The sequence below is a fragment of the Mesoplodon bidens genome (genome assembly GCF_964165515.1).
Source record: "Mesoplodon bidens genome assembly, chromosome: 5".
Lineage (NCBI taxonomy): Eukaryota > Metazoa > Chordata > Mammalia > Artiodactyla > Ziphiidae > Mesoplodon > Mesoplodon bidens.
Window position 1 is genome coordinate 12,963,663 of NC_138161.1, and position 144,179 is coordinate 13,107,841.

At 42.5% G+C, this 144,179-nt stretch overlaps 2 protein-coding genes across 7 annotated transcripts; both read left to right on the forward strand.

Annotated features, from left to right (window-relative positions):
• The first annotated feature begins 3,085 nt into the window (after window positions 1–3,085).
• On the forward strand, window positions 3,086–92,831 carry SYNJ1 (synaptojanin 1). Of its 5 annotated transcripts, none has more exons than XM_081235706.1 (29): window positions 3,086–3,202; window positions 4,112–4,257; window positions 25,838–25,924; window positions 28,023–28,290; window positions 31,329–31,554; window positions 32,317–32,400; window positions 37,614–37,675; window positions 38,829–38,925; window positions 40,302–40,471; window positions 42,630–42,711; window positions 45,154–45,306; window positions 48,120–48,285; window positions 53,065–53,256; window positions 55,109–55,193; window positions 61,212–61,352; window positions 62,831–63,023; window positions 63,272–63,430; window positions 64,345–64,501; window positions 65,115–65,232; window positions 65,332–65,547; window positions 68,374–68,452; window positions 72,285–72,447; window positions 76,004–76,213; window positions 77,525–77,632; window positions 81,287–81,325; window positions 81,457–81,527; window positions 83,408–83,516; window positions 83,782–83,969; window positions 89,835–92,831. In XM_081235706.1, the coding sequence occupies exons 2-29, from the start codon at window positions 4,134–4,136 to the stop codon at window positions 90,630–90,632; spliced, it is 4,545 nt and encodes a 1,514-aa protein (XP_081091832.1). In that variant the 5' UTR covers window positions 3,086–3,202; window positions 4,112–4,133; the 3' UTR covers window positions 90,633–92,831. The 5 variants fall into 5 exon arrangements, with proteins under 5 accessions (XP_081091832.1, XP_081091833.1, XP_081091834.1 ...); XM_081235709.1 differs by lacking the exon at window positions 3,086–3,202 and adding an exon at window positions 79,955–80,002 and having other exon boundaries at window positions 4,115–4,257; window positions 83,776–83,969; XM_081235707.1 differs by lacking the exon at window positions 81,287–81,325 and having other exon boundaries at window positions 83,776–83,969.
• Window positions 92,832–97,795: 4,964 nt separating this feature from the next.
• LOC308618194 (cilia- and flagella-associated protein 298) lies at window positions 97,796–111,368 on the forward strand. Of its 2 annotated transcripts, XM_081235711.1 has the most exons (7): window positions 97,796–98,086; window positions 100,551–100,718; window positions 102,530–102,597; window positions 108,014–108,172; window positions 109,935–110,066; window positions 110,792–110,887; window positions 111,190–111,368. In XM_081235711.1, the coding sequence occupies exons 1-7, from the start codon at window positions 97,948–97,950 to the stop codon at window positions 111,298–111,300; spliced, it is 873 nt and encodes a 290-aa protein (XP_081091837.1). In that variant the 5' UTR covers window positions 97,796–97,947; the 3' UTR covers window positions 111,301–111,368. The 2 variants fall into 2 exon arrangements, with proteins under 2 accessions (XP_081091837.1, XP_081091838.1); XM_081235712.1 differs by lacking the exons at window positions 110,792–110,887; window positions 111,190–111,368 and adding an exon at window positions 110,516–110,779.
• The last annotated feature ends 32,811 nt before the right edge of the window (window positions 111,369–144,179 follow it).

Sequence of the window (144,179 nt, forward strand, 5' to 3'; positions counted from 1 at the left end):
TGCAGCACTATTTACAATAGCCAGGTCATGGAAGCAGCCTAAGTATCCACTGACAGATGACTGGATAAAGAAGATGTATATATATACAATGGAATATTACTCAGCCATAAAAAGGAATGAAATTGGGTCATTTGCAGAAATGTGGATGGACCCAGAGACCGTCATACAGAGTGAAGTAAGTCAGAAAGAGAAAAACAAATATCGTATATTAACGCATATATGTGTAATCTAGAAAAATGGTACAGATGAACCGGTCTGCAAGGCAGAAATAGAGACACAGATGTAGAGAACAAATGTATGGACACCAAGGGGGGAAAGCGGGGGTGGGTGATGGTGGTGGTATGAATTGGGAGATTGGGATTGATACATATACACTAATATGTATAAAATAGATAACCAATAAGAACCTGCTGTATAAAAAAAATAAAATAAAATCCAACCATTACCAAAAAGAAAGAAAGGGTATGGTAAAGCTGTGGCCTTCTACTGACAGCTCTACTAATAAGAGTCCAGTTTAACTTGAAGAAAAGCAGCAATTCAGACCAAGAACCAAGAAACGTTGACCTAAATTGCCTTAGTTCGAAATCCAAAGAAACCAGGAATAGGGAGAACATCTACTTCTAAAAGGGCCTAGCACAGATATTTCCCACTCTGAGAAAGGAGAGGTTCCTAGAGCAGCCACATGCAGACACAGTTGCACTGGAAGTTTTGCTGTGGGCAAGTTTGGTTTGTGGTCCCAACTTCACTTCAAACGGAATAATTTTTAACAAGTTAACTTTTCTGTGTCTCAGTTGTCATAAAAAGCAACTTCCAAGCAACATACTGAATAACATCAACACATCTTCTGGAGCCATAACCTTACATGTGTTTTTCTGGTGCATATCTGTCTGGTATTCCTTCGGGGCTATACAAGTATTATACCTGAAAAGGCAAATAAGAAAAAAATCCATTCTCACCCACTCCCATTTCATTTTTCTCTGTCCAGTGCAACCACCAATTGAAATGGGTTCTTCTGGAGCGGGTGGGGGGGGGGAAGCAAGCAAGGACCAGTAGAGTATCTTAATGAGTTTAATTCTGAGGCTGCTGTTAGTAACCACTACGAAGAGCAAAACAGTTTTTCTAAGGAGATAATAAGGAGAAATCCCCTCCAGTTCTCAGAACTAAACCTGTGTTTCTGCATATCTCCTTCTATAAAAGAAGTGGTTTCTTTTCTAATGAACTATAGCTACTTTAGTATCCTGAAACCAGGGTGGGTCCAGCTTCTCTAAAATAGATGAAGAAATGTTAAGTCAAGCCACATGACAGGGCCTGGAGGGGGAAATGATCTTGTGCAATATGCTAAATTTAAATTCTGCTTTTGCTGTTAATAAAAGCAAAAAGGGGAAGGGGCAAAGAAAGAGCAAAGGCAAGAGGAAACAGTTTCCCGGGGTACTGAGTTCTTCAGGTTTTCAATTCCTTTTGACCCTCTGGGTTTTGACTTCATTCCCACATTTAGGTCTATTAAGTGGAAACGGAATGAGAAGTCCGTGGGACACACTGATATTAACCAGGAAGCATGGTTTGTTGAAAAATGAGGATAGGATGAAAGGATAAGATGTCTTTAGTTATGAGATAACACGGATGGCAGGAGCTACTCGCCATTCAGTGCCGACCATAGCTGCCTCGGCCTCAGTACAGCCGTGTTGGAGTCTGGAGATCCTGACTTGGGACTTTCCACTCCGCTGTACATACAGCCGAGCACTCTTTTTTTTTTTTCTTCACACACACACACACACACACTGTATTTTATTTTGACAAGAGATAAATAAACTGACACCGAGCATTGTAAATGGATGACCACAACAAAAGCAACAATGATTGCAATTACCAAACATGAAACACACTCATACTATGTCATAATATTGACATTCAGTCCAGTAATCCTCCACTGTAACAGCTCCTTTACTTTGCAGTGAAAATTGATTTGTGTATTTTTTGCCTCTTGAGTCCTTGTGGGATTTTTTTTTTAAATTCAAACAGAAAGTCACAAGAATTATAATCATCCTCATCAGTTCACTCAGTCCCATGTAATTAATTTTTTTTCATCTTGATCTTTCGTTAAAACTTATGAATTCATCAGTTTTCCATTAGAGTTCTGAAAATGCTTATTCATTCAGTTCAGCAGTATAGTCAGTTGCCAGAAACCTGTACTTGTCAGAGTCTTTTCCATGAATTCCTTGAAGATGAAACCCTTTTATAGGAACATATTTGCAAAAGCATCAGAGTACACCCAGAACTGTCTGTAAATGACAAAAGACTTAAAAATGACCACGGTTAAAGATTTGATGAAAGTTCATAATAATGCAATTGACAAGGAAATTTAGTTATTTCTGAGATATACATTTTACGAGCACTCATTTTAATAGTGCTCCTGAGGGCTCCAGAGCACAACAGAAGAAAAGGCAGCGAACAGAGTTGTTCCAAAGCAGACATTCGTTTTTCTTCCTGCTACCTACCCAGACGCTCAGAATAAGAACTCTGCGCTGTTCGCTGTGAGACACCATGGACAGCTCTTCAGGCGCTGCCCTGTTGCCCAGCGTGCTGACTGTCCCGAAGCCTCCCCCCAGCCAGTTAGGCGGGGGAGGCAGGGGGTGGTCCTGACACCCTTCTTGGGTACCTATCAATACCCAGCCCCCTAAGCTTTTCCCCTGAGTCCCCCCCCGTGGTTGGTAAGCTCTGAAAAGCCCACGCGAGGGGCCCGGGGAGGCGGCATCCTCCCACTCCCGGCATCCTCAGCGGTGGGACCTGCAGCTGCAGCTTTGGGAACACGCCGCCCGAGGAGAAGGTCGCTGCGCGTGGAGGCGGCGGGCAGCTCACGGCTACCGGGCCAGCAGGGAAGCCCAGAGGCGGCGAGACCTCCCCCCGACGCCCCGCCCTTCCCCGCGAGGGGCGGGCCTTCCGCCCCCGGCCGCGGCGCCATGCGGAAGAGATGGGCCTGCTGGAGCGGAAGTGACGCTTCGTGCGGCTGTGGCGGCGGCGGAGGCTGCGGAAGAAGGAGGAGGAGGAGCCGCAGGAAGAGGTGAGCCGGCCGGCTGGTGGGGGGGGCGGGGAGCGGCAGCGGCCAGACGCACCGGCTGTGGGGCGCGCGGGCCGGCGCTTCCTGAAGCAGTCTCCACCTTCGCAGCCTGGGCGGGAGCGGTGAGGGGCGACCGCGGGCAGCCAGGTACTGGAGGGCAGGCGGGGTGGTTGGGAGACCACCGGTTGTGCGGGGCGCCGCGTCGGGCGGGGAGCAGAGGTGACAGCGGCTGTCACCCTGCCCGCGGGAAAGGCACCGAGTCAGTTTGGGCGCCTGGTCATCTCTTCTGGCGTATAATGGAGGGATCGGGCTGCTCCGCACTTCTGTCCCCCTGGGAAGGAGCCGCTTTCCGGGCGGTTGACTGCCGGGAAACCCCGAGGAGCCTTGGTCCGGTCCATGTCCCGACTCGTGACTCTTCCCGGGTGGCCATTCATATCTACTGGCTACTGGCTGCTGCCTGCGTACCCCTCAGCCGGCGGTGCCCTGGCGCTGGGCTGGAGGCGGCGGTAACCTGTACCGCTGCTCTTGCCCTTCACCGCCACCCCCGGGAGAGCCCGTTGTGTCGGATAATCCTTTCCCTTCTCTCGCCCCCTAAGGCGCTTTGAATCAGCCTTGTTAACCTTCCTTCGCACCTACCTCTTCTTGCCCCGCAGAGCATCGGCTTGAAGTTTCCGAATCGTTTCCCTTTCAACGTAGTTGACAAATTCTGAAGCAGGAAGCTGATAAACAACTCCGAGCGAAACACGCTCAAAATGTTTCCTTTTGGTAAACATTAAGTAAAGGGGAAACTCATCTTCACCAAACCGTTCATGGACTTGGAGTGATAAAACCCTGTCTTGCCTTGCTGTGAGAATTGGTGGCTTTTTCCTCTTGCTTTTCAGTAAAATTAAGTGACGACTTATCTTTTGGAATCAACCATTCTCTCCCCAAGCTCCCCCCTCCTTTTTTTTTTACCACCCCACCCCCCATCAAAACCTGGCAGGGAGGGACTTCTGGATGCCTTGCTGCAGAAGGAAACATTAGCTTCGTTTGCTTTGCTTTGCTTGGTTTTCACAGGGCTGCCTCGGAAGAAAGGAGAATGGCGTTCAGCAAAGGATTTCGGATCTATCACAAATTGGATCCTCCACCTTTCAGCCTCATAGTGGAAACTAGACATAAGGAAGAATGTCTCATGTTCGAGTCCGGGGCTGTAGCTGTGCTCTGTAAGTCACCTCTCACAGCCCAGCTGATCAGGGTCTGTTTTGCTTGAAGTACTTCAGATTCAACCATTTTTTAAAGAAGACTCTGATATGCTTTTATTTCCTTTTAACCAGACCTTATTTTCTTTCGAACTTTTCTTTTCTTTTCTTCCCCCACTGCAGGTTTTTGTTGGGGCTGGGGAAGATGCAGGTTTTGGTACAGATTTTTGCTTTCTTGGGTTCTTCTGCTGCTTCTCAAAGTAAATCTTTCTTTCCAAAAAATTAAGGTTGCAATGTATAGCCTATCACATAAACCTGTAAAATGGCTTGCTTGACATTTTTGCTGTAATGAACAGCATTTCTTATAGGTCAGTTGTAGCCATGGACTATAAGAGTATTTATTTAATATTGTTGGAGGATTTTATGGTGAGGCGCTTACATTTTCATTAAGAGGATTGTAAACAACCTTCAAAATTTCATGTAAGGTAGGTGATTGATTTCATATTGTTTCAGAAACTACTCTGATACTTTATTTTAAAGAAAAGGACTGCTGCAGCACAAGAAAAATAGTAGATTAGTAAGGCTTGGGTTATTTTGTGGGCAGATGGATGAAATTAAAACGAAAAAGATTAATTTGAACATTACACTTGGTAATATAAGATTTCGTCTGGTAACCTCAATTTGGGATTATTTCAAATGTGACTGTGTTGTCAGAGGCTCTCTCGTGGTAACGACTGGTTCTATATTATGCTTTTGTTATGTAGGATCAGTTTAGTTATTGGTCATATTTTTTAAAATGAAAAATACCATTTGAAAGGCCTACTTAACAACTGTAAGCCCCTAAATATCTTGAACTGTTAAACTTTCTCCGTATTCAGTAGTGAAGGACAGAAGACCCTAATCTCTGCATACAGAAGACTAACGTACAGAATATTAATATCAGTTCAACCCGATTGAGCTTAATACTCTGAAATAGCAAAATTTTATCCTGATTGGGGAAAAGGATAGTGACATAATGAAAAGCCTTAAGCAGAGGACAATGTATAAGAAATATGTATTTTTTGGTACATATGGTAACATGGTTTGAGTGAACAGGAAGAGGCTATCTGTGTTCTAAGAAACGAGTGTTAGTGATATGGGTTATATTCAGTCAGACTTAATTCGTTTACTGATCCATTGTTATTTATGCTTAAATCAACTAAAATATCACTTGCTACAATGTTAATGTTGCAAAGCATGTTTCTTCATGCTACAAATATTATTCTTATACTGATGAATTCTATCTAGATGAAACTATCTGTGGGGGGAAAAGGTTTGTTTTAGCATGTGAAACCCTTTTCAGCTGCTTGCTTTTTTTGGTGATTTCCTGATTTGTCTAAATTCTAAATGTTTCTCTAATTGTGATTACTGGTAATAATGGGAAGTCAAATTTTCAGCTACAAAGTTTGTATTACCTCTAGTTATTAGGGTTATTGCTATACTTTACTCCAAGGTCAGGAAGCCTAAGGATAATCCTACTTCCAAACCTCCAGCAGTCCTCTCTTTTATGCCAAATAATGGCTTAAAAAAACAAAACAACACAACTCTCCAAACCATCCATTTTGGCATTAACATTTATTTTAAGAAAAATAATCTTAAAAACATTGTCTTAACTATTTACTAACTCTTTTTATTTTCATTAGATTTAGACTATATAAGTAATTCTTTTCAGGAGAAAAAAACTGTGAATGTTGCCTCTCTCTCTCTCATAAATGGATATATATCTCTTGGGTATGTCATTAGCTTTTCTACTAATTAGCTTTTCTATGTCAGTAGCTTTTCTACTGTAAACTTTAATATTTAAGAGCTAACAGAGCTTTTTATAAATTATTTGACTTGTAAAATTAATTTGACATTCAGGTCAGAATGATACCAAGGTGTGTATTGTGCTGTAGAATGTTCATTTTTAAAACCTTCACATTTTTTCAGTGCCTGTTGTATTCAGGGAGCTGTGCTTGGAAAATACTGACGTGTTCTGTTTATCTTCACCGATCTCAGCCCTTTGAATTTCAATGCATCTTGCATCTTAATCTACCAGAAGAATCTCCTAAAATCATTTTTGATATTACAACCAAATGTAACCCTATTTTTCAGTAAGATTAAGTTCAGACTCCTCAGCCTGTCAATCAAGGCCTGCCATCATTTGGTGCCACGCTGTTGGTTCAGTGTTGATCTCCTTTAAGGGAGACTGGTGTTTCCTCAGTGCTCTCCCAAAGTAGCGTGCTTTTTCCAACCGTCATCATGCTGTCCCTCTTCCTCCAAGACTGCTAGAATGCTTTTTTCTGCCTTTCCAGTCGAAGCCTGTCAGTTCCAGCTTGAGTCTTCTTCCTTCATGAGAATCTGCCCCTCCAGCTCACTCTTGTCTCTTCCTTCCCTTCATTTAGTGGAACTTAGTCTGTATTACAAGATGAATGCTTTTTATATGCTGTGTTTGTTGTTCCCTACATGCTTGTATGCAGGTGTTTTTCTTGAACATACATGGTGAGAGTGACCCTAGCAGGACTCAGTTTCATGTACCCAAAGTTTGTGACTTCTACAGGCTTCAGTTGCCTGGATTTAAAGTTTAAACAATTAGACATCTTAGGCAATATATATCGTTAAGGATTGACAATCACTTAATTTTCTTGGCTTAGGCCAGAAGTGCCATGAGATAACCAATATGAAATGTCATTTTTCCTATTATTAGCACATATTAAAAAATAGGGTGCAAGTGAAAATAAACTCAGCTCATGGATCCTCTTAGGACCCAAGTATCCACTAATCAATCAAGCCTTAGAATTCTGTCTTAATGTTGATAAAGATGTTAAATAAGTCATGATGCTATGACTTAATCAATCAATGAATCAGTGATTTTTCAGCCCTGTGTGCACATTATAGTTATCTGGGAAGGTTTTTACAAATACTGATGCCTGGGCTCCAGCCCCCCAGAGGTCCTGATATAATTAGATTGGGATGACCATTTCTGAGCATGGTTTATCTAGGCCTTTCTATGATAGATTATGGCATAACTTTTTTGGCTTGCAGACGCTATCCAAAATAACCATGTTTCCAGAATTTCAGTGCTGTTACTGTCTACTGTGGGGTCCGTAATGAGTTTCCTTGAAACCCTCAGCCTGAACCAAGTGCTGATGTTCCCGTAGCACGTTTAGTCTAGTGCTTTTCACAGAACGGGGAACTGTGTTCAGGTTTCTGCGTCTGGATGCTTCACTCCTTGAGGAAAAGGCCCAGGTCTCAGTAATCTTTATATCCCTAGTGCTTAGTTCAATGTCTTACTCATATTGCAGAATAAATGATTATTAAATAAGTGGCATGGGGGGAAGACTAACCTAATGTAGATTATAGTATTCTATGTTTGTAGTGCAGTATTCTGTGTTTGAAAGTGTGGTACCTTTTCATATAAAATATATTTTCTATCTTTTAAAGAATTGCTATTTGACCGAACTGCTGATATGAAACACATATGTTACACATTGTTTGGATTTGTTACTGAAAAATTCTCTTGGAAATAACTATTAACCACATCATTAAGGTTTTTCTGAAATGCCAATTAAAATGTGTGTGATGAATGTTCTTCATAACTGCCATAAGTACTGTTAACAATTTGTTTTAAAATTACTTTTCTTTAGATGGAAAATAATTTTATCGATTTCTTTCATTGCATTTATTTATTAAAAAAAACCTTTGGACTTCCCTGGCAGTCCAGTGGTTAAGACTCCACATTTCCACTGCATGGGGCACGGGTTTGATCCCTGGTTGGGGAACTAAGATCCCACATGCCTCGAGGCACGGCCAAAAATGAAAAATAAAATTAAATTAAATTAAAAAACCTTCTGAAACGTTCTTAGATAATAGTTAATATGTTTTTTAGTCACATGCCCATTTTTAGTGTTACTCATTTTTGAAAATTACTAGTCCAGAGAAATGTTCAGTTGAACCAAAAATTTGATGTCTGTGGAGCAGTGACTCAGTGGAGCAAGTGGACTCTCTGTGACCGGTATACTGCGTCTGAACCAGCATAAGCACAAGAGCGATGGTCAGCAAGTTGTAACACTGCACCCTTCTTCTTGGAAAGTAATTTTTTAAGAGATAAAGGAAGACGTCTATCAGTTTTGTGTTGAGTTCAGTTTTCCTCCACTTTGTACAGTTAGACACATGAAAAGACCATCACAAGGGACGGACAAGTAGCCAGTCGGACATGCTTTAAATTCACAGGCTATCTCATTATTTTACAACCCATCTCATGCTTTAGTAAAGGTAAATAATTTGCTTTATAATTGTATGCTAAATAGAAGATGGAGTAAAGGGAAGGTCAGCACATCGGAAATGGAGGATGATGTGCGGGTCACATAGATAGTGAGCGTAACTTCTGTATTAAACGTAAGAGAGAAGTTTATAAAGGTCATTGGCAATGAACTCTTTGTTGCAGCTGTTTTCCAAGTAATGTAAATTCTTTTTCCTGTGATTATGTATAGCCTTGGAATGGCGCCTTTTAACTAACCCATATGTGTTTGATTTTCAATGGTTTTTTATATTCAGATGTATATATGGTGCTCACTTTTAGGATCAGCAGTGTTGCCCATTCATGCTGCGTAGCTGTATCATAGCCTTACTAGTTGTGTGTGGTTGGTTGACCCTCTAGGTATACAAGTGTTAGTCTGAGTGGCGTCTTACTCATTGTTCATAAGTGAATGCTTGTGCATGTGTTGTATGTCATAGTATGTCGTCACATAAAAGGGAGGGAGCAAATAACCATTACATTAAGATAATATTGGACCAAATGACTTACTTGCTCTAAACAGTTTCTTGGACCCCTTAACCTGTCTTCAGAAGTTGCATAGAGTTACAGTAGTGTGTAAATTAAGTATTGTGAAGTTATGGATCACCTGTTTAAAAGATGGGGATGTACGGTGTTCGTGTAAATTCCTAACTCTTAAAATGAGAGCTTTTGTTCTTTTGGGTGTCACATGCTGGTATGGTAGGAAGGATTAATTGCTTTTATCTGTCTAGTGGTAAGATTATCTTCAGGCTTTAACTCTGGACCTGGTTTTACCCCAAGTTGTCCGTCTAAGTGTCTTTGTCTACCTAATTTGTTTTCTTTTATCATGGAAACCTGAGCTGTAAAACAGAGGGATAAAATTCTGGAGCTCTTTGTCACACAGTGTGAAGTGTCTTGCCTTGTCTATGAAACTGCACACGGTAAAGGAGTCATACGTGCCATTTACTGGAAGTTACTCTGCTAGTCACAACATTAGGCCAGAGGGGCCTAAGCTTTCTCATTTCATGGCACCCTTGGGGGCTTCTTAGGTTTTTAACAGCACCCCTAAGCCACCGTTCTGTTCATTAAATAGTTAGGTCCAAACAATAAATATTTATGTCCTAACAACCTTTAGTAGCTGTTTGGAAAAACTATTGCAAAGAAATTGAAAATAATTTATTTTCTTCGTAAATAGCCACAGTTAGCCACTTACGGTATGGGATTGCCTGTTGAGCACTGAACAGCTTTTCAGACCTTTGCACCAGATTGAAAAGCACCGCCCTCATTGCCTGTTCCACGTTGATTTTGGAGCAGTACTTGTTTTTTTTTAATCGCAGCAACCACTGAAAACCCAGCTTCACTAAGATCTGATGTCTGATGTCATAAAGGAAAGTACTGCAATCAAATGTTAAAACTCTGGACTACCCCAAGCTAATAGTTTGGGCAGTGTCCAGCATGTGTTGAATATCTCTGTGTTTCTTTCCATTTAAAATATCCCTTGTCTCTCCTGAGAGTTTGCTGAAGTGTCCCAGAGCATCTCAGCATACAGTTTAGACTGGCATTAGACATGCTTTATTTCATTTAATTCTGTGGGTTGTACTTTTATCCGCATTTCGCAGATGTGGAAACTGAGGCTTGGAGAGATTAAATAACTTCTCCAATGACATAGTCTTACCATTTGCTTTTTCGCTGTAATTATTATTTACACTTTTGTTAGGGTGGTGGTTATTATTTGGGTGGGGGGTTGAGGAATGAAGAGCAAAAAGAAAGGAATGCCAGTAGACTTTAAAGTTGAGTGAAATGGTAAGCATTTTCTAATGAGGGAAGTATTAAACTTGCTGTGTTTTTACCTACAAACTGTTAATATCTAAGAGGGAAACATGGTTTGATTTAGCATTAGGTAATTAGAAACTTTATGTTTTAACTTTGCCAGGCCAAGTTAAACGTCAGGTTTTAGAATTTTAGGTGAGGAGTGTAGTAGGTGGTGATGACAAGCAGTGTGCCTAGTTTTTTGTTTGTTCTTTTTAATTGCCAAGTGCTACTAGTCAGCACGATTGCCCTTTAGATAAGCTGCAGTATCTTATCTCTTTTTAAGAAAAAATTTCAAGTTGAGGAAGGAAGTGCCTTTTTTATAGTTGACTTTTTCTGTGCAGAAAAATGAAATTTAGACTTGTTATATATCACTTTATGTTAGGGTTGCAAAAATTCATTTTCTTTTTGTAAGTTTTGGAATGTTCATATTCAATAGAAAAGAAAATAAATAGCAACTTAAATATCCACACTTAAACAAAAAAATCAACCGTACTCCTCTATCCTGGGCAGCAGGATGAGCCTGATAACGTAGGGCCAGTGGGAGTGCCTAAGTGCTTTCATTTCTTTACCACTTAAGTGTGAAAGGTGAAGGCAAAAAATTTCTCTCTCACTGAACAGTAAAGCCTTGTTATCTGACTTCTTATTATATGATTTCAGGTCTCTCAGATGTTCTACAATGTCCTTAAAATATAACTAGGCCAGGAATGTAACAGGATACTTGCTTCTGAGCATGATGGTGTAACAGGATCTGTATTTGCCCTCCCACCTTAAATAACAACGACAAAAAAACAAACAAAAATATGTGAAACAATTTTCAGCCCTTGAACAATAGGCAGCACAAGACACTGATCCCTGAGAGAAAGGAAACAAATGAGGGGAGCCTTGCAGTTGCTGCCTTGAGAGCTTCCAGGCTACAGCAGCAGCAGGATGAACCTAGACAAAGCCTGGCAGTCTCCCTGAGTTGAGGAGATAGAGTAGGGGCTTCGGTGAAATGCGATTATCTAGAATTGTCAGGACTAAATACCAGAAAAATACTAAATACTAAATACCAAATACCATAAATACTAAATACCATCTAGAATTCTTAGGACTAAACACCAGAAAAGGTATAACTGCACAGAGCTCCTGAGATGTGTAGTGGATTCCACTTGAGACATCACCTGAGTTCTGATTGGTGCCAGTGTATGAGGAAGCTATCAAGGCAGGAAAGAACCACCAAAGAGGAGCAGGCGGAAAAATTCCTGGAGCTCAGGACTGGGAATAGTTCATGCTCCAAACAGCCAGAATGGAGAAAACTGGTAATACTCGGGGGATTGGGTTGAACACTCAGAGAAGGGTGTATTACTTCAGTAGTGGAGCCAAGTAGCTCTAGACCACATGCTGCTCTGGTCCTGCCTGACAGAGCTTCAAAGCAAGACCCAAAGGGGTCAAACTGTTTCCAAATAATTTCCAAATAACTCAACTGTATCTCAGAATAAAGATTAAGACTGTTTATAGGAATACAAAATGTATATACATATATCCAGCGTTCAACCCTGTCAATTTCACAATGTCTGACATTCAGTTAAAAATTACCATGCATGAAAAGAAGCAGGAAATATATACCCTATAATGAGGAGAAAAGTCAATCTGTAGAAAAAGATGCTCAAATTAATAAAAACATTAAAACAGCTATTATAAATATAGTCCATATGTTCAGGAACACAGGAAAGAATGAGCATCTTAAGGAGAGACATGAAAAATGTAAAGGCCCAAATCAAACTTCCAGAATTGAAAAAAACAATGTCTGAAATGAAAAAAATACACTGATGGGGATTAATAGATTAGACTCTGCAGGATAAATGAGTGGCGAATTTGAAGACAGAATAATAGAAACAACCCCAAATGAAGCACAGAAAAGCAGACTAAAATAGATAAAGAGAGCATCAGAGGGCTGTGGGACAACTTCAAGTGGCCCCATATGTATGTGCAGTTGGAATCCTAGAAGGAAGGGGGTGGAGCAGGAAAATATTTGAAGAAATAATGGCTGACAAGTTTCCAAAATTGATGAAAACTATAAATCCACGGATCCAAGAAGCTAAATGAACCCCAAGCAGAAGAACCACGAAGAGAAAGAACTACACCCAAATATGTGATCAAATTGCTTAAAACCGGTGACGCAGAGAAAAATGCTAAAAACAGCTCAGGAAAGAAAGAAAAAAAGATATACATGTAGAAGAAGGAAGATCCAAATCATGATAGACTTCTTCAGAAACAGTCCAAGCCAGATGAGAAAGAGCTAGATCTTTAATGTACTGAAATGGAAAAAAAAAAAACAAAACAACCCTGAAACTGCCCACCTAGAATTCTGTACCCAGTCACAAACAAAGATGATGTAAAGACTTTCAGATGTTCCGAAGCTTAAAAAAAAATGAGCCAGTTATATGAGTAGCAATTTAAATAGTATTGCTTTTCTTTGCATCTAGCGCCAATACATTCAGAAAATTTGAGGTTGTAAAGTCTGAATCAGTGACATTTTGTTACTTAGTTATGTTTTAACTCTAAGCTTGAAAGAGGTAGAAAGAGTGGAATGGATTAGTGCAATTGGGGTTAGTCTTGTAAGCAGAGTGCCAAAAGGAGGTATATATTTAAAAATTGCGTATCATGTTTTTACTGGTGACAGTTTAAATTTGCTTGAGTTTTTTAACCGTTGTTAATAAGAATTTGTGTTTATCTTTTTCCACTAAAATAGATTTTGCAAGTGAAAGCCATTGTTATTCCTCTGTAATGTTACACAGTATAAGCAATGCATTCACATTGGAGTGCATTTCATAGCTAATGAACTAATCAAATTACTGTGAGTACATTTGGCATTTGGAGAGATGCATTAACTCTTCGTGGTCAACTGGACACCTGTTTAATTACTCCCTCAGTTCAGGCTGAAAGAATTTATGAGCTCTTTATACTCCTGGATGATTTTAAGATAACTTAGTCAGTTAAAAGAAAAAATAAAAAACAAAATACTTCTTATTAAATTATTGACTAAAACATATTGAATGTTATTAAAATACTCTCTTCTTCCCTTTTATTATAGTCTTCTTACATAACTTTATAAAGTTTGTTTGCTTATATAAACTAGGTCTTCGCAATAAATATTTATTATGGGTTATGTTTCATTTTGTTCACTAGTCGACCATAGGATTGCTGTTGTCTGTTGAATACCTTACTGAAAGGTAGATAAACAGCCTCTTAATATCCTGTGGACCCCGTTCGAAGTATAGGCAGGATGAATCTTATTATTTATTTATTATTTTATTTTTTTAATTAAAAAATATATATTTTATTCATTTATTTGGCTGTGCCGGGTCTTAGTTGCGGCACACGGGCTCTTCGTTGCGGCACGTGGATCTTTCAGTTGCGGCATGCATGTGGGATCTAGTTCCCTGACGAGGGATTGAACCCAGGACCCCTGCATTGGGAGCACGGAGTCTTAGCCACTGGACCATCAGGGAAGTCCTGAATCTTATTTTTAAGTAAATTCCTAGCTGGCTGTACATTAGTGCTCGTTAGTGGTCTGTCTTCGTCAACGTTGGGGATATGACTTTGGCCTATCTTGTTTCACAATTTGATTATTTTCTTGGAGAATGGGGTAGCAAGGTTGTTATCAGATTTGTAGACGTTGCAAAGCTGTGTGGGACTGATACAGAGCTGGGTAGAATAATTATTTATTTTGGATGGCACTGTTGAGATCCAATTTTTTTTTTCAAACTGAGAAAATGGGTTAGAACCTACAAAATGAAAATGCCCTCCCCCTTGTTTGAGTTTTGTGTCCATTCCTGAACCAACTACTGTGACTACAGGGATATCAGGTGCTACTTGGGTTGGGCAGATGATTGGCAAAAGAAGGTAGAAATTTCTATGATTGTTTGAGTTCCCATAAAACCCCACCTGTACCATGGCTACATAGTAAGGGAGGGTGGGCACAGGTACTGGGTCGATGGTCACCTTGACCACTGCATTCCTTCAGATCTGCTCTCCTTCAGTCTTCCTTATCTCAGGATTGCTCTCCATCCACCTAGCTGCTTAAACCAGAACTTAAGAATCACCTTCTACAGCTCCTTCTCTCTCATTTCACACATTCACTCCATTACCAAGTACAGTCAACTCAACCTCCTAATTTCATTGAGAATCCGTGCAGTTCACCATTTCAGCTGGTTCTACACCAGTCAAGCCACTGCAGTCTCTTTCATGGACCATTATAATAGCCTCATTAAATGGTCTTCCTGCTTCCACTCCCCCTACCCACTCTCCAGTGTTCTTAAATACACAGTTTAGATCTTATTATTCCCCTGCTTAATACCCTTCAGTGGTTGGTCACTGAACTTAAAATCCAAACTCTTTAAAATGACCTGCAATAAAATCGAGTCCGTCTCCCTCTTCAGTCTTACACTGTACTACTATCTGTTGGTTTCTGTGTTCCAGCCACATTGGCCCTTTTTTTTTTTTAGTTCTGAATGTATCAAATTCTTTCTGGTCTCAGGGTCTTCACAAAAGCTGTTCCTTCTGCTCAGGATTTTCTTTTTAAAGATAAACTTGTTCGCACACGTGGAAAAGTACATAAACGATAAATGTTTGACTTGATGACTTATTACAGAGTGAACATATTCATGTTACCACTACCAGGTCGAGAATAGAACATTATTGCTGGCTCTCCAGAAGATTCTCTCATGTTCCTTTCCAATTATTATCTCCATCATGATCTGCAAAGATAATCACTGTCCTGACTTCTTACCTCATAGATTAGTTTTATCTGGTTTTCAACTTAACATAAATGGAATCATTCAGTATGTATTCGGTTGTGCCCAGCTTCTTTCATTCAGTGTTAAATATGGGAGATCATGCATGTTGTAGTGTATAGCAGTAGTTTATTCATTTTCATTGCTATGTAGTATTCCATTGTATGAATATTCCACTATTCTGTTGACATTTGCTTTATTTCCAATTTTTCCTATTATAAATGACACTAGTATGAATATCCTTTTACATGTCTTTTGGTGCACATACATACATATTTCTGTTGGATATTTTCTTAGGAATGGAATTTCTGGTCGTAGGGTATGTGGATGTTGTCTGGAACACTTTCACTTGCACTCTTAATTTGGCTAACTTCCTGTTTATTCTTCAGGTTTCAACTTAAAGGTCACTTCTGCCGGCAGGCAGGCCTATTCTAACCACCGCCTTCCCCCACAAACGATTTTAGATTAGGTCTTCCTGTTGCAGTCTGTTGGAACTCCATCACTGTACTTAGTATAATTTATAATTTTGCAGGGGTATGATTATATAATGCCTGTCTTCCCAGTGGAAGGTATTGGGGCACTGACTTTTTTTTATTCCTAGAACTTTGCCAGGATCCTGGTATATGGTAGGCATTCAGTAAATCCACAAATGAGTGAAAGGTTATTTTTATTTTGAAATGTTGCCAAGATTGGGATGTGCAGTTTATATAGAACACTAATTTGGATAGCTGAGTATCTTTCCGCTGGAATTTTAGTTATTTACTAATACAAAGAAAACCTTTTTCCTTTAAAATAATTTTCTCTTTATGTGTGATGAAATGGAAAGCGTCTTTACCACCAGCTGGTTATATGATCTTGGACGAATCACCTAACCTCTAGTCTTTTTCTTCTGAAAATGAGTAACTTGGACTGCACGATCTCAAGGATCCTCTGGCTAGAGGCTCTCTGCTTCTACACCAGAGTGGTACCTGCATGCAAATAAGCTGGCCACAAACTGCGGTGCATGCAACCACAGGCAAATTGTGTTTCTAGGAAGGTCGTGCTAATTTGTAATCCTGTTTTCATATTCTTACTGGCTTTCTTCAGCTTGGTCTTCTGTATCATCAGCTAAGGAAAGACAGTCTGTTCCCACCTGGAAGGTTTGAGCCACCTCAGAATGTTGACCTTGGATGGCAGGACCTTCAGTGGGTAGCGTAATTATTTAGTTTGAAATATTGTTAATTCATCAAAAGTTAGAGAAATCTGCGTTTAAATTTAATCCTCAAAATACCATTTAAGTTTTTAGAGAAATGACTTTTTATTTATCTGAATGTCTTAGATAATAAGTTAATTTTATTTCTTTCCATTCAGATGGTAGAGTTAGCAAGGCACGTGTGACCATCGTGTTGCAGTTATCCTATGTTTAATAAGCCTGTATTTTAGAGACACAACTCATGAAAATCAAGAAATAGGTATATGATTATGTTTTCATCTGAATTTCTGTAGCCTAATCTTATGTTTCTTATCTTAGTTGCCTTAGCTTCTCATTTGAGAAGGGCGGGTGTAACACCAACAGTGCTGAGTAATGCCAGCTGTGTCATATGACAGAGTGCTAGAAAATAAGCCAATCCAGCAAAAAAAGGTGTTGAGTAATGTGATAGAGAACAATAGGTGTGTTAAATTTTGATAGAGAACAATTGATATATTTATACTCTGTTTTCTGTAGTCTATAAATAGATCGTCTCTATACCTTCTATTTTCATTACTTTCCTGTAGTTTAAATAGGAGACGTAGATTAGGCCTGCCTTCAGTCATGAATTTGTTCAGTTAAAAAACTCTGAAACAGGCACAGAGCTAAAATAATGAGTAAGTTATCTGTATTAAGTTGTGGGATATCACTAGCTTGTGGCTTTATGTAGTTTTAAAGACTTCTTAACTACTTCTGTGATGACAGGTAAAGGTAAGCTTATGATTTTCTAGCTACAAGTTTGACAGAGGAGGATATGAAAGCTAATTTATTTAGGATGAATGTAAGGAAAACATTTGTGACAGAGTATTAGCAATATTTACCCTTCCTGGGCTCTCCATTCTATAATTGCCGAGTCTGCTTCTTTCCCAATTTGTTATATATCTATTATTTGATGAATATATGATAGCCTTGGGAAGAGCAGGCCGTGGGGCCATTCTCAAGGCTGTGGAACTTATTGCTACCTTTCAAGTTTGTAAAAGTCCTAGTGCCCATTGAACTTTTGCCTACTTGGAGGAAAATACCTCTCGGATCACTTAGAATCCCAGTAGCCTGTCCTCTCCCACTGACTGGCCAGGTTATCTTGTCTTCTCTCCTCTCTGAATTTATCCAGGATACCAAAGAATGTTGTCAGAATAAATTTTATCTGGGGAAGTATCAAACAGACATCAAAGAAGAGAGAATAATGTCATTGATTCCCATGTATCTGCCAGCCAACCTCAGCGATTATCGCAGACACTTTTTAAAATATATATTTATTTAGTTATTTATTTATGGCTGTGTTGGGTCTTCCTTGCTGCGCGCGGGCTTTCTCTAGTTGCGGTGAGCAGGGGCTACCCTTCGTTGCGGTGCGCGGGCTTCTCATTGCAGTGGCTTCTCTTGCTGAAGAGCATGGGCTCTATGTGCGCAGGCTTCAGTAGTTGTGGCGTGCGGGCTCAGTAATTGTGGCTCGCGGGCTCTAGAGCTCAGGCTCAGTAGTTGTGGCACACGGGCTTAGTTGCTCCTCGGCATGTGGTATCTTCCCGGACCAGGGCTCGAACCCGTGTCCCCTGCATTGGCAGGCGGATTCTTAACCACTGAGCCACCGGGGAAGTCCAATCACAGACGCTTGTGTTTATCTATATCCCTTATCTGCTATCTCCCCCCTCTGCCACCACTGTTTATTTTGAAGTAAACCCTGGACATCATTTAATTTCATCCATAAATATTTTTTGAGAATAAATGTTTATGGCACATATTTTATTTTGCTTTAAATTCTTTTCTATGACCTGATTCATATTCATATATTCACTAGGAGTAGATTCAGAGGGCCTTCAGGTGATCAGTTCTAATGACGTGAGGATATGTTAAAAATATAGCTACAATTATAAATTTATGCTTAAGATAGCTCTGTGTTCTCAGGAAATGCACATTTGCACTAGATTGATGACTAAGATTTAAAGCACGAATGAAAGATAGTGTTGAATGTGACATGAGAAGAAAAGTTTTTCCAGTTAAAATAAGGAAAATGAGGGGGTTAGTTAACTGTTGATGCCTGAGGTGTCATAGCCGTAACTTCAGAAGCCAGGCTCTGTCTTACCTTCCGGGCTTAACAAATGAGCTGGAGACATGTGGCCCTCCTTACCTCAGCTGAACTGCTCGAGATCTTGATCGGCTCAGAATGACTCCTAAAACAATGGGCTTTTTGGCTATTCCTACCTACCCGTGGTTAGAAATCAGTCACTTGTAAAAAGATAGGTTTGTTTTTCCTAGCGTTTTGTTTGTTTAATAACAACATGAAAAGGAGGGAAAAAAACCCACTTCTCTTTCAAAAAGCAGTCTGTTGCCCTCATGGAAAGCGCAGTAGATAACCTTGAAAGACAGCAGTAACAAGAGAGTGAGTAGCCTGAACTTCCGTATCACCACGTTTCCTGAACTTTCATTTCTGTTCATTGTTTCCTCTGAGCTCTCCACAACCCCTGCCATTTTATACACTCCACAGCCTACACCCTGGTTAGCAGTCATTTAACAGTGCCCATTTTCCCATCCTCACCTTCACACCCCACCGCAGACATGACGTCACTGTGAGGAGCTGTTAAACTTCAGTAATGAAGGCATTCAAATGCTGTCAATGGTAAGATAAAATGTTTATCTTTTTATGTATTATTTATTTATTTATTTATTTATTTTAAAGGTTTTTTTTTTTTATTTAAAAAAATTATTATTACTACTATTTTTGGCTGTGCTGCACGGCTTGTGGGATCTTAGTTCCTGAACCAGAGATTGAACCCAGGCCCCCTGCAGTGAAAGCACAGAGTCCTAACCACTGGATTGCCAGGGAATTCCCCTTATGTATTATTTTAAAACTTACAAAACATTCCCTTTTGTGCCAGAACCTCTCAATTTATTTTTGTCTATCAGATGAATACTTAATCAATAGCTGCAGTGTTTAGAGTCTCTGTGTTAGGTGGGCATCGTGTTGAGATATAAAGAAATAAGACTTCGTTTCTATTGCTACTAGTAGACAAGTGTCTGTGGTATAAAGTAAAGAGAAGAAAGAGATTTCCTTCCAGCCAGAGTAATCAGAGGAGACTTCAGGAAGAAAGCGGCATTTTTTGTTAGGTGTTGAAAGGTGGGTAATATTTGTAAATACAAAGATGGCTAACAGGTATTTGGGATGGAAAGAACGTGGTGAACAACGAAAGAGGGGAGGGAGGGGAAAGAACATGGAGCCTGTAGGAGGGGAACATGTTACTCATTTTGGCTAAGGCCTGGGATGCAAGGGGAAAGTATTAAGGGAAAAAGAAAGATGGGGATGGATTGAGTAAAGTCGTTACAAATGCTGTGTTTTATCTAAAGGTTATGCATGTTATTTTAAAGTGTTATGGCTTTCTTTTTTTAAATTAATTTATTTTTGGCTGTGTTGGGTCTTGGTTGCTGCGCGCAGGCTTTCTCTAGTTGTGTTGAGCGGGGGGGCTACTCTTCATTGTGGTGCCTTGGCTTCTCATTGCGGTGGCTTGACTTTGTTGTGGAGCACAGGCTCTAGGCACGTGGGCTTCAGTAGTTGTGGCTCGCGGGCTCTAGAGCTCAGGCTCAGTGGTTGTGGCGCATGGGCTTAGTTGCTCCACAGAATGTGGGATCATCCCAGACCAGGGCTCGAACCTGTGTCCCTGCATTGGCAGGCGGATTCTTTTTTTTTTTTTTTTTTTGTGATACACGGGCCTCTCACTGTTGTGGCCTCTCCCATTGCGGAGCACATGCTCCGGACGCACAGGCTCAGCGGCCATGGCTCACGGGCCCAGCCGCTCCGCGGCATGTGGGATCTTCCCGGGCCAGGGCACGAACCCGTGTCCCCTGCATCGGCAGGCAGACTCTCAACCACTGCGCCACCAGGGAAGCCCTGCAGGCGGATTCTTAACCACTGTGCCACCAGGGAAATCCCATGGCTTTCTTATTTTAAGTAATCTTTTTATAGTGGAGGAATCTCAAATTATTTTCTAGAACTAAATTACCAGAGAAATGGGACAGTAATTTAATTAGATCCCTCCTAATCATATATTTCTCTGTATTTCATGGAGTTTCATAAAAGAAGGGGATCTTTTTCCCCCAATTAAAAAAATATATATGGGGAGGGAATAAAATGGTATTATAAGAGTTTATCTTCATGCCATTTAGAGAAAAAAAGCTTCATAATTTAGGCATATGCACATGTATTTTCAAAGTTATTTTTGCTGGCTACATTAAGAAATTTTTTTTTAATTTTTAAATAATTTCAAATATATGGAAAAGTTGAAGTTCAGTACAAAAGAACTTCTTTTTTCTGAACTATTTAAGACTCCTAAGTTGCCAACAAGTTACCCTGTCACCCCCAAGTACTTTATTACATATTTCCTAGAAAGGTATTCACCTACGTAACTACAGTATAACCATCAGACAATTAACATTGGTACCCTCTGCTGTCTAATCCTCAGACTCCATTTAAGTTCGTCAATTGTCCCAACAATGTATTTCGTAGCAAAAAAAGATCCAGTTGAATTCCGTACATTTTATTTAGTTACCATGTCTCTTTAGTCTCCTTAAATGCGGAAAAGTTTCTCAGTCTTGTGACGTTTATGACCATAAAACTTTTGAAGATGAAGGCCAGTTGTTTTGTAGAATGTCCCTCACTCTGGGTTTGCCTTATGGTTCCTCATGCTCAGATTGAGGTTATCTTGGCAGGAATATTACAGAAGTGCTGCTGCGTTCTTTTCATTGTATCCTGTCAGTTGACACAATTTTTTTTTTTTTTTTTTTTTTTTTTTTTGCGGTACGCGGGCCTCTCACTGTTGTGGCCTCTCCCGTTGCGGAGCACAGGCTCCGGACGCACAGGCTCAGTGGCATGGCTCACGGGCCCAGCTGCTCCGCAGCATGTGGGATCTTCCCGGACCGGGGCACGAACCCGTGTCCCCTGCATCGGCAGGCGGACTCTCAACCACTGCACCACCAGGGAAGCCCCTTGACACAATCTTGACTTGTCCCATTACTGTTGGTGTTCACTTGGATTACTTGGGTTAAGGTGGTGTCTGCCAGGTGTCTCTGGCTGGCTCTTCTTTCCTTTATAATGAATAAGTGTTTGGAGGTGAGGTACTTTGAGACTAGGTATGGTCCCATTGCTCTTCAAACTTTCAGTTTATGGGTTTATTCAGTGGGTTGTAATCTGTTACTCTTATAATTTATTTTGATGCTCAAATGGTCCCAGATTTCACCAGTAAAAGAAGCCCCTTTAAGCCGGCTTCCGCATTTTTGTAACATGCCACCATCATTCTTTGAACACTCCCTTACTTTCTGGTGCAAAAACGTGTTATGGGCTCATCTTGTCCCTGCCCTTCCCCTGGAATTAGCTGTTTCTCCAAGGGGTCCTAGTTCCTTTTAGTGGAGAATGGAATTAGAAGGCAAGATCTGGCTGCTAGGTGTGCTGTTTGTTATGGGAGTATTGCTGGTCATACTCCTGTCAATGACTAGAGCTAAGGAGAGCATATAAGTGTATAAGTATATGCATACATAGTTATACCCACCCATTTATATCTCTGTCAGTCTGTGTCTCTAGAAAACCGTGAGTTCATACTGGTAACTCCAATTCTGATCAGCACTGCAGTGTCCTTTCTAGTTTTCTCTCTTTCCATGTTTGCAGTTCCCTTCTCTGACAGTGAGAAACCTACTCCTGTAATCTTTGATCATTCCCCTGTGCATAACCACTCTCCTGTGGCCCCTGCAGTCTCCTCCACTGCGTGGCTGCCTTCTTCACCCCAGTGGGGCTCCAGCACCCTGCCTGGGGCTCCCTCCAGTGCACCCTGCCTTCTCCACCCCTCTCAAGCTCCAACATCCCGTGCCAGGTCACTCCTACTGTCTCTGGATGGACACCACCCTCCTCACTCAGACTTCAGCATCTCCTGCCTGGCTGTTCCTCCCCACAAGTGGATGCTTTCTTTCCCCACCTCTGGCTTCAATTCCATGAGCAGGGCCACCCTTCTTACTCTACCTAGACTCTCACAGCCTGCAAAGGACCTCCTTCCATCCACCCCAAACCTTTGAAGCGTAAATGGAAAAATAGGTAATCATCTGCAGTCCTTTAGATTAAAAATATTTAAGAAGAAAACACTTGGTTTTCTTTTATGAAATTGGAAGTGTCTAGAGTTAAACGTTCATATGGCTCTGAAATTGCATTCACCAGTTCACTGAACATAAATTACTGAACCTCTCCTGGGTGCCAGGCACTGAGCTAGGTCACCGGGGATAGGACGGTGAGCTAGACAAAGCCCCTTCCCTCATGAAGCTGCATTCTCTGACTCCGTTTAAGCTTAAACAGGTTAGTAGCAAATTAGTAATCTCTCTAAGCCTGTTTCCTCATGTCAAGTGGAAATAGTCGCAATTCTGCTCGTGGGGTGCTTGTGAAAATTGAATAACACATGAAAAATACCTAGCCCAGTAACTAGTTAGCTACTGTCTTGATCATCACAGAAACAATATACAAGTACCTCAGCTAAAGCAATATTCGTCACTCTAAAAAATCATTTAATATTTTGAGGGGAAACCAAAAAAATTCCTGGCAGGGAAAATGAAATCTCATCTATTCTTTGAATCTTTTTTTCTTTCTTTTAGCATACTTTTATCTAAGAATATGCACTTTAGTTTAAATTGTGTGTGTGTGTCCTGTTTCTTGAGTCTCAGAATATAATACAAAAGCACAAATAACTAAGCAACATGACATTTGTCTGCATGTTTATATCAGGTGACAGTCTAATAGATGGGTCTTCTTTGGGCCTGAAAGACATGGTAGATTCATATGTTTGGAGCACAGTTAGTGAAAAGTTAATTATTATGCATTATTAGAGAGAGAACATTTTGTTGCAGGGTAATTTGTTATAAACTGACATTCTCTTTTCTAAGGGAAGGTGATGACTTAATATTAAAAATATATTTTCTTTTTAACCCTTACTAGATGCTGGTATTGGAACCCAACTGGTTGCTGCTAAAACTGATAGATACATCTAGTAACGTCTATATTACTCTACTAGTGATAGTATTTGAAATGCATATAACATGTAACCTGTAAAACTCTGGAATAGTATTTGCCCTGGAAGCCACGCCTTCTATCATCAGAGATAGCAAGCCTCTCTAAGGTTTGCTTTTGTACATGTGGTACTCTTAACAAGGCAGTATTTAGGGGAAGGAGTTCCTGTTTTACTTTATAAAATATTAAAATTTATGTTGTGATGTTTTCTAGCTGTGTTTCTTGTCCCTGAATGTTAGGAGTAACTGTTCTCTAAATACATAGTGCAGTAATAATAATAGGAACTCTAGGAATGCAGAATGAAATTCAAATCCCCATAACTTTAGTGCCTTGGTGAAATCTTCTTCCTCAGATAAAGACCTACCTCTAATAATGAACATAGTAGAAAATTGTGACGGTATCAGCTGATTGAGTGACTGAGTCCTTCAGTCTTAGCCTCTGCTGCCAACTAGCGGAACACAGCTCATTCGAAGGCAGAAGTGGGATAACTAGGAAGAAGCATAAGAGTAGATGGTCTGAAAAGAGGTGAGGCAGGCGGGGAAAGTGAGCTGCTCTGTAGAACCCTGGAGAAGAGCTTCAAAACAAAGGAAAAGAGCTCTGATGCAGAGTACTATGGGATATTAGGAAAGCAGTAGCCTGAGAAGATAGCCATTTTGTTGGCAATAAAGATCGACAGAGAGGGACTTCCCTGGTGGCGCAGTAGTTAAGAATCTGCCTGCCAATGCAGGGGACACGGGTTCGAGTCCTGGTCTGGGAAGATTCCCCCATGCCGCAGAGCAACTAAGCCCGTGCGCCACAACTACTGAGCCTGTGCTCTAGAGCCCGCGAGCCACAACTGCTGAGCCTGCAGACCACAACTACTGAAGCCCGTGTGCCTAGAGCCCGTGCTTCGCAACAAGAGAAGCCACCGCAATGAGAAGCCCATGCACTGCAATGAAGAGTAGACCCTGCTTGCCTCAACTAGAGGAAAGCCTGCACGCAGCAATGAAGACCCAACGCAGCCAAAAATAAATAAATAAATAAATAAAAATTTAAAATGTACTATAATTCTGAATCAGAATGTAATTAGAATTTATAACATACTATCGTTCATGTACAGATCATAGAGGAATGAGGAAAGGGAAATGGGGTAAGTGCAAGCGATAAGAGGTAAATAAGAAGTGAACCAGTCAGCTAAGAGGTGAGTTGGTGGGGTGTGGGTAGGGAGTGGATAAGGGAAGGCAGTAAAGAAGAAAAGAACTGGAAGGGAAAGGATAGAATGAGAAAGAGGCTCATAGCTTTCCAGATTTGTAGACCTTAGAATGTAGTATTTGTACTCGTCCACTGAGTTACTAGCTGTGGTTTATGCTTCTTTGGTTCTGTGTTCAATTTTTAATAAGTGTATTTGCTAAGAACTGGGCATTTTCCTTTAAAGCTTCAGGATTTGTTTTTTTGTTTGTTTTGTTTTGTTTTTTTCTGAATAGAATAACCACAACAGCCTGTCCTAGGGAAATTATTCTGTGGGTTATATTCATTAGCAGATAACATTAACTTCATAGCAGAAGAATTAAATCCAGACAAAGCCCAGACTGACGATTTCCCCCCTGCTAGACTCTGTGGTCAAGTATTGCCATTAGCTTTCATTATTTAAACGTTAGTAGCCTTCTGTGAGTCAAGCACTGTTCTAAGTGTCAGGGATGAAGGGAGGAATAGGACAGAGTTCCTGCCTTCAAGGAGCAGGCTGGCTAATGAGAAGGACAAGCGATGAGTGTATTTTAAATGTTTGGGCACCGTGAAGAGGGAGCTCTGTGAAAGACCTGTGCCTGGAGGAGTAAAGAAAGGTTTCCAGAAAGTGACTTTGTGCCTGTGTTTTTATAGGGTGAATAGAATTTTGCCAAGAGGCAAAGGTTGGGTATAGAGTCTTTCAGGCAGAAAGCCAGATCGTTGTGCAAAGGTACAGAAATGTAAAAGACCATGCTTGGGCCATAGTGATAGTTTAATACGATTGGAGCCTAAGATGCAGGGGGTGGGAAGGAGAGGAGAGTTATGAAAAATGAAGCAGAAAGGGTATGTTGAGGCCAGATTCTGGAAGGTTCTTTGTTAAGGAGTTGGGTGTTGTCCTATAGGGGATATCATAACAGAGAGTTTTCCTGGTATTAGACTAGGTGAACAGATAAGTGGGACAGAGAAGAAAATTCAAAAGCAACCTCCAAAACATATGAATATTGTTAAAGGTAGTACTTCAGATCTTTAGGAGAGTATGGATTAGTGAATAGATGGGGCTGGAGTAACTTGTTAATTCTTTGGGAAAACTGTTAATTTACTGGTTTGAAAAAATATTTTATGCGATGCATTTGTATTAAGAATATCAGATTTAGATTTGGACATTTTTGCTTGAAACTCTGGCTTTATAGCTAAATAGAATCTGATGTTTCAGGTCCTTTTTGTTACCCTAAAACTCTTATTTATTTATTTATTTATTTTTATAGCATCAGCAGAAAAAGAAGCAATCAAGGGTACATACTCCAAAGTTCTAGATGCCTATGGACTTTTAGGTGTTTTACGATTAAATCTTGGTAAGTAGTCAATATAATTGATCTATTTTTTTCATTTCTGTTTTTGTAATTCTAAGGATTTGAGACTATCTATTTCAGACTCTATATCTGAGCTATAAGTGTGGTAACAGCTTTTAAACCTTAATTAAGCTAATCTTGAGATAATGCTTGTTGCCCGAAAAGGCATGCTACATGCTCATGCTCTTGTGATTTTAAGTTCCAGAGACAGCGTCCTATTTGAACACTTGAAGAGACTGGTATCAGTTGTCAAAAGAGAAAATCAGGGCATTGCCCTTTTTCTTTGTTTCAGTGCATTTAGGAAAAGATGTCTTAGTGGGAACCACACACTGATTTCCCTGGTTTATAGTGGGAAAGACATCTGCTTTGTATTCAAAAGGTCTCAGTCGAGCCTGTGTCTGCTACTTAGTGTCACATGGGCTGCAAAGTAACCTTTATGATTCTATAACGGTGTGACTCGGAGCGTGGCCCAAGGACTGGTTACGTTCCATAAACTGTTTTGTTATTGGTCTGGATGAGAAAAGAAGCCAGCACCATCGTGCAAATCAACACATGGCTTCCTTCATTGATAAAGTCTTACTATGGAGAAAAAAAGAAGTCAGTGAAACCAAATGGTGAACTTAGTGATGTCGTTTTCTGTTCTGGGAGAAGCACCTTTTCTCACCATGAACTGGTAACTGAACTGGTTCATGGGGCATACTTTGAGGAGCTCTGGTCTACCAAATGGAGATTTGCCATATGTTATGAATCTATCACATGTAAAGTACTGTGCCTAGCGCTTAACTAATACTGTCTTGGGTCATCCTCGCAGTCCAGTGAGATTTGTTTTAATCTTATTTTCTAAGGGTGGATATCTCAGGTTCGTTATGTTAACACAGTGAAGTTGGTCTGGATAATAAGTAGTGGAGGAGCCAAGGCGCAGGGTGCTTCTGCCTACGTTAAAGCCCACGTTCAAAGTACACCACTGCTGGTGGTTAAGAATCCGCCTGCCAATGCAGGGGACACAGGTTCGAGCCCTGGTCCGGGAAGATCCCACATGCCGCGGAGCAACTCAGCCCGTGTGCCACAACTACTGAGCCTGCGCTCTGGAGCCTGCAAGCCGCAACTACTGAAGCCCATGTGCCTAGAGCCCATGCTCCGCAACAAGAGAAGCCACCACAATGAGAAGCCCGCGCACCGCAACTAAGAGTAGCCCCCGCTTACCGCAATTAGAGAAAGCCCGTGCGGAGAAACAAAGACCCAACGCAGCCAAAAATAAGATTAATTAATGAGTTAAAACAAACAAACAACAAAAACAAAGTACACCACTGCTGAATTCTACCTTCATACCCATTGCACAGAATTTTTATCAAAGCTAGATGAAAAAATCCCTGAGTTTTTTTTTTTTTTTTTTTTTTTTTTTTTTTTTTTTTTGCGGTACGCGGGCCTCTCACTGCTGTGGCCTCTCCCGTTGCGGAGCACAGGCTCCGGACGTGCAGGCTCAGCAGCCATGGCTCACGGGCCCAGCCGCTCCGCGGCATGTGGGGTCTTCCCGGACCGGGGCACGAACCCGCGTCCCCTGCATCGGCAGGCGGACTCTCAACCACTGCGCCACCAAGGGAAGCCCCCCTGAGTTTTTTATAAGCCAAATTGCTTTATAAGTTGTTTCCAAGAACTTTTTTGTCCACATAGCAGCAGCAGCAGCTCACATTTATGTGTCATTTTTTCAACCTTACTATTTACACAGAACTCTCACATTCATTATCTTGTCTGAACTTCCTAACAGTCTTAAAGGAAAGGTAGGGAAGATAACGCATATATATTTTTAAATTTGATAAATCTTGCATACCCTTCAATTAAGTAGAGAAACAGTTTCATAAATGTGAAATTATTCTGTTAGTGTTTAAATGCTTCATTATACTGAATGTATTTAAACAAGGATATTTTCCCCTAACTTTTGCCAAAATCTAGTTGTGAACTTAAACATGTCTCTGATAAACTTAAAATAACCACAAGGCCAGATTTTCAAACATGGAGACACGAGAAGGAAGGTGGAAGAAACTTTGAATAGCTTGAAAAACATTGGGACTTTTCACCCAATTAAAGTCTTTGGTTTTTGCAGGTGATATTATGTTACATTATCTGGTCCTCGTCACTGGATGTATGTCTGTTGGAAAAATTCAAGAATCTGAAGTTTTCCGAGTTACTTCCACTGAATTTATATCACTACGAATCGATTCTTCAGATGAGGATCGCGTTTCAGAAGTGCGAAAAGTGTTGAACTCAGGAAACTTCTATTTCGCATGGTCCGCATCTGGAGTCAGTTTGGATCTGAGTCTTAATGCCCATCGTAGCATGCAAGAACATACAACCGATAATAGATTTTTCTGGTGAGTTCATATTACATTCTTCCCTTTGTAATCACGTGCTGTGCAGCGTAGAAGGTTGAACGGTTATTTCCCGAGATAGCAGCAGTGGGCGTTGCCCATTGAGCACACCGCTCTTTCCTGCTGCAGGATCCTCAGCAGAGCATAGCAGGCATCCACCGTCATTTTTTTAAAGTCGTCACGTGATGTGAAACCCATTTACTCTCCCTGATCTAGACTGACCTTCCATTTCAGACATATATTTAAAAGATTTATTTTAAAATTAGGAACGAATTAATTGTAATACAGTTGTGTTACTCACATCCACTGTTCTTAGTTTTGAGGTCTTGTCTTAGAAAGGCAGCATTGCCTTTCTAAGCCCACATTCCCTTATTATTTTTAATTTTAAGGCTGTAAGTAGATGATCTTGATTCAAGAGCAACCGACTACGCGGAAGTAGTACACTGGGATAAAGTTTAGTACTGTGATAAAATAAGACTTAATAAAGCTTACCGTAATAAAATATGTAACTGTGCCATATTTCACGATTATGCGTAAGTGTGCTGTATTGTAAGTAAGCACGAATGGGGCAGGGCCCACATGACTGTAGTGAGTATCACTTTTCTGGAGCGGACCAGATTTCTAGTATAGCTGTTCTCTTGTCCACAGTCAGCATGGATGTTGACTTTTTTCCTTAACACAACGGACAAGTTTTATTCCATTTGTTTACTTAGGTTATAAGGCCAAAGTCCGGGACTCTCTGCTCTCGGTCTCCCTCAGTAGTTCAGATTCAAGATGTTTCCTCCTGTATACTTTCCCTCCCACTTTAACTGTCTGCCTTTATGGTTCTGGAGAAGGCCCTGGGTGTCAGAGGGCTTAAAGTCAACAACGTTAGGACAGGAAGCTAACTTCAGAGTAATAGCTTGGTCACCTTGTAGCTCACATGGAAGTGTCTTGGCCCAGAGGAGTGGCATGGGGGAGCAGAGAGGGCAGGGTAAAAAAGGGCTTTGGAGCACTGTAGTCAGGGGCTGGGGTGCGGTGGGGAGGTCAGTGGGATGGATGAGTGGACGGAGTCCTGTCTGCTTGTGTCAGCCCTACACTTTTCTGACGGAAGAGACATTGAAGATTCTGCAAAAGGTAACGGTGTTGCAGCCGGACTTAGGCCAGCTATCCTTACCTTTTTCCCCACTGCTCATCCTTACCCCAAATTTCTTTGATCGAGAGAGAAAAGTTTTCCTGCCATAATTAGAAGTCCAGGCAGGTGCAGATGCATCGGCTAAATGGTTAGCAGTCCAGAATATCACTACGTTTAATCAGTGGGAATAATTCATGTGTCCTTGCATTCAATTATGGCTAGAGTTGGGGCAAATTTAGATAACAGATTGAAGGGTTTATCCAGCAGGAGACAGGCTGAGCGCAGAGGACGCTGAAATGCCAAAGGTGAGTCTTGCTCATTTTACAGTTTCTCCAGTTTTGCTAAGGATTGGATTCTGGAGCTTCACTTTGCACAGAAAAACGAAAGCTCTCAGAACTCATTGTGCTACCCTTGCAGCTTATTAGTAGGAGTATTTTCCAGGATACAGCCAAGTAACTTTTGTAGCCAGAGAGTAGCAACTTCCCACCACAAAAACCCAGGCAGCTTTACTCCATAGGAGATTTGAGGCTGCTGCCAGTCGATAGTTAGGTGTAAATTTAAACAGAATGAAAACAGCAAGGCATTGACTGCAAAGAAAAAGGAAAACTGACAGCAGAGGGAGAAACTCTACCTGAACAAATGTACGGATCCCGCTTCTGTTTAAATGGGGGGCCTCTGCTAGGACAGGGGCCTCAGCTGTGGTGTCTGGACAGACTGGGTCACAGTTTGAGCTTTGCCTCAGATCAATGTAGATAATAGTAAAGCGTGGAAGCTTAAGTCCTATTTTGAAATTAAAGATGGTCATCGGATTTAATGTTATCGCAGGAGTAATCCTGCTACTCGTCGCCATTCCAGTATGCTTTCCTGAGTGGATGAGAAGGGCTGGGGTTGTAGCTGGTTTTCCAGGACTGCACGTGGCCACCACCTGTTTTCTCTCTCCTACAGCTGTCGCCTGAGGAGGCGGGGGTTGGGGACAACTGCTCCAGCCGCGTTGCCGTGTGTTCTTGGTATTTAATGGCCCTAAGGCGTCAAGAAAATGCTGTGACATTGTTTTTATACCTCTTAAGACAACAAGATAGTGCAAAACACTTAAGAAAGATTTCCGCTTAGATTGGTAGTTTTAAAACTCAGAGAACCAAGCTTCAGTATTCTAGAAACTTCACTTTTGTAAGGCACCTTTTGATCTGAAAGTAGCAGATGGAAAGTTTTTCTTCCCGACAGTATGTTCGCTTTGGTGGTAGGTTGGTGAGGAGCTTCACATGTTTGCTGTTGGAGGAATAAGGTTTGGACAGGGCCCCTGAGGCGGTCAGCAGGATGAGAAGATGGCCGGCGAGGCAGGACCCCAGCCCCTCATCCCTGCTTTAGCCATAGCAACTCTGCTTTTATGTTTCCTGATCACCAGGCTTCTGCGTGTTCGTTTGAACAAAACTCTTTGCCCGCAGAAAGTTTGGCAACCAGGCCCCATCCGTTATCTAGAATGTAAAAGTATTCGGAGCAGTGGAAAACTCTAGACATGCATTAACATGGTAACCAGTAGCCCATCCGGCTATTTAAACTTAAATTAATTAAAATGGAGCCTTACAAAAGTCAAGCCTTAAGTAGAGCCTTCTAAAGTAGGGTGGGGATGTGTGTATGAAACCCTTTTTTGGAACAAGTCATAAATACATTATGAATAAAGTCGTAACAGAAGTGGGGACCAGATTCTAAAAACATAGAACGTACGCTTCTTTTCTGTGGACCATAGATCACATGTCCAAGGATCTCATTTTATAGCCCTATCTTCCAATCCCTGCCATAGTAAATGTAAAGGAATTGATTTCTTTTTGGTGCCTTTTAATGTGCACGTTCCAGGAGCAACGTTTTGAAACGTACGCTGTGTGTTGTCCAGTGCTCATTACGCTAATACAGTCACTTCTTTTTTTGTTAGGAATCAGTCTTTGCACTTGCATCTCAAGCACTATGGTGTGAATTGCGATGACTGGTTGTTACGCCTCATGTGTGGGGGAGTAGAAGTCAGAACAATTTATGCTGCTCATAAACAGGCAAAGGCTTGCCTCGTTTCCAGGCTAAGCTGTGAACGAGCTGGGACCAGGTTCAATGTCCGGGGAACAAATGATGACGGTCACGTTGCCAATTTTGTAGAAACAGAGCAGGTATATGTTTATATTGCTTAATTCATGTATTAGGGGAGGGGCACAGAGAATAATAGAATAACAGATTTTTATTGATTCAGAACTCATTTCGACATCTGTAATGTCGTTTTATGGTTGTTCTTGGCTACTTATTAGCCTTAAGAGAGGATTCCCCAAAACAAACTTATTTAGCCATGGCTCTTCAAGTAAGTAACAAAACTTTTTGCTAATCAGCATGGCATTGCCAGTGTCATACGTTTTAGTATTGAATTTAAAATCCTCAATTATAGAGCTAGACAGCTTAAGACAAGTGTGTTTTGATGAAATTAAGTCAAACCCAACTCTTAAAGCTAGGTATATAGTACCATTAAAATGAAAAGTTATAATATTTTTTACTGTGAAACTATGTAATTGTAAATTCAGGCCATGCCCCTGGTCCATTTCAGATCTTCAGATTAGTTTTTGAAAAATAGAAAAAACTAAAGAAAAAAAAATGAACTCTGAAGATATATGTATAAAATATTGAAATTCAAAAGGAATTCCTTTTTAAAAGTTGTAATTCTTATGCTTCTGTAGTCCCTGTTTTCTTGGTTAATGTATATAGAAGAATTATCACTAGTTGAAAAAAGAATCCAACTTATTTAGTGGCCTAGAATCATTTGTATATGAGAGATTGGTCATAAGGTATAACTAGCGTGCACTAGAAGTTAGGAAATTTGTCTTTTGATGTAGAGGTAACAACTCCATCTGTGGAAATATTTTACCCATTATTTTTCTCTGTAGGTTGTGTACTTAGACGACTGTGTTTCTTCCTTCATACAAATCCGGGGGTCTGTCCCATTGTTCTGGGAGCAACCGGGGTTGCAGGTATGTATTTTGACATTTCGTTTTTTTTCTCTTGAGAACTTTCCATATTTTCTCAAGTTTCAGGATAGTTTATCAGTTCATTGGATAGTTCTACTACTCAGTCTAATAATATTAGCTAGATCCATAAATGAGGATCCAAGTACAGAGGTCCTGGAATTGTTCTAGTTATTTTTTCCTTTAATGTTCTTTTAAATATCCATAGAAATTCAGCTCCCATATTTAATATTAAAATTTTGATGTTTTCATGGCACATTGATTTTCAGAGTGTTTCTCTGCTTTACTATCTCAGTATCTTAGTGTATAACAATTTAGTCTCTGTAGGTAGAAAAATGTAGTAGTTAAAACAAAGCTTCTGAAACCAGACTTCTCAATTTGAACCCTTACTCACCGCTACTAGTTTTGTGATCTTGGGCAAGTGATTTAACCCCTTTGTGTCTCAGGCTTCTTATCTGTAACATGGGAATAATATTAGTAGTTCCTACTTCTTAGGTCTTAGGGTTCTTATGAGGATGAAATGGAAAGTGCTTGGAATAGTAACTGGCACACACAGTCAGCACTAGGTAAGGGTTAGCTATTGTTGTTAATAAGAATATATCTGCTACTGAAATTTTACTTTGTAATTTGTAGTGACTTGTCATCTTGAATATGTTCTCTGTTTTGCTTTCTGATCTTTTTTTCCGAAACTTTCCTTTGTTGATTAAATGTAAGATTTTTTTTTCACCTAAGATCATAATACTGGATTGCCCATAGTAGTGTGATTTTGCATTTTATTTTTATTCAAACATGTTTAGTTCTGAAAGTGTTAAATTATATTCATTTTAGGCTTCTGATATATAATGTGTAGTAAATTTTGTGCCTCAGTCTACAGTATTGAGAAAACAGACAGAAAAAAAAAAATCTTGCCTCCATTTAGTTCACAGTTGGATCTCTCTCATTCTAGGATGGTTATTGTGGAGAAAAATTGCAGACCACTTGAACCTTTTCAATAAGGCAGTTTATTCAAGACAGGCTAAGAATTAGCAAGGATTAATACTTGTACTGCTTTGCCAAAATTCCTGAGTTCTCGTTAAGACCAGTTTAACTCATGTGGGTTTTATCTTTGGCATATAAGCGTAACTTAAATAGATACATTCCTCCCCACGTCTCTCTTGGGAAAGAATACCCACCCTACCCCACTTCTCCTAACTTTTTGTGACCAGAGGAGGGTGTTTGGAATATTTGCTTTAAGAAATTTCTAAAACTCTGCTTTGATGCAAGGTAAATGCTTTTGCTTTAGAGACAGGCTAGTATAAGAGATTGTAATAGCCTATTTATAAGCCCTCTGTTTTACTGCTTTCTGTGTTATTAAAAAGTTCAGAATTACGGTGTTTAGTTATTCAGTAAGGTTGGATCCTGAGTAGTTACATTGAGGGGTCCTCCTTGGGTGGGACTTCCTTCCGACTTCCTTCTGTGTTCTGTGGCCTGTCCACACAAGTAGTCTGGCTGGATAATGTCATTTGATTATGGGCTGAAAACTACAGATTTTTAAATCGTGCCTTTCTTGATAGAGATAGTAATTTTTTTTTTTTTTTTTGCGGTACGCGGGCCTCTCGCTGTTGTGGCCTCTCCCGTTGCGGAGCACAGGCTCTGGACGCGCAGGCTCAGCAGCCATGGCTCACGGGCCCAGCCGCTCCACGGCATGTGGGATCTTCCCGGACCGGGGCACGAACCCGTGTCCCCTGCATCGGCAGGCGGACTCTCAACCACTGCGCCACCAGGGAAGCCCGAGATAGTAATTTTTGAGACATCAAGGCAGTCCAGCAATTCTGCCAAATCATCACTGAGCTGGCCTGTTGTCTCAGGTTGGGTTGAGGATTGGGTCAGTAGTTCCCAGTTATTTAGCTTAGTAGTTTTTAAAGCCAGCCTTTCTTTGAACAGGGATGGATTCGTTTCATGAGTATCTTTTATCATTTCCCCACCATTCTAAACGAGTAGGTAATAGAGGAATGAAAATAATAGATATTGATTTAAAAAAAATAAAAATATCAAGACCCCAAGTTCATTTTCTCATAGAAGACAAATAAGGACTTTTGACTTAGGATGGCTGTAAATGGTCGTTAGGTGTCCTGTGTGTTCTCGGGACTGGAATTTATTATCGGGGATCCTTGAAGTCAGTGTTGCCTAGAGAGATGTCGCACTTCACAGGTCACGGACAGAGAATCCTCAGGCAGTTGTCCCTTGTTCTGCCTCTTTTCCTCCATGAATAATTCCTCTCAGGTTCTTAAAATATTTTAAAGGAATCTTTGGAAGTGATTTTAAAATGCAGATTCATGGCCTCAACTTCACTTGAATCTTTTTGAAAGATTCAACTTGAATCAACTTGAATCTTTTTGAAAAGATTCAAAAATAGAATCTTTTGGAATGGGGCCAGGAATCTGCATTTTAATGTGAGTGGTTCATTTAACCACTCAAATTAGAGAACGTGCTGTACTGGATCCTTTCCTGCTGCTCTTGTGGCGTATCCAGCCCTGCCTGCTCCAGCGGCCAGTCCTGAGCCAGCAAGGCAGCCCTGTGACGCTTAGCCCCAGCTTTCTCCTAGGTCTTGGGACTTTCTCTTTCTTTTCATTCCCACTCCTGTCATCTCAGTTAAGGTCTTCATAATTCCTTCTTGCCTGGAAGATCCTCATAGTTTTCTCACTGATCTCCTCCCTGCTTTCTGGCTATTCTTACTTTTGATCTATTACACTCATCAGATCTATGCACCCGTTTCTTCGTGTTCTGGCTTCCTCTACTTATCTGGCTTCATGCCTGGCTATTTCCAGCAAGAATCCCCTGCTCCGCAAACGAAGGTTTGTTGTCCTTCAGTAGCTGACTCAGATCTCATGGAATGGGTTCCAGTCACTCCTCCACACTGATCTCTTCATGAAATCCTTGAGTTCTTCTAAGCATGTATTATTCTGTATACATTAGGTGTATATAGTCTTGTATCCCATGAGAAATTCAAAGACTGTAGTGATGCTTCAGAGAGAGCTTGCAATCTGTTTGGGGAGACAGGCCTTTTATGGAAAAGATAAATATCAGTATCAATTAGTTCGAGGCATCATAAGAGTTGTCATAAGGTGCTGCCCAGGTAAGAAGTGATATTTCAAGTGCTGGCAACGCACTCATTTTACCTATGATTTCCTTGTTTTGAAGGTATTCAGCATTTATAATTTGTAGTGTTCCTATGATACTATATCATTACATTATATTATAGCCTATATTAGTCTTAAAAGATGGTAAGCATCATGAGATTTATGCCTGGCGTGGTGTGGCACATTGAATTTTTGGTTGAATTGAAGTTTCAGAAATATGTGAACACGAAGCCATGCTATTGTCAGAAGATGACGTTCCATACCACCCAATGAAATGGTTTTCTAAAAATATCTTTGATGTAACTTTTTTTTTAATTGGGTAAATTTATGGTTATTTAAAGCCTTAAAACTTTTATCACCATTGACATAACTTTTTTATTCTAGATTTTTTTTAACATTGAGTAATAAAACCTAGTCTAGTCTAACCAACAGATTGCTGTAAGAGTTATGATGTGTAGCTAATTGTGTATATGCGTTGGGGAGCAGACAGTAGGGAACCACCACAGCCTTTACCTAAAAAACATGAGAAAACTTGTATTTTTTTCACCTTCTTAACAGTTGAGAGTACTGTGCAAGATAAGTGTTGATGAATAAACAAAATGCTAAGTCTTGAACTTTTATAGAGTTATAGGCAATTACCTGAGAGGACTCCAAAGAGAAAGTTTTCTGCCCCCTAAAATGCTTAAAGTCCTGGAGCACACATCTTTCAAAATTTAAGATTTTATACAGTCTATTAAGCAGTAGAAAATGAAATGGAATATAGATGTGACATTTGGCTAATCAATTTTTTACTAAGAATAAAAAGCACTAAAGAGAGAATCCACTGATTTCTCAGGACAGTCATTCAGTTGTCTCATCAGATCAGGAGGGGTAATGCTGAGTGAATGATAATACTGTTAATTCAGTTTTGAACTTGGATGGGCATATTAGTGCTTATTTTCTAGTTTTATTTGTCCAACTGCGTGACTGATTTGGCAGCCCTCCTCCCACGCTGCCTTTAAAGTCACTTTGTTCACAGATTAGCAAGAACGAATTCTGGGGAACTTCGATCCCAAAGTCTCAGGGAAATGTTTAAAAGTGAAATTCAGGTCTCACTGCTGTATATCTTCTTGGCATCTGTTACACCTTTCTCAATTCTGCCTCATCTCTCTGTCGCTTTCCTATAGGAGAAAAGAAAAACTGTAACAAAACACAATCGGTAGGGGCTTCCCTGGTGGCGCAGTGGTTGAGAATCCGCCTGCCGATGCAGGGGACATGGGTTCGTGCCCCGGTCTGGGAGGATCCCACATGCTGCCGAGTGGCTGGGCCCGTGAGCCATGGCCGCTGAGCCTGCGCCTCCGGAGCCTATGCTCCGCAATGGGAGAGGCCACAACAGTGAGAGGCCCGCGTACGCAAAAAGACAAAAACAAAAACACAATCGGTAGTTATTTTCCATCTTGTTTAATTCTCTTAACCCAGATTTTCTGATTCTGCAAAATGTGCTATAGTTGTGTGCCTGAGAGATTGACTTGGAAAGTCTGTTTTTCCAGGAACAATATTTTTAATTTGTAGGATCTCTGGGTGAGGGAGGAGTGAATAGAGTATTCAGCGTAACAGAAAAAAAAAGAATATGTAGACATTGCACTTGTCGGCAGCCCAGAAGAGTAGGAATTTTGGTCAGGAGGCCTGAATTGTCATGCGAATCTTTTTTGAAATGAATGCTGTTGCCCTGAGAGGACAAGTTTACTCACTTGGCTGTATTTGGTTTTTTAGTGCCCACATGGCAATATCGGTTGACATATAAAGGGCACGTAGTTTGAGCTTAAAACAAGGTAATGTATGTGAAAGCACTCTTAAAAATCTTACATAAATAAAAATTCTCGTTAGTTTACAAGTGTTTCATAATGGTCTAACTTCTAGTTCTTTTTTTGTGAGGTTGTGTTTTAAAAAATGAAAGGGATGAGAACCTCCTAGAACTTGTTTTTTAAAGAATATCATGAATGGCAATCACTCAGCTCACTACTGGGTGTTTAGCAAACGCATTGTTACATACTGTAAACAATATTTCTTTTGTCTACATGTTGGCTCTTGGTATGGTTAAACATATTTTTCTTATCTTAGGTGGGATCTCATCGTGTTCGTATGTCAAGGGGGTTTGAAGCCAATGCACCTGCTTTTGACAGGTAAGACTGATTATTTTTACATAGCGCTGTAGGTTTTGATATTGCTAAGCAGTGAGACTAGTTGTAATTGTATTTACTGATTCATTTCAGCTTTTTTGGCTCTAAGGAAAATTTCTTCTTGACTCCTAATTTAACTGGAGGACAGTGACACTTACTGTTATGAATTCTAGGGGTTGTAGCACTAGGTGTGTGGGCCTTGTTGTCTGGGCCTTAAAACTACCTCTCACCAGTGCGCTGTCCAGTACGGTAGCTGCTAGCCGCCTGTAACTCTTGAGCATTTGAAATTGACTAGTCCAGATTGAGATGTGCTGTAGGTATATAATATATACTGGATTTGAGACTTAGTGCAAAAAAAATGCAAAATACTTTATTGATATTTGTTTTATATATCAATTACATGTAGAAATGATATTTTAGCTGTATTGGGTTAAATAAACTGTATGTAAATTAATTTCCTCTTTTGATTTTTACTTGTTTAATATGCCTTCTAGAAAATTTTAAATTGTATCTGTGGCTCATATTACATTTCCTTTGGACAGCATTGCTCTCTAGCTTCTGGAATGGTTAGAAGCTGGAGCAAATAGAGGCTTATATTTGGGGTCTCTTTTTCTTAAGGCTAGAGCTATGAAGGAGGTCTCTCTGAATACTCACGGAGTGTGTGATGTCCTCATGTGTGAGGCGCAGCCCTACGCCCTCTGCCCTTGCTGCCTTCCCAACCAGGCTGGGTGGCTCGTGTTTTCCATGGCTGTCTAGCTTCAGCCTCAGGGTGGAGAGGGATCTGGATGATTCCAACAGCTCTAGCATAGGTGGAAGTTTAAGTCAGAGAGGAAATTGCATTAACTGGGTTTTTATAAATTCAGAGTTTTGAGACCATGTGGAATGGATTTGTATCCCGTTTTGCCAATTCTGTGAGCTTAGGGGCTTCCCTGGTGGTCCAGTGGTTAAGACTCCACGCTTCCACTGCAGGGGGCTTGAATTCCATCCCTGGTGGGGGAACTAAGATCCCACATGCCACAAGGCACAGCCAAAAAAAAAGAAAAGAAAGAATAAAATACTGCCGCGTGGGTCCTGTTTAATAATGGGTTCCTGTTTATTGAAAAAAGTTTTTGGCTTGTCATTTGGCATATGTTTATTTCCTTTCTTTCTTTAATAGGCATTTTAGAACACTTAAGAATTTATATGGTAAACAAATAATAGTAAATTTGCTTGGATCTAAGGAAGGGGAACATATGCTAAGTAAGGCTTTCCAGGTAAGTATGATCATTTTTTTCTTCTGTTCTGGCCCATGGACACCTAGAATGGTATTTTTAAATAATATAATAATCAAATTCTTCCAGGGAGTAAATTACTTCCCAGAAAAAGATTGGGTACTTGTTGGAACCATTCATTCTTTGGGGCAATTAGGCAACAGTTCAGGATAATCTTGCTGAAATTGGGATTATGGAAAGCTTTCAAGGCAATTGACCCTGTTTTCTATAGAAAATCTGCTTATTTATGATGTAGAGAAGCAGAAGGATACCCTCCCTCTAAAAAATGCTCATCTGTCACTGGCATAAAGATACCAGGCAGTTTCCTCCTTCATCTGTTCATCATCTTGCCTATTTCCTAGAAACCATAGTCACTGTTTTAAACCTATGAAATGTTGAATAATGCATTTGTATACACACAAGACTTCTTGTACTGATGAGAGAAAATTTGAGGATTTTCATTAAATAAAAACCTAAAGAAATGTCTGACTTCTAAGGAAAAATATTTTTCATAAATGTTTGTTTGAGTCTGAATTGATATAAATTATAGTGTTACATAAGAGTATAAACTTAAACAAAATGGTTAGAAAACATTTTCTAAAGTTTAAGCTAATGAAGTACAAAATTAATTATTTGGCTATTTTGTTTTAATATTGTTAATAAACAACTTATACTTTAGAGAATGACTTTTTATGGTAAACTTTTGAAACGTTTGTATATATTGAAGGTATAAAAAATGAATTTTTCAATTTTTGATGGGCTTTGTCTTAAAAAATAAGCTATTTTATTTTGAGTTTCTGTAATAGATATAAACAGTCATTATATTTTTATGGTAAAAAATGAAACGCTGGTGGCTGGAAATCATTTTTCATTTTCTAAACCAGATGGGAATGTTATTTAAGTTCCCTGCTATTAATCATGTCATACCCAGTCTCTCTGGGATAGTATATGAGGTTTTAGGAAAAAGATGCCATAAGATAACAGCAAGTAATTTTCCATTTTACTGCCAGTGGCAATGAAAGCTTTGTGAGATTAGTAAGATTTCAAGGACCTGCTGAGATTTTCATTTAAAATGTAAAGTTCCACGGCTTCCCTGGTGGCTCAGTGGTTGAGAGTCTGCCTGCCGATGCAGGGGACACGGGTTCATGCCCCGGTCCTGGAAGATCCCACATGCCGCGGAGCGGCTGGGCCTGTGAGCCATGGCTGCTGAGCCTGCACGTCCGGAGGCTGTGCTCCACAATGGGAGAGGCCACAGCAGTGAGAGGCCCGCGCACCACAAAAAAAAAAAAAAAAAAAAAAGTAAAGTTCCATTTATAACAGTATATTGATAAGATCTTATTTAGTTAACATTTAGATGAATATTTGCCTTTTATTTTCAGAGTCATTTGAAAGCTTCTGAACATGCAACTGATATCCAGATGGTGAATTTTGACTATCATCAAATGGTTAAAGGAGGAAAGGCAGAAAAATTACATAGTGTTCTTAAACCTCAAGTCCAGAAGTTTCTGGATTATGGATTTTTTTATTTCAATGGAAGTGAAGTTCAAAGGTTTGACTGCTCTGTTTCTCTTTTCTTTAAACTGGGACTTTGCTATAATTTTATTTAATTAAATAAAATACCTTCCTTTATTATACTTGATTTTAAGCTTCTTTTCCTTTCTTTCTAGTAATAGCTTACATTACTGGGCACATACCATGGGTCAAGCACTACACTTAGTCTTTACAAGTATAATAACAATCATAGAGATCAGTTCTATTATTATCTCCATTCACATTTGAGGAAGCGGAGGCATAAAGCTATCATCTGCCCCAGGTCACATAACTAGGAAACGGTAGAGCTTGATTTATCTGGCTCCAGATCTCATGCTGCTATCTCTGAGGCTATTACAGTTCTCTCTTAAAATTAATGTCTTAATATTTCTTGGCCTCAGTAAGGATTATTATTATTATTATTATTATTATTATTATTTGGCTGTGTTGTGTCTTCGTTACTGCATGCGGGCTGTCTCTAGTTGCAGTGAGCGGAGGCTACTATTCGGTGTGGTGCACGGGCTTCTCCCTGCGGTGGTTTCTCTTGTTGCGGAGCTCGGGCTCTAGGCACGCGAGCTTCAGTGGTTGTGCAAGCGGGCTCAGTAGTTGTGGCTCGCGGGCTCTAGAGCGCAGGCTCAGTAGTTGTGGCGCACGGGCTTAGTTGCTCCGTGGCATGTGGGAGCCTCCTGAACCAGGGCTCGAACCTGTGTCCCCTGCATTGGCAGGTGAATTCTTAGCCACTGCCCCACCAGGGAAGCCCCCAGTAAGGATTATTAAATGCAAAAAAAAAAAAAAAACATTGGTTATTGTCTGCTCTGATACAGAACTATGGGGTTATAAATCTGAATGTGTGTTTAGCTCCTCACTACTGGCCTAATTAGAAATAAGTGGTAATCGTCATCATTCTATGAAGGTCTCTGCCCATTCAAACATGGAGGTGCTTAGCATGGTCTGAGGGTGGAGTTTTTGGCCCTCTGACATCAAAAGGTCACTGACTCAACATTCACACATGCCCAGTTGGAGGGTTGGTGGTCCTAACCAGTGTTAACCAGTTCAGCTTGGTCCTATCCAGTCTTAACCAGCTCATCTCCAGCTATACACAGCTGACTCCAAGTCCCTGGAAAATAACTTGGACAAACATCTTATTGCTTAGGCTGCCTGCTGCTTGGAGGATGTGCAAGTGTTAAAATGACCTTGATTAGTGAAGGCAGGTAAAATGGATTTGACTGATCATTACCCATGGTTTAATTATAATCTACATGAATCATTTATTTGGAAACAAAAAAAATAAGTGGATGTGGTTGAATAGAGAGATATGTAAGAAAGAATGTATGGCACGTTTCAGTTAGGATGTGGTCACAAATCCCCCTTGAACAATGCCATGGAGGGAGGGAGTATAGAGGACTTACAGTTAGGTGACTTGAGTTCAGATTCTAGTTTGTTCCCCTTCTGATTTTGTGAGCCTGGATAAGTCATTAGCTATTATGAGTCTCTATTTCTTATGCTACAAATGACCCAGATTCCGTCAATAGTTAATGAACGCTTGCTAGGAGCTAGAGGCTGCTAGGAGGGAGAGGTCCAAGAAAGACAAGATGCATTTCCTGCCTTAAAGGAGCTCATGGATTAGTGAAGAAGATACAGTCTATAATAGACATCTTCTCCCTCATAGATTATTGAGGGTGTTCAATGACGTGTATGAAGGGACTTGAAAGCCTAAAATACTCAATAAATGTAAGCTGATGCTACAGCTCTTGAAGATAATGACTTTACAGATAATTAGGGGCATCTGAATAGTATACTCAACTTTTCCCTTTCTCTGTGTTCCCAAAAGTCAGGCAACAAGAAAACAATTCAGTGTAATTCCTTGTGACTTTCTAAAGTCTTTTGCGTTTTCAACAAATTGAATGGAGATAATAAAATCTATCTTGCAAATCTAAAGAAAAAAGAATGTATGGCAGAATGTTAACAGTTGTAGAATCTGGATGGTGGGTATATGGGTGTTCACTGTAAAATTCTTTCACCTTTTTTGTGTGTTTGAGAACTGTTACAGTAGAAAGTTGGGGGTGGGTGGTAGAAAGTAGATGCTACACTTTAATCAGCTTAATTTTTCTCAGTTTGTTTTAGGTTTGTTATTTTTGTTTTAAACTGTCTGTTTAATTTCACTGAATTTGTTACAGATGCCAGAGTGGTACAGTGCGAACAAACTGCTTGGATTGTCTTGATAGAACAAATAGTGTTCAGGCATTCCTTGGCTTAGAGGTAAAAAGAATAAAATATGTCTGTGCAACTTGTATCAAATGCCATTTTCAGTGCTTTTGTAATATTTATGTTTCTCAATTACTTTTCACAAAATGAAGTTATGCTAAAGGCATTCTTCTAGTCTTTTTCTTTGGGGGAGGGGGCGACATCCCTTTTCGTTTAAATGTTTCCTTTATCTGTTCTAAATACTTTCTTTGGATAGCATCTGTTTCCCTCTATTGTTCCTTAACTTTCCCTTAAAAAAAAACCCCTGCTATTTATATTATTCCAGTAGTTGCCTCTTCTGCCTGTCTTTTGGATAAAGAAAAGAAATACACGTATAGTGTGTGTGAAGAAAAAACAAAAAGAAATACATGTATATATTTGGCCTTCATTCTCCGTGTTGTCTTTTAAAAGTCTTTTTGGAATGGGGGAGAATCTGTTTTCACATGTACAACCCTATAGGATTATATTTTCGACAGAGTCTGATCCAGTGCCATTTACATGGCATTTTCAAATCAGTAGCTACAAAAAACAGGATCAGATGAAAATGTCATTGTTAGAAGGAAAGTGAATGAGAGCCAACTTCTGTAACAAAGTCTCTGTTTAAAAGTTTTTTCCTTTACTATTTATATATCAAATTCAGTCTAATTTAGTCATAATCTCAACTATTTGACAAACTGTGTAGCAATGCTGAGATTTCTAAGTCTTGCCTGTTCTGCAACAGTTAGGTTCATAAGGCTATTGTGGGTCTTCATTTAGTTCCGTAGGAACTTAGCATAGTTCTCAAATACTATGAAAAACAGGAATAGGAAGTAACAGGTTCTTACTTCTTCTAACAGATGATCTTAAATTTGGCCAGAATATTGGTTAATTAGTTACTCTGGAACTGAGGGTCTTTCTTTCTCGAAATGAAAGTACAATGTATAGAATTGTCTACTACAAAAATGTATTTTTCATGTAACTAAGTAAATATTACTGCTTTGCCTTTTTTGAAATCTGTCCTTGTGGTTTACTTAGAAACTACAACAGAAATAAGAAAAGTAAAAGCAGGAATTTGGTCATAGGGATGGAGTTTATCACACGGCTCAGGTTTGTTTTGAGTTCTGTTCTGAAGTGGCTAAAAACATTTAGTTAGATTCTGAGAGTAAGCTCAGTGAAATACTTGAACATCTTCATTAAAAGTAGAGCAAGTGTTAGAATCTGACTTAGTTAACTACCCACTGTTTGTTGTTAGGTGTGAGAATACTCCCTAGTATAGCAGTTGGTTGACTGGTTACAAAATATACTGCTAATTAATGTAGGCAAAACCAAACTACTTGTAGTGAAGACCACTTTGCCCAGTTCCTTGAAGAAGGAGGTATAAATGATAAAGGAGATGCCGGAGGCTGATTTTGTTAATACTCCATGCCTGCAAAGAGTAGCCCTGGTGTAGGTCTCTAGGCAATCAGATAAACCCAGTATAGGGTTTTTAATATTATTTTAATGTTTAATCTCTCTATAATTATGGATAATGTCCACTTATAGACAAGATAAAAGAAAACACAAATGGGAGGGAGTTAAGTAAAAATGCAAGGCATTGACTAGATTCCAAACAAGAGAAAGAGACTGGATAAGGATTGTATGTTGCTTTGCCTTTGCCAGACTTCAAGGCTAAGAGTCATTCATAGTAAAGACCAATAACTTTTCTGAACGCTTCCACCATGATGAAGGAACTGTGGGAGCCCAAAGATCCTTGCATTCCTTGCATGCTGTGTTCCCCCTAGTTCTCCCTTAGATGCTTTACTGATACGAATTTTATACATTAGAAGCTGTCATGACTTTATTCAGAGATATGACTTACTTTTAAAATTTTGATAACAATTCAAAAGCAGCTCTACTTTTCTCACAATCTCCTGACCTTAATTACCCAAATGTGTAGAACCAAATCCAGAAATTAAAGAAACTTAGTTATTTCTACATATATTTAAATAAACTAGGTAAATATTGATATATTTCTCTGCTCCAATGCATGCTGTTGTGTATTGTTCTTTTAGGTGAACCAGATAAACTAGTCTGATTTATAGGGACATTTTTTTTCCTTTTTTTTGGTTGCGCAGCTTGTGGGAACTTAGTTCCCCAACCAGGGATTGAACCTGGGCCCTCGGCAGTGAAAGCAGGGAGTCCTAACCACTGGACCACCAGGGAATTCCCCATAGGGACATTTTGATAAGCTTAATATCATTTAACCAGAAAGAAGTTCTTATTACTGCAAGGGAATACTGAGTTACTTGTAGGTTTCATTGATGTGATATTTACTTTAGAAATTAACATGGTGGGAAATAGTAAACTTGTGTTTTCAGATTCCAGACCCACAAAGTCCTGTAACTGTAAATTTTTGGTTTGATCCTGGTAGTTCTTAAAAAGTCACATCATAATGAATGTATTACTATACTTATAAAAGTTTCTCTTTTGCTATTTTAGATGCTAACTAAACAATTGGAAGCTCTCGGCTTAGCTGAAAAGCCTCAGCTGGTGACTCGCTTCCAAGAAGTTTTTCGATCAATGTGGTCTGTGAATGGTGATTCAATCAGTAAGATTTATGCAGGAACTGGAGCTCTTGAAGGAAAGGCTAAGGTAGATCTAGACCTATCGTAACATTATAAAAGATCCTTTTGCCTTCTTTAGTAAAGCTTTAAATGGACTCTTTTTTAAATTAATAGTTTGGTTTTTATAAGGTATCTGTTTTAGAATTCTGCTTTATCATGCTTTTACGTCCTCTTTAACACTTCCTTCTATAGTGGATCCTAATGATTGAACAGATAGTTATTTCCCTAGGTTTGAGGGACATGTATATATGACATATTCAGTTGTTTAGTGATAATCCACTAGGCTTAGATATGTGTTCCTCACAATTTTTTAAATGATTTTTCACCTGCATAATATCTGTTTTACTTTTCATACTATTTTGATTAAAAATATGTTTTTTTTAAACCTTTTGTTTTGTTTGTGTGTGTGTGTGTGTGTGTGTGTGTGTGTGGCCACACAGCACGGCATGCAGGGTCTTGGTTTCCTGGTCTAGGGATCGAACCCAGGCCCCCTGCAGTGGAAGCACGGAGTCCTAACCACTGGACCGCTAGGGAATTCCCCCAAATATGTTTTTCTTTAAAAAAAAAAAAATCAGAGACTTCCCTGGTGGTCCAGTGGTTAAGATTCCACACTTCCAGTACAGGGGCCATGGGTTTGATCCCTGGTTGGGGAACTAAGATTTCACATGCTTGCTGTGTGGCACGGCCAAAATAAATTTTTTTTTTAATTTTAAAAAGTAAAACAACAAAACAAAACCTCCCCTCCCCCCCAAATCATAGTCTTCCCAATAAAGAGTCTTGTCTCATTTGACTTTGTTTCCCCAGCACTTGACACAGTGCATTCTGTTGGATAGATGTGTGATAAATGCTGGATGGACCAGTAAATCAATGGGCAATTTATGCCACACCCACTGTGAACCAAATGCTATTAGAGCTTAAGTTTTTATTCTTTTTCTTTTCTTACCTTGAAAAGGAGGCTATCAAAATGTGCAAAGGAAGTGTGAAATATGGACGTAATTATACGTCTGTGCCTCATCATTACTTTTATCTACAGACTACTTTCTCCTTTAGTGTTTGGCCCTTATTGAGGGACTTTGGGTGCATACTTGAGGTATTTTTCATTATTTTATTTACTTAAATATTGACCTTTTATGGCTCCTGGCCTCCATTGAATTTATTAATATTCTAAATCCCTACAATTTCTCAAATTATCCCAGAAATAGAAACAGGGACATTTACCACTTTTATAGTTTCTTATTTAGCCGCTTCAATATAGCAGCTGAAGTTCATCATCACAAAGTCTTCTTTTAATTTCCAAATCTTCCTCCTCTTCTGTGTCTCATAAAGTGTCATGCCTCTGTTCAGAGGCATTGGCCCTACTTGCAAAAGTTCCTTTTGTTCAACTCACAGAAATAATTTGTATAGACATTTACAAATATTTACTTCTTAAATGGTCCCTATTTTTTTTTTTTTTTTGCGGTACGCAGGCCTCTCACTGTTGTGGCCTCTCCCGCTGCGGAGCACAGGCTCCAGACACGCAGGCTCAGCGGCCATGGCTCATGGGCCCAGCCGCTCGGCGGCGTGTGGGATCTTCCCAGGCCAGGGCATGAACCCGTGTCCCCTGCATCGGCAGGCAGACTCTCAACCACTGCGCCACCAGGGAAGCCCCCTTAAATGGTCCCTATTTTTGAAAACCCGAGATTGTTAAACTTTCATGTATTCATTTTGAATAAAGAACATAATTCTTGCTTTTAAACCTCATTCTCTACAACTATCGCTTAAAATATTCTTTTATATTCTGCCTTTTTGCTTCTGCAGTTGACTGTCTATGTACAGAGGTTACATATATTTTCAGTGGTCTTTTATCTCTAACAAAATAGATATGAAATTTTATGTATTAAATATTCTAGTCTGAATTGAATAAAATCTAACATCTGAACTGCTCTTTCTTTTCCTTTCTCTGGGTTCCTTTTGATTAATTGCCTGATAATGTGAATGGTGAGTCTCTTTTCAAATAATGTCATTTGCATATGTTTTATGGAAGGAAATAACATTTTAAGCCTCAAATTCCTGTTATTTCTTTAAGGAATATAAATTACATATTGCAAACTAAAGTTCTTTTTCTAAAAGGCAAGAGTTTGTTGTTTTTTTTAAAAACAATCATCAAAATCTGTAAGATTAAAATCTCTTTATGGTAGCTAACACACCTGAGTAAAATATATGTTCATTAGAAGTTATAATTGGCTCTCTCACTGTAGGAATTGGTATATATTTATTTTTATTACTTATATTTACATAGGCAAAGTGACCTAAAATATACAAACTGTAGTTTACATGTTACAGACTAGACCTTCGTTCTCATATTCAATTTTAGTTTTAACTAATGTAAGTTATTGGGAGCAATTTCAATTTTATTTTCCTACTATTAGAATACTTTGAAGTTTTCCTGAGAACATGCAAGGGCAGTGTATCCTCCTTTATCTCCCCTGCTTCTCTCCACCTATCCCATCCATCCCCAAGTCTAAAAGTTACTGTGTAAGAAGTAATTTCCTTGTCTTGAATAAGTATATTTCAGTTTATTTCCTTTATAGTAAGCAATTTTAAACTTTTAAGGCTCTAGATATCATTAGTGGATGCAGTTGTGGCACTGAGCTTCTTCTGTCTCTGTGCAGAGCTGTTATCTAAAAGAGGAAAAGAAACGGTGACATCTTGAGGCATTTTAATGTGATGGTTTGATATTCAAAATAGAATAATTAGGTCCTTTTTATTACAGTAAAGTCATATAAAACTTATTTAAAGTTTCAGAATACCTATTGAATAAAAACAATTTAGAATGAAAGTCCATGCTTTTTTCCCCAACAGGCTGGAAAGTTAAAAGATGGTGCTCGTTCTGTTAGTAGAACAATTCAGAATAACTTCTTTGACAGCTCCAAGCAAGAGGCCATTGATGTTTTGCTACTGGGAAATACTTTAAATAGTGATTTAGCTGACAAAGCTCGAGCCCTTTTAACTACTGGAAGTTTGCGTGGTATGCGTACTTACTTTATATTTTACTTTGTATTGTTTATATTCCTTCTAAAAGTCCAGGAGGTAAATGTAAACTTATTTACGTAAATACTTTTTAGATTGAGTTGATTAAAATAGTTTTGGAAGGAATTTCTGGCTGTGTAATTTTCTAAAATTGCATTCTCCAAAGGAAGTTTATCTCTCCTAAAATGTCTATATCATTAGTGGAATTATTAAGCTAAAACCGAGGCCCATGCATGTTTTCTTTTATAGATTATGACTGAGGAGGGAAATGGTTTAAGTATTGCTAACTTTATATAAGGCAGGAATTCATAAAATATTCAGCTAGTACTTTCAGTAGAGTATATAATAATTATGTAGAAAACATTGCTTTTTTGAAAAAACAATACCTTTGTTGGTTATTTTGCTAATCACCACCCCAAAAGTTTCTATAACTTGGTCCTACCTTTTAAATGCTATTGTTTGAATAAGCATTAAATCATATTAATAATTTTTAAATGCTTATTATTGGACACTGTCATTCCCAATTTTAATATTTGACAGAAATATATGGCTTTCAGAATGGCTGTTTATCTTTCACTGTGTCTTTCATTAAAATCAAAAGAATTTGAGCTCATATCAGTGAGCGTATATTAAGCAGTATCGTGGGAAAACTCAATATACATTGTAAAACTTAATAGACTTCCTTAATTTCATATTTTTTTCTATTTTAACACTAGCACTCTGAACATTTTCATTTCTTCTGTTAACCCCCCCGCAAACCAAACCTTTCAGTTTTCCCTGTTCAAGTAGGAGAAATTGTTCTTCATCAAATTATGTACTCTTGGGTCATTACTTAGTCAAATACGTTATCATGGATTCTTTCAGAATTCTGCATGGTGCTGAAGGTAGTTAATTACAGTCAGCTCCTCAGGGATCTGTGAGTAGGCTGGGGACTGAAGTCTACTAAAGCTCTGAAAACCAGAATCTGATCTTAGCTACTGCTTTTAACGTCAGGCTCTCTTCTTGGCTTCCAGCAGTAGACGCTGACTGATTTGCGTCTTATCACCTCTTTCCACCTGTGCCTACTTTGATATGGAGGCATTTATCAGCAACAACTGAAAGTAAGCCATTGAAGGAAAGAGAAGAAGTGAGGGACATGAGTAATTCCCAGACTTGATCATCAGTTGTTTTGGTTTCCTGCACATTTTACTATATGAAAAATATACCCTTAAAAAAAGTACAGTCAGTTCTGCTCTAACACTTATTCTGAGAATGGGGATTTTGTTCCAACATGGATGCTATATCAGGGAACATTTTGAGTATAATGCCAATTCTGCAGTAGTTTATGCATGATTTCACTGGTAATAATGCTAGGGAAATGCAGAAAGCTGCACCCAGCAGAACTGAGTTGGGTAGAAATATACACAACACACATACACATGTGCGTACACCTGAGACATCTCTCTCCCTCCATTCACCAGACGTATGATGGGCCAGATCCATCCATAACTGGTGTTACAACTTACCGTCCAATTGCAGAGACCCCTTCTCCCAGGATTCACAATTACTTACAAGCACAGGCCTCCTGCTGCCCATTTCTATGAGCAAACCTCAGGTCTTTGTCAAAATGAAGTGCCATATTTTAGACGTATTCGTACATTCCTTAACCATTTAACATGCGTAAAATTCTGCTACCGTTTTTATATTAGGTTCCTATCTTTCTTGGCACGTCATCGCCGAAGTGTTTGAATGTTGTGCCCGAACCCCATTTTTGCCATAAGCCCTGTGCCTGTGGGAATTTGCACCATTTTGCCTGGCATGGTGATTTTGCTGGAATGTGTATGTTTTGTTATAACTGAACTGATTGTACTTATCAACTGGTGAGTCCCAGAAAGAATACTACAAGGTGTAAGGGCAGTAACTTCAGTATTTCAGCCTCTTAGGTTTTCAGGTTCATATTATCCCTCACAGGTATATGCACGTGCACACACTTAGACTTACATACGGGAGTAGCCTGGAAAGCAGGCCTAGAACCTTCTGACTGTGAAACTCTGGACATCACTGAGTCCCCATAGGATTTTTCTTAGATGCAGAAGGTTTGCATCAGTCATTGTCATTTATTTTTACCTTTGGTGTCCTACAGCCATCAGAAAAAAATTAACTCATCAAACTAAATCAAAAGAAAAAAATGAGGCCGTCTGAGAATGTTTTGTCATAACATTCTAGACTTCAGCTGTAACTTGCTGTTTTACTAATGATTCTTTGTTTTCTTCTTGATGCATCCATAGTTTCTGAACAGACATTACAGTCAGGTACAGTATAGAAAATCAATCTGTAAATAAAAGCAACTTTTTCTCTATTTTTTTAAAAAGTTGATGTTGTATATAAATAAAGCCGCAAATAAGTGGAAACTTTATTTTGCCCTCCGAATCTAACATGATAAATTGATACCTTGTTTTAATCTGAGAAAAAAATTTTAGGTTTGAGAAAACTAAGTATTTCATTTAGAAGGAAATATGCAATGCTCTTTGTATTCCTGTAGCAAATGCTTAATTCCAATTAAATATAGGTCCTCTAGTTTTAATTTTACTTTTATATTTCATTGAACAAACATCATTAGTGTTATATCTTACTCTTTATAGGCTACTGGAAAAAACCCAGGGGTGACTCTTTCGGATTAATGCCCGAGTACTGTGATATTTATGGACTACTCAACGGTGCTTCTCACACATAATATTTTAAAAGGCATTTAGTGTACTAAAATATGATCTGAAGTCTTTTAAAAAGCATTAAGATTGCTAACAAACTTAGAAGAGTTAAGTGTGTAAGACCTAAAGGTCATTATTTTTCTTGCCTTTCCTGTTCTTAGGAATCTCACGCCTTCATTCCCTGGACAAGGTTTATGATCTTGTCTTTAAACTTGAATCTGTGGTGAAGTGAGCAAAAGCTAAACTCTTGCCAGAAATTTAGCTGAAAAAGAATTTCACTTAAGATTTGGTATCCCTTAAGATTTGTTTCACTTAGTTATTGTGCTGAGTGTTTTGAGAAACTATTGGCAATTTTTTTGAGAAGGATGGAGGAAGAGAGCCCTTGGATATATTTTTGAGTTACATCATGGAATCCATTTTCTGAAATGGTATGGTATTTAGGGATGGACATCTGTTTGAACATAGACTCATGTCTTTCTGCACATTAAGGTGCCAGCCAGTTAATAAACTAGGAATTTTCTGTAAACTTTTTATTCCATTTGTAAACAGACTTTAGTAGCTCACCCAACGTGGCAACATGTTTTTGTTCACACAATTCATTATTTGTCTTGCTGGATATTTTAAGCTGTTAAATCATTATAGAACTTGTGTTTTGATGTAGAAAGGATTGTAGAAGCTGTTTTCATAGCAGTAACAATGGCAATGACTTCAATTAGAAAGACCAGTGATAATCTGTAGTAATAGAGAATTATTCTTTATCCAGGTTCAGCAGGCTTTCAGTTTACCATACCAACAGGCCAGAACAAATAATCTGCTTTCATTACCACCAGACACCTCTATATGAGTAATCAAATCAAATACCAAGAGGGCTAGAAACGTGTACGTCTGCCCCTGGGAACAGCGGGGACGTGCTTGTCATCTAAATCAGCAGTCCTTTCATGGGATTCACAGGTCAAACTATTTTCACTCTAATCCGAAAAAGTTATTTGCCTCTTTCACTCGTTCTCTCACAAGACTGCTTGCTGTATGTACCTTGGTATCCAACAATAATAATTAATATCATAATAAAATAAGATCCTGTGGTGAAAGGTGAGCACCATTGTGATTTCCCTTTCCTCTTGCCAGTTAACCGCCTGTTAAGGGCATATTCTCTGTCTTTAGATTGAAGTCCTGTTAAGGCTCTGTTAATTTAAGTGCCAAGGATTTGACTTAACCTAAATGAAGCATGGTTTAGGAGGAAGAAGGATAGGTGGAAGTCAAAAAAATAGGTGGGGAAAGGATTGAGGATTCAAAATGTATTGAACATTTATTCATTTAACCATTACTTACTGAGCACTTACTATGTACTAGGCGCTCTTCTAGTCACTAGGGATATTAGACCAACATTTCTGCCCTCATGGAGCTTCCATTCTTGTGAGGGTCCAGTGGCTGAGCAGTGAGAGAACAGGGATTGGGTGGCAGTGAGGGCAGAAAGGCGGGGCAGGTTGTTTGGGGCCTTGCAGAATGTTTGTAAGGAGTTGGTGTCTCCTCTGAGCTGGGAGGCATTTAGTCATGGCTGCATCTCCATCCTCTCATTATTGTCCATAATTTGTGTTTTTGTCAGGGAGCCATTATTCATCAAACCACCTGTCAGTAGCTAGAATCCTAAATGTAATGGTTCTTGAATGTTTTTGTTTGGGAAGAAATATCATATTTTTACTAGCCTCCGAATGAAAGCTGTATGAAAGTCAGTTGCTATATTCCTAAAAATGTGCAGTCTCTGCTTTTGTATTTCATAAAATAGTGTACCATTTCAGTGAAACAGAACTGTTTGTTCTGCATGTTTTTTGTTGCTGCATTAATTTTGTAATAGTTTTTTTACTTGGGCTATTGTACTTAACGTATGATGTTTTAAAAGTTGTGTTGGTTAATTGCATTGTGCTGGGCTCTGTGTTCAAGGCTGTCTTTTTTGTGCTTATGCATGTATCTGATGCTTCTTTGTGCTGATGATGGTAATGGTACTTTCCAGCCATCATTTCTCAGTCATGAAAATCAATTTTTGTAAATGGTTAAATGCAGCCAAAATTCTGTTGTGTTTTGTTCTTGATTAGCATCTTCTAAAGTTCTAAAGAGCCTGTGTGAGAATTTCTACAAGTATTCAAAGCCCAAGAAAATTCGAGTATGTGTGGGCACCTGGAATGTGAATGGCGGGAAGCAGTTTCGCAGCATAGCTTTTAAGAATCAGACCCTCACTGACTGGCTTCTCGATGCACCCAAGTTAGCTGGCTTCCAGGAGTTTCAAGGTTGGCATTTTATAATACGGATTTAATTAATTAACCCTGACTGTGATTTATTAATCTAGAAAAGAAATGTGGCACTTCACAGTATGCATTACCTTATAAAAGAAACTGGGATTTATACATTTGAAGACCAACATTCTTATAGATAAATCTGTTCAAATCTTAGGTCTTTTGTATTACTAGACCTTTATCTACTACTTCATAAGAAAACATGGTAAAATAAAAGATCCTTTTCTTTGTTATTTGATTCTCAGGAAATTGGATCCGTACATAAATTAATACCTTTAAGGTAACTACATGTATAAGAAAAACTAGTTCTGTTTTTATTCTTTAGACTGATACAAAGCAAGCTTATTTTATGATTGATAATTTTTCAAATTTAATATGTTCTATTTTTCAAATACAGTCCTTTATTTGCTAAGATAAGAAATAGGGTGGATCATGAGCAGTTTTACAAAACTTCTTTTGACATTTGTTGGCCCTTTATAGTAAACGGTACTGATTCATCCTTGTAAAGACTTGTCATTCAGTTTGGCTACTCTGCCACCAAGCTCTTCATAGCCAGAACCAAACATTAAGCTGAGGATACTTGTATTAAGATTTTAACTAGAATCATGGATTTGAGGCCTTCTTTGTTTAAGTCAACTTTAATTCCTTTTTCAAATGGTACACATTTACCAAGTGTTATTTATGAAGGTGATGTACATAGGAAACACTGTGAGATGCAGATTTTCCTTTTTTAGTTGTCTTTAATCAGTCACACCTTAAACCCTGGGAATTTCCCTAAACTTTTATTAAAATGCCCCTTTTCATTTACATTGAACCTAACTTGAAACTGTTGTTGTAGTAGTGATAATAACAATAATAAAATAACAGCTAATACTACAATTCTAACTACTTTACATCTATTCATTTAATCCTTATAACAGACCTAATACACCGTCACTATTATTATTCCAATTTCACAGATGAGAAGCTGAGACACAGTAAGAGAAGTGACCTGCCCAAGGTCATTCAGCTAGTAGTGACACAGCCAGGGTTTGAACTCAGGCAGTTTGGTTCCAGAGTTGGGCCACTGCATTTTATTTGTGAACTCGGGCAAGTTGCTTAGGTTCTCCAAAGCCTCAGTTTCCTGTCTGTAAATAAAAGGCAAATATAATCTGTCTCCTCAGTAAATTTTTTTTTCTCAGTATTTGTTCATAGTGTTTATAAGTTCTTTCTCTAGCTATTTATCCTCATTTCTGAATGCTTAGGACACCCAAAGTACCCTGGGGTTGCTTATCTAAAGCAGCTCTGTTCTCTTTTGGTCTTGTCAGCTATGAGAGAGCTAATGGCTAGAACAGAGGGGTTAGTCTGAGCCCCTGACTCTTCTCATTTTCCTAGATTGCTTCCACTTAGGAATCTTCAAATTTAAGTGTAAAAAATCCCTCTCAACTAATCCCTCCTCTAATTTGAGAACGTTACTCAACCATTTTATTATTTGTACCCTTTCTGAAAAATTTCTTTCCCTCTCCATTTTGAGTCACTTTAGCCTTTGAGAAGTGGCTTGTTTCTCTGCTGTCCATGGTACAAACTTTAGCAAGAATTCTTTCCAAATGGTTTCTGAAAGGACTTAAGGATCTTCAAGAATAACAGTCTTAGATAGGCAAACATAGGTCACCTAAATAGAAACTAAATGGAAAGTAATTTTGTCCCCCTCAGGGGGTTTTGCCTTTAATTTGAATTTGGTTAAACTTGAAACACAAAAATGGACTTTTATGAGATCTGATGTTATCTTAGTTGTGTTGGGGGGTAGGGGAGTTGCCATTTAACTAAGGCCATCTCTTAAAAGTCTCTCCTGGATGCTTCATTGTAGATAAAAGAAGTAAACCAACTGATATATTTGCCATTGGTTTTGAGGAAATGGTAGAGTTGAATGCTGGAAACATTGTGAATGCAAGGTAAGCCAGCCAGGTAACACACAGGGAAACTTTCTAGTTGATGGACATGGGGAGCAGATAACTAAGAACTTGTTACAAGGATAGATTGAGAGAATATATGTGAAGATGCTGTTTAAACTATAAAATAGCAGTTCTCAAACATTTTGGTTTCAGGTCTTTCTACACTCTTAAACGTATTGAAAATCTTAAAGAACTTTTATTTATGTGAGTTTTATCTCTTGATATGTATCACATTAGAAGTTAAAAATGAAAACTTTAAAACATTTAATTCATTTAAAAATAACAGTGATAATAAACTCATTACGTGTTAACATAAGTAACACATTTTCTTCCTGAAAAGTAGCTGTTTTCCAAAACAAAAATTTACTGAGAAGGATGGCATTGATAGTTTTGCAAATGTCTATAGAATCTGGCTTAAGACGGCTGTATTCTCACATCTACTTCTGCATTAGTCTGTTGCAATATGTTGTTTTGGTTGAATTATATGAAGAAAATCACATAAATATGTAGCTGGAAACCTAAACATCTTAATAGCCTTTTCAGATCATTTCTTCTCTGATACCACTTAACAAATAGTTTCCCAAAGTTTAGTTGCAGTGTGGAATCTGAAACCATAGCGATGACCTTTTTGTGCTCAGTTATATTAAAACATTGGTCTATCTTTTACCCTTGCATGATTTTGAAACATCATGTGTTGGTCATTTGGAACATATTAGTTCATTGAGTTATGTAGATCTTCCAAATTTTGACCCATTTCATTATACAATATTAAACATTATATTGGTTAATTTCATCACTCATCTCATCAGCAAATTCTTCAAGTATGTGGAAGCTGTCAAGATCAGAGTAGCAGATACAGGTTTATCAAGATTCTAATTTTTGCTTGAAAACATAAATTTTATCATTGGAAATAGATGCTATTTTTTTTTTCCCTTGAAAACACAGACTTGGCTGAAAAACTGTTTGCCAAATAATCTAAATCTGAATAACCATAGTCTGTCACTCGTTCTTTCTTATATTCTATGAAAAAAGGGGCATTTCAGCTCTGAACTCAAACTATCAGGTGCTTTTCTCTGAAACAACCATGGTGTATGCATTCAGTATGCAGCAGAAGTGCTTGATGTGTATTATCCATTCATCACACAGAATACTATAAAGATGGGACTCAAGGATTGAGCTTTGACAGAATTAATAATGTTTACTGCTTCATCAGGATATTCTTAGGTGGAATGGCATTTTTTTAAACTGTGAGTGCATGGGGGTAAAGATTATAAGGAATACTAGTACAGTTTGGTGCCTGGATTCCTGCTAAGACATCAGCACTTTTACTTACTGTTTTTGCACCATCATGCAAATGTCAATACAGTGAAAAAGGCAATCTCAGCGATATTAGGGAGACAGTTTTCAACCTCATGGGTTTTAGGGATCCCCAGGGATGTTCCCTGACCACAGCAGAGAACTGATGTTCTGAAGTGTTATTACAAATACAGATTATTTTAGTGAAATTGAAAGCTTCAGTGTTTTATTTTAAGAAATGATGCTTTCCCAGCACCACTTATTGAAGAGGCTGTCCTTTCTCCACTGTACATTCCTGGCTCCTTTATCAAAGATAAGTTGGCCATATGTGCGTGGGTTTATCTCTGGGCTTTCTATCCTGATCCACTGATCTATCTTTCTGTTTTTATGCCAGTACCAGACTGTCTTAATTACTGTAGCTTTGTAGTATAGTCTGAAGTCAGGGAGCCTGATTCCTCCAGCTCCGTTTTTCGTTCTCAAGATTGCTTTAGCTATTCGGGGCCTTTTGTTTTTCCAAACAAATTTTGAAATTTTTTGTTCTAGTTCTGTGAAAAATGCCATTGGTAGTTTGATAGGGATTGCATTGAATCTGTAGATTGCTTTGGGTAGTAGAGTCATTTTCACAATATTGATTCTTCCAATCCAGGAGCATGGTATATCTCTCCATCTATTTGTATCATCTTTAATTTCTTTCATCAGTGTCTTATAGTTTTCTGCATACAGGTCTTTTGTCTCCTTAGGTAGGTTTATTCCTAGACATGTAAAAGTTTGAGATTAGATCATTCCCTAGCACCATACACAAAAATAAGCTCAAAATGGATTAAAGACTTAAATGTAAGGCCAGAAACTATCAAACTCTTAGAGGAAAACATAGGTAGAACACTCTATGACATAAATCACAGCAAGATCCTTTTGGACCCACCTCCTAGAGAAATGGAAATAAAAACAAAGATAAACAAATGGGACCTAATGAAACTTCAAAGCTTTTGCACAGCAAAGGAAACCATAAAGAAGACCAAAAGACAACCCTCAGAATGGGAGAAAATATTTGCAAATGAAGCAACTGACAAAGGATTAATCTCCAAAATTTATAAACAGCTCATGCAGCTCAATAGCAAAAAAACAGACAACCCAATCCAAAAATGGGCAGAAGACTTAAATAGGCATTTCTCCAAAGAAGATATACAGACTGCCAACAAACACATGAAAGAATGCTCAACATCATTAATCATTAGAGAAATGCAAATCAAAACTACAATGAGATATCATCTCACACCAGTCAGAATGGCCATCATCAAGAAATCTAGAAACAATAAATGCTGGAGAGGGTGTGGAGAAAAGGGAACACTCTTGCACTGCTGGTGGGAATGTGAATTGGTACAGCCACTATGGAGAACGGTATGGAGGTTCCTTAAAAAACTACAAATAGAACTACCATATGACCCAGCAATCCCACTACTGGGCATATACCCTGAGAAAACCATAATTCAAAAAGAGACATGTACCAAAATGTTCATTGCAGCTCTATTCACAATAGCCCGGAGCTGGAAACAACCTAAGTGTCCATCATCGGATGAATGGATAAAGAAGATGTGGCACATATATACAATGGAATATTACTCAGCCATAAAAAGAAACGAAACTGAGCTATTTGTAATGAGGTGGATAGACCTAGAGTCTGTCATACAGAGTGAAGTTAGAAAGAGAAAGACAAATACCGTATGCTAACACATATATACGGAATTAAAAAAAAAAAATGTCATGAAGAACCTAGGGGCAAAATGGGAATAAAGACACAGACCTACCTGAGAATGGACTTGAGGATATGGGGAGGGGGAAGGGTAAGCTGTGACAAAGCGAAAGAGAGGCATGGACATATATACACTACCAAACGTAAGGTAGATAGATAGTGGGAAGCAGCCGCAGAGCACAGGGAGATCAGCTCGGTGCTTTGTGACCGCCTGGAGGGGTGGGATGGGGAGGGTGGGAGGGAGGGAGATGCATGAGGGAAGGGATGTGGGAACAGATGTATATGTATGACTGATTCACTTTGTTATAAAGCAGAAACTAATTAAAAAAATAAATTAATTAATTAAAAAAAAAAAGAAATGATGCTTGCTTTAAAAGTTGAGTAGTTGCCCATCTTTTGTGACTTTTTTTTTTAAAGAATCTTTTTCTTTTTTAAATTTTATTTATTTATTTATTTTATTTTTGGCTGTGTTGGGTCCTTGTTGCTGAGCGCGGGCTTTTCTCTAGTTGCAGTGAGCGGGGACTACTCTTCGTTGCGGTGCGCGGGCTTCTTATTGCGGTGGCTTCTCTTGTTGTGGAGCATGGGCTCTAGGCATGCAGGCTTCAGTAGTTGTGGCTCGCGGGCTCTAGAGCGCAGGCTCAGTAGTTGTGGCGCACGGGCTTAGTTGCTCCACGGCATGTGGGGTCTTCCCGGACCAGGGCTCGAACCCATGTTCCCTGAATTGGCAGGCGGATTCTTAACCACTGTGCCACCAGGGAAGTCCTCTTTTGTGACTTTTTAAAAAAAATTTTCAGAATAAAATTATGGGCTGAAATAGTATGGTATTATAGTCATCAGTCTTGAAAATGACAACTTTCTTCTTAGCTAAAGTGAATAACAGTTTATACAGGGAAGTAGAAAAGAACTCCGACTTCATTCATTTTGCTGTTTGACTCTTTCCTGAAAATACAGATTCAGGTCTTAAAACAGAACATATTCTGAGGGCTCCCAGTACCAAACACATTGTTCAGTCGTTGGTCTAAGTAGAGATTAATCAAATTATTCTTTAATGAAAATGGTGATTATTCATTCATATGTTTAACCAGTATCTACAGAGCACCTACCCTAAGTACTAAAGATACATCAATGAATAAAACAGACAAATATCCCTACCTGTGTGGACCTTCTTTTCTAGTGGAGGAGACAGACAATAAACAACTCGAATAAGTAAGTTATATAGCATGTTAGAAGACGGTAGGTGCAACCGAAAGTAGATAGGTAGAGGTCAGGGGATCGGGCATGTGGAGGTGGGGAAGTGTGTGTGTGGTTTGGAATGGAGTGATCAGGGTTCATTGAGAGAGCTGAAGAAAGGGATGAAAGCTGTCGTTCTGTTTTCAGAATCCAAGTCTTAGTGGTGGAGTTGGTAGGGAATCCGTGCTCTGAATTTGTATTTTGGAGGCAGTATGGCATAGTGTTAGATAGATGAAATGGGTGGATGTGAGGTTGTATTCTGAATTACCGTTTATCATTTGTATGACCTGGAACTACGAGAAGATTGTTTTTGCTCACCATTGGAGGTTCTTGGGCACAAACTTAATACTCTGAAAATGTATAAGGAGAAAGACTCAAGCATTTTTGCTACCTTCTTTATACGAACTGTGTTTCAGAATAACTGAATAGTTGATAAGAGAGAAGTTGTTGATAGAAGAATTCCAACTTATTACAAATGCCCATGGAATGCTGAAATTATGAAGTCAACATGTTTAACCCCTAATGAAATAATGGATCTAGGCAATGATCATCAGTCAATGTTAAAACCTTAGAAGAAGGATCAGTGGAGGAACTTTTTATTACAACGAGTCAATTGTCACGGTCCTAACAGCCTATCAGGTGTAATATGACAGATTAGTTCCTGCTATGATGCGAGGGTAACTATACCACCTGTGAGGTTATTTTTGCCAAACAAATCAATAAAATTGAATGTTTCTTAATCAAGCTTCTAGAGTAACCAGTTTAAAACAAAGCTGACAGAGGGACAAGGTACCATGAAGACACATCAGACAAATCCAGACTGTTAAACATTTTACAGACAAATAGCCCAGCTTCTTAAAAAATAAATAGCGTTAAAAAGAGGGTTGGGTGAGCTGAGAGACTGCTAAAGATTAAGAGAGATTAAGAGACAAGCAAATGCAATGTGTGGACCTTATTTGGACCCTGTTTTAAAGAAACCAACTGTAAGAAGAGTTTTTTTTAGATAATCAGGGAAATTTAAATATGAACTGAGTATTAGATGATATTAAAGAATCATTAATATTTGAGTGTGATAATGGCATTGTGACTATGCAAAAATGAAAATGTCCTGTTGCATTTACAGGTGCATACCAAAGTGTTTCTGGGTGAAATGGCCTATATCTCATATTTGGGTTAAAATATTTCAGGTTTAAAAAAAAGGGGAGGGGATATGGAAGAAGAATGATGGGCAAAACGTTGATAATTGTTGAAGCTGGATAATGGGTATATGGTGGTTTATTTTATGATTACCTCTTTTGTGGATGTTTAAAATTTTCCATTATAAGTTTTTTTTAAGATATAACCCATAAAAATAAGAAAAAGGGGGGGAATGTATCTGGAAGCATGTTCTTCTCTGTTATCCCAATGAATACTAAGGAAAAAATAAAGTGTACAAGCTTGAGATTACTCACATGGTGAGCACTCATTTAATCAGTAAGCTCATATTTTCTTTGTAAAGGAGTAATAGGATAGACTTTGAAGTGTGGGTGTTCTTCTGGCTAAATTTTGGGTTTTCCTTTTTAAAGGAAACAAACAAAAAAGCCCAGCCTGCATAAAGACTTCACTGTTGTTGTGGATTTCGTGACGTCAGTAGTTTTATTAAATGTGGGCATATAAAGGTATTATTGACAACTGGCTTATAAAACAGGCTATATTACTGTCACCATCCTTTTGAAGATTCCCTTTTTAATATTTTCTGTTAGCACAACAAATCAGAAGCTCTGGGCCGTGGAACTTCAGAAGACCATCTCCAGAGACAACAAGTATGTGCTGCTAGCCTCCGAGCAGTTGGTGGGCGTCTGTCTGTTTGTTTTTATCAGACCACAACATGCTCCATTCATCAGGTCAGTAAACAGATCGCTCTCCTAAGGCTGCTTCCTAACATCAGATAATAAAAAGGCCTGTCATGTTTGTGGCTTCAGAGAAACACTTGTTCATGGTTCTTGTTTTTAAATGTGCTTTTTTTTTTAAATTGAAATATAGTTGATTTACAATGTTTTGTTAGTTTCAGGTGTACAGCAAAGTGATTCAGTTATACATTTGTATATATATCTATTCTTTTACAGATTCTTTTCCCTAATAGGTTGTTACAAAATGTTGGGTATAGTTTCCTGTGCTATACAGTAGGTCCTTGTTGGTTATGTTTCATTTTATTTTATTATTAAAAAAAATTTTTATTGGGGTTTAACTTGCAATGTTGTGTTAGTTTCAGGTGTACAGAAAAGTGAATCAGTTATACATATACATATATCCACTCTTTTTTAGCTTCTTTTCTCATATAGGCCATTACAGAGTATTGAGTAGAGTTCCCTGTGCTATATACTAGGCCCTTATTAGTTATCTATTTTATATATAGTAGTGTGTATATGTTAATCCCAAACTCTTAATTTATCCCTCCTACCACCCCCCTTCTCCTTTGGTAACCATAAATTTGTGTTCTGTGTCTGTGGGTCTACTTCTGTTTTGTAAATAAGTTCATTTGCTTATAAGTGATATGGTATTTGTCTTTCTCTGACTTCTTTCACTTAGTGTGACAGTCTCTAGGTCTATTCATGTTGCCACAAATGGCATTATTTCATTCTTTTTTGTGGCTGAGTAGTGTTCCATTGTATATATATACCACATCTTCTTTTCTTTTCTTTTTCTTTTTTGTTTATAAAGTAGTACTTACTCTCTTTTTTAAACTTTTCTGAAGATTTAAATTTATTTATTTAAAAATCATTTATTTATTTATGGCTGCATTGGGTCTTTGTTGTGGTGCACGGGCTTCTCATGTGGTGGCTTCTCTTGTTGCGGAGCACAGGCTCTAGGCGCGTGGGCCTCAGTAGTTGCGGCACGCGGGCTCATTAGTTGTGGCGTACAGGCTTAGTTGCTCTGCGGCATGTGGGATCTTCCTGGACCAGGTCTCAAACCTGTGTCCCCTGCATTGGCAGGCGGATTCTTAACCACTGCACCACCAGGGAAGTCCCTGTACCACATCTTCTTTATCCATTCGTCTGTGGATGGACATTTAGGTTGCTTCCATATCTTGGCTATTGTAAATAGTGCTGCAATGAACATTGGCGTGCATGTGTCTTTTAGAATTATAGTTTTCTCCCAATATATGCCCAGGAGTGGGATCCCTGGATCATATCGTAACTCTATTTAAATGTGTTCTTGAGTAAAGAATCACTAATAGTTTCACTGTACTCTTTCACAGGCTTGCCCTCAAAGTGCCCCACAATGTGTAATGTTGTAATTATGTAACAGACATTCCTATTTTCTTATGCACACGGAACTATTGGAATTTCTGATCTTTGATTTAGAATTCTTCCTTTTAAAGGGATGTTGCAGTTGATACTGTGAAGACTGGAATGGGAGGCGCAACTGGAAATAAGGGAGCGGTCGCAATACGAATGCTGTTCCACACCACAAGCCTCTGCTTCGTCTGCAGCCACTTTGCTGCAGGACAATCGCAGGTCAAAGAACGAAATGAAGATTTTGTGGAAATAGCGCGGAAGTTGAGTTTTCCAATGGTAAACTCTTGCTGCTTGTTTTTGAAGAGGATGCTTTGAAATGTGTTTCAATTTACCGCAAATTCTATATCAGTTTTTGAAAATTTAAGGTAGTTCCTAGAAATGTCAGCATTGTTCACCTGAATATTAGATACTTCATTTGTAATTACTGTGGGGTTAAGTAAATCGGACATGGCAGGGGTGAGGCAAAGAAAAAGTTGTAAAACATTTTTTTAATTGATTGTTTAAAATTCTCTCTTTGCTTCCAGGGGAGGATGCTGTTCTCCCATGACTACGTATTTTGGTGTGGTGATTTCAACTACCGAATCGACCTTCCTAATGAAGAAGTGAAAGAGCTCATAAGACAGCAAAATTGGGATTCTCTTATAGCCGGAGATCAGCTTATCAACCAGAAAAATGCTGGACAGGTAGATACATACTTAAGATACTTGCATTGGGAAGAAGGGGACCTTTGATTATGAAAACATACTTTCCTTAAAGTGTTGCTTTTTTTTTTTTTTTAACCTCTTGGAGTCTTTTTATACTTAGTAAATATATATCTATAGTTTAACAGATAGAAAATTGCCTTGTCTTTTAAAAAAAGAAAAGGAAAGGAAAACTCATAATAATTTCCAGGAGGAAAAATATATTGTGTCTCCATAAGATTCACTTTCAAGTAGAAGAATATACATTTTTTCTTTCAGTAATAGCAAATTTAGAATCTTACTTGTCAGGGCTAGAGCTTTTTGGCTTTAAGATCCTATGGTAATTTGCTTTATTTTGATGTTGTTGTTTCTCATATCATCTGCCTTTTTGAGACTTAGCTCTAAAAACTTGTGACCACAAAAGTTGGAAGAATTTATTTAAAAAAAATTTTTTTAAGAAGAGGTGATTGAAGCCACTGGATATGGTATCTTTCTGGTCATCAGACTTAAATTCTGATGGATACCATGTAACCTTCTTAGGCCCCAATAAATTCTGATGGATACCATGTAACCTTCTTAGGCCCCAGTTCCTCATTTGAGAATAAGACATCAAACTATCTGATTTCCAAAATCCCATACAGTTCTAAATGTGTCATGTAGCTCAAAAGTCTGGTGGAATTCCATTGTTCACGTTTTTGTACTTTGCTTAATCAAATGTCAGACAAGTGGCATGATAAAGCCCACGTCTTGGGTTATTTTTTCTTAAGCTCTGTTCCATTCAGTTAGAAGTGTTCATCAGAGGCACATAAATTTCATGAGACTCCAGCACATAATAGACATTTAATGCATGGCTGCCTGAATGAAAACAGAACGTTTTTGCCTTTTCGAATAACTTACTTTATGTATGTTTATTTTAGATTTTTAGAGGATTTTTAGAAGGAAAAGTAACCTTTGCTCCAACATATAAATATGATTTGTTTTCTGATGACTACGACACCAGTGAAAAGTGCCGCACCCCTGCCTGGACAGACCGTGTCCTCTGGAGAAGAAGGAAATGGCCTTTTGATAGATCAGGTTGGGACGGTTGGGAAATGGACTTCTTCATTTAAGTGAGCTGGTGCAAGTTTTACAAGGAGGAAGGGAATGATATAAACATCGAATAAGGCGAGGAGGACTACTTTTTTTTTTCAACACAGGTTATCTAGAATAAAGTAAATTCAACTTAAATATAAAACTTAAAAAAAATTCTCAGGCCTGCTTGTAATACTTTAATTTTTCAATCTCTTTTCTTTCAGTGATGTAGTGTCATACAAAGAGAAGCAGGGAAACGTTTTTAGGGAATTGTCAACTGAATGCTAGTTAAGATTTCTAATTTGAATAACTCAAGTGGTTTGCAGATATTTTGAACTGCTACTTGTCTGTTCAATTATTTTTGAAACACTATCTGGTCACAGGCCTTTAAGTAGCCTCAGAGTAAAGGCTCATCTTAATTTTAACTAAGTAAAGCATAATATGATAACCTCACCAAGAAACCTTTTTAACTTAATGGTGTCTAGACTTCCTCCCTATTACCAAGTGTGTCTGGCTTCCCAGCCTCAGACAACTGAAGCCAGTGAAATGAAGGAGCTCCACATGATTGATCATGCTCAGGTGGCTTCTCTTATGTTTTGTTTTATTCTGACTGCAGCTGAAGATTTAGATCTCCTAAATGCTAGTTTCCAAGATGGAAGCAAAATCCTCTACACGTGGACTCCTGGCACTTTGCTGCACTACGGAAGGGCCGAGCTGAAGACTTCTGACCATAGGTTTAAACAGTCTCTGTATTCCTAATCGTGCTTGAAATTTGTTTGAAATACATCCTTCCTTAAACGTTCCTAACACATCTTCCTTCCTTTATGCCTAAGGCCTGTCGTTGCCCTGATTGATATCGATATATTTGAAGTGGAAGCTGAAGAGAGGCAGAACATTTATAAAGAAGTAATTGCCGTTCAGGGTCCACCAGATGGTACAGTGTTGGTCTCAATCAAAAGTTCTCTACCAGAAAATAATTTTTTCGATGATGCTTTGATTGATGAACTTCTGCAACAGTTTACAAATTTTGGTGAAGTTATACTCATAAGGTAAGTAAAATATTTATTGTCCAAAAGCAGCTCATGATTTGTAAATAATATTTTCTGTGTTAGAAATCACTTTATTTAGTATTTGAATAGCATATGAGTATTTGTATTTCTGAACTAAAGGCGAATCATACTATAGAAATATTATTCAAAGAGCTCATAGGTTTTGAAACTGGACTTGCTACTTAGAAAGTTTAAAGTTGAGTAGTAAAACTTTATATGAACAATTGATGACAAGAATAGGTGCACACTTAGATGTGTTCTCTCGAGATTCCTATACACTATAACATGTAAGCCCTACGGAAGAATGAACATGTGATTGATATTTCATTTTTTTAAGGAGTGATGGGAGTAAAGCGGAGTGACTTTTCTGCCCTCGGTTTAAGACCTTTGATGTTTTCTGTAATTTTAAGTCGTTTAATTTCCATCTGATGGAGGAGCAGCCCTGCCAGGTGAATAGTCAGGAGTCATTCTTTCCCATCTTGGTTTCCATCACTGACTTAACCATCTGCCTTTTGCAGAACCAGATGCCTCTTGTGTGGTTTAAAAAAAAACGGCCTATTCCAAATGCCCAGCAATCTTGAGAGACTGAATAACATGTATTGAATTCCATAGGGAAGAGGTACTATCACATTCCTTTCTGTGCTGTTCATCTGTTTATTTAGGGATGTTTTATAGCTATTTAGTGGGCAAATCTCTATATTAGGTGCTGTGGCAGAGCAGAGGACAAATGGAAGACCCGATTCCTGTTTGGCATCTAGGGAAGATCAGCATGTGTGTAATGGCTTTCCTAGAGGCTGAACAGAATACTCCACAGAATGAAGATGGGATAGTTTCTTCTGGAGTGAGAAACATGCCTGGGAAACCTTACTCTCCTTTCTGAGAGTAAATGGGCAAATAGAGAGGAAATTGTATTTAGACTTAACCTGAAATCTTTTGACAAGGATCTACCCCAAAGGTTTAAAATGAAACAAAAAATGTCTAGAGATCTTAAGACTCTAGCAAGTACATGGTGAAATCTCCAGATGACGGTAAGCTTTGCCAAGTACAGAAATGCCAAACCACCGGGAGCATCACATGGACTGTGTGAGTGGCAGCACAGTAGCAGATAAATGCCCTTTTGAGCAAGTTAAAATATTGCACTGGGCCAGAGAGAACCCAAAGTTCTGCCTTTATCCTAGTCTCTAAAGAACTTGGTGTTAAAGTGGAGCTGAAAACTTTCCCCCAAATGCTTGTTATCATTGGAAAAAGTATTGGTAACAAAACAAGGCATTATCCTAGCATTATAAAACCATGCTGTGCCTCCTCGCCTGGAATATTCTGGTTGTTACACCGTAGACAACCAAGTTAGAACAGAAAAAGCAGACGATGAAAGTAAACAAGGGCAGGACTCCTGTCACTGGTAGGCTAAACTGATCATCACTTTTTGCTCTGGAATAAGGCAACCATTGGGAATGAGTGAGGTCTTTATATGTAAGTAAGAGGTCCCCTGGAAATGTAGATGGGGCAAATTTAGATACTTATATTAGTTGGGGGAAAAGTCTAGAAGCTTTTATCCTCGTGAGTGAAAAAAAGGAGGAAAGTACAGCTTCTAAAAGGTCGTACATAAATCCATGGATATCAGAACCAGAATCTCTTGCTAAAGTTCAAAATGTATAGGGGGCACATTGCCAAGTAAGGATAGGACCAAGAAATTAGCCCTGCCACATGGCCACAAACGCTTTGGTACCACTATCAGAGAACAAATGGGGTTTGGCGTGGGGGAGACTGGTGCAGCGTAAATGCAGCCTTTTGGTAGTGATTATAACCTTTGGAGGACGGATCTGGTCCGTTGCCAACGATTTGAAAAAGATCCCCTTCGTAGTCTTTAGGTAGGAAGGATGTCCCTGTGTCTTTCAAATGGCAGCATCCTGCAATTTAGTAACTTTACGCCAAAGAAACTGAGTCTCTTACCTATGTTTTGTGTGTATGTGGGTATGTGCGCATGTACATGGTTTACTGTCTCTCATCTGAAAAGTCTGCAAGGATTTCTGAACTTGATTTATACAGTTGGGAGTAGTTCAACTGGTAAAATTGTTTCTGTAAATAAGACTGATAATGTTATAATTTGTTTTCTTTTTTCATGATAGCATTACTACGTATCAGTGACCATCTCCTTCAGAGCTTGTTCTGGTGTCCTTTTTATTTTTCCTTTTGGGGGTTTCTTATTTCAAAACTATAAACTTAGAATTATAGCACAGGCCTTTGAAGTCTCAAGAGGGTTAAATGCCTGTCATTGAATAAAAACAAGGACCATAATCTAAGGCTCCTTGGGGCCAGTCTGATTGATTGATTGACTGATGTCAATTTTTTTTGTGTGTGTGTGACAACTCCCTGTCTTCTTTCTTGGTCAAAGGAAGTTTGCTTCAGGAAAGTCACTGAGACAGTGAAAATACATAATACTGGACTACAGGGTCAGGAGAATTGGGTCCTAGCCCTGTATTTTATTCTCATAGGGTCACTTTGAACAAGCCACTTCACATCTGGCCCTTTTTCTCCTTGTCCACGAGATGAAGGATTGGATTAGCAGGCATCACACTTGGAGGTCCACCGGTCCATGTCTTCCGCAGGCTGTTTTAGTAACGAAGCATTGGAAAGAGATTGGAATTTGAATGCTTTTAGGGAAAGAGTGCCCTCTCCAGGTCACCGCTGGCCCTGCTGCTCTCGCTCTTACTTCCTGGCCTCTATAAGCCCTAGTTAATCAATAATCATTGGACTAGTCATTGGGCTAGTTATGCCTTATGTATTAATTATGGGGTTTTTTGTTGTTTGTTTTTCCCTTCCTTAAAGATTTGTAGAAGATAAAATGTGGGTTACATTTTTGGAGGGAAGCTCTGCCTTGAGTGTTCTGAGCCTGAATGGTAAAGAGGTAAGGTAGCATTTCTTGAGTCTAAACCATTCTGTAATTAAGTGTCTGAAGATTGTATTTTTAGAGACATGCAGCAAATTATCTAAATGTATTTCCAGTTCAGGAGGATAAAAGACCTAGTGTTGTGCTTTAATATTTATTATTTAGACTAGATTGCAGACTAATTTAGGATTATTTTGGTCCCTCCCTAGAGATGTTAATCATTGATATAGACTAAGAAGAAAACATGTTTACTACCAAATTTTATTTTATTATGTTTTCTTATATAAAACTTTAAAACTTTTAATTGGAATAGATATTCTGGCTCATCTATATAGTAGAAAAGATTTCTAGCAAATGGAAGAAAATGCTTCACTTACAAGAAAACAAAGGAGGAATGTGCTCATTATTCCAAGGCACTTGTTTTATTGGCTTGGATTGTGGTACCCAGGTCCCTTTTTCAAGCGTAGGTAAAATAATTCCCATAGATACCAAATCCATCCCATTGAGGCATTTTAGAAATTTGTAATTAGTGGAGATATTCCTAACCTGCGATTTGAAATGTCATTGATTGTGGGAAACTTACATCAGTGTCCTGGAATAGTTTTACTCCTGTAAAGTGCTATGTCTATTAGTTTTTTCTGAATGCTTTTAGACAAATCCTGTATATCTAAGTATATGGTCACTAGATAGGATGGACTAAAATCCAGGCCTAATTTCTCCAACAGCAGGCAACTCGGTAAAGATTTACCTCTTCTGTTACATAACTTCCACTTCCTTGCAGAAAAAGATTTCCATGTGTATATTGCTTTTGAAATAGATTTTGTAGCGTTTTGCTTGTTTTTCCCAAATGCATTAGTAATACGCTCATGCAAAAGTAAATTAAGAAACACAGAAAAGTATGAAGAAATAATAAAGACCACTTGTGGTCCTACCATTATAAAATAATTTTTCTTAACCTTCACATACGCATATATATATTAAAACAAATGGGATTACATATACATGTACATATATATTAACAAAAATGAGATATACATATCATGGACATCTTTCTATATGAACAAATATGTCATTTTAAATGACTGCATTAATTTTATTATGTGGATAAATATATAAATTTATTTAACCAAACTCCTATTAATAGACATCTAGGTTGTTTCCAGCTTTTAATTACTAAAACCAACATTCCAGGGAACCCCTGTGTATGCTCTAACTTTGCATGCTTATCCTATTATTCCTTAGGATAAATTCTTACATGTAAATTTGCTAGGACAAAGATATTAACATAGGGCTTCCCTGGTGGCGCAGTGGTTGAGAGTCTGCCTGCCAATGCAGGGGACACAGGTTCGTGCCCCGGTCCGGGAGGATCCCACATGGTGCGGAGCGGCTAGGCCCGCGAGCCATGGCCGCTGAGCCTGCGCGTCCGGAGCCTGTGCTCCGCAATGGGAGAGGCCACAACAGTGAGAGGCCCGCGTACCGCAAAAAAAAAAAAAAAAAAAAAAAGATACTAACATAGTAAATGTTGATACTTGTTGGCTAACTGCTCTTCAGAAAGAATGTATCTAGTTGTATTATGCTTCGGATTACGTGACATCCAACATTCTAATCAGTATTGGATGTCTTTTAACTTTGACAGTCTGAAAAACTAGAAGTAGTATGTCACTTCTGTGTTAAGATTTTGATTGCTAGCTCTTGTAATTTATTGGTCGTTTTGTACTTCTCTGAGGAGCTGTTTGTGACCTTAGCTCATGTTTCCCCTGGGGTATTCATCTTTTGAAGCTCCCTTGATGTTAATCCCTTTTCATAATATGCTGCAGATATTCTTCCCAGTTTGCCTTATGACTTCGTTGTGTCTTCACCATATGGAAATTACTGATCTTTAAATTTAGTTCTACCTTTGATATCTTAAAAAGCCCTTCCTTCTCCCATGGTGCTGTAAATATTTAAGAGCGGCTCTCAGTTTGGCATTCTTTGTCAGCTCTTATTCCCTTTCTGAATATTTCTTTTGTCTTTCCCCTGATCGTTTTCCTTGTTTGGTTTTTTCCTCCCTTCTTTTCAGCTCTGTTCCTCACCCTCAAGTCTAGTCATGTATGTTATGCTCTTAGAAAGGACCCACCCTTAGCTCCCTTAAAAGATTTTCAAAATTCTGAAAAAATAATGTTTTGGGAAAGTGCATAATAAGGTTTGATTTATCCTTTTGAAAGTTAGACATTTCCAAACCTCTAGTCTATCTTTGTTAGTACCACTGTTTCAGCCCGAAATCTTCTAGACGCAAGATCAATAGGAGCACTTCCGATCCAGGGGAGAATCTGGAAAAAGTATATAGCGTAAGCAGGGCAAACCTAAAGGATGACCTTCTTGAGCATTTTCTTTTCTGTCGTCTAAATTTCTTTCTTTTCATTTGGCTCTGATCTCTGCCAAGTGGATATTCTTGATGAAGTGCCTCTTATTTATTTATTTATTTATTTATTTTTTCTTTTTGCGGTACGCGGGCCTCTCACTGTTGTGGCCTCTCCCGTTGCGGAGCACAGGCTCCGGACGCGCAGGCCCAGCGGCCATGGCTCACCGGCCCAGCCGCTCCGCGGCATATGGGATCCTCCCAGACCGGGGCACGAACCCGTATCCCCTGCATCGGCAGGCGGACTCTCAACCACTGCGCCACCAGGGAGGCCCAAGTGCCTCTTAAATGGCCATTATAGTGACTGAAGCTTAAGAATACTTGTTAGTATTCTTTGGTGAATATATAAAGAATGCTGTTGACTTTAAAAAGTAACAAATGGCATATGAAGCCTGTTGCCAAGTTCTGAAATTTAATTGATCTGGTCTAATAAGTGAGTAAAGAATTATTAATTCTTAGGACTCTGACTTCGAAGCTCAGGATGAACACTAAATTCCTATTAAACATGGCTGTGCTGTTCAGGCCAGCAGCTTTCAACCTCTCCAGCCTATGCCTTCAAAGAATTCTAATGTCAATAGCACGTAAGGAAAGTATTTTTTTTAATACACCCACAGGACAGTGTAACTTGATTATAATATGTTGGTTGTTTTAGATTATACTTTTGTCTAAAAGCTTCTCAAATTTATAGGAAAGGCAGGGTGCCAGTTTCACAGATACCAATCTTTCTGTTTTCAGAATGATTAACTTTTGTTGAAGATTTAAAATGGTCTTAAATTCTCTCAATATTCTTCTGACGTTTGAAATGCTGAAACTACTTTGACAGTATAGCACCTTTGAAGACCATTATACCAAGTTAGGAAGGTCCAAATGAACAGGGAAAGTATTTTAAGGATCTTCTACTGTCCTTTCTTTAGTTGTCTCATGTAGGAACAATTATTTAATCTGTGAATCAAAATCATAGGAAGTATAAAATTATGTAGTAGAGTTGTCAGTGAATTTATATCTGGCCAGGGAAAGATACTTACTGCAGCAAAGGAAACTTAAATCTGTGTGCATCCTAAGAAAGAAGACCTGAGATTTAGCAACACAGGCTTTTAAAGGGAGGATTGGGGACATTTGAAACTAGTTAGGGAAATTCCCAGGTTAGGACTACATGCTTCCACTGCAGGGGGGGGTCCGGGTTCGATCCCTGGTCGGGGAACTAAGATCCTGCCACCCGCGTGGAACGGCCAAACCCCCCCCCCCAAAACCCAAAACCAAAACCAAAACCAAACCAAAACCAAACAAAAAATTAGTTAAAAATAGAGTATATGTGAAATGGTTATGTTGAATTGAGTCTAGCTGAATTAAGCCTATACTGTTGTTGTAGTATGACTGAGGCAGGCACTTTATTCCAAGATAGTGAATTTTCATGCAGTGACTTTTTATTTTATATCTCTTTTACTCAACTAGTTATTGGGTCGGACTATAACTATTACTTTAAAGAGTCCAGACTGGATCAAATCTTTGGAAGAAGAAATGAGTTTAGAGAAAATCAGCATCCCCTTGCCGTCCTCAACAAGCTCCACCCTGCTGGGTGAAGACGCGGAGGTTGCGGCCGACTTCGACATGGAAGGTCTGCCTGTTGAACACATTCACTGCTGTCCTTCAGCATGTTTCCTTCCCATCAGTAAAGTCTCAGTCTCCAAGTGTATCCTTCTCTTCCTTCTTGTAACACTGAGAGCGATATTAATGAGATTTTGTTTTGCATCGTATTGTGTGTCTTTTGCTTGGACCCAGACTTCAATGTATTTGCCATTCTGCCATGCAAAGGTCAAGACCTTTACAAATGTTAGTTTATGTCCTTGTGTCATAAGAGCACAAAGTGGTATTTTTAGTGTGTGGTTTGGTCCCCCTAATTGTAGTTAAGGTAGAAAAGTAGAAACTCAGTGTGCCGAAATGAGTTCAAAATAATTACTACAAAAGAAGATACATTGCTTTCTTTTTTAAAAAGTAGTATAGTTGACTTACAGTGTTGTAATAATTTCTACTGTACAGCAGTGATTCAGTTACACACACACACACACATATATACATACATACATTCTTTTTCATATTCTTTTCCATTATGGTTTGTCACGATATTGAATATAGTTCCCTGTGCTTTACAGTAGGACCTTGTTGTTTACCCTTTCTACATATAATAGTTTGCATCTGCTAGTCCCAAATTCCCAATCCATCCCTCCTCCACCTCCCTCCCCCTTGGCAACGACAAGTCTGTTCAAAAGAGGATATTTTTCAAAGTAATTTTAAAAGATTCTCAAAGTGGCTAGGAACACATGCATTTGAAACTGAACCCAGCCATATAAATATAATCATTTCAAGTTTGGAGCTCGGGACAGATTATCTCGATATAGTAATTTCCTTGAATGTGATTAAGAAATGCATTTGCTTTTTAATGCTATATATCTGCTATATTATTTTAGCATATTTTCCATTAAAATGCATACCTTAGTTTATAAAATGACAAGGCATCATATTGTGATACCCTGTATGTCTAGATAATGCATTTAAGAGTTGAACACCTCAGAAGATCATCTCATTTTCACATTTCACTGTTCATTTGTTTACTTGGTCCACATGTTTATGTAGTACCTTTCACGTGCCAGGTACATGCTAGGTGCTGGAAATTCAACAGATGTCATCCTTGCTCTCCCCAAGCTCACAGCTCAGTTGGTGTTACAGACAAGTAAGCAGGCAGTTGTAATCACGTGACGTCAATGCACTAGTGAACGATGCTGCAGTAGTTCATGGGGCAGCTGCCTGACCTAGAGTTGGGAAGTCGGGAGAGTTCTCCCAGAGAAACTGAAATTGAGAGTCTGAGGACTGAGTGAGAATTAGATTAAAGAGGATAGAAAGGTGTGAACCAGGAAGAAGGAATGTGCAGAGACCTCAGGGAACAAAAAGGATCTAAGTAGACGATGCAAGTATGCTTGTGCAGGAGGAGTGGGTGTGGATGGGAGGTGGATTTGGTTTTGAATATGAGTCTGAGGTGTCTGTAGGGTCCATCAGGCCCAGATGTAGGCTGTGGGTGTGTGGGCCTGGCTCTCAGCAGAGAGCTCGGGGCCCACCAGGCAGCTCTGATGACAGTTTAAGGCCATGCATTTTTGTTAGCTTGGCCAGGAGGATGAGATAGAGATGGGAGAGGACTGGTCCTGGGATCAAACAGAAATGCAGACTTCAAGGACAGGCAGAAGGAGGCTGCCCATAAAAGGAAAATGAGAAGAAAGAACCAGAAATGTCAAAGAGCCAGGAGAATATAGCAGCTTAAAAATCAAGGAAAGAAAAGATAACAAGGGAGAGTGGTCTGTGGCAAGAAGGAGAAGTGAGCACCGCAGCCTGCCCTTTGGGTTTAGTCCCAGGGGAGGAGGCTGTTGGTGACATTCAGGAGAGTGATTTCAGTGGATTGAAGAAGGCAGATGGTGGTAAATCGGGGTGTGGATGCAAGGCGAAGACGTGCAGAGAGTGTCTGTAGGCAACTCTTTACAGAAGTTTGGCTAAGGCGGGGGAAAGAGAGAGGAAGGCAGCTGCTCCAGGGAGTGTTATTTTGAAATGGAGATGCTTGAGAACGCTTAGTGCTGATGGAAAGGGCTGACGCCCCTGGGGAGGGGCAGGGCGGAATGAGCGGCAGAACACCGTCCCTGGGAAAACGGGGCTAGGCAGAGCCCCACTGTTTCCATCCACACATACCTGAGTGCCGACCACGTGGTTAGGCTCCAGTTGGGGGCCAGGTTGTTGAAGAGAGGGGGTCCCATCTTAAGACTTCCCTTTTCTCTGTGAAGTTTAAGGAGTGGGGCAACTCATGGTTTCAGGAGAATTGAGAAGGTTCAAGATGAAGCTCCTGAGAAGGGGTCAGAGGGAGAGCCAGCCAGGAAATGGTGGAATTACCAGGCAGCCCTGGGAGCCCAGATGAGACTGAAAACCACAGAGTTAACGTGGCTTCAGTCATCGGGTCCACGTGGTTGTCTCTGGCTGCAGCACCCAGCAGCCCAGGTGCGCAGTTATGGAGAGGTTAGACAGTGGAACTGATGCAGGCGCGATGGAAGAATAGTGCAGGAGGGAAACGGCCGAGGTGAGGAACCAGAGGACGTGAAGACAGATGCAGAGACGCAAAATCAAAGGGCTGGATCCTGGTGAAGTCAAAAGAGCAAAGAGTAACTGAGGGCCAGAGCGAAAGTCTGGGAAGTGGTGGTCAGAGTGCAGTGTTCCGAGTTCACTGTTTCAGAGGCACTGCAGTTCCAAGGGGCATATGTGTCAGGAGTGGAGGAGAGTGTCATCAGGGAAGAGACATCAGGTTGTTGATGGGCTGACCACATGGACTTCGATGTCGCCCAGAAAGATGGTAGGAGCCAACTTACGCGCTTGCTCTCTCCTTAGTCCTCAATGAATGGGTTCAAGAGACCAGAAGGATGGACGTTGGAGATTATGGCAGCAGGTGGGGTTGAGGGTGCTACATAAATTCGTGATGGCACAGCCTCAAAGAAATAGGCTTTTTTGTTCAGGGTTGGAAGATTGAGTTCTGCAATTGGAATTGGGTTGCAAGGGGCACCCTGACCCCACTTTCCAACCCTAAGGAAAGAGGAGGTGAGGAGACCTCAGGGGAGAACCAACTCCCCCCTGTTGTGTATATGTCAGGTTGGGGGAGTACAGGGGACAGAGTAGGGAGGAGACTTCTGGGGAAGGTGTGTGGCTGTGTGAGAGCCTGTCTACTGCAAGGGCAGGACCTGAGTTGAGGGCACGGGGGAGTGGGCAGTTCCACTGGCGAGAAGGAGGGTTTGGAGGGAGAGCATTAAGCTTCCAAGTCAGCCAGCACTGAGACAGCTGCCCACTGGAATAGTGAAAGCTCTGGAGTCAACCCAGCTGCAGGTGTTCGTCACCACTGGCCTCCTGTGGCTCTGAAACAGAAGACTATCTTCAGTTACATTTCCTGTAAGAGCGGTTGCGCTAATTCTACTTTTATACGTATAAAATTTTTATATATGCCCACGTGCTTAACCTATATATGTCTGCAGTGTCATAATGTTAAACGTGTTTATTTTATGTATATAACCCCTTAAAGCCTAGATTGGTGGAAAAAAAATCTCTGAGAAGGTTAACATGGTGGTAACTTGGCTGACCTTGCACTTTCTCAGGTGATGTTGATGACTACAGCGCTGAGGTAGAGGAACTCCTTCCTCAGCATCTCCAGCCATCTTCCAGTTCTGGCCTTGGCACTTCCCCGAGTTCTTCACCCCGGACCAGTCCCTGCCAGTCACCTACCATATCAGAGGGGCCTGTGCCTTCCCTTCCCGTGAGACCAAGTCGAGCTCCATCAAGAACACCTGGGCATCCAGCTTCACAAAGTATGTATTTAACTTAAAGTTTTGCATGACTTTCCCTGGCTAATGCATTTGATTTTAGACAGTTAAACCTCTGATGCCTTTGCCTCTCCTTGGGAGACCCATTTTTGTTTTAACTTTCATATCCATAGGCTAAAGTGTAGCATGTTTTCTGTGCATACAAAAGAGGAAACTTCGCAGATGGTAAGCCCTAAATGGAAAGGATACTCATCACTGTCACTAGATGAGAATTTTTCTTAGTTCTTTTTCTATGTGGCCAGGCTTGTCCATGTCTTATCATTGATGATTTTCTATCGTTATAGTCAGAACCCATAACTATTCGGGCTTAACTATCTATCTGTACATTACCTAAATTATAATATGAAACCGAAAGAGACACATTTTTTGAATTCAACTTGATAGTCATGACTTCTCCAAAGTTGGAAGATTCGTCTCTGGAGGTTGTTACGTTACATGGTTTAGTCACTGTTCCATGCTAACCAATGTCTTCAGAAAATACCTTCCATTTCATAAACTTCTCTAGCTCGCCCATGCTACTCTTTGAGGACTGGCTTCATTCAATAAATTCAAGATAAGTCAGGGTATAGAGAGAAGAGACACCCTTTTCTTTTTCTTCTCTCTATTGGCCAGTAGACTGCAAATGACTTAACTCACACAGTGCTTCATGCCATCTTTTTTTTTTTAATAATATAACCACTGTCTCTTTTTTTTCTTTTCGGGTGCGTTGGATCTTTGTTGTCGTGCACGGGCTTTCTCTAGTTGCAGCGAGCAGGGGCTATTCTTCTTTGCGGTGTGCGGGCTTCTCATTGTGGTGGCTTTTGTTGTGCAGCACAGGCTCTAGACACGCGAGCTTCAGTAGTTGTGGCACGCAGGCTCGGTAGTTGCGGCTCGTGGGCTCTGGAGCGCAGGCTCAGTAGTTGTGGCACACGGGCTTAGTTGCTCTGCGGCACATGGGATCTTCCTGGACCAGGGCTCAAACCTATGTCCCCTGCATTGGCAGGCAGATTCTTAACCACTGCACCACCAGGGAAGCCCCCTTTGTGCTGTCTTAATAGGGCCGCTCGATAAATCCCCTTCAGCACCTGGGGCCTGGGTAAGAAGTCCACAGAGAGCTAGCCTGGTTGCTCTCATGGTACCAAAGGTTAATGTAGTAGCAGAACTGCTTATGTTATTGATACCAAAAATGTGTATCATTACACTGTAGTACAAATTTAGAAAATTAGCAAAATAATTTATCGTACGCGTATAGAAGGTACCTTTGTGCTCACATCCACTTGGAACGTGATCCTCTTACCTCAGGTACTTTTTTGGTAGGTTCTCCTGTTGACACTCAGCCCCTGGAGCCCAAGCGGCCCCCCCCTCCCCGCCCAGCTGCTCCTCCTGCGCGTCCAGCCCCCCCACAAAGACCGCCTCCGCCTGCAGGTAACAAACCATTTTATTTCCATTTTTGCTCGATTTAAAATCTCCCTCCACTCTGTTTAAAAATGTTTTGCATGTTTCGAACTTCTAGCTTCTAGATTTTACTGTTTTTCTCTCACTGGTGCTACTTCCTCAGTTTTTCTCTAAAAAACGTGGTGGGTGTGACAGAACAGGGAAAAATATTGTTTCTCAACTAGATTCCTGTAACATGTTTTCAGAGCTGACCTTTTACAAGTGTGAAAGAAGGGTTTGTTTTGTTTTTGCTAATGGGGTTGTACTGATTTCTATAAAATGCATGATTAGAACTGAAGAACATACACATACTTATTTACTATAAAGTTTTATATATTTGTTTAAATGTTCTTTTAAAATAAGTATAATGTTGTTTCTACTTAGAAGCATTTGCATTACATAATAGCTTTTTTATAGCACCGAGACATGAATATGTGGTTTCTACATGATATTTGACATCATGAATGCTATAGTAAATCTTTGACATTTCAGTTCTTTATTTAATGTCATTTCCTTTCTGCTGCACATTCTCTTATGAACCATAAGGGGCTAGGAGTCCTGTACCTGCTAGAAAAGAATTTGGAGGTAACCATTTATATTTGTTGTAATGTATGGATCTTGGTTCATTAATTTTTTTGGAGTTTGATTCCTATAACTGAAAGACATTTTAGGTTTGTTTGATAAAAGTCAAAATGAATGACATTTATATGCCAAGTTAAAAATAGCTCCAAACTTCCATTATATTCCTGTTAAGTAAAAGACTAGAGCTTGGTTTCATTAGTGAATAGAATTAACAAGAACTTCCATTTCCCAGATAGAGGTGAATTACTCATCAAGGCCGGATATACTTTTTCTTAACAAATACTGTCAATTTGGTTACAAAGATTTAATTCCCCCAAATCATACTACTTTCAAAAGTGATTCAGGCACAATGAATATAGAATGTTTCCCAAATATTTGATTATATTAGATTGTATTAGAGCTCTAGTACATTCCCTTGCCAGTAGCCTGTGGATTAGCAAAGTGTCCTAGAAATGCAATTTAAAGTTAAAATAATTATCTGAAATATAGCTTTCATTTTGCATGGCTTTATCATAACTTGTCATAACATTCATGCCTCATTTTTAAAATGTAAGAACAATTTTCTTTTATATATTTCAATAAGGAAATTCTTACTAACACATGGGTCACTTTTTGTTAAAAGTGTAGTTTACTTGGTTTACATGAAAATTCTCACTGAGCGTAGTTGGAGGTATACATTTGACAAGCTTATTTAATCTAATTCTCAGGAAAGGCTGAGGTAAGATATTTCAGTCCCACAGAAGAGCTTTTACAAATCCAATTTTAATATGAAGGCTCACTATACACACGCAGTTGGTCTTTCTAGTCTAGCTGCCTAAGGACATTGCGGACCGACTCGTGTGTTGTTACAGATTGACTTTGCTGTGTGTAGATTTTAATGACTTTGTATAATAAGGGTAGCAAAGTTATTTCAGCACTGCGGCTTCTGCAAAATACTGCTGGAGTATAACTTTTCCATTGACTTACAGAAAACATTAATTTTTCCCGTTTCAAACTTGTGCTTTTATTTATAGTTATAATAGACTTTTATTTATTTTCTCCATCAATTAGGAAAACAATCTATAGAAAATAAGTTGCTAAATAAATTTGTGAAAAGTTATACATGTTAGCAGCTCAGTGGCTTACTTAGAAATCTGATTTAATTTTTAAAAATCGCTTCTCTTCACAATTCTTTTGTAGACAATGTTCGCAGTGTATTTTTTTTAACCCTATAAACCAGTAACTGCTTGAAGGCAATAAGCTGAGAGAAAGTAATTACAGTACTTTTAGGGTTGTTTTTTTTTAAATAATGCATCGAAAACTAACTTCTAAGAGACTAATATCATCTCAGAGATTTCATATGAAATCGGAACTTTAAGATTTTTGTTCCTTTTTGACTGGCAAATATTGGAGCTTTTATTAGTGATTTAACTCTGAATATAAAGACTGAGATGATCATAAAGCAAAGGCTTTCATTACACATATTTTTCAGTTCCCTACTGCTAGTAATGTCAGATATACAAAGCAAACTGTCCTTCTCTTTCATTCTAACTGTGGAAAGGGCCAGACTCATGTTTGGGCCAGGCATCTAAAGTCACTTTGGTTTGTATTGATATTTTTGAAGAAATTTAAAACAGTGAAAGAACTTTTCTGCAAAAGTAAGCTTAACTCAGAAATTGTTTTGTGTGCCTGCCTTTCATTCTGTGCTACGGGCCCTGAACGATATACAGCTTCTGTTCTTTCTCTAAAAAGGTATTGGAGCCCCTCCCAGTCCTGGGGTAGCTAGACGAGAGATGGAAGGTAACAAGACTTCTGCATCATAGAAATGGATCCCTCGTCTTATTTCTAAATGTCAGCCCCTCCAGTGTTTAAAGGCATACGGAGTCTTTTCTTGGTCCAACTCTAAACTCCCCCTCCCATCCTTATGTATACCTTGGAACTTTGTATCTTTTTTCTCTTTCCATTCTGTGTTGTATATAGTTTCTAATGGGTGTCCATTTAATTTCGGCACAGTTCTCATGTTGTTTTGCACTCTGTGTTGTATATATTTCATATATCCTTTGGATGTGAAATGATTGTACAATGTTATTTTAAGAAGAATGCCTTCAAAATTCCTTTCAGAATAAGTCAAATGTTTAGAAATGTACTATACTAACTCTGGAGTTTTAAAAATTAATAATTGTAATTAAACCTTATTAATTCAGGTCCAAGAATATAGTGTTTTTTGGATGATTTCAGATAACAGAAATGTTTTAATGTATAATGACGCTGAACGAAATTTGCTTAAAAGGCTATAAAAACTAGAAGCCATTCGTTAAGATTATAGTTCTTAAAAAGCTGATGGATTTCATACAACAATCACACTTGAATTTCCTTTCAAAAAGAATAAATATGAGATGCAGGCCTCAATAGTGTCCCCTAACCCCTTTTGGCCCCAAAAGTAGTTTATTTCATTTCATCCTTTTACTACCTTTCTAATGAGTTTGAACCGTAGTTTAACATTGTCTTGCATAAGGCAGATATTTGGTAATGCGATGTGCCTGTCTTCTACCTTCATCGCAGGATTTTGCTATAGAAATCCCAAAGATCCCATCGTGAGATTCCTTTATCCATAATGACCTCTACAGCGTGAGGCCCTGAAACAGTGCCATTAGGTGCCTCTTGTGTGACTCGGAAAATGTAGTGCTGTCTGTTTGCTCCGGAGCTGCTTGTCCACCAAGCTCTGGGAAACAGCGGGGCTGCATCTTGTGACCATCCCCCTAAGCTGACCATGTGTTTTCAAGGTTCACAGGAGAGAGCTCTGTTGGGAAAGTCACCTTAAAAGTGACCTTCTGAACGAGGTCTCAGACCAAGTGCTAAGCTGGCTCCCATGAATGTCACTCTCAGTATCCTAATTTTTCTCTTTTGGGGGATATTTCCTCCAGAGCTGATAATACCCTTCATCATTATCTAAAGCAAAGTACTTTTGTTTCCATCTCATGCCCCCATTTCTGCTGGTAATGAAACAGAACAGCCAGCCAATGTTATGCAATATGGCTTGATTGTTTACTTATGACTAATTTTTTTCTCCTTCCTGCTTCAAAGCACCCAAAAGCCCTGGAACGACACGGAAAGATAATATAGGTAAAAACACTTGAATTCAGCTTAACCTTAAAACTGGACCGTGAATAGACACTTGGGATATAAGTACATGGTTTCTTGTTTCTTTCTTTTTTTAAAAAACTGAAATACATGGTGCGATGTCTTTGTTCCAGGACGCAATCAGCCTTCACCTCAAACAGGACTCACAGGCCCAGGACCTGCTGGATACAGTACAGCCAGACCGGTAGGCAGCACCTCGCCTGGGGGCCAGGAGGTCTAGGTTCTAGGTCCCAGTTTGCTGCTGATGAAATGTGTTATCTTGAAGAAATCATGGGGCCCATTAAGACCCCAGTTTCCTCAACTCTAAAATGGGGAATTGCACTTGACGCTCTCCAAGGTACCTTTCAACACTAAAAGAGTATTTTAACATCCTCTTCAAAAGTAACTCAACATACTTCCTTATTTGAATAAAAGTGATACAATTAAGTAGTTACAGTCGCTACATAAATATCTTAGGATCTCTATATGAGGAAGTGATGTTTTGGGGCAACTTTTTATATTATCTGAGTAACTCTTCAATCAGAAGGATTTTAAAATTAGATTTCAGAAAACCCATTTATGATAGTCGGTCAACTAAAACTGGTTCTAAAGGTATTAAAAGCAGGAGAGCAGATGGCATTGCAGTGCTTTTCCCTGTGTTGTGAATCTGTGGTTTTCTGCATGTTTCTCAGTGTTCTCTTAAACACAGAATTATCCTCTTATTCACCTAAGTGAACATTTTCTCTGGGATAGAAGAAGTAACTTAAAGGAAAAAAAAAGAACGAAAGAAAACAGAAACCAGGATCAGTCTAGTGGAGCCTGGGACTGTTGGGAGGCCTCCAGCTGAAGAGTAAGAAGTGGGAACTGTGACTGTAACTGGAAATTAAGAAACTTCTGCTAATGAAACTACTTCTAATTTCTAAGAAATCCTCATAAGATTTATAAGATAGAAAGACTTCCTTCTTTCTCTTGTCGCTTTCTATTTAACATGCAACTTAAAGGCCTTTTTCTATATATAACATCACACTCCAAAGTAAAATGTCTGTGGAGTATACCTAAAGGTAGCCATTACCCACTCTCCTTTTTTCCAAAGAAGGGGAAATTGCTATCCATCGATTCTACCACTTCCCACAAAGTACTTCCTTTATTTAATACTGTAAGAATAAGGAAGGAAAGTCAGAATTTTGTGAGATAACATTCATAACTTTTGCTTAAAATAAGGAGTATTGGGGGCTTAAAGTCTTCGGCAAACGTGTGAAAATAGAAGAGACATTTTTCACCAGTGTGTCTTCCAGTGTATTTATTTTAGCATATCGAGTAAGCCACTCAAGAGGTTTTACATCTGTGTTTAAAAAAAAGACCTCGGGGCCTCCCTGGTGGCGCAGTGGTTGAGAGTCCGCCTGCCGATGCAGGGGATACGGGTTCGTGCCCCGGTCTGGGAGGATCCCACATGCCGCGGAGCGGCTGGGCCCGTGAGCCATGGCCACTGGGCCTGTGCGTCCAGAGCCTGTGCTCCGCAACGGGAGAGGCCACAGCAGTGAGAGGCCCACATACCGCAAAAAGAAAAAAAAAAAAAAAAAAGACCTCGGCATGGTTTTTCATAAGCCACTTAGTTACACAGTGTATGTCCCTCTCCACGTCCTCATGACCTGTAATACCATCCCCGTCGCCCATTAAGGCAGCATCACACAGGATGAAGAGCACGGCCCTGCAGCAGGTCGGACCTGAGTCTGGCTCCTGGCTCTACTTTCCAGCTCTGTGGCTTTGGGAAAGTGGTATACATTTCTTCATCTTCATTTATAATAGAGATGATAAAAGAATACCTACCTCTGAGGGCCATTTGGACAATGAAATGGAAATGCCTACACAGTGCTTAATTAACACAGCGCCTGGCACACAGTAAATAGTGGAAAATTAAAAGGAAGATTTTTTTTAAAACTTATGACGATGTGGCTATAAATAGAGAGCCATTAAAATGACAGGAGGCTGAGGAAATGAGATGAGATGCAAAAGCAAATATTTTCACCAAATCTTATCTGTTGAAAATAAGTTAAATATCTCAATGGTTACGTTTTCCATTTTTAGATTATTCCACCCCGTGCTGGAGTGATCAGCGCCCCCCAGAGCCATGCTCGGGTGTCTGCTGGAAGACTGACTCCTGAAAGCCAAAGCAAACCATCAGAAGTACTGAAAGGTAGGCCCTGCATTAGAAACAGCAGTGCCGTTCTGTATTCTTTCCCTTTTTCTTTTTCTTTTCCTTTCTGCGGTCTCCCGCTTTTTACAACTTAATCAAATTGGGATAGCCTTGTGTCTTTCCTTATGCCACAAGAAATGAGGCTGCTTGGGGCCAGGGGTGGGCGGGACAGGGACTAGAATCCCTTACATTTCACTAAAGGAAGGATAAAAAGTGGTTTTCTAGAAAACACCTAACATCTGGAAGTGACTTTTTTTAGGGCCAGCTCTTCTTCCTGAACCGCTGAAGCCTCAGGCCGCCCCTCCTGTGCAGCCTTCTCTGGCCCCGCCGGTTCAGCAGATGCGGGAGCCTCTTGTCCCGGTGGCCACACCTATGCCTCAGTCTGCCCCGCAGCCGCCCCCTCGGAGCAGGTCGTCCCACAGCTTGCCTTCTGAGCCTTCAGTGCAGCCGCAGGTAAGTCCTGCCAGCCGGCAGAAGATCATCTGGACGCTTCTGTGAGGGTTTTGGCTTATTTTTTGTTTTGTTTTGCTTTTCTGTTTTTCTTTTTTTACTGAGGTATATTTGATGCCTTTGGTATAGTCTTTGAACATACTTATTTTAATTATTAGCTTAAATAAACAAACATGAGATTCACTTTTAACAAATGTTTGTCTTTTAGTAGACAAACATTTAATCGCATGTTCAGATATGACTTCAACGGGCGAATGTCATTGGACATCTCAAACCAGTCACACAACAGATGCGTGGTTTGGCTGTTTGAGGTTTGGGGTTTTTGTCTGTTTGTCTAACCTGTGGCCTGGATCAAGGGTTCTCAGAGAGTGACCCTAGATTAGGGATCGTTAAGGAATTCCAAGCAGCTCCCAGGCTGTTTTATTTTGTTAATGTTTAAAGTGTTGGTGACTTTCTGGTTTTTTTATGCATAATTTACTTTGGGTAGTTAATGAATTAGGATGGACAATAATGATTTATTTTCTTATTGCTCACAGTTAATAAATTAGTTTTGGCTTTTACTTCCTGGAGAGAGAGGCAGTCAGATCACTCCTGACCACTGGCAGTAGAGTTAATTTCCAGTAACCCCCTTATTCCTCCTCATGCCACACAGCTAGCTCTTTTCCGGGGTGGAGCCGGCACTGGGCTTCCTCAGGGATCTCTAACAGTTTCAGACACTATTGGATCAGTTTAGAAGTTTTGGGCCTGCAGCAGCAGGCTTATTCACCAAAGTGAAAACCATCAAAATAATGTTATCTCATATGAGTGTCACACAGAAAACAGTGCCATTGCACTGTTGAGGATGCTGAAGATGTATAATAATTGTAGAAATCCTTCCAACGATAAATATCCATTATTTTCTCTCTGCCAATCAGCTTTTAGTGCATCATGAATTTTTCTTCTCATTTTCTTGTGAGGTGTACTATTGTATTTTTTTTTTAATGTAATTGGAGGGCAAGAAACTTTCAAAGTAGCCGTATCTTAGAGCTTTGTATTACTGTTTTAGGACAGAAAGTGATCATGAATTTCATAGTAAAAGTGAACCCTGATTCCTAAAACTCTATAAATGTTTTCAGTATTGAAAGTGGGTATGGTACTCTGAACAATTTCAGAAAGAACACACTTCAAGTAAGATTGCGATTCTCAGTAGAAAGTCATCTTATGACACAGAAATACTACAGGATGAATATTCCAGTGACTGCCATATATCATTTTCTTAGGTCATTTTTCAGCTTGTTTTGCTTTCTGATTTTCATTGGAATGGGTGTGGTAATTTGGTGACAGACAGCAAGCCCATGCTTTGTGTGTGGCTCAGTAGATTGTGTTCTTGACTCTTGTATTGTGTTCATCAAAACTATGAAAGATGTTTGTTTTAAACCTTCTTTTTGCCTCAATCACTGATACCAAATTCCTCTGCACATTATACACACAGACACCCTTTTCTTTTGGGGGAGTGGGGTCTTGTTCATGTCTTTGTGAAGGATCACAAAGTGGTCAGTTTCCTCCTTGGAGCTGACAACGCTGAGGGGCCGGAAGGAAAGGGAAGTATTTTACCTTTTGTGCCTTTTGAACTTTGAACCATAAGAATAATACCTTTTCAAAAAATAATAGACATTTAAAATTTTTTAAATCTTCTGTAGTGGCTGTAAGTTGAAAAGGATGAGATAGTAAGATATGACATTTGATATTTTGCTAATGATATGAAATAGTCTTAGAATTGAACACTTAGTAATTTTTACAAGTCTTTATCAATTCTGCCAAAAATCTACAAGGTATTTAAAACATAAAACATAAAACACATGACCCAGCTTTACTTTTTATTACTATTTAAGTGTCCTTTGATTCTATAATTCTATATAGAAAAGATTCTTCTAATTCATATGATTATACAACATGTTATATACCCTTTACAAAATGTGAAAATGCCTCACCTATTTGACTTCCAACATCTTAGTCATCTGATTATCAGCTAAAAACCAGAAGTCAGGAATCCAATGAGAAGTAAAATAATAGCATCATGGCTATACTATTAACATGATTGCTGACAGTGAGGGCAGAGACCAAGTAGAAAATCTCAGCATTCTGGATCAACTGAATACCGTCCCTGTGTATCTGAGTATAAACCCATTCCTATTTCCTATCCTGTGCCAAAGCTGATACATCAAGATCATCAGGGAAGCATTAAATTCAGGAGTCTCATGTTTTGTAGGCAGGAAACTCTAGTAATCCTTAATATATTTTAGAATGGTGTCTCTCTAAATTGTCAAAGTGAGTTTTGGTAATTTAAAATAAGGTGAGCTTTAAATATTGGGGAAGATTTGCTCAAACTGTTCCTTGAGAATACTGTAATTTTTAAAAGTACTGCTATATTATGAAAAGATTATGATTTCATTTTTAAACAACAAAGAGAGGATCCAGTTTCTTACCTTATTGTACCTTCCAGCTCATAAATTATGAAGTGAATTAATGGTAGTATCACCCTTCAGAAAAGCTGAGTAATATAGAACAAGCCTGGATCCTGACCATTTGTTAAATACCATTTTTCACTTTTTTGCAAAGTGATGCCATTTTGTACATTTTCTCTAATGATGGTAAACCCACAGTCTATCTTAAGGCTGTGTCCTACTCTTCTTGGGCTGCCATAACAAAATACCATGAACTGGGTGGCCCAAACAGTAGAAATTGGTTTTCTCACAGTTCTGGAGGCTGGAAGTCCCAGATCAAGATGCCACCGTGGTTGGGTTCTGGGCTGTTTTCCTGGCTTGCAGACAGCTGCCTTCTTGCTGTGTGCTCACATGGCCTTTCCTTGGTGCTTGCACGAGGAGAAAAAGAGCAAGCCCTCTGGTGCGTCTCTGCCTAAGGGTGCTAATTCCATCGTGAGGGCCCCACTCCCATGACCTCATCTAACCACAGTTACCTCCCAAAGGCCCCATCTCCAAAGACCATCACTTTGCGGGTTAGGGCTTTCAACATATGAATTTGGGGTGGGGGGGGCGACATAAACATTTCATCCATAACAGGCCGCTTCAAATGTTTGAGAGCCTCCAAACCCTATTTGGAATATTATTTTTGGAATAACCACTTTGAACTAGTTAGTAATCAACCTCAGACAAAATTAAAGTTTGAACACTAATTCAACAATACATTTTTCATTCAAAATGACAGAAGAAACTGGAATTGTCTCTTGATCTTATGCTATGACCTGCAAATACCCCTGCCCTTGGATTTTGTGTATAATATAGAAATAAAAGTATTTTGAAGGCTGAATTGTTAGGGTTGTTGGTTGGTCTCCGATTGTCCTCCTAACTCTTTCCTTTGATGTCTGTGTTCCCTTTCTCAAAGCAGGAGCAACCATCAGGGTAACAGGTATTGGATTATTTCTCAATCTTATATGTGCTTTTCATCTGTCTTTTAGCACATTAGATGTATGAATCTTTTGCTTCATACATCTAAATTTTCACTCATTTTAAAAGCCACCTGTCCACATTAATAAATTTTATTATCATACCATAAAACCTGCTTTTTTTCTTAGTATTTTGAATTTGTAGGAACCATTTTAGTTCTCGCTAATGCTTTCCCTTTTTTTTTTTTGCTTTGTTTTTTACAAAAATTAACAAGACTAAGAAGTTTAACTTCAAGAAGGTAAGCTTTAGGTATATAGAAGTGTATTTGGCAAAACCAAAAAGGTGCTTGGTTTTAACAATGGCATAATTACATAAATACAAAATTCAATTTTTTTCCTGAGATTTCTTTTGGGAAATTAAAAAAAATAATTTTAGTAGTGCAATTCTTTTTCGTAAGGAAGAATTGATGATTTACAAAGATGAAAGTTAACGTAGCAGGATTGTTTAAGGGCCTTTCCAACACCCTTCTCTGTAAAAATACCATCGTCGTTAATGTCAAGTCATCACAAATCCTGCTTAGATATATATAAATTAATTCTAATGTAATGAATGATGGTGTGGCTCTCATTATAATTTCAAGTCTGATTGGGCAAAAGGATCCTGTTCCTATCAAATTACCCTCTAACTTATTTTGAAAGAAAAAATTTTAATATATGAAAATAACGATATTTAAATGTATAGCATTTATTTGGCAAGGGCCTACTATTCTAAGCTGTGCAAGCATAAACGTCTTACCTGTAATGTCTGTGTCCTGGACTCTTGTATCTACCATGGGAGAATTGGGGCCCAGGCCCAATCAAGTACTTCTGTTTTGTTATATGAACCATAAATAATCCAGACATTATTGGTAATGTAGAGCTAATAGTAATTTTATGACATCTGTAATAAATTTGTCTCTCAAGTACTTTAATACACTTAGAATACAGTTTAGAATCTGTGACAAGTTTACTCTTCAATCTTGTACAAATTTATTGCCACATTAAGTTTAAAGAAAAACATATTTGTTTATTCATTTATAAAGTATGTTCTAGATCAGTTGAATAAAACAGATACTAGAGAGTGATTCACTTATGAAGTTATCCACACTGTTTCCTTTTGCAAATGAACAGCCTTCCCTATTCTTAAGCCCCAAGTTACCGTTTCATAAGATGCAGTTACGTTTTATTGGGACTGCTGCTCTTTTTTTCAGCGTATTTCATGAATGTTTAGTTATTTGCTTTAACAACGATCTAAATTCATTTTGGGTCATGCTCTGTTTTGTTATGTTGCAAGTCTTGAGCTAAAATTCTCCCTCCCCTGTCCTTTTCAGCCCAAAGGTTTGTTTTCTTACCTTTAATTTGGCATAAATATCCAAGTCATCTACCTAGTTTTAATAATTATGTAGGTTTTTAAAAATTATTAAAATGAAGTTCCTGATGAGCCAAGTTTCTCATAAGGCCAGGCCCCCAGTTCTGTTACCCGTAGAGGAAGTTGGCCGTGCTCAGTCCCACAGCCATGCTCCACTGCAGCCGGCTTCTTTGTGAAGTAGGCACCCAGGGCAGATTTTTCATGACTGTGAAGTAATTCCGACCCCTCCTCCCGCCAGTAACAGTTCGCAGCCAACTCTGTCACGTAGAGAGGACCGTGCACCCTCTGGGCACAGCTTCATTTTGGTTTAAGCATTAATATACCAAATAGAAAATGGGACTCCTCCCACCACCCCATTTTAAACCATCATTGCATTTGATTGTTAACAAATGTATCCGTTTGGGAACATTTTTACAAGATGAAGGAAGGTCAATTAAGGAATACTGTCACGTTACTCACAGAGTTTATCCTGCAAAGGAGAACTTACATTAAAAAGCAAAGGATGCTTTGGAAATTTATTTATCCAAGTAGAAAAGGAAAAGATGTGTTGTTTTCAGCTGGTGAATACAAATATACTAATAAAATTAATTTTCATCCATAAACTTGAATTTCCATATTTAAATCTCAATGAAAATATATTTAAAAGAACAGTGAAACCACATCATCATCATAGATGGGTGCTGGAAGTTTATATAGAGAGATTTCGCATAAGTTCTAAAGATGAATTTCTTCAGTTTGTGTGAACATCTGATAGAACTGGGCATGAGCAAAACTCATCTGCTAATTCTGTACAGTTCTCCATTTTACCATATCAATACTTGCCTGGATAAAATAAGCTCTGTTTAATAAAAGGACTTATTTATTTAGTAGGGAGTTTTTAAAAAATCATATTTTAGCTGTGTTATCTTACTTAAACCACCAGAGTAACAAGCCACACAAAGCTGCTTTTTATTTTCTAAATTTGTATACTTCCCCACCCCACCCCCCGAAAATGAAGAATAATTGAGACAGGAAGAATAGGGGGTATTCAAAGTAAATATATTGCTTTTTGGTTGATTATTCAGTGCTCTCTCTCTAGGTAAAAACAAACGGGGTCTCCGCCATCAGACTGGACTCGCCGTTAAAGACTGACCCATTTGAAGACCTGTCATTGAACCTGCTTGCTGTATCAAAGGCTCAGCCATCTGTTCAAACCCCAAACCCAAAGGGGTTGATTCCATTGCCTTCTGCAACCCCAAGTAACACGAATACTTTGAGTTCTGTAAGCCGCATGCCGACAATACCTCCAATTCCAGCCCGGAGTAAATCCCAGGAAAACACGCGATGTTCTCCAAACCCATTCACTGAGAGCTCGAGCAGCACAAATCCTTTCACCGACAGGACTGCCGCTCCCAGAAACCCCTTTAGAGCTGAATCTCAAGAATCAGAGGCCGCTTCGTGGTTCTCCGAAGAAGAGCCCGTTGCTCAGAGTCCTTTCCCTTCTCTGCAGCCTCTCAGACAGAACAGTAGCAAGCCTTCATCTTCACTGGATGGCTTTGAGGACAGTTTTGGTCCGCAGGGCCCACCTAAACTAAAAAGCAGCAACCCAAAAGGATGGGTAACCTTCGAGGAAGAAGAGGACTTTGGTGTGACAGGAAGGTCAAGGCCCACTTGTCCAGACCTACTGGGTGATCAGCCGAGTTCGTCTTCTGGCTCCAAGGTGACCTTCAGTGATGACTGGAATAAAGGTACCAGTGTCTCTTTCTGTGTGTTGCCAGCAAGAAGACCACCTCCGCCTCCTGTCCCTCTCCTCCCACCTGGCACCAGCCCTCCAGCAGACCCTTTCACAGCCTTGGCCTCTAAGGCATCACCCACGCTAGACTTTACAGAAAGATAATGTTATACAGTAGAAAGCAGTTGTTCTTATAGTTTTGGCAGACTAGAGCCAAAAGAATTGGGCATTCGTTATTCATTATGTGCAATAAGTAATTGTTAAGTGCACTGACGTTGTCATGAAATACCACTATTTAATGTGTACAAAGTTGGAATATGTGTATATTGGAAATAAGGAAAAATCTTTCTCATTATTAACTGGAATTTTGGTGTGTTTCTGTTTGGATAAATACGAGAGAGTAGAAGCCATAAAAAGTGCTTGAAACTACTTTAGGAAATAGTCCTTTTTCAGCAATTCTTTGTCAGTCTCCTTTACGGAATCTCAAAAAGCCCAAACAACTTCCAGCTGACATTACTGCCAGCCCCTTTCGTACTTGTTAAAAATTGGTATTTATAAGTATTTACCAAAGAGCTGTCAAACTTATACTGAAACAGAATTTAGAAGGACCTTGCTTAAAGAAAAAAAAATACGTGTATACACACACACGCGCGCACACAAATATATACACTTACATATTTGTAAAATACATAATTTAAATTCTAAAGCAGAGCAAATTTTTACGTAAAAATTCGAACATAGTTCTTCTTTCAATATTTCATTATCTAAAGGATGGCTGAAAATGAAATTTGGACATTCCATTACTTTTCTTTCCAAAACTAGAATGATCTCACTAGGGAACCAGAATCGACCACCGTTCCACACCCACCCCCGTCTGACACGCACACCGCGCACACCCTTGTTACGTGCCACTGCGGCACGTCCGCCAACTTTTCCGGGGGAGGAGCTTCTTGCAGCCGGAAGCGGCGTAGTGTGTGGTTACAGTCGGTCACGTGGACCGACACCCCCGGCCCTTTCAAAACACGCTGGCCCAGAAAGTCGGGAAAGCACGTGCCACCAAGCTCAGTGAAAAGCGTTAGAGCTCAACGTACGCGAAGGCGTCCTCTGCCCACGGCCCCCGCGCGCTTCTCTGGCCGCCTCGGCCCTGGAAGTGGCGAGCGGGCCGCAGGCGCCGCCCGGGGCGGAACTGGGATCTACTCTTTGTGTGTTCTCTCCCTCTCACGAACTACACGACACGTCTGTGATGCTGCTTTACGTTTGTAGAGGCTACACCTCCAATTAGCTGTGGATTTCGTCTCCTGCACTGCCAATATGCAGCTGATCCTGCTTTAATTTTATGAAGACGTACACAGAATGTATACGGAATGTAGTATTTCGATACCATTGAGTAATCCTAATCAGAAAACTCCTCGAGCAATAGTTGTTATGTTGTCAGTTTAAGATTACCTTTACCCATTATATTAACGTTCGTTTTATACAAAGAGTTGTATATGTCGACCTAAATTCCGTTGTCTGCATTTAACCTTTAAAGATGTGCATTAGCGGAATATCAGAAAAAAGAGTTTCTGGCTAAGAATATGTAACATGTAAAAGCACAGCAAACTGCATTGCACTTAACCGCATAAAGCAACTGTTAGGAAAAAAGCACTTTTCTAAATACTCAAATGTTATCAGAATACTATGTTTATAAAAGTAACCTCTCTCTATTAACAGCCAGGATTTGCTGTTAGAAATAACTCGTGAGTTTTATATTGTGCTTTTTGCGGGGGGGGGGGGGTTCTAATCATTTCAGCAGTAGTATATTTTAAACAGCAGTATTACTATAGGCAGTGTGCTTCAAAATGTGAATTAACTTGTTGAAACTGTGGCTTTAACATCTATGTGATTAGTATATATGGTATTCAATATTTGCTCCCCATTAGCAAAATAATTCATCATAAACTTCACTAGTGCAGATTGCAGTTCTGTGAGCAATGTTTCCTATTGAATATAAACTACTGTCTAAAATATACATATCATGTAGCAGCTCAGCCTTTATCAGGAAATTCTACTTGGCAAGTTGCTGAAAAAGTACACGAAGTTATGAAAGTTGAAGGTCTGCTGCAAATAACTAGCCACTATTCTGTGTATTATTAAAATATTTACCAGTTCTGTTAAAAGCAGAGCAGAAGCTAGACACTAAGGATCTCTTTGTGAATTCTTCATTCTCTATAGTAGATTGCTGTTTATATGTAAGAATTTTATTGCTTATGTGGCATACAGTATTTATAACTATATACTTTATAGAAGTACAGTATTAAAGTCAGTGGTATGTAAACCTCTGTACATATCCAGTGAAATGTGCTCTCATATGAAATAAATATACCTGTCTTTACCATATTGACTACTTTGCTCAAAAGGGAGGAATTTTTCTCGCTGTTTTCCTTGAACTTTATATATACGGGTTCGGTGACATTTGGGGATTAATTCTTGTTGTATAATTGGGTATTTTAATTCAAGATCTTATTTTCATCCATTTCACTTCTCCATGTAATATGTCGGCTAAAAGTAAGAAGAAAGCTATTCTGAGATTACTAATCACCATTAAGAAGCCATGCACTTATTCTGCAGGAGAGGCCCTCATGCAAAATCTTGTTGGCTCGAAAATAACACGTGAAGCATGAATGATGATTTTCTAACCCAGAGCAAGAGAAACAGCCTGGGGGGTCAAGGGGAGGCGCAGAAGGGAAACAGGCACACGGGGAGCCAGGCGAAAGAAGAGACCCAAAGTAAGAGACCGAGGCCAGTAGTTCCTGTGAGCATTGCCTTTTTTCAGATTGCCATTAAAACAATAACCCTGATTCTTAAATCGTTCAGTTATGTTCATTAACCTCTGATTAAGAAGTTACAGATACAGAATAATAGGCTTTGTAAAACCTTTTTATTTTAAGGTAAATTTGTATGCAGTTACAAGAAATAATACGGAGAGATCCCTGTTTCCCAAAACTGGGAAACTACCTTTTACCCAGTTTCCTTCAGTGGCAACATTTTGCAAAACTATAGTACAATACTATGACCAGGACATTCACACTGACACAAGACCTTCCCATCACCACAAAGATCCTTCATGTTGCCCTTTTCCCGCTTCCCTCCCATCCCATGCCCCTTTCCTGTGTCCTTAACTTCTGGCAACCACTAACCTATTCTCCATTTCTACAATTTTCCCACTTCAAGAGTGTTACGTAAATGGAATCCTGTGGAACCGTTTGGGATTGACTTTTTTTACTCGGCATAATTCTCTGGAGATTCATCTGGATTGCATGTATCAATAGTTTGTTCCTTTTTATTGCTGTGTATCAATAGTATTCCATGGTATGGATGTACCACAATTGGGTTAACCATTTGCCCACCCACTGAAGGACATCCGGGTTGTTCCAGTTTGGGGCTATTATAAATGAAGCTGCTATGAACATTCATCTCAGGTTTTTTTTTTTTTTTTTTGTGGTACTTGGGCCTCTCACTGTTGTGGCCTCTCCCGTTGTGGAGCACAGGCTCCGGGCGCAGGCTCAGCGGCCAGGGCTCACGGGCCCAGCCGCTCCACGGCATGTGGGATCTTCCCGGACCGGGGCACGAGCCCGTGTCTCCTGCATCGGCAGGCGGACTCTCAACCACTGCGCCACCAGGGAAGCCCCCCATCTCAGGTTTTTATGTGCACATAAGTTTTCATTTCTCTGGGATAAATGCCCAGGAGTGCAATTGCTGGGTCGTAGGGTGGTTGCATGCTTGGATTTTTTAGAACTGCCAAATTGTCTTCCAGAATGACTGTACCATTTAACATTCCCATCGGCAATTTATGAGTGATCCAGTTTCTCCTCATCCTTGCCTGCATTTGCTGTTGTTACTATCTTTAGCCATTTTGGTAGTAAATATTTCACTGTGGCTTTGTGTTTCCCTAATGGCTAATGGTAGTGAACATATGTTCATGTGATATTTGCCATCTAACATCTTCTTCAGTGAAATATCTGTTTGTGTCTTCTGTGCATTTTCTAAGTCGATTGCTTTTTTACTATCGTGTTTTGAGGGTCCTTTTTGTATGCTAGATACTCCACCTCTGTTGGATATGTGGTTTGCACATATGTCTCCCTGTCTGTAGCTTATCTTTTCAGCCTCTCCACGTGATCCGTAGCCAGATCCTGAGCCCCGCAGGTCCACATTTACAGCATGAGTGACTGACACAGGAAAACCAAACTCATGTATCAATCAAAATGCCAATTTATTACTGTTAGAAAACTAATATTAATATAAATTATATAATATATAATTAACGTAAAAATTAATGTTAGAAAAGTAACATCTGACCACATCGAGATTTCGCGAACATGTGGAAAGACGGGAGCTCCTACACTGTTGGTGAGAGGGCAAGGTGGCACATCAGTTCTGGAGAACAATTTAGCAACATCCAGTAAAGTTCCTGTATTCTGTCACAACCAGTTAGACTTGGAGAGAAACTAGGATACGTTGGAGCGGGATGTGCATTGTGTGTAATGGTGAAGACTAGAAAGAAACCAGCCATCAAGAGGGGAATAGAGTGACATATTCCTAGTGGAATACTATACAGTGGTGAAGTGAATGAAATATTAGTAAATCTCATTATGGAGCCATAAAGCAAGGTACAAAATAATACAGTATGACATTAGTTACATAAAACTTAAAACATACAAAACAATATTCTCCATTCTTTAGGGATACATATGTGTGTTAATGGTATTAAAAAAAATTTTTTTTTTCAATACAGTAAAAATGTGCTCTTTTCCTCCCTGGCTGCCTGATATCTAGCAGCCATTATGAATGCCCCATTAGTTATCTGTTCATCACTAATGCAGTGCTTCAGCAGATACAAATGGTCATAAGATGCCCTTTACCCTAGAAAGGCAACAGTACCTAAAATATTGAGACAATAAGCTAAAGTACACAAGACCACCCAGATGTCATCTCTGTCTTCAAATTCAAAACCCACTTGGGTGGTGACAAGACAACAGGCTTTGGCATGATTTATGATCACTTAAACCACACTGAGAGGGCTTCCCTGGTGGCATGGTGGTTAAGAAGCCACCTGCCAATGCACGGGACACGGGCTCGAGCCCTGACCCAGGAAGATCCCACATGCCGCAGAGCAACAAAGCCTGTGCACCACAACTGAGCCTGCACTCTGGAGCTTGCGCTCTGGAGCCCACGAGCCACAACTACTGAGCCCACGAGCCACAACTACCAAAGCCTGTGCACCTAGAGCCCGTGCTCCACAGCAAGAGAAGCCACTGCAGTGAGAAGCCCACGCCCCGCAATGAAGAGTAGCCCCCCCTCACCGCAACTAGAGAAAGCCCGTGCGCAGCAACGAAGACCCAATGCAGCCAAAAATAAGTAAATTTATGTTTAAAAAAAAGAACCACACTGAGAAAAAGCTACGCACAGAATTTGTAAGACATGGCCTGTATGAGAAGAAAAAGACCTAAAGAGAACACTGAAAGGAATGCAACGAAAGAGTAAAGTCTGTAAAGGATTTTGAGATACTAGGGCATTAGTTGCCTTATCGGTGAGAAGTAATACCCTGATCACTTTTTTCTGAGTTTGTTTTGTTCTTTATAACAGTGTTTATATAAACAGCAATTCTTTATTAAAAAAAGAGTAAAGTTAAGAGGACTACAAAGGCAAATACCAGTGCTGACAAAGATTAAAGATGGTACAAGGGCTCTATCTGTGACAGTCTGGCAGATTTTCCACCAGATATGTAGTTGATAACTACATATTTAAACAAAACTGAGTGGCCAGTACAAACATGGGTTTTCTATACTTTTCATTCATATTATATTATTAAAAATTATACCCAGAGACCCTGTAGTACATGAGTGTGTGGAAAAATGGTTCTCTCTACCTAGAAGGCTATACTATAAACCAAGTTTTTAAGCAGGAGTTGGCTTGATGGATACGCAGTTGGATTCAGGAGAAATAGGGGTATGATCTTACAGCCAGCAGTCAGGAGCTAAGAGACCACAGTAGGCCACTTTCTTCCTCTGGGTAAGAGAGACGTTTGCCAACCTGACCAGTACTGCATGTTCCAGGGCTTGGGTGAACCCTGCCGCAACAGTACTAGAGATGAAAACACATCTCTCCCTGGGCGCCATCCCGCTTCTATCCAGTGTCAGTCTAACGGTCTTCACGTGAGGCTCTGGATTGGCTTTGGGCATTTCCAAGGCCTACAGTCACACACTTTCTCCACTCTGCCCCGGAATTTAAGGGTTTCAATGGAGGGAGGCAAAGTTTCAGGTACACAAAGTGGCAGCTGCTTGTAATATTCAATTTGCATTTGGCAATGGCCCTTCCAAGGAGATAACCAGGGGTCGGGGCCTTGCACTGTTTTAGCTTTGCTAGCGCCTCGTTGTCAAGGCCTCAGTACAAATGTCACCCAAGGAATGCCTGAAGGCTTAAGGCATTCCTTGACCATCCAATCTAAAAAGCCAGTCAACCTGTTCTGTTTTTATATCTATTTGAATTTGCCTTATCCGTTTACTTTTGTTTTCTCTTTGTGACTTACACTGAATATAAGCTCCATTGAGAGCAGTGACCCTGAATCTGCCTCCCTGTCACCGGCGCCCGGAAGAAAGCACCGAACCCGATTGCCTTTAATAAGAATTTGTTGGGCAGTGAGTTGCTGGATAGTTTGGGGAGGGTCGCTACGGCAGCAGCCGCTCGAGCCACTCTAGAGATGCGAATCCGAATCAGCCCCCACGAAGGAGTACGGACACTTTCCCTGACTCTTCAGTGCTGAAAACCGGAGCAGAAGCAGCAGACACCGGGGATCAGCGATCCGAAACAGCCTCTTCTGAGCGCTCCAGACCCGAAGCAGCTGGAGGAGTTTCCGGAAGTGGAGACGGGGGGCGGCGGAAATGCTACCGAGGCTCGGAGCTGCGGTGGGGAGACTGCTGCGGGGCTGGGCACCTGTGGGTTCGCACCACCCCACCCATTCCCGACCTAGCAACCTCTTTCCCACCCACCCATCTCCCTGGGTGGAATCTTGGGCCCCAGGCGAGCCGACTGGGCGGCCAGCGCTCCACTCCGCCGGCTGGTCTGTTTGAGGGTTGCCCCGACGCCACTTCCGGGAGCAGGGCTCGGCGAATCCGGCTCGGCGGGTGCGGACGGGCCCCGGAGGCCCTCCCGGACTGCGTGGATCGTTGCTCGGCAGCACCTGCTCCCAGGAGTGGAGGGCGGGGTCTCCGCGCACCATAGCTTCCGCAGCCTCGGGGTCTGACCTTGAGCGGCGGCCCTCAGACTGTTTCTTTGTTGCTCCTGGCAACAGCCACTTCCGGGAGCGAGTGCCGTTCCCCCAGCAGCGCGAGCCCCGGAGCCCCGGGTTCCCGCCTCCCAGCGGCAGTTAGTCGGTCGGTCGTCGCTGTTCGCCGCTCATCCCAGGCCTTCTCGCCGCCTCGGCGGGACCTCCGGAGCCACCATGGTTCTGCTGCACGTGAAGCGGGGCGACGAGAGCCAGTTCCTGCTGCAGGCGCCGGGGAGCACGGAGCTGGAGGAGCTCACGGTGCAGGTGGCCCGGGTCTACAACGCGCGGCTCAAGGTGCAGCGCGTCTGCTCAGGTGCGGCCCGGCGGCGCGGCGAGTTTGCCGGCTGGGTTGGGGTGGGGGCCCGGACCGCGACGGCCCCGGAAGGGAAGAAGAAACCGGGCCATCTGGGACGAAGTTGGGCGGGACACTTTCTCGGGCAGGCTTGGGCCGAGGGTCAAGTTTGTGAAGATTTGCAAAGATATGCGGCAGCCGGGCTTGAAATGGGACGGCGGGGCTCGCCAGCGATGCTTCAAGAGCTGGTGGACCGCGAGGAGAGGCTCCCGGAGCCGGCGGGGAGGGCGCACCCCAGGGTCTGGGAGCCGGGATTGGGGCGCTGTGAGCAAACCGAAATAGACCCTGTACCGAGGAGGCAAGAGGCACAGGAGGGAGCCGGAAGCTTGGGCCCAAGAGCCGGTGTAGTGGATTTCAACAAGTGTGAGAGGTGGCACGACCACTGGGCTCTTTTTAAATTTTTTTAATTTTTTTTTTTTTTTGCGGTACGCGGGCCTTTCACTGTTGTGGCCTCTCCCGCTGCGGAGCACAGTCTCAGCGGTCATGGCTCACGGGCCCAGCCGCTCTGCGGCACCTGGGACCCTCCCGGACCGGGGCACGAACCCGTGTCCCCTGCATCGGCAGGCGGACTCTCAACCACTGCGCCACCAGGGAAGCCCCACTGGGCCGTTTTTTACGAGTGAATTTCCTACTTTGGAGGTAGCGCAGTTTCCGGTGGTGAGCGCCCCCCCCCCCCCGCTTTGGGATGGCCTTCAGAGGTGAGAAACAGTGAGAGAGTCTCGGTGTTCTTGCCTCTCTTGGTGTTTCCTTCTCCAGGAAGCAAAGCCTGATTCTCCTGTTACAGTGTTTTGGTCACCGTCCCCTCGACACTCTGGAGCAGTGCCGTCCAAGGGAGCTTTCCACCGCGATGGAAAATGTTCCCAGGTTGTGCTGTCCAGTAAGGTATCCACTAAGCACAGGGGGCCGTTGAGCACCACCAAGAAAGTGCGTTTTTTATTTCACTGCATTTCAACTTAAATCCAAGTAGCCACGTGCAGCTAGTAACTGCCACATTACGCAGCGCAGTACTTGACAGGATGCTACTCCAGGTGTGGTCCAGGGTGTGATTGTGTCTGTAATTATACCACGTGATTTTTGTACCATGGAGAACTCCTTAAGGGTCATGGTTTCTACTTTTATGGGTCATACGTATAGTTTCTTAGTAAAATTTACTGACTCCAAAACAAGCTCGATTAAGTGTTATTTTAAAATGAAAGCATTTGGGGAGAAAAGGGCCTCAACTTCTTTTTCTATGAAATTATCCATTGAAATGTGGTGCTGATTGTTCAGGCATGTTAGTGAACTGAAAACCCATTCATTTGGGACTTCCATGGTGGTCCAGTAGTTAAGATTCTGCGCTTCCACTGCAGGGGGGTGCGGGTTCGATCCCTGGTGGGGGAACTAAGATCCTACGTGCCATGCGGCGTGGCCAAAAAAAAAAAAAAAAAACCCATTCATTTAGTCTACCATCCTTGTTATCAGCCGTGGTTCAGGCAGGCCCCAGTGCTATGCCCACCGAAGACAGGGATGAATGAGATCAGCTCCTTGACCCCCAGATACTTACAGTCTGGTGGGGAGAGAGACAATAAGTATCCCATAAATAGCCCATTAAGTTCCACCATTTGTTCCATAGTATTATATTATTACAGGCCATCTGGTGTCTTCACACAGTGCTATGGGAAGACTTAGCTCCACGTACCTCTTTCATGTGAAAGAAAGAAGGGAGAGAGAGAAAGAAGGAAAAAGAAAGAAAGTTTTGCAAGGTTGAAATGTGGATTCGTTTGGGGGTGAATATATATGGAACAGGAAAAATAGAAAGCATGCATCTGAATAGCGAACATGATACTAGAAAATCAAGGTCTTGTCTCTGCCACTGTGGAAGGGCGTGAGCTGCCTTATACCCTCCCCAATGATCAGATGTACATAAATCCTTTATAAAGTATTTATATAAAGTTTTATATACAGTAGTTGAAGTGTGACCAGAGCAAGCCTCAGGTGATACAGCTGCAAATTAGGGAAGATGGGGATGTTGATAACGGTCTGGCCTACCTCTCAAGGTTAAATTAAATGAAATAAGCTATGTGAACGCGCTTGGAAAACCATAACGCCCTATGTGGATGCGTATTCAGACTGTCAGTGAATTTGAATTTGTGCCTCCTGAGTGCCGGGAAGTATAACGTAGCACAGAGGGTTGGAGCACAGAACCTGTAGCCTGTGAACGGTGGGTAAACACCCAGACTCTCTGCTTCGGTTGACCTAGGACAAATTGGTGAGCGTTTGTCAGAGGTCAAGGACAGGTCTGGCACATAGCAAGTGACATCAAAGTGTTTGTTAAATAGCCAATGGGCAAGACCCCCAACCACTGGGGAGCTTACATTCCAATGAGGTGTAAGGTGTTATGATGATGACTACCATACATATTGTCTAACTTTCTCTTGTTTTTAAGAAATGGAAGAATTAGCAGAACATGGCGTATTTCTCCCTCCCAATATGCAAGGACTGACTGATGACCAGATTGAAGATTTGAAATTAAAGGATGAATGGGGTGAAAAGTGTGTCCCCAGTGCGGGTTCAGTGTTTAAAAAGGATGATATTGGACGAAGGAATGGACAAGGTAATTCAGCATTTTTCTTCTCTCTGCATGCCTGAGTATAGCAATAAGTACGAAAGCAGTTCTTTAAGTTAAAAAATTGACCTCAGTATTTATATACAAACTTATAAAATACTGCACCATATAACTACTTGTAAAACACTAATCCAGAATGAATTAGGTGGAAAAGAAGGCATCTGTCTTCTTGCTCTAAGTTGCAGCTAGCTTTTAAATGTGATAGATGAACCATAAGAAATGACCATTTTTGTAGGCAACAAGTGATTGAAAATTGGCATTTTCATGTGGTTCGACCTAACAGTTTGAGGGGATAATCATTGATAATGTACTGAAGGGTGTGTTTTGTTATAGTTTGCAGATCAGGGTTTATTTAGAGACTCTGTGTGGAAGGAGGAAATAAATGTCAGCCCAACTATCTCCACTCGAATTGAGGACGTGTCTCTCTTTTGTACAAAGCAGCTTAGGACACACCAGAACACTGAAGAAATTCCTCTTGTTTTAGTATATGGTTGTTTGTGTGGAATTGGAAGGAAAAAGGGATGATAACCCATTTTCATAGCTTCTTATCCCTTTTAATCTGCATAAAAACCTCCATTTAAAAGACTATAGGGGCTTCTCTGGTGGCGCAGTGGTTGAGAGTCTGCCTGCCGATGCAGGGGACACGGGCTCGTGCCCCGGTCCGGGAAGATCCCACATGGCACGGAGCAGCTGGGCCCGTGAGCCATGGCCGCTGAGCCTGCGTGTCCGGAGCCTGTGCTCCGCAACGGGAGAGGCCACAACAGTGAGAGGCCCGCGTATGGCAAAAAACCCCAAAAACAACAACAACAACAAAAAAAGGCTATAATTGGCACTTCCCTGGTGACACAGTGGTTACCAGTCCGCCTGCCAATGCAGGGGACACGGGTTCGAGTCCTGATCCTGGAAGATCCCACATGCCATGGAGCAACTAAGCCCGTGCACCACAACTACTAAGCCTGTGCTCTACAGCCTGCGAGCCACAACTACTGAGCCCACGTGCCACAACTACTGAAGCCCGCGTGCCTAGAGCCCGTGCTCTACAACAAGAGAAGCCACTGCAATGAGAAGCCCACGCACCACAACGAAGAGTAGACCAAACTTGCTGCAACTAGAGAAAGCCCGCGCGCAGCAACGAAGACCCAATGCAGCCAAATAAATAAATAATGTTTATCATGGATTCTTTAAAAAAAATAAGATAAAATAAAAGACTATAATTGATCAGTTAACAAACACCTAAGTATCTACTATGCCGTTAAAACACTATTAGGAGCAAAAGAAAGTGTCCCTATAAGGCCTTTGCATGCTCAGAAATTTTTTTTTGTATTGAAGATAATAGGAATTTCTAGTATTATTTCTTTTGAATTTTAACCTAGAAAATAGCTGGTTGTCTTCCACATCTTTTCATACCTAAACCCATTCTCAATTTGGAGAGACCTTTTGCTTTTTAGGAGGAACTGCATCAATGAAAAAAACAATGGTCCTCGTAAGAACAGTTAACAGTTTATTTTTACCAGTTCATTATTCATCTTTAAACCAAGATTGTCTTAATCACTCTTATTTTAATACAGTTTTATATTTCTAGTATTTTCAATGGCTATGTTATTTATTAAGAATATGAAGTTTGAAAGATTTTTACCTAATTTCTTACAGCCAGCTTTCCTGTATCCCTCATCTGAATTCCATTCTTGTACTTTCTCTCATCTCACTTCCTCCCTGACTCAGACAGAAGGGATTAAGATGTTTAAGAAGAGTTTTAAAGATGGCTGTCTCTTTCCCCCTTCCCTTTTTTGTTTTTATAGCTCCAAATGAAAAGATGAAGCAAGTTTTAAAGAAGACTATAGAAGAAGCCAAAGCAATAATATCTAAGGTTAGCTTTTTAAATGAAGCCTTTCTTTCCTTTCCTTTCCTCCCTCCCTCCTTCCCTCCCTCTCCCTCTCTCTTTCCTTTTCTCTCTTTCTCTCTTTCTTTCTCTTTCTTTCTTTTTCTTTCTTTTCTTCCTTCTTCTTTCTTTTCTCTCTCTCTCTCTCTCTCTCCCTCCCTCCTTCCGGAGGCAAGGGCCTTTTCTCTCTTTCCTTCTTTCTTTCTCTCTCTTTCTCTTCCTTTCTCTCTCTTTCTCTTCCTTTCTCTTTCTTTCTCTCTCTTTCTTTTCTCTCTCTCTCTCTCTCTTCCTCCCTCCCTCCTTCCCTCCCTCTCCCTCTCTTTCCTTTTCTCTCTTTCCTTTTCTCTTTCCTTTTCTCTCTCTCTTTCTCTTTCTTTCTCTCTTTCTTTCTTTCTCTCTTTCGTTCTTTCTTTCTTTTCTTCCTTTCTCTTTCTTTCTTTTCTCTCTCCCCTCCCTCCCCCTCCCTCCCTCCTTCCTTCCTCCTTCCAGAGGCAGGGGAAACAAGCCTGTTTGGGGTGAGCCCTAGCTTTTCCTTCTCATAACTGTGACAGTTGTCCTCAATCCTCCCAGTTCTTTCAGGTCTGACAGAAATGGTTATTGGCTTGTGTACATGTGGTTCACATATGAATGGATGCATATATGATTTTGTTTCCTTAACTTTTTTTTTTAGTTGAAGTATAGTTGGTTTACAATATTGTGTTAGTGTCAGGTGCACCGCATAGTGATTCAGTTGTGGGTTTTTCTGATTATATTCTATTTTAGGTTATTGCAGGATATTAAATATAAGTTCCTGTGCTATACAGTAAATCCTTATTGCTTGTCTATTTTACGTGTTGTAGTTTGTATCCCTTAAGAACTAATGAAAGTGGAATGGGGAGATGCGAACATTGTAACCACATGCTGGATCTACAGATACCTGACTGACACAGCACGTGTTTATAACGAATTAGCTTTTTGTAATTGTCTTAAGTATTTACACAAAAAGTATTTCATTGAAGGAGAAACATACCATTGACATGCATATACTGTGAGTCTGGAGAAGAATAATTTAAGGATTTTTCAAGAATTGAATGTTTTTATCAGTCACTTTTACTTATGTGTTGCTGATACTAGTTGTTCCCACCCGCCACTGCAGGCCTTCTCACTTGATAACTGCTTTTTCTTCCGTTCCTCTCGATGCACTGGGCATAACTGTCATTTCCAAACCAACATTTCCCCAATTCTTCAAGCTCTTAACTAATCCTTTAAGTGCTTCAGGAAAGGCTGTGCTTCTGCCTGTTAATATAGGAAAGACTCTGGGAAAGCCTACAAGGAAGGCTTCGGTTCGATCCAGCGTTTGCAAAATGCATTTGACTGCAGAACCTTTTTTTAAAAGCATAGATAATAGCTAGTAACATCTAGTCAAATGGACACATCTCAGAGCACGTTAGGAGAACAGTGGCCTGGACCCTGCTCCGCCCCCTTCACTCCCCGCTCTTCTGTGGATATCCTTCCTATTCATTTGTATCACTTCCTCCCTTTGCCTGTGTGTATTTTTATATAGTCATGTCATAGTTGAGAGAGAGAGGTTTCCCAGGGGCTCCAGTCGCTTTGCTGCAGTGATTTGCCCAAAGTTGCAGAGCTCCTGGGTGGCCAGGCCTCACTTCTCACCCGGGGCCCTTCCACGCTGCTTCCAAAATGCAGCTGGCGTCGCTCTCGCCTCCCTAGACCCTGCCCTGCGGGGGGCATTTAACCCTGTGGGTCAGCACCCACTGGGCAAGCAGGGAAGGAAGAGTTCAGGTCCCAGCGGCCCCACTGTGACCAGTCCCTTGGCCCTGGGCCTGGGACTCCGCCTCCATCGCTCAGGTTCCTCAGGGGGAGAGTGGAAGACGGTGGAGTATCAAAACTGGGGCTCCTTGGGGTGGGACGATGGTGTCCATGCCGCCCTCTTCCTGGGACCCACCCTCTGCTGTGAGTGGGAGACCAGGACAGCGGGGAATCTCTGTCGTCCTGAGGCCGCACCGTGAGTTTCTCTGTCACCCAACCATGGCATCTGGTGGGGAATCACCGCCCTTGACATTGGTGGAGTTTTTGTAGAAAATGACCCCGTGGCGCCCCCTTTCTGCATATATTGGTAGTGGGGGGTGGAGCCCTCTGAGTGGGACAGCTTCCCTCCGGTGACCCCGGATCCGGTAGATCTTCACACCGTCCCTACGGCATGTGCCCCTCATGGGAAGGCCTGATGTATTTTGTGGGGATTTATGACTTGGAAACAATTTCATAAGCCGCCCTGGGAGTAGGTAAGGCAGGAATATTACCTCCGTCTTACAGATGAGAACGTAGGTTTAGAGAGTTTCAATCTGGGCCTCCAGGGCATTCTGCCTTCCTCCCGGGGGTGCATCAGCTTCAGGCCACGGGTGCTGCCTGGCCCCCTGTCCCCCCGGGACTTGGGCATCCACGCTGATGATCCATGTTGTACCAGGTCACAGGACTCCTGCATTTCCTCCGAAGCAAGGATTTTCATCTCCCTTCCGCGTCACTTGCCTACAGCTCGGTCAGGTTATAACTCACAGTTAACCAGAGTGGTTCCGTCTCAGATGTGGGCCCTGATGTCGCCCTCCTAGTGCAGGATCATCCATCCTTCCCTGCCCCCTCCCTTGCCCCCCAGCCCCTTGTCAGCGTGCCGAGGGTTCCCGATAACCCCTCTCCCCTACCTTGCCTCCCAGCCCAGCGGGGCCCGAGGTGGCCTCTTCCTGGCTCTGGGTCTCTGCGTGGCCTGTGCTCCTGGCCTGACCTCCTGTGCTGAGCAAGCTCTGACCTCATGGGGACTGCGGGCCCGCTGGCCCTTCCCCAGCCTGTCTCAGACGCTTCCTCTCCTTGGGCTCCTGCCCTCTCACCTTCTCTGTGGCAGATCTGCCTCCTGCCTTGGCAGTGAGGTCGAGGCCGTCTGGCACAAGCCCTCGGGTTTCCGGCCCCCTGCAAACTGTCTCTTCCTGCATCTCTCTCGTTCTTCTCTCGAAACTCTGGCCAGTGTCTCCTGCCCCTGGGCTCTCCCACTTCCGCTGCCGCCCCCCACTCCAGCTGGTCTGCATCCCCACTTCTAGAAACCCAGGAGGCATAATGCCTTTAGTCTCTCCCGTCCTATGGCAGCATCTACTCTGTAAGCACACTCGGGCCTCTTTCCTTAGCCTGAAATCAATCCTCTGCAGCTTAACCTTCCACCTGCCCCCCCAACACTCGCCTCCCCCATCTTCCCACCCCCAGCAGCTTTCCCGAAGGAGAGATCCCCAGATCCTCGGGCCAGATCCCCCCGGGTTTCTCAGAACCTGGGCTGTTTTCTTCCGCCACAGAACTGGCCGCCTCAGGGCCAGCAGTGACCCCCCTCCTGCAAATCCAGGGGCTTTTCCCGTCTGACTCCGGGACCCCTCTCTGTCTTTCGACCACATACATGAGCCTCCTCTATCCTGGTTCCCTCCCGGCTTCCTGGTGGCTGTTTTCTCTGACTCTTGCCTCTTAAATTTGGTGTTTCTCAAAGTACTTTACCCTGACTCTCTTCTCTTTTCTTTCTGTTCTTTCTTCCTCGGCATTTTATCTTCTCGGCCAAATACATGTTCCACTCTCCACAGATAACTCTCAAATCTCGGTCCTCTACCCCAGCATCCTCCTTTACTTGCAACCTGAGTTTCCAGCTGGTTTCTAGAAGGTTCTACCTGAAAGTCCAACCAGCACTTCAAACTCCAGTTTTCTAGACCTGAACTCATTGATGCCTCTGCCCTGTGTTCTTTACCCAAGAGGAAGCACTTCCTGCAGACTTTCCATTTCTAAGAGCCACTGCTGTCGCGGTTATCCAGGCTCAGTGTCACCTTCGTCACTTCCCCTCTGTCACCCGTAGGCCTTAAGTCTGGTCCTGTACCGTCCACTCCCATGGATTTAAGATACATCTTAAACCCAACCCCTCCTTTCATTTCCATGGTCACCACTTTATTTAAGGCTCCCCTGATATAGCCTTTGTGTTCAGACACCAGCTGGGGGGTCCTGCAACTCAGCTCTGACACCAACTACCCAGAGCTGGCACGGACCCTGCAAGCTAAAGGGTGAGGTCCCCAGCCAGACTTGCCTGACTTCAGGCACCAGGTGACCTGCACTCTGTCTGACTTGGCTGCAGATTTGGAGGTTCCCACCCACCCCCCCTTCAGGTTCAGTAATTTGCTTGAATGACTCACTGAACACGCTGCAAGTGGTGTATTTCCTGTTATAAAGTTTTGTTATAAAGCATACAACTCAGAAACCGCCGGATGGGAGAGACCCATAGAGCAAAGTTAGAGCCAGGGGCAGGGGGTGCAGAACCTCCACAGCCTCTCCTCCTCCGTGGACCCCGGGCACTCACCTTCCCGGGCACTCACCTTCCCGGGCACACACCTTCCCGGGCACTCACCTTCCGTGTGCTCTCCATCCAGGGGCTCCACTGAGCTTCAATGTCCAGAATTTTTATCAGGGTTTCATTGTGTGGACCTGATTGGTTAACTCAGTGGCCATGTGACTGAGCTCCTCTCCAATCCCCTTCTCCAGAGGTGGTGATGATGGGGGCGCGGGGAGGGTGTCTGAAAGCTCCAACCTGCTAGTCCAGCTTGGGCTTCCTGGGGCGGCCACCCCTCCCCAAACTATCCACGGGTTCGCATGGATCACCTCGTCGGCATGAGCCCAGGTCTGGTCAAAGAGGGCTGGTTAGGATAATGACGACCCTACCACTCAGGAAATGCCAAGTGTTTTTGAAGCTCTGCTCCAGGAACAGGGGACAGAGACCAGATACACTCTCGATCACGTCACCCCTTTCTCTGCACTCTTCAGAGCCTGCTACATGGTCTGCCCCCGCCTGTGCCCATTCTACAACCACTGCAAGATGAGTCTCGCAGCGTCACCACTTCTTCCCGGAGAGGCCACTCGCTGCCCATCGCCTCACTGTCAATGCCAACTCCTCAGCCTGGCGTTCACGGCCATCCCCAAACAGGCTCCGGCCTGGCCAGCCAGCCGTGTCTTCCCTTCCCCGAGCTGCGTGGGCTGCTGGCTGTTACTTGCTTTTCTTTGCCGTTGCTTGTGCTGAAGCACTCTGTTCCCTGAGGTGCCGTCCCCTCTGCCCTGTTTCCTGATGCCCTCTCACATCTGTACCGCTGGACCTGGATTCCTCCCCTCAGAGTGTCCTCTGCACTTCACCCCTCTTGGTGTCGCTCATATCCTGCTTTATAACCTAGGTCGTGGTGGCCATGGCTCAGCCCCGGAAATAGACTGTAGTCTCTGGTAGCCGAGCACCATCTGATTCTTTCTGTTGCTCTGGAGTATCTGGCACGGGTCTTGTACAAGAACTTGATTGATATTTGTTGAATTGATCAGCCTCATCATAGATAACAATGCCTGTAATCACTTTCAGAAACACGTGGAAGCCAATGTCTGCGTTACCATGGAGATGGTGAAGGACGCCTTGGACCAGCTTCGAGGTGCAGTGATGATTGTTTATCCCATGGGGTTGCCGCCATACGATCCTATCCGGATGGAATTTGAAAATAAAGAAGATCTGTCGGGGAGTCAGGTATGTGGCTCTTGGGGTTTCTTCCAGGTGAGGTCATTCCCTTCCCCAGCCCCCAAAGAGCAGAAGCCCCTCAGATTTGACCTTTCTCTGCTGATGTAGTTTGTTGCTTCATACACAGCTTTCCATTTTGCTATACTAGGCTTCAGAGCAGAGTTGTGAATTCAGGGGAGGACCCCGAGGACGTGCTCCTGGTTGAGGGCTTGGCCCACGCACACAGGGGTGGCAAGAGACAAGAAAGTAACTGAAAACATTCCCATTTTCTTTGACCACTGGGAAGCCAAAACCCTAATTTGTGCCTATTTCTACCCAAACGTATTGGTCCCTTTGCATGGAATTTTGTGTTCTAGCCTTATCTCTTTTTCTCCCCCCCAATACATTTATTTATTTATTTATTCATTCATTCATTCCATTTATTCGTTTGTTCATTCATTCTTGGCTGCGTTAGGTCTTCGTTGCTGCCCATGGGCTTTCTCTAGTTGTGGCGAGCAGGGGCTACTCTTTGTCGCGGTGCACGGACTTCTCATTGTGGTGGTTTCTCTTGTTGTGGAGCACGGGCTCTAGGCGCATGGGCTTCAGTAGTTGTGGCGTGCGGGCTTCAGTAGTCATGGCTCGCAGGCTCTAGAGCGCAGGCTCAGTAGTTGTGGCGCACAGGCTTATTTGCTCCACGGCATGTGGGATGGGATCTTCCTGGACCAGGGCTCGAACCCGTGTCCCCTGCATTGGCAGGTGGATTCTTAACCACTGCGCCACCAGGAAAGTCCCTAGCCTTACCTCTTGCTCCTTATTATTTTCTTAGCTTTATGTTCCACTTTCCTTTGTTTTTCTCATTTTCTCATTTCTCATTTTTTCATTCCTTATCCTATGGGACAGTATCTTTTTCTCTGAGCCATCTTAAATAGGCAGGATATGCAGAAGCAAACGAACGGCCCCATTATACCTATACAGCCCTTCCTCAATTTATGATGGGGTTATGTCCCAACAATCCCAGCGTAAGTTGAAAATATTATAAGTTGAAAATGCATTTAATACATTTAACCTACCAAATATCATAGCTTAGCCTAGCCCACCTGAAACGTGCTCAGAACACTTACATTAGCCAACAGTTGGGCAAAATCATCTAACACAAAGCCTATTTTATAATAGTGTGATTTATTGAATACTGTACTGAAAGTGAAAAACAGAACTGTGGTCTGGTACGGACAGTTGTACCGGTTGATTACTCTGGCGACCACAAGTTACTGCCGCTGCCCGGCATCACGAGAAAGTCTCATACTCTACAACACTAGGCCGAGAAGAAATCAAAATTTAAAGTATGGTTTCTACTGAATGTGTATCACTTTCACACCATCATATAGTCAAAAAGTCATAAATCGACCCATCGTAAGTCAGAGGCTTTTGTATTTAAACACCCAGCAGGATCCCCGTATTCTTCCCTGGCAGTAACCTAAAAATCCATCTAAGACGGACCTTATATCATGGATGAGGGGGCAAATGAGATCGGATACCCGCCACTTCCCAGAAGTTACCTGAGTCAGGGCATGAGTTGAAACTAACAGGGAAGGTGCTGAAATGAGCGAGGGCTTTGAGTAGGGGGCATTAGTGCTGCCCGGGGTGGGGGAGGGCAGGGGAGGGCAGGGTGCTGGAAGCCTGTCCCACTTCCTATGCTGGGAGGGGCATTGGCCAGGCTCCCTGCCCCCAGGGCCGGGCCACACCCTTGGCCGTGTCCTGACTACGTTAAAGCTGGTTCTTACCGTGAACCCAGGCAGCACTCAGTGTCATCACAGAATCAGAGGCACAGTTGTGGTGGGCAGCGAAGGAGCTAAGACGAACCAAGAAGCTTTCGGACTACGTGGGAAAGAATGAAAAAACCAAAATTATTGTCAAGATTCAGCGGGTAAGTACTTTAACATGTCACTATTTTTTACTTACTTGCAAACTGATAAAACTTTACATTAAATCTGAAAGATTGAAACTCTTGTGCAGACACTTTAATCCTGCCCGTCCAGGTTTAAAGTCAAACTGTCCTCTTTATGGGGCAACAAAAACATGAAGGAAATATGGATCGATTGACAGTATCTGGAGTTTGTTTTAACTGGGGGGGAAAGGAGAGTATGCTGCGTTCATTTCGACTTTAAAAATGGGACTTACACGTAACTAAAAATGTTTCTTGAAATGAAAAATCCAGCCCAGAGCACTGATCTCAAGTTTTTCTAAGTGCTGATGGTCTGTGAATGAGGCGGAGGGCTGGAGACCCGTAAGAACTCCGTGTGGAGCCGTATACCTGCAGGCTGCTTTATTACGTGCTCTCTCCTAAATCATCTCTCTCTAGTTTGGGGGCAACAGGGTCCCCCCCACGATTATCCCTACCCCTCCCTCACTGGACCTGCAGTGGCTGACTTGGGAATGGCTGGGACCAACACGGCACCACCCAGCCTCCACCGTGAGGGCCCAGGGCCAGAGCGAAACTCCCCTCATGCTTCGCTGCGGATGATCAGAAATGCATGACCTGTTTATCTTTAGCAGTCGGCAAAGGCAATTGTAAGGCGTGAGCTGTAACTTCCTGGGTCATCCTTCTAAGAACGCCTCAGTCCGCAATTTGCTGTCCCCCCGTCTTTTCAGAGGGGGCAGGGAGCTCCAGCACGAGAGCCCATCATGAGCAGCGAGGACCAGAAACAGCTGATGCTCTTCTATCACAGGAGACAGGAGGAGCTCAAGGTACCGTGTGACTCAGGGATTCTCGGCCAGCTGGTGCCTGGGGCGTTCACCCCCTCGCCCCCAGGCCTTACTCTGGGCACGGGGGTAGCTCGGGGGGCGGTGGGGGGGCTCTGCAGGATGTAGTGAGGTCACCTCCTGAACTTCAGCCTCACCAGGGCCGCGGGGGCCCCGCTCGGTGTCCACCTGCCTTAGGGTCTGGAGGTGTCCCGCTTCTGGGGACGTGGGGAGCAGGGAGGTGGGTCGTGGGCTCTGCAGAACACTTTCCTGAAATGCCTCCCTGAGCAAAACACGTTTGTATCCAGAAACTGGAAGAAAATGACGACGATTCCTGTTTAAATTCTCCGTGGGCAGATAACACTGCTTTGAAAAGACATTTTCATGGAGTCAAAGACATAAAGTGGAGACCAAGATGAAGTTCACCAGTTGATGAAGCTTTCTAAAATATTAGCTCACCTTTCTTTTGGCAAAATAATAATAATAATAATAACTAAAAAGGACACCCATAGCTCTCTCTGAAAGTTGTTGAAATTTCTGGTTTTCCTAGTTGTTTTTTCAGTTTGAATTTTTAAAATAAAAGTTATTCAAGGTTTTAGAACTTAATAAATACATCCACAAAAGAATCCACCTAAACTGTTTTTATTTCAGGACGACTATCTACTGATCTGAGGTTTTTCTTTGGCAAAATACTGAAGATATAGTTACAGACATTTTCTTCTTCCTGATTGCTTTATTTTATATTCTCATAACAGCCGTTGTACTTATTGCAGGAGGTTGAAAGTACCTTTTCTCCCAGGGCTCTGCTGTGAAACTTGGCTGTCAGTGGCCACTAGAGGCCGCCCGTCACCTCCTTACCCGCATTTTTCCTGGGCCCTCTCTGTGGAACTGTCAGAGGCCCAATTCTCAATCTTGTTTCAGAAACTGACAGGGGGTCTATCTGTAGCCTTGTGTCTCCCAGCTTCAAAGGTGAAGTTCACCCCCTGGTTGAGACCTGGCTGGTCTTGCCTTCCAGGTGTAAAGGCTGCACCTGTGATGGAAGTTGGGTGGCCAAACTAGACTAACCTTGAAACTGAACAACTTCTTGTGTAGTTTCTGGGCTTTTCCTGAAAACAAATGCAGATCCTGGTAACCGATGGTTCTCCCCGTGGGCTCACAAGAGCCTGCAGCTCTTGTCGTGCTGAGGTCGGTACCGAGGCTGACAGATGCAAACGTTGTTGGCTCGGTGACCGTCTGGCCACAGGACACACTGGCTCACCTGTCACCCTGACTGGTTTTCTAGGACATCTTTGATTTCAAATTCTCCAACTCATCATCTCTGCAAATGCTGACGTTTCAGCAGCTCGAGTACATCTTTCAGATTGTGCAGCCAGAAGTGGCCTAGACGTCTTGTCCAGCTCCATTTGGTCTGTAGAAGACTCTTCCCCTAGTTGGAGGAAACGCGTCATGCTCACTCTGGGGAAAAGTGAAGTGACAAGGACACTCCCTGCCCTGGTCTCCCTGTGCCCACCGCTGCTCGCCCGCCACGGTGCTGGAGCCCCCCGTACACGCACAGCCATGGGGATGGGGCTGGGAGCAGGGCCGGGACCCTGGGTTCCCAGACCTGATTCCACTGTGGAGGGTGAGGACCGTCCATGTCTCTCCCAGCCCTTCACACATCAGCGAGACCCACTCAGAGCGCCCTCACCTCGAGGGGAGGCCGTGGCTCCTGGCAGAGACTAGTCCCCCGGGAGAGCACCCTACACAGGTTCTTCTCCAGAACCTTCTGCAGCCTGTGCTCATCTCCCCACAATCTCCAAGTTACTTAGGGCCCCTGCACTGACTACCTGCTAACATTTCTGCTGTCCTCGAAACAGCATTTTTCTAAAGTGGCTTGTAACTGACTCTACATCTTGATTGTACCTTACTCTTTCAATTGTCAAATTTTGTAAAATCAAGTTTGCATCTGTTTTCTTTTTGACTTTCATTATTATTTTATTTTTAGCAAAGTAGAGTTGACATAATATTCGTTTCAGGTGTAACTTTCATTGTAACTTTATTTTTTTTCATTATAATTGTACATGTCTCTGTGGAAAGCTTCCGTCCTTGAATGATATAAAGTTTGCAATAAGATCCTGTGAGTTTATTTGAGGAGCGCCCGCCCTTGTCAGTGCATAGTTTATGTGCGTGCATGACAGCCATACTTGACTTGCAGAGAACGTTAAGCCACGTGATCACAGTAGATCTTCTTAAGAATCACTATTTCCATGTCATTAGGAATTCTTTTTGACCCAATGGGATTTAAATGCTTTCTGTGGCCATGACGGGTACTCTGTTGCGTCACATAATCACCGGAAATTGTTAACCAAAGGGCCACTGGCTTTTGAGTACAGAAATCACTACATTACTAACATCACACTACAGCCCTTTACTGAATACCCACGTGAAACGCACAGTCCTCTCCTCCTAACCCCTGAGCTCTATCCGTTCCGACACAGCGGCTCCTTAGAGGGCAGTACGGGAGCTGCTCCTTCCCGGCCATAAGGAAGGGGGGCAGGCAGTCCCTGGGCGACTCTGTGCTAATGTGGGTTGATTCACTTCGCATCCCCCACACCGAGGAAGGTGGTGGTGACCTCGCTCATCCGTGGTCGCCTGGCTAGTGGGGGTACAGCCAAGGGCCACTCCCAGGACTTCCCAAGAAAACAACTTATCAGCAAAAGTCATCTTGCCGAATGGCAGGCTATGGATCAGCTTAAGTGTGCAGGCTTGGGCTTGGTGGGACTGTTTTTTTTTAATCCCATACATCTGTGGATCAATATCAAGGAAACACAGTGCATGTTTTCTGTTGCCAGGCTGGGTCTGCGGTTTTGTCCTACGTAACTTGTCTTCTCACACGGTTGTTTCAGGGAGACCAGGAATGCTCGTAATAAAACTTGTCACCACCCAAAACCGTTTCCACCTGCAAACCGAAACCCCCGGCAGTGTTTCTGTCACAGGATTACTTTGTTCCTTGGCAACTGCTCTGCGAAGGCTGTGTCGTCAGGCTTGAACTCAGCCGCCACAAGCTGAGGGCATGGTGGCCTTGAGCCGTTCTCCATGAAGCCTCAGGAAACTGCCTCCATCGCCCACCCTTCGTCCCAAGATCCCAGGGGTCGTCACTCTGTTGCTCCAAGTCCACTGGCCCCAGAGAGAGGGCCAGGAGAGATGTCATTGGTTCCCAAGAAAAGTTCGATACTGGATGTCAGAGTACAGAGCTGTTTCCCAGCTACCAACGTGCTAAGTGCTTTACGTGTGTTTTCTTATTTACAACCTCTCGACAGCCAAATCAGGAAGAAACTAGTGTCATTTCACCAGTAAGGAAGCCAACGCCCAGAAAGGTTCTTTTGCCCAAGGTGAAGCATCTAAAGGCCCACCTGCTTGCCGCAGAATCTGCCACGAACTATATGGTAAGTTTCCACGTATACCTAGTGTAGATGCTAAACCACGTGCTAGGGAACATCGGGGAGGGAACGTCCACGGAACACACCCCTGTGAAGGGCCCCAAGCAGGAGTGCTCTCTCCAGAGCCGGCAAGCGGCAGCCTTTGATTATTTTACTTAGTCTGAGGCCGATAGTGATGGGATTACGGGTCCTAAGACTGCTTCGGTTCACCACCACTGAAAAACGGGAAAGATACGTGAGTCCACCCATGAGATGCTTTAAGCAAATAGACACTTGGCATGACTCTGAAACCACTGCCCAGAGCGATAAAAAGAGTCTGGGGTTGTGTCCTTGCTGGAGAAGGGACCCCAACCTGCTCTCAGGCCCAGCACACGTGGGTCGTAGGACACTTTGCCGTAGGATTCTGGGCCACACTAGTATGGATTCAGAGGTTATTGGATGAACAGATTCCCACAAGCCAAGTCCCAGGCTATCATTACTTTCAATCGATTGAACTCGCTGCATTCAGACGAAGAAAACGACAGCCACAGCTGTTTTGCTGTTCCAGCCATGGGACAGGATTCCAGCATCGTCATGAAATGCAGAATGGGAAGTACCAGCAACTCCGTTTGCAGTTTTGTCACCTAAATCCCCGATCCTACAACCGTCTGTGTTGGGTGGCAGCCCTGCTCAGCAGCCCCATGACCACAGCTGTGTCCCTGCCGTTCCCCTGACCCCACCCCAGTGCGCTTGGTACATCTGCCCAAGGTACCCAACGCGTTCTGTCGCTTTTCCTTGGCTCGTTAGAGAGGCCGTCGTACTGCAGGTGCCCAGGTGCCCTCAGCACAGGGCTAATGACGGTGAGGATGGTACCTGCGCCTTCATTCTGCCACTCCACCTGGCACATCATTTGTTGTTGTTGTTGTTGAATATTTATTTATTTATTTGGTTGCGCCAGGTCTTGGTTGCAGCAGGCGGGCTCCTTAGTTGCAGCTCACCAGCTCCTTAGTTGCGGCACTCAGGCTTCTCGGTTGTGGCATGTGAACTCTTAGTTGCGGCATGCAGGTGGGATCTAGTTCTCCGACCGGGGATCGAGCCTGGGCCTCCTGAATTGGGAGCATGGAGTCTTCTCCACCGCGCCGCCAGGGAAGTCCGTGTCGCATCGTTATGAAACAAGACAAACCCCGCCTATGAGAGGGTGACCGCAGCGCAATAAATGCCCACGGGCCTCCTCTATCCCCTCCTCCCCGCTTGCCTACTCTCGCCTCCCCCAGCCCCACCCCCAGACAAAGTAGGCGGGCATAATAGCAGCATTATCCTTCCGTTCTCATTACTCATTTCGCGTCTCTATTTGCATTGTGCTGGCCCAGGTCCCATAGGCTCAGAGCAACTGTGTGTTTCAGTGGTAAGTCAGCAAAATACAAGATGCACTCAAAGCTCCTACTGGGAATTCCCTGGTGGTGCAGTGGTTAGGACTCCCCTGGTCGGGGAACTAGGCTCCCACAAGCTTTGTGGAGGTGGGGAGTGGCTCCTGCTATCAGAATCCTGTGTTGTAACTAAATCACTTATTGTAAAATAAAAGAGATGGAGGTAAAACTACTAAGGGCATTAATATGCAAATCAGAACCCCCAAACTGAGAGCTGCTCTGAGTTTAACTCTTAGACCTACACGAAAGGAGCTCAGCTCACGTGAACAGGGCTCCACCTTTTCTTGCAACTATTTCCAGGTCTGAGAACGCTTGGCATTTCTAGAGGTAACTTATCATTGAACTGAGGAGAGAGGTTTCCAGTGGCACAGCTGTTAATTTTTCCCTGGGAGATAAATCTGATTTAAGTTATCGAATATAGGATTTTATTAGCTTTACGCTAAAGGAAGTCAAAAATTGGTGCACATGTCTAGAAAATAAATGTCACAAATTGTTAGCAAATGTAATTTAATCTAATAAAGTTCAACTGAAGCTGTCTGTATTAGAAATTTCACCCTGAGCTGAGATGGAGGAAAAGGAAACATTACCTGGCCTAAAATAGCAATTTGTTAAAAACAGAGAAAGAAAGGGAGAGAGAGAGAGAGAGAGAGAGAGAGAGAGAGAGAGAGAGAGAGAGAGAGAGAGAGAGAGAATTTCGGAGTGTGTGGACATCCCATGCTTGTTGAAACCATTAAGACTGAGCAATCGGGCATTTTTCTTTTTCTCAAAGCAATACGTTTCCTATAATGCTTCAGAACGGACTACCATGGTTAGAATCTACCCCTCTGAGCGGCTTGTAACTCAGTCTTTGTTTGCATGTCTGTCCCCTGAACGGAGAGCTCTTGGCGGCAGAGACCCTATTTTACTATATTTTGACTCTTGCCCCAAAAAAGCAAGTATTCTGACACGTCCCCCGACCTTTCTAAAGAAGGTGAAGCAGATGTGGAGTGAACAGACAGTACTCCCGTCTGAATTCAAGAGCTGCTTTGCCGTTTTCCTCATTGGCTATCAAAAGGGGCGATGGGGCCAGAGTCGGGCAAGGCGGGGTAGGGGGGATGTTAATTCTTTGCACGTCTATGCCTCAGGGTCAGTGATAAGTTTCCGCAGTCACCACCCTCCGCCAGGCTGTCTGGTTTTGCCTGGAAGATGCTACTGCTCCCACACACTGTGGCCGGATGTGGACTTGCCTGGTACAGGATGCAGTTTGGGGATAGCGCTCAGCGCGTAACGGAGTGCTCGGTTTACAACCTACTGTGTGTGCCTTTGTCACCACCCAATTTTCGGCCTGGGGACAGTCCACCGTGAAAGCCAGCCTTACAGCTTTTGTGACTGGGGAAGCAGTGACAGGATCAGCCTTTCACCTTCGGAGACGGGTCTTCAGCAGCGCGGGAAGTTCTATCATCACACAGAGCGCACCGTATGTAATAGATCGTCTACATTTTTTTAATGAAAACATTTTAGGGACAAACATTTACAATGGATCGGTTCCACCCAGCACATCTTGAAATGGGGCACACAGGTTCTTTTTGTTCTTGGAGGCCTCCTCCAGGCCTGTGTTTCTCCAAAGGGCCGTAGAAATGCTACCAAATAGAAAATGTACCAAATATTCGTAGAACATTTTCAAATAGAAGAGAAATGTCTCTGGGAAGCTTCCTGCTGCGTATGTGGAGCAGAGGTGTGTAGACACCCACCCTACCCTCAACCCACGGATGTATCTTCCAAGAGGGGGATGAGGCACCCTTCCCCCGGAGATGGTTTGGGGGCCTGGACCCTCCTTTGACCCAGCAGTGTCAGATATGCTGCAGGACAATTGTTCCTCTAGAGCTTTCTTCACTCCGGCTGAAATCTGGTCCTGTCTTCCTAAGGCCGCCTCACCTACCTCACATCTCTGCACTGTCCCTCCCTGAGGTCAAGTGGCCACTTCTGGTCACCTGTCATAGCTCCTGGTCTACCAGCCAAGGCCCAGGGAACCCAGAGTGGCTTCCAATCAGAACCCAATTATCAGGGTTTCTTTACTTTTTAAAATGCCTATTTAACTCTAAAAATAATATGTGCTTAGTTTTTAAAATTTGGGGGGGGGGGAGGGGGAAAGAGTAAAGAAGGAAATTTAAAATAATTCTAATACCACCCTCCAGGGAGAGGGTGTTAACTTTTTTTATCATGAAAATTGAAAGTTATCATGAAAGTACAAAAATTAAAAATTAAGATAACCCCCCAAGTACACAACCACTTAACTTCAAAAGTGATCAATGTTTTGCTAATCTTGTTTCCTCTGTCCTCCCAATGCCCCCCTACTCAGGTCTTTCAGAGAAACTTCCAGACATCATTTCACTTCATCTGTAACTTTCACTGCGTCTAACAGATCTGCACATAGAAGATTCACAAAGAAAATTTTAAAATTTCCTGAAGTATACAAATACAAATGGCATTGTCTGATCACAGTGTAAAAAAAAAAAAAAAACCTAGAAATTAACATCTAAACCACCAAAAGGCCCTCATCCTGTAAATTAAACGCATACTGTTAAGCTACTCTTGGCAGAAAGAAGATTTTTCAGAACAAAGTTGCATAATTTGTAGAAAGTAATGATAGTGAAAGAAGAACATTACAGAATTTATGTGATTCTTCTAAAACAGAATCTAGAAAAATATATAGAATTAAATACCAGAAACCATAAAAATGAAAATAAATCAATTACACATCTAAATAAGGAACTAGAAAAGGACCAACAGAGTAAACCAAAGAAAGCAGAAGGAAGGAATTAATGAAGTTCAAACCAGAAATTTAATGAGTTGTAAGAGAGTGTGTAACTAATACATCAAAAAAGTGGTAGTTTGAAAAATCAACAAAATTGGAAAATGATTAGCTGGCGTAATTTAGAAAAGGAAAACCACAAATACACAATGTAAGAATGACAAGAGGGATTTCCCTGTCGGTCCAGCGTTAAGATTCCTCGCTTCCACTGTGGGGGAGGGGGGTGGGAACGGGTTTGATCCCTCGTCCCGGGAACTAGGATCCTGCATACTGTGCGTTGCGGCAAAAGAAAAAAGAAAAAAAGAAATGACAAAAATAAGTGAACAGAAGAATTTTTAAAACTAAGATAATATTTGGTACTAGTTTAGGCAAATAAATTTGAAAACAGATGAAATGGATAAATTTTTAGGAAAATAAAATGCACCGAAATCAACCCAAGTAGAGATAGAATATGTGCACAGACAACTTCTATAGAAGACAGAAAACTCTAAATTCACACATACAGAATCCCCAAGGTATGAAACCTTTAAAGACCAATTAATCGCAAATTTGCATAAACCTTTATAGAGCATAGAAAAAGAATGTAAGCTTCTAAGTTACTTTTATAAAGCTAATATAATATTACTATCACAACTGACAAAGACAGTCCTATATCAGTAATAAATATTAAGACAAATTTTATTTATTTATTTATTGGCTGCATCAGGTCTCAGTTGTGGCATGCGGGATCTTTCATTGTGAGGTGTGGGCTCTTTGTTGCAGTGCGTTGGCTTCTTTCTAGTGGTGGCGCACGGACTCCAGAGTGCATGGGCTCTGTAGTTGTGGCTCGTGGGCTCAGTAGTTGCGGCACGTGGGCTCAGTAGTTGCGGCACGTGGGCTTAATTGCCCCACGGCGTGTGGGATCTTAGTTCCCCAATCAGAGACTGAACCGGCGTCCCCTGCATTGCAAGCAGGTCCTTAACCACTGGACCACCAGGGAAGTCCCAAGGCAAAATTTTAAAATAAAAATATAAGGAAATTGAATCAAAAATGCATTAAATATGATATTTCACAACCCAGTGGGATTTATTCCAGAATTAGAAGGATAGTTTAATATTAGGAAATCTATCATTTAACGGAGCGAGGACGAAAATCACATGATCATGTCCATAGATGCCTACAAGGCATTTGACAAAATTCAACTCCCAGTTGACTCCGGCTGTAAACCACAAACCACACTGTACAGATGATTTGCATCCTGCCACACTTCATCATGCTCTTAGACATTCTTCCAAAGCATGACAAGGATGAGGTTCCAAGGGGGTGCTCTGGACCCCCCTCCCCCTGGGGAGGCTGAGTATGGAGGGTGAGGTGGAGGAGCTCAGGTCAGACAAGGAAGCAGGGTCGACCGCAAATGTGCAAGCAGTCGAGGAGGAAACAAAGACCCACAGTCCAATATCAAGCTGGCAGGTTTGGTGTCTTCCAAGGTCTCTGTGCTTGGCTTGCACGTGGCCACCTTCTCTCTGTGTCCTCATGGTCCTTCCGCTGTGTGTGCACATCCCTCATGTCTCTTCCTCTTCCTATAAGGACACGAGTCTTATTGGATTAGGGCCTCACCCTTATGACTATGGTGTAAGCCCTGAAAACTAGGTTTTCTCTTTTTTGTAATGCAAGTGCCAGATTTAAGCTTGGATTGAATAAACACATTGCCAGCCACGGGACTAGATAAAGAGCCAGGCCACCTTCCCCCACTAAGCCTCCTTTGTTTTAGAGATCTTCATTGACTTCAATAACTGACGACTTTGGGCCACTTGTTTTTTCTTTTCCCTTCCTTTAAATTCCTGCTCTTATGTTTTGAACTCGGCAGTAGTGAGCCCATGAAACCCTAGGCCCCCACCCTCACTCCTATAAAAGGAGAACCCCGGGCCTGTGCTCATGGGCTCTCTACCCACAATCTCACGGTGTGACCCCAGGTGTGCCGTGTAATTTCCGGGTCCTGTAAGGAATACATATTTTTTTCAGTTTCCTGATGGTTATTGCAGTTTGATCTCACACCGATTGTGTTAAATGTTTACAAGGATCGGAGGACTGAAGCCTATTCTCTGGAGGAAATAAAGAAAATATGTTTGGAGAAAAAAAAAAAAGATTATGACTGTGTCTTGCAATCATACTAACCACAAGGGCTTGTCCAGCCACAACATTGGTTATTAGCAGGCTGAGACTGGCACGCAACAATGACCTCATTTAACCTTGTCTCCAAATGCGGTCACATTCTAAGATGCTGAGGGTTAGGGCTTCGCCATATGAGCTTTGGGAGGACACAGATCAGTCCATAGAGGCTCTGTCATTTAAGAGCCACCAGGCTTTGGATAATTTTATTAACATTATAGGCTTCAGTCTCCTCCTCTATAAAAGGGAATAATAACATTGCCTATTTCATCCATTAGGACTACAGTTGGCTGCATGTACCAGTGACATAATCACAGTAACTTGGCCAAATAGAGGTTACATTTTTCTCAGGATCCAACCACTTGATCCAAATCTGTCCTGGTCAAAATTGAGATCTGGCATCTCCATGTGTTTCTGATGCTTTGACGTTGGGCCTTTTCTGGCCCTGGAGGGACTGCCCCTCCCAGCATTAGCTGATTCCTAGAGACAGCAAACAACTCACCTGGGAGCACACCTCTTGTATACAAACCAACCAATCCAGAGGCAGGCAGTTCAGGGTTGGGGCAGCTGAAGACCCAGGCTCCTTCTGGCTTCCTGCTCCATTATCCATGGCTTGAAGCTTTCTTCTTCATGCTTGGAAGTTGGCTCTCATGCCTCTAGCACCCAACTTTTTTTTTTTTTTTTTTTTTTTTGCGGTACGCGGGCCTCTCCTGTTGCGGAGCACAGGCTCCGGACGCGCAGGCCCAGCGGCCATGGCTCATGGGCGCAGCCACTCCGCGGCATGTAGGATCTTCCCGGACCGGGGCACGAACCCATGTCCCCTGAATCGGCAGGCAGACTCTCAACCACTGCGCCACCAGGGAAGCCCTCTAGCACCCAACTTTTATATTAGGCCGGAGGACAGGGGAGGGGCAAAAGGCAAGAAGCTGCAATGTGGATGCCACTTGTGTCTGCTCCCTCCTGGAAAGCCTCCTAGGACCTCTTTCCTTTATATCACATTGGCTAGAACTGGTTGTTTCATCAATGTTAGCTATTAAGGAGTATGAAGTGGTCAGTGTTTTAGCCAGGGGCATTGCTACCTGAACAAAATTGGAGTTCTGCTAGTAAGGAAGAAAGGGAAAGTGAATATTAGATAGTTAACTACTCATATCTGCCGTACCTAACCTCAGGGTTGTTGAAGGATTCATTGAGATAGTTTGTTTGAAGCAAGACAAATGAATAGTGGTGATGCTATAAAACTTAGCCATGAATTCAACATGTGAGGTCCAAAAACATCAGATGTGTAAAATGTAGGATTGCATTACTGCAAGTCCAACAAAAGGAAAATGGCAAGGCTGGGCAGCCAACCGGCTGAGCACCTCGGGGTCCAACTACTTGATCCAAATCTGTCCTGGTCAAAATTGAGATCTGGCATCTCCATGTGTTTTCTGATGCTTTGACTTTGAGCCTTTGCTGGCCCTGGAGGGGCTGCCCCTCCCAGCGTTAGCTGATTCCTAGAGACAGCAAACAACTCACCTGGGAGCACACCTCTTGTATGCAAACCAACCAATCGAAAGCCCACCCCAGTGACCTCCCTTACTGAGCTATCCCAGGACTCTCACACTCAAGGCCACTTATCTCCCTGCCCTAATCACCCAGGGCTAGGTACCAGACAGCCCTACCCTCCAGAGCTTGCTTGAATTATTCAAACTAGCCAGTCTCAAGCCTGCTTACCCTGCCTAGCCCATTCCTTCCAGTTAAACCACAGTAAAGGCTCTGTTCACATTCCCGCTGCACTCCCTCCATCTCCTGACCGACCCTTGTGCTTCCCCGTGTGGCCCTGCGTGGGGCGGTGTGCCCCTCCTCTTAGGAACTGGGAGTAACAAGCTGTCTTTTCAGCAGCAGTTGTCTCCTGATCTGCTGCCTTCACTACCCCCAAATAATAATAAAACCGAGGGCTTCCTTGGTGGCACAGTGGTCGAGAGTCCGCCTGCCGATGCAGGGGATGTGGGTTCGTGCCCCGGTCCGGGAAGATCCCACATGCCGCGGAGCGGCTGGGCCTGTGAGCCATGGCCGTTGAGCCTGCGCGTCCAGAGCCTGTGCTCCGCAACGGGAGAGGCCACAACAGTGAGAGGCCTGTGTACCGCAAAAAAAAAAAAAAAAAAAAAAGAAAAGAAAAAAGAAAAAATAATAAAACCGATGTTTTAACAGTAAGAGGATAACACAAAAATACAGGCAAGTACAGGCAGTTCAACTGCTCACGCCTGGGGGCGTGGCTGAGATCCTGGCGCTCAACTTGGCCTCAGGTGGACTACCTGCCTCTGCCCAGCTCTGAAGGCGCCACTTCTCCCATCGATACAGGATGCACAGGAAGCACGCGGACGCTGGCCCCTGCCTCCGGGCGTGGCCCTTCTTGGCAGTTCTTCCCCACATCACTATCTGACCCCTGCCCCACTGCCCAGTCCCCGTGCACCCCACCCTGGTCACGAGGCTGTGGGGTGCAGCGACTGGACCTTTGGATTCCCAGAGTGTATGCTCTATCTGAACCCATATTTGGGGAACAGAGGGGGGAAAAAAGGCTGCTAAGTTTAGCATCTCAAAGAAAGGTTCACAGCCTGTGAACCCAGATGCGTTCTGGCTGTTTCAGTAAAAGGAAGTTTATATAAAGCTGTGGGAAATATAGCACTTCCTTGGATACAGACACAGCCCAGTTACATATGAGCTCAAGATTTTGCCATCGTGAGAAAGGGTTTCAATAGCTGGAGACCAAGCAGACTCCCAACAGGAGCGTGTGGGGGCCAAGTGAGGTCAGACGGAATGGGCTGGTTCTCAGAGGCCCCGGGTCCTCGGCTTTGGGGAACCAAGTGCTCCCCAGAGTGAAGGAGCTTGGCTGGGCGTGGGGAGGTCATCATAAAGCAGGCCCACGGGGATAACTGGAGCAGCACGACACACGTGGTGCAGAATCTCCAAAGGTCACCTCTGAAGCGAGACTCTCTTTGAGTGCCTGGCCAGCTGTCCCGAGAATTGTGAGGTTTTCCAGTCTCGCTGGTGGAACAGGCACCTCTGATCCTTGGAGAGCTCGGGATGCAGCTTCTGCTGGTCCTCGCCTGTTTTACCCACCCCGCCTACCCCAGCCTCGATGGTTCCCTCACGAGCACATGTGATGAGCTCTCAGCCGCCTTCTCGAGGGGCCTCTGCTCACCCCTGGGTTCTCTCTCCCTGTGCACCCCTCTCATCCCCGACAGTCTGTCCCGGGGACTCTGGCCACCTTGGTGTCCCTGGATGCTCAGCTCCATGTCTTCAACTCAGGTCAGCCACGGCCCACCCCCCTGCCCCCGGGGCTGCCCCTGCCTACGCTACCCCCAAGGCAGTGAGTGGGGCAAGCACTGCCCCTCCTTGCCTCGTGTCCAATGTCTTGAAGACGTTGTTTCACATACTTCTTAAGGTTTTTGTTTGTTGCAGGTGGGAGGGTAAATCTAGTCTCTGTTCTCCATTTTGGCCAGAAGCAGAAGTCTCAGGATACTCTTTTAAATCAAATATTATGCTCACTATAGATCTGCAGTCATTAAAATACCAATGTTTAAAGAATTAAAATAGGGCTTCCCTGGTGGCGCAGTGGTTGGGAGTCCGCCTGCCAATGCAGGGGACACGGGTTCGTGCCCCGGTCTCGGAGGATCCCACATGCCGCGGAGCGGCTAGGCCCGTGAGCCATGGCCGCTGAGCCTGCGCATCCGGAGCCTGTGCTCTGCAACGGGAGAGGCCACGACAGAGAGAGGACCGCGTACCGCAAAAAAAAAAAAAAAAGAAAGAAAGAAAATAATTAAAATAAAGCACATCAATCACTGGAAAGTATACTAAATATGATTTGGTTTGGGGTGATCAAGAAGGTGACTGGGGGCATATAGTGTTTTATGGTCTCTGAATTGGACCACTGCCTCTAATTTCTCTCTGCTTTTTTTTTTTTTTTTTTTTTTTTTGCGGTACGCGGGCCTCTCACTGCTGTGGCCTCTCCCGTTGCGGAGCACAGGCTCCGGACGCGCAGGCTCAGCGGCCATGGCTCACGGGCCCAGCCGCTCCGCGGCATATGGGATCCTCCCGGACCGGGGCACGAACCCGTGTTCCCTGCATCGGCAGGCGGACTCTCAACCACTGCACCACCAGGGAAGCCCAGAAACTGGTATTTTTTTAAGCCATTACTCTCTTGGGTTTTTCTGCTTCTCAAAGCTGAGCCTAATTCTAACTAAACCACGTAGGTTATCGCTCCCTGAAGCCCAACTCAAAAGTGCGTAGCCAGGATTTGACCCCAGGTTTATCTAAATCTGAACCTATGTTCTTCACTGCTTTGCTCTATCCTCTCCAGCTTGGCAGGGTGGAGGGAGGGCCCACATCAATGGGGCAGGAGTACAGGGTACTCCTCACACTTGGGAAATAATCAGTAATGGTTGTTTGGGTGACCAGGAAATGTGATGCCCGCCCCTAGTTTATATCCTCTTTATCAGGGCTGCCGTTCACAGCTGTTCAGGTTGTACACAGCACAAATGGTCCTGGCTGTGTGGGTGCTGAGACTGAGCATGGAGCTGCATCTCCCCAGAGACAGTACCTTTTTCTTATTTTTTTAATTGTCACAGAGGCAACATCTGGGCCAGTGGGGGCCCTGAACCTGACCCAGCTGAGACTCCTCCTACATGGGTGGCTTACTGAGCCTGGGGAAGCTGGGCCATGCATGGACACTTGTAATAACTGGTCTGAACTCATGAGAGATGGACCGAGTCCTGAACGTGACTTTCTGTGACACTGTCAAAGAACCTGCAGAGATTAGCTGGGTGTCAGAGTAGAGACAGACAGGGATCCCATAGTGCTGGGCCCTCATCCCTGGCACAGTGAACTAGAGTGGACCCCTGTTGAATTGGCCAGGAGACAAATTTAACATCTTCTTTTTACCATTTAAATAGCACCTTCCTGTGCCTCCCACCTTCAGGCTGCTCTGGGGGAGGCAGAAATCACCCTTAGACCCATCACGTCTGGGCGCTGTGCTTGCATATGCTTACCCAGCATAGCTTGTCCACAGATCCCGGCACCAGACACATGTATGTCTCCTGGTTCTTCCTGAACCCATGACCTTGATCTTCTTCCTTATACTACAGCAGTGTAACTGTAACAAAGCCAGCCATTTGCCTCCCAGGTGCAATTCTTTCCTTTTCTCTTAGCGAAAGAGCATTTTTTTTTTTAAAAAAAAGCTGGACACAGTGCTGCCAACTAAAACACTACATCCCCCAATATTCTTCACATCTAGAGGTAGCCATAGAAGAAAACGTTGGAGAGAAACATTAAAGTGAAGAGGTGGAGGTAGTAGTGGAACATCTCTTTAGAAGTGATTTCTTCCTCTTCTCTTTTCTGTCACCTGGAATGCAGTGGTAATGGCTGGAGCTCCAGCAATCATCTTGGACCATGAGACGACCTTGGAAAAGGAAACCACGTGTGGTAGAGCAATGAAGTAGAAGAAGCCTGGGTCTGTGACACCACGGGCCACCGTACCACTCAGGAAGGCCTGTGTGCGTTCTTCTCTACAGGTTAAGTCACTGCTTTCAGGATTAGGTTACTTGCAGAGGAACCCAATCTAATTGGTATAGCCACACAACCCATCTCCATCTTCCTCTTACCTCACGGTGGCCCCATTCCTGCAATGCTTAACAATGTATACAAGAGAAACCAGAGTCAGAATTGGTAAAGTTGCCTCGGGCTGTGGAGAATCGAGATGCGCTGAGCCAATGCTTTGTGCTGGAGTGTTGAAAGACTGAAGGGGACTTGCCTGCCAGAGGAAAACAGAGGAACACTTCCAAGAGTCTTCCCAAGTTCCACACTCAAAAGAAGACCCGAGCAAGGTGCTTCAGCGCTCGACTGTCAGATAGACAAATGTGGGAATTGCTCATCGCTCCTGAATCAACATCTAATCTGGCAACTTCTCTTTCTCCTCTACTGAGCATTTTCTGCTGGCAGTTTTGAAATGGTAAGTCACCAATGCAAGCACCATTTGGCCATTTAACTGAGAGAGGTAGAAACAATGAGAGCCGATCACTGAGTGGGTGACTATGGGGGGAGGATGGCGAGTAACTTCTGAATCGAAAGAAAAAATCTTTTCATCTCCAGAGCTGGGGCAACTGAGCATCGCCCCTCTTCTGCAGACATGTGTCAGTTTAGGCTTTTTTGGTGCTTGCTTGTGCTGGTAGCAGGCAGAGGAGCTTGGGTGAAGATCACAGGCTCATGTTCAAATCCTGACACCACCTCTTGCTGGCTCTGAAATCCAAACAAGTTACTTTACCTTTGTCTGCCTCAGTGTCCTCATCTGTAGAATGGGAATGATAATACACCTAACTTCATAGGGCTGTTATGAAGACTAAATGAAATACTCCCTGTAAAAACACTTAATGTGGCACAGAGAAAGAGTTCCAAAGTTTTCAGTTACTGTTCACAGTTTCAGGAGATGTGATTTGAGGACAGTCAAACCCTCCAGAACCAAGTGATAATTGATTTCTCCTGGATCGAGGGAGGTGACGGACCCAGCATATCATGGCCTCAATCTTTGGACACAGCCTCCCCAGGAAAGACGTCTGTCAGGTTTGGGTGCAGCTGGGGTTCTCTCATGGTGCCTGCCACAGGTCAAATTTTAATGGCAAGTTGTTGAATGAGGAACTTCACTAGAATGTAGAGGGTCCCAGGCCCCTGTGATCTGCTTGGGGACCATTCTGGCTGGTCCCATCATGCCCTTTATTCCCATTTTGATGGTCCCAAGAGGCCCAAGACTCCTGAGTCTCTCATCCAGACCCCTACCATTTGGCTCTGGAGAGCCTGCGGTACATCCACAAAATTCCCTCATATGTTCAACGCCCCCTTCAGTGTCTCCTTCTCTCTGTTGCATCGAAAGCCTGACTGTCTACTGAGGTCCACTCTCTGTGCAGCCTGTGAAGTGGGGACCAGTTTCTCCCCAATCCCCCGATTCCCGGATGGCTGTGGGTCGATGTCCTCCTGGCTGTTCTAGATCATAGTCCTCTCTCCTCCCTCAAACCCCTGCCTCTGACACTTCTTCAACCCCTTGGGGTCTTCGTACAGCTCTGTTTGCTGCCGCTTCACCACCCCTCCATCTGAAACCCCCCCCCACAGACCTCAGGGCGCCTTTAAACCACCACAGCAGGCCCAGTCAGCTCCCACACTCGGCCCTCTCCCTTGGGAACTTTGTTTGGCAAAACCCCAACCGTTATTGAAAACAACATTCCAGCACAGCGTGATGGAGAGAACACCACGGTCATGGTCACAGGGAGGGCACCCCTGGTCCTTAGCTTCTCCCCTTAGGCACCCATGTCACGTCTCCTCTCTCGCCATGTCTCTGCCCTCCTCCCATTCTCTCTTGCCTCCTAATTTACGGAGAAAACAGAAGCCCTATCAGAGAGACGGTCCGCATGCTCCTGCCACCACTTCGCCCCCACCTGGCATCTGCCCCCATTTCAGGGGACAAACTGTCCGGGCTCCCGCCAAGGCCAGGGCCTTGCTCCCCACCTGGGACACAGCTCTGGCCGACCCTCCCTCTGCTCCACATCACCATACGCCCTACAGCGTCATCCATCCCGTTAATCTATAATTACATAATGGTCCCCATCTGAAAACAAATCCTCTCTGTCCGCACAATGAATTTGGTGTCAGAGCGTCTCTTCTCTTTTTTGATTCCGCAATTGAAAAAAAAATTTTTTTTTAATTTCTCCTTCCATTTCTGTTTTTATTTTTTGACTATCTGATTCTAGGTTTTCTTTTTGTTATTTGTCCAAATGAGTCTTGTGCTTTGTAGTTGGTTTTAGGGGAAGAATTTTCATCTACCGAAATGTTTTAATTTGCATTTTCTGTTTACTTTTTTAAAAAAATATTTATTTATTTGGCTGCGTTGGGTCTTAGTTGCGGCACACAGGATCTTTTGTCACGGCGCGTGGGCTTCTCTCTAGTTGTGGCATGTGGGCTTAGTTGCCCTGCCGCATGTGGGATCTTAGTTCCCTGACCAGGGATTGAAACTGCATCCCCTGAGTTGGAAGGCAATTGGTAATCCATGAAATGGAGAATACTTCCTCATCATGATAAAGAATAAAGAGCAGCTAATGTCATTTATTTATTTATTTATTTATTTATTTATTTATTTTTGGCTGTGTTGGGTCTTTGTTGCTGCGCGCGGGCTTTCTCTAGTTGAGGCGAGCGGGGGCAACTCTTCACTGGGGTGTGCGGGTTCCTCATTGCGGCGGCTTCTCTTCTTGTGGCACACAGGCTTCAGTAGTGTGGCACACGGGCTCAGTAGTTGTGGCTCGTGGGCTCCAGAGTGTAGGCTCAGCAGTTGTGGCTCACGGGCTTAGTTGCTCCGTGACATGTGGCATCTTCCCGGACCAGGGATCGAACCCATGTCCCCTGCATTGGCAGGAGGATTCTTAACCACTGCGCCACCAGGGAAGTCCCATCAGCTAATGTCATTCTTAACCTTGACATATGTGACCAACACTTCCCAAGTGAGTCCTCAGAAAAGGGGAACTGGTGTTTTTATTTTAAAAATAGTATCATGGCGTATTAGTTAGAGTAATGTGACAAAAGCCAACATTTCAGAGGCTTAATACAATAGAAATGTATTTCTTGCTTCTGTAATAGTCCCGTGTGGATGTTCCAGTTGGTGGACAGTATTTTTCCGCTTGGTGGTTCAGTGACTCATTGATGGATTCCTTCCACCGTGTGGGCTCTACCATTTCCCAGGGCCTTGAAGTTGGCTTCCAGCTGGTGAGAGGAAAAGATAAAGTGGAGAATGCACACCCTCTTCTCACTTCCCTGGATGCACACTTCACTTCTGTTCACATTCCGACAGCCAGAGCTAGATTTACAGACTTCACCTGTCGGCGAAATGTGCGTGCGTGAGACCAGGTCGGGGATGGGAAGTTGCCCCAAGTGGGGGATAGGCATTCTTGTTTATAGTTGTCAGGAGCTGAAATTAGGACCACCCCGATGAAAGGCATTTTGGTAAATATCTATCAAATTTTAAAGTATACTTATCCTTTTACCTCATAATTCCACTTCTAGCAATTTTTCCTACAGATATAGTCACAAATGTGTGTAGATTTACGTTTTGAGGATATATTTATTGTATTTGTTTCTTGTGGCTGCTATAAATTACCACAAACTTGGTGGCTTAAACAACAGAAATTTATTATCTCACATTTAGGAGATAAAGTCCAAAATTGGTGTCACTGAGCCAAAATCAAGGTGTCAGCTGGTCCGCACTCTCTGAAGACAAGTCCTTCCTTGCCTCTTCCGGCTTCTCATGGCTGCCAGCCTCCCAGTTTCTTCTTCTGTCTTCACATCACCTTCTTTCTGTGTGTGCCTTCTTCTCTTCTGTCTGTACCAAATCTCCCTCTGCCTCTCTAAGGACACATATGATTTCACTCAGATACAGGTTTCCCCCCACTATCCAAAAGTAGAACATTGCTATGAAATCTTCCGCAAGCCGAACTGGCATAAAGTAAAGAAGCAATTACCTTAGGACACATCTTGTTAATGAATGCACAAGGTAAATTGGGCACAGATGCTCAGACAGTTCAAAGCTCTGGCGGCTTGATGCTGAGATGCTGAGTGGAGTTCCTAGGGAAGGAGCTTGGTGGTACCACTCTAGCTGCTCAGGATGACTACCTCTATAACAGCTCACTGCAAAACAAATGCTGAATGCTATTTTTCAATTTTTGCCTTTTTTTCATATAAATGAAAATCCTCTTCGAAATTCTTTTGGTTAGCAAAAACAGGTACTAACGTAGGTCTTTAGTAAAAGTGAAGTGGCCTAAAACGAACTTTCAAAAAGTGGGCGATAGATGTAATCTAGGGTCATCTCTTCATCTTGAGTCTTAATCACATCTGCACATTTTTCCCACATAAAGTAACACTCCCAGGTTCCAGGAATTAGGACTTGATATGTTCGGGTGGCCACCATTCAGTCTACTGCACCTAACAGCACTGTAATAGCAAAAGGTTGGAAGCATCTTGAATGTCCATCAAAAAGGAATGGATGGATAAATTATTGTACATCCACATAGTGGAACAGCTTCAACCACTATGAGGAACAAGGACATGATATGTGTACTGACTGGGGATAGAAAAATCAAGATACAAAACTATGTGTATGCACTCAACCATTTGTTTAAAAAGAAAAATAAATACATAAATGTTCATATACTCATAGACTGTTTGTGGAAAAATCACAAGAAACTGGTAACTGTGACCACTTGTGGTTAAAACTGTCGAGAGAAGGGGGATGGGATGGGAGGAGTCACGCTTTCACTATATGCTCTTTTGTACCTTTTGAAGCCACCTATCCAAATAAACACGAGAGCCAGTTGTAGTACACCATGCTCGTAGCATCATCGTTCACAATAGCCAAAAGGCAGAAGCAACCCAAGTGTCCATCAAGGAATGAATGGATAAACAAAATGTGGTCTACCCATGCGATGGAATATTATTCAGCCTTAAAAAGGAAGCAAACTCTGACACAGGCTACAACATGGATGAAACTTGAGGACATTCTGCCAAGAGACATGACTCAGACTCAAAAGGACAAATACTGCATAATTCCACTTATATGAGTTTCCCAGAGTAGTCAAAGTCAGAGGCAGAAAGCAGAGCAGTGGTTGCCAGGGGGCTGCGGGGGTGGGGGGAGGAATGCAGAGTTAGTCTTTAATAGATACCGAGTTTCGGTTTTGCAAGATGAAAAGAGTTCTGGTGGTGATGACTGCCCAAAAATATACTTTATACTCCTGAACTGTACACTTGAAAGTGGTGAAAATGGAAAATTTTATGTGATATATATTTTACCACAATAAAAAATAAAGAAAAAAATTTAAAAGTCAGTTGTAGAAGTACAGTAAATAACATGGGAAGATAGTTGTAATGTATTGTTGCCACAAAGTGGCTTACCGAAATTATATATAAATGTGACTGCATTTATGTAATAAATTAATTAAATAAAAAATTTAAACAGCATATTAAAAAATCCTCTCTTGACTTCCCATCCTTCTCTAGCTATTGTCTCCCTTCTCTGCTTTCCTTTATAGCAAAGCACCTTAAAATCATTGTCCACACCTGCTGTTCCCTCGCATTTTCTCTTGAACCTACTCCAGGTGGCCTCTGGTCCACACAGCATCACGGAAGTGGCTCTTTTCACACTGCCGTTGACCTCCATGCTGTTGGAAATAGAGTCTTTGCAGATATAATCTAAATTAAGGGCCTCGAGACAAGATCATCCTGGGTTATCCAGAAGGGCCCTAAATCCGATGACGTGTCCTTTTAGAGACACACAGAGAAGGAGACATGGAGAGACGGGAAGGGCATGTGAAGAGGGAGACAGAGACTGGAGTGATGCAGCCACAAGCCAAGACCACATGGAGCCACCAGAGGCGGGAGGAGGCCAGGGAGGATCCTCCCCTACAGGCTTCAGAGAACACAGCCCTCGCAACCCCTGCATTTCTGGCTTCTAGGGTTGAGAACTGTCAGAGACTAATTTCTGTTGTTTTAAGCCACCTAGTTTGTGGTATTTGTTACAGCAGCTGCAGGAAATGGATCCACAACCCAAAGCCAAAGTCCTTCTCAGAGGTCTACATGGCCCTAAATGACCAGCCCCTGCCCTCCCCCAACCCGACTCCACCACCCTGACCTCCTGCTCTCCTTCAAACAGGCTGAGCATGTTCTCTTCCTCGGGGCCTTTGCACTCACTCTGCCTCTTCTGGGAGCCCTCTTCCCTCTGCTTTGTGGCTTGTTCCTTCACTTCCTTCTGGCTTGTGCTCAAATGCTACCTTATTAGTGAGACCTTCCCTGACCATTCTTATAAAATAACATCCCAAGGTCTCTTCCTCCACCTTATTCTGTTTTATTTGTCCCCATAGCATTTATCACAAGATGGCCTACTGTGGGTTACTTAGAACGTAAGATCCATGTGGGTGAGGTGTTTTCTGTTTTGTTCACTCCCTAGAACAGCACTCAGCACAGAGTAAGCCCTCATATTTTTTAAAAGTCCTTATCTGATCAAGGTCTAACATCCGAAATATATAAAGAGCTCTTAAAAGTCAACAATAAGAAAATAAGTTTATTTTGCCAACTAAAAATAGGCAAGAAATCTGAACAGACACCTCACCAAAGAAGAGATGGCAAATAAAACAAAAAAACAATTATTGAACGAAGAAATGAATGGAATTTAATAAACTGGGACATTTTCTAATTTCTCAAGGAACTTGTCTGGGTCCTTTTTTTAAAAAGTAGTTAGCCTTTATTTACCTGTAATTTTTTTTCCCTTTTAAATAGATTTTATTTTTTCGAACTGTGTTAGGTTCACAACAAAACTGAATGGAAAGTAGAGAGAGGCCCCACAACTACCTGCCGCCACACACGCACAGCCTTTCCCATTATTGAGACCCCAGACCAGAGGCATACATTTGTCACAACCAATGAACCTACACTGACACGTTATTGTTACCCGAAGTCCATAGTTTACACTAAGGTCCACTCTTTGTGTTGTACATTCTATGGGTCTGGGCAAATGTATGACATGTATCTACATTATAGTATCATACAGAGTATTTTCACTGCCCTAAAAATCCTTTGAGTTCCATCTATTCATCCCTCCCTCTCCCCTAACCCTGGCCACCACTGATGCTTTTACTGTCTCTGTAGTCTTGCCTTTTCTAGAATGTCATACGGTTGGAATCATAGCATAGGCAGCCTTTTGAGATTGGCTTCTTTCACTTTGTAATATACATTTAAGTTTCCTTCATATCTTTTCATGGCTTGAAAGCTCATTTCATTTTAGCACTGAATAATATCCCATTGTCTGGACGGACCACAGTTTATCCATTCACCTACTGAAAGACTTCTTGGTTGCTTCCAAGTTTTGGTGATTATGAATAAAGCTTCTCTAAACATTCGTGTGTGGGTTTGTGTGTGGAGATAAGTTTTCAACTCCTTTGAGTAAATACAGAGAAGCGTGGTTGCTGGAATGTCTGGTGAGATTGTCTGGGCCCCTTTAGACTCCAATTTCCTACCTATCCTGCTTGGCCCGCCACACTCCCCTGTATCCCTGCACAACCAGCACCCTGTGACTCCTTTCATTTGTCTATTTCTCATGGTGGTCCTGAATACGGGGCTTTCCCACCATGGCTTCACCACAGGGTAGAAAGAGCTGCAGCCTTCATTCTAGAAGGATGTACTCCGGCTGTGAAACGCGGGCTGAGCGTGGCTGAGGAGACCTGAACCAATCACTGGCAGAGTCACACAAGTATTTTGTTTCATAATGTTAGCTTTTCATTTTTAAGCATGAATATCAATGTTTACGTATACTTTTTGACTTGTGACAAGATACACATAACAAAACTTACCATCTTAAACATTTCCAAGGGCACAGTTCAGCGGTGTTAAGTATATTCAGATTGTTATGAAACCCATCTCCAGAGCGCCTTTCATCTTGCAAAACTGAAACTCTACCCATTAAATAACAACTCCCCCATTCCTCCCACCCCCAGCCCCTGGCAACCACCATTCTACTTTGTCTCCATGGATTCGACTACTCCTATAAGTGAAATTACACACTATTGGTCCTTTTGTGTCTGGCTTACATCACTTAGCAAAATGTCCTCAAGGTTCACACATTGTAGCCTGTGTCAGAATGTCCTTCCTTTTTAAGACTGAATAATATTCCATTGTGTGGATAGACCACATTTTGTTTATCATCTGTCAGTGGACACTTGGGTTGCTTCCCCCTTTTGGCTCTTGTGAATAAAACTGCTATGTCAATGTTTATGTTTTTATATGTAGGAAGGACACTGCCTAGCACATCCTAGTAGATGTTTTTTCTATACACTAGTGTGTTACTTTCACTGTTTTCCTAGATGAGCCTTAGAACACAGGATTTAATAAAGACTTTCCATCCTGTGATCTCCCTGAAGGGCTCTGGAGGGCTGGGCAGGGCAGGGTGATGGGCTGTGGTCTTGGGGATGGTGGGTGGGCTCCAGCACTGACCAAAAGGGAATCATTCTTGGGGCACAAGGTGACATGAGCTGGGCCTTCTCCAGGGAAACAGCCCAGGTGGCCGAGGGGGCCCCTGAGCCCAGGGCCTGGCCAGGTGTGCATGGGCAAGGCTCCTTCCATCCTTTATCTTCTCTCTGTTTTCCTTTTCATTAAAGACAAACTTCCTAGGAATTCTGTGTGAGTAAACTTCCCACTTTCTTGACCAAAGCCAGGCTTTTCAACAAGCAGTGGGGTTGGAGGGTTGCCTGTGAGGGTGGGAACACCTGGAGAATCCTCAGGTAACAGGGGCTCCCGGCTACCGTTCCCCGGGCACTCTGACATCTGGGCCCCGTGCAAGCACTTGGCGCTCCCAACCTCCTTTACTTCCCACCACAGCACTCTGTGGTTGTACTACCGTAATCTCTATTTTCCAGAGGAGGAAACAGAGGCACAGAGGGGCCAAGCAAGCCACCCAAGGTCACGCAGCTACCGAGTGGCAGAGATGGGGTTTGATCCCAGGTCAGCAGAAACCAGCACCCACCCTACTGACCTCTACGCCAGCCGACTGCTATTCAAACTTACATGTGCAGACCCGCAAGGTGGAAACGAAGCCTCGTGCCCTGGCCACTTGGCAACGTGCTTTTAAGGGCAGAGGGAGATAAGACACACATGCATGCACACACACATGCACACACCCACAGGCATACATGCACGTGCACACACGCACATACAGATGCACCCATGCACGCACACCGTGTTCTCTTTGTCCTTCAAACAGCTAATGATTCTGATTGTAAGAACAACTGAGCAAATGAAGATTTGAGAGGGTGAACGCCTGGTTTCTGCAGCTCTGGGGCCGGGGAGCCTTTGTGAGCAGGGCGGGCGGGATGCGGTGCCCTGTCCCTGGGTTGATGGGGCTGGAATTTGAAGGTGCTGAGGGATCCTCCTGGCCCCGCCCACACGAGGGCACCTTGTGGGAGACCCAGACACACTTTCACGCTGGAATCGGGGTGAGGGGCTGACGCTGAAACGAAAGACGCTCGTGTGTGAAAGGAGTTTAAACAGACCCCATGAGCAGGAAGGGTCACAAGGGGGTAAGATGGGAGCAGCACTAGGGCAAGGTCTCTGGACCGGACCCTCCCAGAACCCAAGTCTGCCAACCAGCCTAGGCAGCCTCGCAGGCCCCAAGGAGCCCACGACTTTAGAAGCACCGCATTCTCCCTTCTTGTTTTCTAGGGTCACATTCCTGGGATCGCCGAATATGTCAACCTGACATTTCATGATTCAGGCATCCAAGTGCAGAAAAGGGCATTATTTTAGACTGAAAAGGTGCATTTTATATTCACACACTTGACTTTCAAGACCCTGAATAAATTTTGCTGAAATAAATATTCACCTTTGGGTCTAGTCCAAGTATGTGAAGTTTTAGTCCCAATGGCCTTCTCTCTTTCTTTCTTTTAAAAAGAATATTAAAAGTGACTGAAAAGAGGGATTTAGAAATGAATGGCAGTTTTTCAACATGTCTTATAAAATGAAAAAGAGCAAATGCTATAATATTTCTTTGGGACACGGATTTAAGGAAAATGAGATTTAGAACCCAGGGGCTGTTCGTTGCAATGTGAGATTGCTATCCTTGCACTGCCTGGTCAGAAGGAAGGTGAGAATTAGGGTGACCACCCGTGTGTGTCCACCCATCACGACTGCCCAGGATGACGACCCCGGTTTTAGCACTGAGACTCCTGCATTGCAGAAGACCCCTTGGTCCCCGGCAAACCAGGATGGTGGGTCACCCTAGCTGAAATTACTACAGATATGAGAAGTGCTTGTAGAACCCCACTCACCTGAGCGTCTCACCAGCCCTGTAGGCAGACACCCAAGGATACCCACTCTGGGTCAGTGGGAGCTTTTAGACAGGCTCACAGGAGGGTTTGGGATTTCTGGAGGCGTGAAGTTGAGCTGTCTTCACCTGCTTGGCTTCCTGCCCCCTGCCTTTCCCAGGTCAAGGACCTCTTGGCCCGGGGACCAGTCCTGGTCCTCAGCCCAGGCCATCTGCAGCCCCCGCCCAGGGTTCTTCATGTTGTCTAAGAGGATAGATTCCAAATCCCCACCCAAGAGCCACTGAGTCTCAGGGGTCGGAGTCTGGGAATCTGCATTGTTATCACAAGCTCCCCTGGGTTTCTTTCTTTTTTTTTTTTTTTTTTGGCCATGCTGCATGGCTTGTGGGATCTTAGTTCCCCGACCAGGCATCAAGACCGGGCGGTGAAAGCGTACAGTCCTAACCACTGGACCGCCAGGGAATTCCCTCCCCAGGGTTTCCACTGGGCAGGCGGCTGAGAGGCCCGGCCTGGCCTCTTCCTGGGCTTCCTGAGCCCTGTCATCTACCTGCTTATCTCTTGCAGCCCAGGTCCGCCCCATATTTGGGCTTCTGGTTTGCCCTTGTACAGAATCCCTTCCCTTTGCCCTGACCCACCTGCTCTCCACTCTCTTCCAGCCTTCTCCACCGTGTCCTTCACCCCAGTGCCTTGTCAACCGTCCTGACTTCCTGTACGGCTGGGCCCCCAGCAGGAGATCACATATTTAAGGCTGTTGGGGGCATCGGTGGAACAGGGAATGGACACGGGAGCCGTGTCGTCCACACTTAAGTATGTGAGGCCCCTCCCAGGGAGGTGGGACGCGAAAGGCGGGTCAGGGGCCAGAGTCTGCGACCAGCCCCCCACCCCCACCATGCAGCCGTGTTACCACATCAAACCCTGAAAACCCTGAGAATTCTAAGTTTGAACCTGGGCTTCAAGGTCGTTATAAAGGTTTATTTGTCAAGGAAGGCAAGAGAACATTTTTTTTTTTTTTTTTTTGCGGTACGCGGGCCTCTCACCATTGTGGCCTCTCCCGTTGCGGAGCACAGGCTCCGGACGCGCAGGCTCAGCGGCCACGGCTCACGGGCCCAGCCGTTCCGCGGCATGTGGGATCCTCCCAGACCGGGGCACGAACCCGTGTCCCCTGCTTCGGCAGGTGGGCTCTCAACCACTGTGCCACCGGGGAAGCCCCAAGAGAACTTTTTTTGTATATATAACTTTATGTTTTCGGCCTGATGCCTATAACATTTTAACGCTTGGCTGTTTGGTATGTAACACTCGTTCCTTCTCTCCGAACTGCAAATGTGAGAGGCAGACCTATAGATTTCTATGCATACACAGAAAAATATAGTTTTATGTGGGAGTCTTTTTCTTTTACCTAATGATATCTAATCTATGCATTATTTTCCAATTTGCCCTTTTCATTGAATAAGACTTCAAGAATTTTTCATGTCTGTATATACAGATCTACCTCATTTAAAAACACAGTACAACCCGTCTTTATTCTAATTTTTTCCGAACAGTTGGAATCCGTCCCAAGACATCTTCCAGAAGAAAAGAAGTTTTCCACGTGCCTGAGCTGAGTGATGTAGGCAAGTCTGATTGAACAGAACCCTCGGAGGAGGCGAGCCTGGCTAGCTCCTGTGATTCCCCCTCCGCTGACAGCAGATGCCTTGCTCTCCCAGGGTCCAGAGGCTTTACACTCAGAGGTCAAGTTCTAAGGAAGGAAGTTCCGGGAGCTCAGAGCTGGGAGGCAACTCACTGGGTTTGCAAATGCTTCGTAGATTCCTAACACATTCTCTTGCTAGTTCATGGTTCGTGGGTTGGGAACATTTTGCTTTTTCTCCTTGAGGGAGGTAACATCATGATTCTACACATCCCTCTAATTGCTGCTCCCTCCCTTCCTTGGAAACTAATCAAGCATTTTCCAGGTCAGATTGCTGTTTAGTCATCTGAACACGAGTCCCCTTCCTCTGGCCGTAATCTTTCCCAGGCTGGATTTTGTCGTTGAAACAATAGGAAATGACAAGGTCTATTTTTCTTTTCTTGAAAGAACTCCATCCATGGAGTCATGAGCTGCAACAAAGTACGGGGAATTAATATGCACCCCCGATCGGAAGTGACCAGCTTTCCTGTCTTTGTTCTACCGAGTCCTGCAGTCTGAGCTCATGATATCGTGGGCAGTTTGCTTACAAGCAGGAAGGCTGCATTTTCATCTCAAGATAAATCCCCAATTGGATTTTCTGTCAGACCTATCTGAAAGAAGTGCAGTTAGGCCCGTGAGCAATCTTCAAGCAAAGACTGGGAACATTCCAAAGAAGGGCTCTGCTACAGATCATCTGTCGGGTCCTGGATGTATATTTGTATCACTGGAGAAGTTCATTGCATCTTTTTTTTTTTCTTTAAGATTTTTTTTGATGTGAACCATTCTCAAAGTCTTCAATGAATCTGCTACAATATTGCCTCCATCTATGTCTTGGCTTCTTGGCTGCGAGGCATGTGGGATCTCAGCTCCTCCACCAGGGATCAACCCCACACGCCCTGCACTGGAAGGCGAAGTCTCAACTGCTGGACCACCAAGGAAGTCCCTGGACCGCCAGGGAAGTCTCCACTGCATCTTCAAGCACCCTTGCGAGTCAGTCCCTGGAATAGCTTTCTAAGAATGTTAATTTCTCCAACAGAAAATTAAGCTGTAATTTGGTAACTTATAAGATAGTAAGACTAGCTGGAGAGTGATCAGCAACCTTAAAATCAGGAGCAGTTACTATTCCAAGAGCTCGAGGCCAGGCCCAGCCCGCTACTGGCTGTGGGTGCGCTGAATAGGCAAGTCCCTTACGTGCTCTGAACACTGGCTTTTGCTTCTTGGAGACAGAGGGATCCTGCTCAAAGTGGGTGACGCCCCCTACAGCCAGTCCTGCAGCCTGGAGTCCAGACCCAGCTGGTGGTGTTCTCTACCCCGTCAGCCTGATTTCCCATGGCGCCCCTCACCCTGGCCGCTCCCCATTCCCAAACATCCCTTTCCTGTTCCCACCTCCTGGCCCACTGCTGCGGCTTCCCTCTCCCCCTCAGGTTTCCCCACCTTCACCTTTTAAAATTCTGCTCATTCCTGAGGACCCTGTTGAGCACCGTCTCCATTAAGCATCTCCAGCCCATTAGGTAGCATTGTTCTCTCTGGGCTCCCATGGCCATTTGGTTTGACCATTTAAAGTCATTCTTTTTTTCTTTTTTCTCTTTGGTCCCGCCCCGAGGCTCGCAGGATCTGAGTTCCCCAACCAGGCATTGACCCCAGGCCTCAGCAGTGAACTGGACCGCCAGGGAATTGGGCTAATGTCGTTCTTATACTCTGTCTTGTGAAGCTAAAACCTCCAAAGGATAAAGAAAAGGGCCTCTGCTGACTCCACTCACAGGTTCAGCAAAACGATGGAAGATCCTGAAGGTTACGAGGAAGAGGAGGGCAGGAGGTGCGGGCCTGGGGGACCAGCCGCTGTTGCCTGGGAAATGGGGAGACAGGGCCTTGGTGTGAAGAGGGCTTGGCCTGAGGTTTCTCTGGACCCTTCCTGGGGGTGCTGCTAGCCTGCTGGGCCAGGAGGAAGGGGGGCTGGCTCTTCTCGTAAGGCGCACTCTTCTCAGGGGGCGATAATAGAAGGTGCGTTGATAGCAGCAGCGGTGCGCAGAGGAGGGCTGGTGGTAGCAGCTGCGGCAGGACAGGTGGCCAGAGCAAAAGGGTGCCATGAGCTGTGAGCAGCTGGGGCAGCAAAGGTGGACACGACGGCTGCGGGCGCGGCTCTGCAGGGGTTGGTGCCCACAAAGGCTGGGCTGCACCAAGGTGTCCCAGCAGGATCAAGCCCTGAGGGCTTGGAGACGAGGGACGTGTGAGGGCATCCCCAGGAAGGTGAGCCAGGGTGGGAGTAGGAGGTACTTTATCCCATGTTTCTGTGCCTGGGATTCTGATCCGATGACACCCTCGGTTGGTAATAAAATATCCGCTCCATTTCATTGCAGTGAGTTGGGCTTGTGTCTCCAAGTCTGTCTTAATACACTAGCTCAGCATTGCCTAACAGAACTCTCTGCACCGTCCAAGACGGGAGTCACTGGCCACGTGGCCACTGAGTGACTAGCGTGACTGAAGAGCTGACTTTTAAATTTTATTAACTGGACTTCCCTGGTGGCGCAGTGGTTAAGAATCCGCCTGCCAATGCAGGAGACACGGGTTCGAGCCCTAGTCCGGGAAGATCCCACATACTGTGGAGCAACTAAGCCCGTGCGCCACAGCTACTGAGCCTGTGCTCTAGAGCCCGCGAGCCACAACTGCTGAGTTCACGAGCCACAAATACTGAAGCCTGTGCGCCTAGAGCCCGTGCTCCGCAACAAGAGAAGCCATGACAATGAGAAGCCCGGGCACCACAACAAAGAGTAGCCCCTGCTCGCCGCAGCTAGAGAAAGCCTGCGCGCAGCAACGAAGACCTAATGCAGCCAAAATTTTAAAAATTAAAAATAAATAAATAAATGTTATTAACGGATTTCAGTTTAAGATTAGCTAAGCACACGTGGCTGCTGGCGCCGTACTAGATGATCAGCATCGTCATTAGTACCGTCTCATTCATTCTCCAGGGAGCCCAGCACTGCCCCCACGGGGAGGTGCCTGTTGATTTGAAATTCCTACAAAGAATGTGATGGCCTTGGATAATTATTAGCTGGCTTCCTGAATTTTCCCTTATCTGGTTGATGTTATCGTGCTTCTTTCTTGCCTTATTTCCAGATATAGGCCAGTGTGGCTTCCAATTGACAGGGCATTTAGTTGGAGTACTTATTTAGGATTTAATCTCTGAGGCTACCGTGCAGTCATGGGATGGAGTTTGGCCAACTCTGCCTTGGTGGTCAGGCTTACAATGGGCTTCTGAAAACCCAGTGACCATAGTTCCGGGTTTACAGCTATCCTGCCAAAACTGTGGGAAACTTCACAATGGACTTGGCTGAAGACTCCAAGGAAGGTCAGGCCTTGACACTTTCCTTGGAGCTCTGTAGACAGTCATTCCTCCTCCAAACTCCCCTCTGTGGTGGGGATGGAGGGGCTGCCTTGTTCTCCCCCTCAGCAGCTTGTTCTTACTTTGCCCTTGAGCTCTGGCTGATGCCCTGAATGTGGTAAAACTGGTGAAGTTTTGGCCCTGCTGGATGCTGACCCTCAGGAGGAAGAAATAATTGAAGATAAAAGCTTTCATTTACAGTGGTTCTTATTAGGTGTGAAGCACAGTCACTCTCCACACCACTAGGGAGGAATTACTATTATTGTGCCCATTTTACAGATGAGGAAACTGAAGCACAGATAGACCTTCCTGAGACCAAGCTAAGACCAAGTCAGACAGAAGCTGGGAAACAAGAGGGCAGCACAGCAGGAGGGGGACCCTGAGTCCGGGGCTGGTGCAGAGGCGTGTCCAGTCTGGTTGACATCGGTGTTCCAGGGTCTGGGTGGGGCAGGGAGTGGGGTGAAAGCTTCAGGGCAGTGGTGCTTTCCAGGAGGCCCCCACTAGACAATATGGGCTGCCGAGAGTAGGTCAGCCCCGGGGAAAGTGGATGAGACGTCTCATGCAGCTCCCCCCCACCAACCAAGCCAGGGAGGACTCAGCGTCAGGCCTTGGTTCCCCAGGTAACCTGGAGCAGGAATAAGGGGTCGCCACCCATGGAGAAGGACGGGACAGATTGAAAGGGGGCCCTCGTGGGCATCACTTTTCTGAGACTCACCAGACGCCAGATGTATGAACCAATGGCTGACTCTTCCCTGACATCACTTGCTGGTGGGGAGGCCCCCCCATGTTCCTTCCACTCTGGCTCCCCCAGAGGCTGCGGGTGACATGGTGCCAGCAGCGTGGGCCGACAGGGACAAATAGGTACCCCCAGGCCCCTCCCACTGGATGTCTCAGGTCAGTTTCCGAGATTCTTGAATGAGTGGTTTATTGAAACAGTGCTCTCAGGGAAAATACTTGTAAGAAGAGTGCTATGGTCTGAATGTTTGTGTCCCTCTGAATTCATACGTTCACATCCTAACTCCCAAAGGTGATGGTATTAAGAAGTGAGGCCTTCAGGAGGTTTTTAGATCAAAAACCTCATGAATGAGATTAGTGCTTATAAAAGAGAGCTCCCCTGTGCCTTCCGCCATGCGAGGACACAGCGAGAAGTCCGCAACCCAGAAGAGGGCCCTCGCCGCACCATGCTGGCACCCTGAGCTTGGACGTCCAATTCCATAACTGAGAAAAAAAATTCTGTTGTTTATAAGCTACCTTGTCTGTGGTCGTTTTGTTATAGCAGCCCATGCAGACTAAGACAAAAATGGTGAGGGGGCCATTCTCTGCAAAAGAGGGCAGCTGTGGGCCGTTAAGTCACCCTCGCAGCAGCTGGGGTGGGTAGCAGGCTTGGTACAGGGATCTGGGCGGGCACAGCACCGCGCACTGCCCATCTGCGGGGTCGGCAGTGGGACTGCTCACAGGGCCTCCCAGGAATTGCTTGGCCCCTGGGTAGGCACTGCTTTTTCGTGAACCGGCAGCAGATGCCCCAGCATCAACAAAGCAGGAGTGGCCCTGCTAACAAGCTCCGTGAATCCAGAAGGGCTGAATTTTACAGCGGGTGGCTTGCATTTTGAAAGTCAGCATTTGCAGCAAGTAACTGAGGTAGTGACATGTGCAAACCTCCCACCGAGAGCTGGCCTCTTGGCACAGGACTTCCGGAACCCCGCAGCTGGGAGACAGCGGGATGTCTGTGGCCCAGAGAAACACAAAGCTTAGAAGCAGCAGCCCATGTGTGCCTCACACTACCCGGGTGGAATTCCACCTGGGAGCTTCCACCAGCCACCATGCTCCATCAGCAGTCCTTCATCCAGATCTGGTTTGGTCCTCTCCCTCCTGGGCGTGATGCCCATCCAAACACATTCTCAGCAGGACCTCTCAGTCTCCTTCCATGAGAAGAACGTGGCATTCTTCTCTTGGGCTCAGAAAATGCAAATAAACAACTCGTTGCTTTTGCTCAGGCCAAAGACTGCCCCTCGCTTTGGCCAGCCTGTCTTCCAGCTGCCTCCTCGGGGGTCCTGGGAGGAGTGTGCACATGGGTGGGTGTTGGGGGGAGACGCAGATAAGGGAAGACCCATCGCGGCATTCAACAAGAGCTTTGAGACTGAGGTCAGTGTGGGCACAGCTCTTCCTCCAACCGGAAAAGTGAAAACCTTCAGCTGGCGTGTTCTCTTTTGCTCCACAAGGTCATCAGAAGGACAGTGGTTATGTTCACGGAGCCAAAGAAGATGCTGCTTGGGAATTAGAACTAGAAGATGTGGCACATCTATACAATGGAATATTACTCAGCCATAAAAAGAAACGAAATTGAGTTATTTGTAGTGAGGTGGATGGACCTAGAGTCTGTCATACAGAGTGAAGTAAGTCAGAAAGAGAAAGACAAATACCGTATGCTAACACACATATATGGAATCTAAGAAAAAAAATGTCATGAAGAGCCTAGGGGTAGGATGGGAATAGAGACACAGACCTACTAGAGAATGGACTTGAGGATATGGGGAGGGGGAAGGGTAAGCTGGGACGAAGTGAGAGAGTGGCATGGACGTATACACACTACCAAACGTAAAATAGATAGCTAGTGGGAAGTAGC

What these genes read in the sequence shown, in the direction of transcription:
- LOC308618194 (XM_081235711.1), top strand. Translation starts at nt 97,948, where the DNA reads ATGGTTCTGCTGCACGTGAAGCGGGGCGACGAGAGCCAGTTCCTGCTG. An exon ending in GGTGCAGCGCGTCTGCTCAG is followed by an intron (nt 98,087 to 100,550) that starts GTGCGGCCCGGC and finishes CTTGTTTTTAAG; the next exon opens with AAATGGAAGAATTAGCAGAA. An exon ending in TTATTGTCAAGATTCAGCGG is followed by an intron (nt 110,067 to 110,791) that starts GTAAGTACTTTA and finishes CCGTCTTTTCAG; the next exon opens with AGGGGGCAGGGAGCTCCAGC.
- SYNJ1 (XM_081235709.1), top strand. Translation starts at nt 4,134, where the DNA reads ATGGCGTTCAGCAAAGGATTTCGGATCTATCACAAATTGGATCCTCCA. An exon ending in GGAAGTTGAGTTTTCCAATG is followed by an intron (nt 63,024 to 63,271) that starts GTAAACTCTTGC and finishes CTTTGCTTCCAG; the next exon opens with GGGAGGATGCTGTTCTCCCA. An exon ending in AGCCTTCAGTGCAGCCGCAG is followed by an intron (nt 83,970 to 89,834) that starts GTAAGTCCTGCC and finishes CTCTCTCTCTAG; the next exon opens with GTAAAAACAAACGGGGTCTC.